General features: G+C 44.2%; 12 protein-coding genes and 3 long non-coding RNA genes across 34 annotated transcripts in view; 10 read left to right on the forward strand and 5 right to left on the reverse strand.

The window, feature by feature from the left end:
* LOC125974848 (uncharacterized) overlaps positions 1-11,189 on the forward strand; it is a 12,708-nt gene extending 1,519 nt beyond the window's left edge. The window contains exons 3-4 of the long non-coding RNA XR_007483744.1: positions 9,569-9,614; positions 10,477-11,189. This is a non-coding gene — a long non-coding RNA (uncharacterized lncRNA). The remainder of the gene's footprint in view (positions 1-9,568; positions 9,615-10,476) is intronic.
* Positions 11,190-21,911: 10,722 nt separating this feature from the next.
* Positions 21,912-37,140, forward strand: LOC125974836 (ubiquitin-conjugating enzyme E2 E2). 2 transcript variants are annotated; one of them, XM_049729700.1, is made up of 6 exons: positions 21,912-22,055; positions 23,519-23,705; positions 24,650-24,700; positions 34,445-34,577; positions 35,417-35,564; positions 35,684-37,140. In XM_049729700.1, exons 2-6 carry the CDS (start codon positions 23,527-23,529, stop codon positions 35,779-35,781), a joined length of 609 nt encoding a protein of 202 aa, XP_049585657.1. In that variant the 5' UTR covers positions 21,912-22,055; positions 23,519-23,526; the 3' UTR covers positions 35,782-37,140. The 2 variants fall into 2 exon arrangements, with proteins under 2 accessions (XP_049585657.1, XP_049585655.1); XM_049729698.2 differs by lacking the exon at positions 21,912-22,055 and adding an exon at positions 22,561-22,711.
* Positions 37,141-38,110: 970 nt separating this feature from the next.
* Positions 38,111-41,926, forward strand: LOC125974841 (ubiquitin-conjugating enzyme E2 E1). The gene is made up of 6 exons (XM_049729706.2): positions 38,111-38,253; positions 39,664-39,848; positions 40,113-40,163; positions 40,401-40,533; positions 41,145-41,292; positions 41,417-41,926. Exons 2-6 carry the CDS (start codon positions 39,694-39,696, stop codon positions 41,512-41,514), a joined length of 585 nt encoding a protein of 194 aa, XP_049585663.1. The 5' UTR covers positions 38,111-38,253; positions 39,664-39,693; the 3' UTR covers positions 41,515-41,926.
* Positions 41,927-43,192: 1,266 nt separating this feature from the next.
* On the forward strand, positions 43,193-48,954 carry nr1d2a (nuclear receptor subfamily 1, group D, member 2a). Its single transcript, XM_049729659.2, has 8 exons — positions 43,193-43,507; positions 45,450-45,695; positions 45,777-45,865; positions 45,970-46,114; positions 46,466-47,112; positions 47,541-47,726; positions 47,805-48,015; positions 48,090-48,954. The coding sequence occupies exons 1-8, from the start codon at positions 43,477-43,479 to the stop codon at positions 48,287-48,289; spliced, it is 1,755 nt and encodes a 584-aa protein (XP_049585616.1). The 5' UTR covers positions 43,193-43,476; the 3' UTR covers positions 48,290-48,954.
* A 1,115-nt stretch (positions 48,955-50,069) lies between these two features.
* Positions 50,070-58,307, forward strand: LOC125974826 (retinoic acid receptor beta). 3 transcript variants are annotated; one of them, XR_007483732.2, is made up of 14 exons: positions 50,070-50,446; positions 50,820-50,953; positions 51,025-51,166; positions 51,985-52,160; positions 52,284-52,460; positions 52,588-52,792; positions 52,876-53,034; positions 53,120-53,292; positions 54,861-54,977; positions 55,073-55,638; positions 56,450-56,576; positions 56,925-57,435; positions 57,546-57,739; positions 57,826-58,307. XR_007483732.2 is itself a non-coding variant. In XM_049729675.2 (8 exons), exons 1-8 carry the CDS (start codon positions 50,266-50,268, stop codon positions 53,284-53,286), a joined length of 1,341 nt encoding a protein of 446 aa, XP_049585632.1. In that variant the 5' UTR covers positions 50,071-50,265; the 3' UTR covers positions 53,287-53,983. The 3 variants fall into 3 exon arrangements, 1 of the variants encoding a protein (XP_049585632.1); XR_007483736.2 differs by having other exon boundaries at positions 56,450-56,517; XM_049729675.2 differs by lacking the exons at positions 54,861-54,977; positions 55,073-55,638; positions 56,450-56,576; ... (1 more) ...; positions 57,546-57,739; positions 57,826-58,307 and having other exon boundaries at positions 50,071-50,446; positions 53,120-53,983.
* Positions 54,071-65,456, reverse strand: nek10 (NIMA-related kinase 10). 9 transcript variants are annotated; one of them, XM_068651968.1, is made up of 35 exons: positions 61,257-61,424; positions 61,082-61,168; positions 60,570-60,630; positions 60,390-60,484; positions 60,220-60,315; positions 60,065-60,149; positions 59,968-60,009; positions 59,811-59,889; positions 59,673-59,740; positions 59,526-59,605; positions 59,328-59,414; positions 59,046-59,270; positions 58,913-58,986; positions 58,604-58,665; positions 58,467-58,538; positions 58,332-58,396; positions 58,168-58,270; positions 57,973-58,101; positions 57,777-57,914; positions 57,669-57,714; positions 57,489-57,610; positions 57,319-57,421; positions 57,150-57,225; positions 56,930-57,059; positions 56,781-56,851; positions 56,303-56,513; positions 56,158-56,221; positions 56,056-56,097; positions 55,941-55,986; positions 55,485-55,680; positions 55,308-55,418; positions 55,146-55,245; positions 55,040-55,080; positions 54,843-54,940; positions 54,071-54,375 (listed from the first exon to the last, which is right to left on the reverse strand). In XM_068651968.1, the coding sequence occupies exons 2-35, from the start codon at positions 61,150-61,152 to the stop codon at positions 54,330-54,332; spliced, it is 3,135 nt and encodes a 1,044-aa protein (XP_068508069.1). In that variant the 5' UTR covers positions 61,153-61,168; positions 61,257-61,424; the 3' UTR covers positions 54,071-54,329. The 9 variants fall into 9 exon arrangements, with proteins under 9 accessions (XP_068508069.1, XP_068508068.1, XP_049585593.1 ...); XM_068651967.1 differs by having other exon boundaries at positions 59,046-59,462; positions 61,257-61,425; XM_049729636.2 differs by having other exon boundaries at positions 59,811-60,009; positions 61,257-61,425.
* On the forward strand, positions 63,644-70,814 carry septin7b (septin 7b). Of its 2 annotated transcripts, XM_049729676.2 has the most exons (13): positions 63,644-63,805; positions 65,340-65,446; positions 66,215-66,315; positions 66,392-66,526; positions 67,772-67,889; positions 67,995-68,087; positions 68,220-68,316; positions 68,388-68,439; positions 68,517-68,645; positions 68,949-68,969; positions 69,466-69,601; positions 69,681-69,823; positions 69,928-70,814. In XM_049729676.2, exons 1-13 carry the CDS (start codon positions 63,670-63,672, stop codon positions 69,965-69,967), a joined length of 1,308 nt encoding a protein of 435 aa, XP_049585633.1. In that variant the 5' UTR covers positions 63,644-63,669; the 3' UTR covers positions 69,968-70,814. The 2 variants fall into 2 exon arrangements, with proteins under 2 accessions (XP_049585633.1, XP_049585634.1); XM_049729677.2 differs by lacking the exon at positions 68,949-68,969.
* LOC125974842 (uncharacterized) lies at positions 70,335-72,338 on the reverse strand. The gene is given in 5 exon segments (XM_049729707.2): positions 70,335-71,493; positions 71,558-71,584; positions 71,668-71,764; positions 71,833-71,974; positions 71,976-72,338. Coding segments are annotated over 5 exon segments (381 nt in total). The 5' UTR covers positions 72,044-72,338; the 3' UTR covers positions 70,335-71,446.
* Positions 72,339-72,354: 16 nt separating this feature from the next.
* Positions 72,355-75,988, forward strand: si:dkey-256h2.1 (uncharacterized protein LOC337520 homolog). Its single transcript, XM_049729656.1, has 12 exons — positions 72,355-72,986; positions 73,191-73,330; positions 73,403-73,578; positions 73,673-73,833; positions 73,974-74,114; positions 74,247-74,368; positions 74,464-74,632; positions 74,739-74,884; positions 74,965-75,080; positions 75,139-75,265; positions 75,491-75,624; positions 75,753-75,988. Exons 1-12 carry the CDS (start codon positions 72,532-72,534, stop codon positions 75,876-75,878), a joined length of 2,013 nt encoding a protein of 670 aa, XP_049585613.1. The 5' UTR covers positions 72,355-72,531; the 3' UTR covers positions 75,879-75,988.
* Positions 75,989-76,359: 371 nt separating this feature from the next.
* Positions 76,360-85,508, reverse strand: col28a1b (collagen, type XXVIII, alpha 1b). The gene is made up of 34 exons (XM_049729709.2): positions 85,361-85,508; positions 85,008-85,138; positions 83,962-84,530; positions 83,562-83,582; positions 83,408-83,467; positions 83,290-83,343; positions 83,173-83,217; positions 83,033-83,104; positions 82,910-82,954; positions 82,369-82,422; positions 81,558-81,626; positions 81,414-81,482; positions 81,263-81,331; positions 81,022-81,090; positions 80,805-80,873; positions 80,661-80,729; positions 80,172-80,240; positions 80,019-80,090; positions 79,867-79,935; positions 79,668-79,739; positions 79,512-79,580; positions 79,334-79,402; positions 79,205-79,273; positions 79,069-79,137; positions 78,939-79,007; positions 78,794-78,862; positions 78,651-78,719; positions 78,489-78,569; positions 78,313-78,348; positions 78,086-78,122; positions 77,466-78,020; positions 77,231-77,373; positions 76,816-77,035; positions 76,360-76,704 (listed from the first exon to the last, which is right to left on the reverse strand). Exons 2-34 carry the CDS (start codon positions 85,135-85,137, stop codon positions 76,535-76,537), a joined length of 3,471 nt encoding a protein of 1,156 aa, XP_049585666.1. The 5' UTR covers position 85,138; positions 85,361-85,508; the 3' UTR covers positions 76,360-76,534.
* Positions 79,735-94,554, forward strand: mios (missing oocyte, meiosis regulator, homolog (Drosophila)). Of its 5 annotated transcripts, none has more exons than XM_049729640.2 (14): positions 79,735-80,734; positions 80,831-80,891; positions 87,146-87,321; positions 87,510-88,372; positions 88,470-88,959; positions 89,099-89,197; positions 89,411-89,665; positions 90,227-90,396; positions 91,107-91,172; positions 91,233-91,391; positions 92,004-92,156; positions 92,331-92,535; positions 92,604-92,733; positions 92,814-94,554. In XM_049729640.2, exons 4-14 carry the CDS (start codon positions 87,554-87,556, stop codon positions 92,902-92,904), a joined length of 2,637 nt encoding a protein of 878 aa, XP_049585597.1. In that variant the 5' UTR covers positions 79,735-80,734; positions 80,831-80,891; positions 87,146-87,321; positions 87,510-87,553; the 3' UTR covers positions 92,905-94,554. The 5 variants fall into 5 exon arrangements, with proteins under 5 accessions (XP_049585597.1, XP_049585602.1, XP_049585596.1 ...); XM_049729645.2 differs by having other exon boundaries at positions 87,146-87,246; XM_049729639.2 differs by lacking the exons at positions 79,735-80,734; positions 80,831-80,891 and adding an exon at positions 86,472-86,556.
* Positions 94,555-94,846: 292 nt separating this feature from the next.
* Positions 94,847-103,207, forward strand: LOC125974822 (glucocorticoid-induced transcript 1 protein). 3 transcript variants are annotated; one of them, XM_049729667.1, is made up of 9 exons: positions 94,847-95,014; positions 95,141-95,518; positions 98,326-98,471; positions 100,126-100,215; positions 100,916-101,032; positions 101,114-101,254; positions 101,335-101,536; positions 101,604-101,724; positions 101,787-103,207. In XM_049729667.1, exons 2-9 carry the CDS (start codon positions 95,212-95,214, stop codon positions 102,031-102,033), a joined length of 1,371 nt encoding a protein of 456 aa, XP_049585624.1. In that variant the 5' UTR covers positions 94,847-95,014; positions 95,141-95,211; the 3' UTR covers positions 102,034-103,207. The 3 variants fall into 3 exon arrangements, with proteins under 3 accessions (XP_049585624.1, XP_049585626.1, XP_049585625.1); XM_049729669.1 differs by having other exon boundaries at positions 100,919-101,032; XM_049729668.1 differs by having other exon boundaries at positions 94,849-95,014; positions 95,144-95,518.
* A 1,209-nt stretch (positions 103,208-104,416) lies between these two features.
* Positions 104,417-108,874, forward strand: LOC125974845 (uncharacterized). Its single transcript, XR_007483739.2, has 5 exons — positions 104,417-104,876; positions 104,979-106,110; positions 106,176-107,419; positions 107,490-108,292; positions 108,562-108,874. It is a non-coding gene; the product is annotated as an uncharacterized lncRNA (long non-coding RNA).
* A 1,540-nt stretch (positions 108,875-110,414) lies between these two features.
* LOC125974847 (uncharacterized) lies at positions 110,415-117,011 on the reverse strand. The gene is made up of 6 exons (XR_007483743.2): positions 116,728-117,011; positions 115,728-116,647; positions 114,458-115,625; positions 113,135-114,392; positions 112,262-113,064; positions 110,415-111,992 (listed from the first exon to the last, which is right to left on the reverse strand). It is a non-coding gene; the product is annotated as an uncharacterized lncRNA (long non-coding RNA).
* An 846-nt stretch (positions 117,012-117,857) lies between these two features.
* ica1 (islet cell autoantigen 1) lies at positions 117,858-121,446 on the reverse strand. Of its 2 annotated transcripts, none has more exons than XM_049729672.2 (13): positions 121,306-121,446; positions 120,319-120,348; positions 120,069-120,234; positions 119,931-120,003; positions 119,743-119,866; positions 119,470-119,668; positions 119,210-119,335; positions 119,063-119,146; positions 118,916-118,995; positions 118,782-118,828; positions 118,411-118,644; positions 118,271-118,348; positions 117,858-118,206 (listed from the first exon to the last, which is right to left on the reverse strand). In XM_049729672.2, exons 2-13 carry the CDS (start codon positions 120,333-120,335, stop codon positions 118,079-118,081), a joined length of 1,356 nt encoding a protein of 451 aa, XP_049585629.1. In that variant the 5' UTR covers positions 120,336-120,348; positions 121,306-121,446; the 3' UTR covers positions 117,858-118,078. The 2 variants fall into 2 exon arrangements, with proteins under 2 accessions (XP_049585629.1, XP_049585630.1); XM_049729673.2 differs by lacking the exon at positions 121,306-121,446 and adding an exon at positions 120,625-121,021 and having other exon boundaries at positions 119,470-119,631.
* Positions 121,447-128,036: the final 6,590 nt, after the last annotated feature.

The raw sequence follows: 128,036 nt of genomic DNA on the forward strand, positions 1-128,036 counted from the left end.
CATGGTTATCATTGGCAACAAAATTGCCATTCCCACCCCAGCTTTAGTACTTTGATAATCGACAATCCGACTTCCATCGAGTCGGCGTGCGAGCGTCCCCCCCCCCCCCTCCCTTGGTTTGACAGTAATTGGTCACTGCTGTGTTCCCCGGTGACCTCCTTCCTCAACGCTCAGCAAAAAAACAACAGTGGCGTTAAATCAAGTCCGCAGCAGATGGCATCTGACTAAACAACTGTGCTTTTTACGAGGAACGGCGAGAGTAAACTGTGGTTTTGTCCAACTCGTAACCGGCGGCGAAGCCAACTCCAGGCCACCGGAGAGCGGATTAAGACGAAGGACAGGCTCTACGTGATCCGCTGTGACTCAGCCAATCATCTGACTCTTGTTACGCGGAAAGCCAAGGCAGGCATTAGCGTTGGAATGTCACCGGCTACACGCTGGAAACGGCTTCCACTGGAGCCGGCCGGGGACAAAGTGTGCGGGGACAAATTAAGTCCTCTGGGCCCCGCTGTCTCTTTTGTGGAAGGGAGCTTGGGGAGTCTCGTGGAGGAGGCGTGGTTGGATGGGTGGTTAGTTGGAGGGCAGCTGCGTGAAGTAAACAAACACATTTCATAATGTAGCTACTGTACTTTCTGATTTTGAGTTGAGCAAAGCTCAGAAATACAAAAAAATTGATTTTTTCTAATGAGATTTTATCAAATAAAACCACAAAACAAATTTTTTTTTTTTACTTAAATAATCGAATCAGTACGTCTATTTTTATCGGCGTCTTTGATTACAAAACTTACTGTCTGCACTTCTGCCACCTCGTGTGGAATGGAAGCCCACGTGGCTGATCATCTGACTTGCATTTTGGATTTCAAATGAAATCCCGATGTCTGGCGTTCCCACTGAACGAGAAGTGACATCATCATCAGAGGACGAGTCCAAAAAGGCTGTGCCGACGAGAACAGACGCCAGCCAAAACTGTCAAATCATCAAAGAGGCAAAAAAAGGATCAAGACACGGCTCTTAATCCATGAATCAATCAATCAGGATCAGGGCTTGGATGACGGCCTTTTGGATTTGCGATTCCGAATTTATGGCACTGCTTTGGGGAAGTTCCTTTTCTGTTCCAAAACAAAGTCCACAAAAGGCATGCTTGGACCGGTTTGGTGTGGAAGAACGCCGTCCGGATGAAATGAAATGGAGAGTGGACCTTAAAATAATCAACACAAAATCCGGAGATTTCAAACTGCTTATTTTGATAGAGGTACATTACATGAGGGATTTTTTTTTTTATTTTGGAGTTGTTCATGAAGAAGCCTTGACTGGCTCCTAGCTAGCTACTTGGCTAGCTAATAGCAGCTAAACCGCTGTGCTAATGTACTTGGCTAGCTAGTAGCAGCTAAACCGCTATGCTAATGTACTTGTGCATTTCCACTAGATGATACTGCCTCATTGGCAGATTAATTCAATTTCTGATTTCTATCTATTTCGGAAAAGGTCTGATTCAAATCGGAGATTCCATCTGCTTCTTGCATATCCCTGTCGAGCACAAAAATCCGAATTGTGTGACTTGAGCTATGTAAATCCAGCCTTTGATGGCAACGCAAACGCGGCCCCCCCTGCAGTGAGCTAATCTCTCTAGTCAGCGCCATCCCACTAAAAGCTGAGTGTGGTAGTTCGCCAGCTCCATTGTTTGGGAACATCATTTTCCGAGTCCTTGAGTGAACCGACTCAAACGTGCCATCCCGGCAACCTGATGCATTAAATCCTCCGCGGCTCGCTAATCCTGCTGCGATGAAACCGCAGCAAATGTTTGCTGGTGTACGTTTACAAAAAAGCCGCTTTGTGAGGGAGCCCAGAAAACTTTGCGGAACACGTCCAGGTCACACACCCCCTGGTGGTAAGGAGGGCTTTTCTGCTTTCAACTTGAACATTTTCAATTGTAGGACATTGAATAATAATCATTAGCAATTATATCAATTATACTCTATTCATACGTTTTTAATCAATATTAAATACTATTTATTTGCTCATTAATGTTTTACACTATTTACAAAAAACTGGTTATTTCAAACTAGTCATTTAATTAGATAAATGACTATAAACTATATAAACACATTAAAATTTTTATTTGACAAATAATAGATTCACATCTTTAAATTTTATTATTGATAAATTGTTGGATTTTTGATGCTGTTTAGATTTTTTTTTAATCAGGACTTAGTGAAAATGACAGTTTTATGAAAATAATGATTTTACTTTTTCTTCCCTCGAAAGTCAAAGCTAAATTGAAACGCTGAACGGTCAATAAGAGGGAAAATCGAATAATGTTTGCAGAGTAGCAGTAAGAGGAACAAATTGTTTCACGCTGATACTTGATCCACACGAGAGAAAAGAGATGAGGGACGTCTTACTGGAGCAAAGATTGATTTTTAAATCAAGTCCAACCTAAGTGTGCTAAATCATTCTGTCTGAAAAAAAATCCATCCTCATTTGCTCCTCCGGTGTCTCACGCTGTGAACAAGCAAACACGTTTGTCTGGCAAACGCTGACTTTTCAAACAAATTTTTAAAACCGTTTATTTTTTAGATGGATTTTGGCCCAAGGCATGAAATGATTTTGTGGGGCTTCGACGAGGTCAAGTAAAATTTTAAGTACGTATATTTTTGGAAATAAAATTTGATGAGTCCCAGAGAGTACCACACTATTAACCTCTACCACAAATACATCTGATTGATACGAAATCGGTCGCGTATGTTCATCATGATGTGCAAAAAAATCAATACGGAAACCTACGCTGTGAATCCCGAGCCGTCGGCCATTTTGGTTTAAATTTAGTGTCCGTTTCCAATTCAGTTCTGGCTTCGTAGCTGCAACAATGACGCTTATGTGATAAATCAAAAAGTCACTAAAATATGTAAGCGTCGGGTTATTTACGGGGACCACCGACTGCCATCATCTTCGGCGTAATGCTCGTAAAGAACTTGTCACCCACATAAATCCCGCCGCTCCACTGGAGCTATTTTCCCCTCCTCCTGCCGTTTAGCAGTGACCGCCGCCAAGGTCAGACCAAGCCGTTTGTTGCCTGACGGATCTTTTCACCCCCCTCGACTACTTACAGATGACCCCCGGATCATTCCATACTTGCCACTTAGGGAATGGGTGGAGACAAGGAGGTGGAAAATTCCCAGGAAGTTCAGCTGGTTTCCAGGAAATTTCCTCGGGAAAACAGATAGTTCTCCTTGCCCACATCCAATGAAATTAAGTACCGTAATTGCTAGTTTTTTTGTTTTTTTTTCTTCACTCCAGTTGAATGGTAGCACCGGCTCGAATCTCAAATTTTGGCTCACAACACAATAGGGGTGGGCAAAGTATGGCCCGTGGGCCATACTAGATAAAAAAAAAAAAAAATCCTAGAAGATGTAAACTTCATTATAATTGGAGGCACTTTAAATGGAGCCCACTCATTTAACATGAGTTTGAGTGTGATTGAGGCAGCCACAGCCCACAGAAGAGGGTGTGTACACTTATGCAACCACAATATCACACTTGATTTACATTAAAATTCCCTATTGCAGATGTGTTTTTTGGGTCATATGAATTTTTTTTATATCACAAAGACCTGCAATCCAACAAGGGTGTGTAGACTTATAACTATCGGTATGATTTACGACTGTTATGTTCAAAACGGACTATTATGCATACACGTGTTAATCAAGTCAATTTAATATTCCCACTCGTGTTTCCCATTTCATGTATGAAACGACCTCACTATTTCATTCTCCCTGCTGTCATTTGTACCGTGAAACAAACATTCCAAATAAGCGTGCGGGTGTAAATAAAGCCCCCCCCCCGCCCCGCCCCTCCCCTACCTGATTTGATTCCTATTCCCACGCCAGACGCAATATCTCCAACACAGATTGGAGTTTTGGTTAGACAAACACAGCTGCACGCCCGGTGGAAATAATCATATTGCCTGGTTAAAGCTCAACAAGCAAAGCAAATAAAGCTGAACTTTGTTTTTTTTTTTTTTTTTTAATTCTCACCCCCCTTTTGGAGCGCCAGAAAAGAAAAAAAAAAAAGTGAAGTGATGAGAGAACAAAGTCTGAACACACTTCACCACTTAAATGACAATAAATACTATTATTATGCCAACTAAATCACATTGTCGGAGATTTTAATTAGATGCGCGCTCACGGTGCTGTCGTACCAGCAGAATATTTGAAAGAAAAAATTTTCAGGGTCGTACATCTTTCATTTTTTCGTCCCCCTCTTTTTTTCGTGTTGCCGTTCTGCGATTATGAATCACGCGATGCGTGTTGGGTACAAGTGTTTCCTGCCTGCTGGACGTACAGGACGACTGCTCAGCTCTCACCTGACAAATCGGAGCTGACAACGCCGCGCCTCGTTCATTTGTCACTCCCCCCCCCCCCCCTCGTGTCCCTTTGCAGATTGCAAAGCCTCATGGGAAAAAAAAAAATGCACATCTGCGTATATTATTTAATGAATATTTACATCAAATGGATGTACTGCTAATGGATCCTATTTATGTTCGATACGCCCTTCGGAAGTTTCTTTTCGATTTTAAGGGATTGCATATATATGTAATAAATAACTTATTATGTTTTGATACTTCTTGAAATGTATCTAAGCAGGAGTTGTATTCATTTGGAGGCAAAAGGTAAAATGAGAACAGTTACCTGGCAGCGCTCCGGAGACATGGCACTCCACAATCCATTAGCGGACCCGCGCAATTCCATCTTGTTTGCCCAGGAGACCTCATCACCGTCGTCTTGCCGGTGATGGAAATACTTTGGAGCGGGACGCCTCGTTTGTCTGGAATATTGTACTGCCTGACAGGGACACGAAAAAAAAACAATCAGGAGAGTTGGACGTAGCTTTGTAATGGTGTTTAAGAGCAGGCCGCTAAAGTAGCTAGCATAGCACAACTTTAATGCTATCAAAACTTTGTCTTACTAGTGTAGCTTCAATTAACTTCATGATTAAAAACTAAATTAGCCAGTGGCCACAACTGAAAGAAAAAATACTTTGTATTTAAAAATAAATAAAAAATAATCAATAAAAAATAATAATAAAAATAAATAAAAAACAGAGGCTAGGAGGTGTTTTTGAGCGAGATGGATGAAGTCATCCTGTCGTGTCTCGTCTTTTTTATTCTTGTCGTTGAAGTTCAGGAGCTTGTCTTTGGGCAGCCTGGTGAATCTCACGCTGAGCTTGTTCAGCTCTGATAACATCAGCGTTAGACCCGACCACCCGCCTAATAATCGAATGCCCTCGGGGCGAATGTTCATCCAGGCAAAAAGATTCCTCGGCGAGTATGCTCAGTCGAATACTTGTTTCTTATGTTTCCAGTCCTTTGGATGCACAAGGCAATATTTTAAAAATGAAGTCAATTCCCAGACTGAAACTAAACGATATGAAATCCACTTGACTTGCCAGCTCGTAAACACGCACTAAACACCTTAAATGACCAGTTCACGCTTTTCAATAACCTCAACGTTGACCCTTTACTTTGATTAGCGGTCGGTATTGTCCGTCGCTGCAGCGCCGCGGCGACTTAGCGGGGGAGCAAAGGATCCAAGTGGGGGGGATAAATGTAATTTCCCGTCAACTGTTGTGAACGCAGCGTGACTCCAGTTTAGCGCATTCCAGCCACTTAACTCCAGCAGAAACACACGAAGACACTCTATAGGACAAGAGCACAAACCACGGTTTGTTTTTTCATAAAACGTTCAAGAAATTAGCCGCGACATAAAATGTGACAGTCATCAGTGCGGCAATGTATTTAATCAACAATGGTGAAATCCGAGAACTTCAAGTCAATCATTGTTTCAATAATGAAAGCTAATTTTGTTTCGCATTGGCATATAGAGAGAAAAAAATAACATTGTTTATGTCTGCCGTTGACGTGTGCAAAACAGCGTCGGGGTAAAATTGTCTAGACTTGACAATTATTTGATCTCATCGTTTTTGTTGTTTTATGCAAATGTTGAACTTTTACAAGAAATACTGAGTAGACAACCGACAGCCTCAAGTGAAGATGTAAATGTCGTCTTCCTGCCTTTTGTCAGCTTTGCGTGTTTGTATTAAAATCCTCGAGAGACCATATAACAATAAACACAATATAGACAATTAGATTTCCTGAAACGCACTGTTCAATAAGCACTATATTCCTTTGTACCAGTTCTCAAACGCTGGCTGTTAAGAAATGTGAGACTATCGGTTTTGTCTAAGAATTCTTAGCGCTATTGTGTGCCAACGCTTTGACGAAAGAAAAAAGCAGAAAAGTCGCTCGCTTGCGCACTTCTCCAATTAAGAGGTCAAGTGTGCTCGCTTCAAGCTCTTTGTCATTTATTAAAGAGTATTTTTATGACTGACACATAAAAGAGAATTTCATTTCAACACATTGCTAGCTTAATGCTAATATGTACGCGGAAATGCCAGGCTATTTTAAATTAGCATTGATGAAAAAGTCTGCATATTTTTCGGTACAGAGCAAAATACACAACTCGAAATCCGGATTTGCCTGTGTACTGTAAAAACCCATAAAAAAAAAAACTGCAATATACCGTAGCATGAAACATAGCGTGTTCCGCATGATCATAGAAAAGCACCAATCAAATCGTAGCACAAAAGAGGAAAAAGTCCCTTTACAAGCTCCCCGGTGTAACGAGTGCCACCCCGCGGAACATTCTGCCCTTCTTGTTCTTTCAAGAAATAAATCATCTTCCCATTTGGAGACGGTCGAGTCCCCCCTCTCACCTCCAACCCGAGAAATAATGTGAAAAAGAACAAATCAATAGAGGAGAAATTATCCTTAGCGGATGAAGGAACTGCCGAGATACGAGAGAAGCAGGAGTCATTTCGCTTGGTGTTGATAAAAAAGTCACGACTTGAATTTGATCAGCGAGGAATATGAGAACGTGGGATTGTGTGCTATTTTATTTGTTCTCTGTTGGAAAAAAAAAAAAAAAAACTTCCTCTGTTCCTTTTCAGCCATCTTGAATGAGGTCTCAGCACGGAAAATTTGACAAATATACCCGCCATCAGTAAGTGAGTCATCCACAAATAGTGATTAAAGCTTCAACCCAAGATGTGACACAAAGTCAAGACAAAAAAATGAGCGAGTATGCAGTTTGAAGAAATCCAAATATCAGGAGTCACGAGTCAAGAGCAGACCTTGAGGAGCTGATTAGAATTTCCCGTTTTTTTGCAACTCATCAAATTTCACTACCACATTGTGCCCACAATAAAAAATCTCGAGATTTAAATTAGATTAAAATTTGGTGGCAACTGGATAAAATAAAAGTTTCAAGACATTGAAGAACTTCTAAAAATGGCCAAAGGGACCCAAAATGGCTGTTTCAAACCAAAATGGCAGACTTTGTAAATCTTTTTAGGCAAAGCTTATTTCGATTTTTTTTTGTGGGTCTACTCATGATCGACATGCCTCCCCAATTTTACGTAGCCAAGTAAAACTGGGCCTTCATTTTCCAGATATTAGACGAGCTCAATTATCTGCTTCACACTAAAATACCACATTTCCTGCTTCCTTTTTTTTTTTGTGGGTCTAATCATAACAGACATACCAACCAAATTTTAGGTTATTTAAGCGAAACCATCTTTGGAGATTGAATTTTCGACAAATTTCCACAACATGGCCAACGCCAGTGACCCCTATAAAAACTCTTGCAGTCTCCGACCAAATGTGATGTGTTTATAGGTTGTTTGGACGTGTTATTTATATTTTAAAACCCCCTATGGAGGATTGGGAATGTGGAGTTGCAGTACAACAAAAAACGTTGGAATGTCAAAGGAATAAGCAAACATTTGAGTTGCTTCCTGCTCCAGACTTTTATTGTCTGTGTTATCGGAGCGTTGCTTATCTCTTCCACAATAATCTGAGCGTGAAGGAGCAGTGATGATAAACACGTTTTTTTTTTTTTTTTTTTTTTTTTTTACAACAAGCGGTGTAAAAAGCAGCGAGTGGTATCGGTGAAATCAGTTTGTCAAGTGTTTATAACCCAAACACCTCACAAGTAGGACATGTGAGAGTCATTTGCGAAGGTTAGAATGTCCACGTATCAAATGTCTCGAATCAATTTTGATTATTGAAATAAATTGAAATGTCATGAATCCATTCCAGCCTCCTGAAAAGTAGCACTATTTATTTTTTTGTAATAAAGAAAACTAGCAAATAAAAATCATGAATAAAAAACACAATTTAAGATAATAGCAAGAAATTAGGAAAAATAACTTAACTGTACTTAACCCAAAAGAGGACATAAACCAAGGCGAGAGTTAGGGTTGAAATTAATTGAAAAGCCTTTAATCCGTTCACTTTTTGGAAATTCTCTTTTGCGGTATTCTTCATTTTGACAAACTATTTGTATTTAAGTAATTTGTTACTTCTAACTTCTGGGGTGATTAAAAAGGTGTCCATGCTTTGTGGGCACATTTGACGCAACGATATTTCCGAATGTGTACACCGATAAAAATCCCGTGTGCGAAATGAGAAAAATAGATCAAATATTCACAGCCGGAACATATTTGGCTTGCATCTTTATCTCCCCAACCAGGTACCTAATGTAAATTAATAACATCCCATAAGGACCACACCTGATGATGATGATCTGAAGAAAACGCGGTGGCCACTGGAGCACGGATTTCATCTCTGCCGCGTGGCTTTATCGGCCATTTAAGGACTTCTACTGCGGGCTTCATCTTGGGGCTGCGCATCTGCAGACAGATCAGATAATTAGATATTGATAAAAGAACGGGAATTAATGACAAGTCGGGCCAGCGACATTATCCGTTCGGACCTGACCGGGCCCTAATAGGCCTGACTGGACCTGTGGGTCAGCGCCACGCCACCGCCGGTCGTTTGTCAAGCTCACTGACCCGAATCCGCCTTGATGGCTTGGAAACTAGCACGGCAACAATGAGCTCACTTGTTTTTGTCTTCTTAGAAAGATAGAATATAATGGGTATCAAAAGTCTACACACCCCTGTTGAAATGTTAGCTTTTTTTGTGGTATAAATGTGATGTATGATGCGCTGACAAGTCAACTTTACATTTGAAAGAAAAACAAGCGGCGTGATGATGGATGTGTGAAATTCCCGTTTTGAGGAGCCGCCATTTATGTGTGTTCAAGTTTGAGTGTCTCTCACAGCGTATACATCTTGGAGTTTTAACTCCTGGGATTCCCGCCGACCGGCTTAGGCGGCGGCTGATTTGTCATCCGTTCTCGTTCCAGGGCCTTCCCCATCATCCTCCTCATCATCTTGTAATTAATAACAGCTTGGCTCAGCGTTCCTCATTTGTTTTCTTTTTCCCCTTCCTGACCGTCCAGATGTGCGTGCGTGCGTTCCACGTCCATTTGTCAGAACGTTTGTTTTTCCAGGTTGGACTGGACGCGCCGGACAGGAATCGGCAGCTCCTCGTTCTTCTTGTTAACCGGCTAATTGTTTTTGGTAGTTGAAGGGAGGGAAAAAAAAATGCAGGAGGATATTATTTGCTTATCTGCTCCTCGTTAATACGTTTTTTTTTTTTTACCAGGCGGTCGGAATGAATCCAAGAGTGGACGCCGCTCGAGGGAGACAATGTGAGCTCCGAAAGCAAAAGGCAATATTGAGTCCCATCAAGCGATGAATGGCTTCCAATGGCTTTTAGGGCTGCTGTCATGAATACATTCTCAGAGGACCCCCTGAGGGCGCCCCCTCTCTATCCTGACTGCTTTAATCTACTCTAGAAGCATGCCAGACTTCCCATAATGCCACGCTAACATGCAGTTTGCAGCAACCCTGTTTGCAGTGCAATTTTTTTTTTTTTTTTTTTTTAAATCACAATCTATAACACGGGCAGTGAACCCTTGTGACATATTTTTAAAGCAGATGTTTTCACGGTATCGTGAAATTAATGTCAGTGTGGTGTGAAAATCAAATAATCTTTGGTGATTTCTATCTTTGATCGGGAGAAAAGAAAATGCAGCTCTTTTCATTAAGATGAAAAAGTTCACACCGGCCTTGGCTGCAGTGGTTTTTATTTTTTTAAAGTCACTTTGGATATTAAAAGGTAAAATTGGGGGCTAGCTCAATATACAAGCGCAGACTTTTTCGAATTTTAATTGAATGCAGTTTTTTCCACATTGCTTCTATTTATTCGAAGGTCCAATTGAGTTTTACTCAAATGCTGCCTGGTGCAGGATTTAAAAGCGTGTACATAAATATAGCTATTTATTTATCCATCCCAACAATATATTCTAACTCCATCTATTCATCTGAGAGTTCTGACCTCTACTAAGGCCAAACACAATAAAGGTCCAAAGTTTGAAAAAATCTTGATGAGTTTGTACCACTTCTTTGTGTTTGCTCACTTTCTAATCACAAAGCACTTATTTGGGAATTTAGTTATAAATGAGCGAGCGACGCGACAAGCGCGATAAAGATTTTTTTTTCCCTCCACAGTAAAAGATGTCTATTAAATCCGAAATGACCGAACTCAAGTGATAAAAGATCCAGCCTGGAGGGGGGATTCATCTTTTTACACTCCAAACCTTCTGGCCGGAGCGTGAGTTGACCACCCGGCAACGTTTACGAGCTTTGACATAAAATGGAGGCCGCGAGGAAAACAACGGCTAACCAACGAGAAGTGAATGAGGCCGAGCTGCTTTCGCAGCAAATAAGAAGACGGCTGTCGTTCGTCTGTATCAAAAGGTCGACTCTTCCCGAGGGGCTTGACGCCGCGAAACACGGCGAGTCAGCGAGGATAACAGCCGACAAGTCAAGACATAACCGCTCCAGTTAATAGTTGTTAATTGCATTCCGGACGCACCCTATGAAAATACGTCATGGAGTGACCACAAATAAAACACAACTTTTTTTAAAAAGTATTGTGTATGTTTGGAATGTACTTACTGTCGGAGATTTTCATTTTAAATTATTAAAAAGATAACGTGAGCTGTCAAAGTCATCTGGGCCACTCTTGGTAGTGCTGTTGGGCGAGCTAGCAGTGAGCTAGCAGCAAGCTAGCAGCGAGCTAGCAGCATTACCGCGCGGCACTGTTGGGTGCTGGGATTTTTTTTTTTGCAGTAAAGACCCATACAACAATCACTTAAAAATCAGCGCTACACAATGAAATACCGTGTTCATTCAACGGACTGCTCGACCTTGACGTTAGCACCCCCCCGAGACTAGGTCAAAAGTGAGCGTTTGCCGATTTAATGCTCTCACCATGAAAGATGAATCAGAATGATGCTCCATTATCTAGCTGAGCTATCGCTGTTCTATTACCAGTCACTATTCGATTCACCTTGGTAATGACCCGGTGTGAACAAAGCCTGGGTTTGAACGACGGCCTGGCGCGAACAATGGCGCTCTGACTACTTTTGTCCTTGCCCCACGTTGTCCTCTGCGGGCTTCTATTCACGTGGTTCAATTCTGACACAGTTGCTGGCCGTCCTTCGTTCTTCTTATCTGAAGGTTAAAGACGTCAGGCTCTCAGCAGCGGTCCCGGAAGCCAAGTTGTTAATTCATTGATTGAAAATGTTGTGACCTCTGCCAAGGAAGATGTATTTTCAGCCATGTCCCCCCCCCCCCCCCCCCCCGACAATATACAAGTGGAATTTACGGAATGTTCTCATCGACATTTGCTTGGGTGGAATATTTTGACACGAGTACCCTGTACTTCGACTTAGAGTAACGCCATGGACATATTTATGCCCGCCCACCCGATTTGCCAGCCAAAAAGAGTTCCTGAGCACAAACAATCCTTACGCAGGCGCATCATGGAATAAGTGGTGGTCACAAAGTCTTCATTGACAAGAGAGACACGGATGGAAAAGTTGGAAGCGTAAACACATTGGACGCACTGAGGAGAAGCAATCAGTGCAACATGACTCATGCACAACATACGTACTTCATTTTTGAACACAATCACGCACCCGACGCTTCGCACTCTGTCACTCCCAATTGAATTTTAGCGTAAAACAGACGTAAAACAAAAGTGCATTCAACAAAATACACATGGAATGAAGCAAACTGTCTTTTCACAAAGGTCCTCTTGCTTAACGCTAACGTGAAATCCTATAGATGGGCTAATGGAAATTAGCATTGATGCTACAGGAATTATAAAGATTTAAACTTGTAGTTCAACAAGCATAAAGCAATGCCGCATCTTGTCCAGTAGTACTCAGTACTGCCTGGCATGTTGTGGCAGGATGTGGTACTACACTCAAAAAATTGGCAATATAGAAATGGTTGGTTTTAGTATGTCAAATTATTTTATACATACAAACAACCCGTACAAGTGTTTGTAAAAAAATGAGCGCACAGACCAGAGTCCCACCTCGGACCGCCATGTGGTGAGCTATCCGGGCTTACATAACGTGTCGTTATTAGTCATGTTCCAACAACTAATTGACAGTAATGGCGACTATCAGCGGCGGGTGGAAAAGCTGTGGAAAGTAAGCACACATGGTTTTGCTTTTGCTGCTTCCCGTCTTTGGCCTTTCTTTTTTTTTCCATTTCAAAGTGACGTGCGGGCGAACAGCGGGCCGACCTTTTCGTGGCGTGTCGCGTCCCACCCGGCTGGCCGTCATTCTTGCTACTCCGGTCGCGGAACACCAATCAGTTTGTTTACGTTGTTGGCACGCAGGTCAATGCCCGCTCACATTTTGGGGTTCCTCGCCCGTCGTTTTTTCTTTTAGGGTTTTAATTTTCCCAGAGGACTTCCTGATTACCAGCGGGCACCTCTGACCCTTTGCCTTTGATTTTTTTTCTGGCTATCTATCAAGTTACACAGGCAAATCCCAAGTAAGTCAAGTGGCGTCCGCAATAAATTCCAAGCAAGTCATTACTTGGGTTAAGCAAGTCATAACTCAAGTCTTCTAGGTCTTCTTCTCCTCTGTTGGTAGATGAGTCAGCACCGGAGGGACAAACAGACACCATTTAACTCGTTAGCATGATAGCCGCTACGCTAACAGCACAAATGAGTCTGGGTGACTAATGCGGGTAACATTTTTCTCACAGCCAGGCTAGCGGGGCTGACCCACAAACACTGCTTTAAATGTCAAATTGGTGAAAAAGCTATTATTTCATTTTCTTTCTCACACACACACACACACAAACACACACTGACTGACTTAGTGGTGTTCCCTGGCGGTGCCGTATGGGTCAGAGGAGGGGCCTAGTCGGGTAGACAGTGGCGTTCATTTCACACTCGGGTGCACACACATAACACTTCTGTGCCAGCGCAAGCCATCACTCACACACACACAGACACACACACATAGAGGACAAATTGCCCGCTTCACCTTTCTGGTAACACAGCAGGAACACAACAACCTTCTTTTGTCTCCTGTATATATTTAGAGATGTGGGTGTTTCTTATTTTCAACATTTCCACCCGATTCATAAAAGCCATTTCGTCAAAAAATTCTTCCAATTCCATTAAGGTGTCTCGTTCTCATCTCACTGGATTTAACACCAAAGCCGTCACTACTCGGCGATTCACACCACTAATCAACTCACCCGTCGAGTCGTCAACACCCCATTAACTCACCGGTGTAATTTCAGCTCACTCATCTACTGCTAAACTCAAACTTAATCATCATCTCATGCCACTGATCATGAATTAGATTAATTAATTGTCGCTCACCCGTCTAGTTCTCTGCTTTGTTTGCCACCTCAAAGTGTTATAGCTTAATGCTAACACGTCAGTTCTAAAAGTAGCGTCGTTAGCATCCAACCGCTGATTCTAAATTCAGTGCGCCTCGGAGGGGGAATGACGTGCCACCCCAAATAACCGAGTGTGTGAGTCACAGCTGTCAGGAAAAGCAGCTGCAAACAGCTAGCGTGTTGTTAGCTCTTAAAAGGCAATTTATTGCTTTGCTTTGAGGTAGCAGATGCTACATGCTAATGACATGTTAGCACAACATTTAGCCTCAGAAGATCCAGTCTGGGGGGTGGTTGGATGTTTGGCTTTCTCCCAATAAAATAACAAAAAGTTACTCAATAGCGCCCTCTGGAAAATTACAAAAGCCCTGGACATCAATTTGACCAATCAATATGGAATTTTGTGAACTGGTTTATCATAACGGGAGCCACAAATCAAAAGTCTGAAGGACCCATGAGGTCTGTCATTTGGGGTGAATTCTACGTCTTCAACATCGGTCTCAGAAAGTTTAAGGGAAAAAAAATCCATCAACACCAGTTATACCAATCGACACCAAATTGTATGAAAAAGTCTCAAGGACCCGTTTCAAAAACGTTTGAGTTGAAGTTGCCAGTTAGGGCAAATTCGAGGCTTCGCAAAAAGTTTCTAACAAAAAAAAATAATCCATGACACGTTTCACCGATCAACAAAAAAACTGGTTGGACACCACCAAAAAAAAAAGTCTCGAGAACCCATGCTTGAAATTATTCAGGAAGTTATCCATGTTGCCTTGAAGTGCGGCCATTTTGGGTGTCAAAGCTTTACGATCATTATCAGGATTCTTGGAAAGTTTAACAAAATGATTGTCGACACAGGTTTCGCCGACTTAAAAGAAATTGAGTGGACACGTCTATCATAACAAGACACGGAAAAGTCTCAAGGACTCAAGCTCAAAACTGAACGGGGCAGTAGGCCAGTTTTTTTTTTTGAGGCAGACATTCCGGGCGTCAAATTTTAATCATCACGAGGGAGGAATCCTGGAAAGTCGACAAAACATTTGCCCTTAGATGTCAGTCATAACACGACACACAACAGAAGTCTCAAGGACTCCTACCTGAAACTGAACAGGAAGTAAGACATTTTTTTATCAAATGGAAAATTCCAGGACTCATATTATTCCTTCAAATACGTGTAGTTGCTTTATTTTCATTATACAACAGTTAGTAATGTTCAAATGAGACTTAAAATTTATTTAAAAAAATACAGACTTTACCTTCTATGGCAGGAAAATTTCTTTGTAAATCAACCAACTTAACATTTCAAAGTATGTTTCCCACACTTCATTATTCTGAATGTGTATGATTCTCCGGGTAGCGCAATTAATTTCTCGAGCTGCGTACAAATTTTTTGGGAAGGAAAAGTAATGTTTCCCCTCCCATTGGCAGTGATGTGTAAAATATGCAAATGAGCGTATGAATATTCATGAGGCGAGCGTGCGTCCCCGAGTGACTCGGACACAGTTCAAATCGTCGGTTTCTATGTTCCGTCTTGTTCGACTGTGGAATGTGTGTGTGAGTGTTTTAGTATTATTTGACTTTGTTCATGAGAGCCTCTCAAACTGTCAGCTAAGGTTTCGTTTGCCTGAGTGCTCTCAGCTCAAATAAAAATGACTTTTATAAGGTGCTCGCATGACAGCACAATAAAAAAAGCAAGAATGAATGAATGTGGAGTAATAGCGAGCTCTGAAACTCCCCCCGCAGTATCAATTCAAGCAATACAAATATTGTAATAAAGTATTTACATTAGCATACACGGGACCACAAAAATTGACACATCACTTGTTGTCGGGCAGAATTTGTGGGGGCAGAAGAAAATCCTGCCAAATGAAAATAAATGTGTCTTCTAAAATTTGGCGTACCGCAGAGAAGAGTGTTGTTAACAACCTTGGTTGAATAAAATGGGAAAGTTAATAAAATGAAGCTTTAAAATCATGTTGTTTAAGTGAGCTTGCTGATTTATTTTTTCCAAAAGCTTTTCCTGTCCCACGTTGTTCCTATTTTCGAACCGTCCACGTGTTAAACAACAATCTGTAACTTGAAACATGTTTCCTTTTGAATCGATTGTCTGGCTCGCAGATTCGATTCTTGCGCGCTAAAATCTTCATTATGGCTTTTTCGTATGGTTTGCGCAATGTCGTTTTTGTGGCTTTCATTTATGATTAGCAGAATGACTCAGAGGTTTAGAACGACCCGCGGCGGGAATATTTTATGGACGACGTGAAATATTAGCACCACAGACCTCGCCGCGTTATTAGCGTCCGGAAGATTACAACGCAGCCGGATTCGAGACGTATTGTCGGGCGTGATTAACGAGTGAGCGAGTCGTCTTTAAATCATAGATGGGACCGTTACGGCCCGATTGACGCCATGACATCACCGGGCCAACTCAGCGAAAAAACCCAAAGAATGTTTTTAGTTGTTGTTTGCTGTCACTCAGGACACCAAAATTGGTTAATTTGGAATCCAGATAAATTTATGGTTAATTTTTATTTTTTTTTTTATCAGGTATGTGCCTTATTTTTGTCAAGATGCTTCGGGTCACTGAAACTGCTATAAATCATTGCTGTTATTTGCCTCGCCGGGAACATTAAAAAAAAAAAAAAGGGAAAAAAAACACGGCTTGGTTTTTTTTTCTCTGTACAGATGTGCTGATAGTTTGTTTTTGGTGTTGGGCTTTTTCTTGGCAGTAAGTAATGCATGTTTTGGGAAAACAAGTCGAGATGCAGCAAAAGGGCCAACAGAGCGAAACATGCGGGGGGGAGGTGGTCCATTTGGAATGTAGCCAATTAAAAGAAGCTTTAAAAAATATCTTTCCATGTCCTCCTGGCCCCACCTGCAGCACAGACAGAGCAACGCATCCTCCATTCATATTTTTCTGGGATGTTATTTTCCCATCATTAAAAATAGATGAGAACATGTCTTTGTCTGTGAAATGTGTTGACTACATTCCTCCACACTAATAACAAACAAATGTCTCGCTGCTAATGACAACTCGCTTTTCGAGCCCGGAGACAAATTAACTAAACGGGATGGAAATAACTGCTTCGAATAAGCAATCCAGGAAAAAGTCCGGTTTCAAAAATATAAGACAAAAAAAAGATGTAAGCTCAAGTTGCTGAACAAACACAGCTCTTTTTCTTTTTTTTATATTTTATGTGTTGCAATCATACATTAGTCAGTTGTTGTTTTTTTAGTGATGGTCAGATGTGCGACTTTCTAGAAAAATAAAAAAATGAAAAGATGAGTCAGAGAGAGAAAGCATCTCAGCCACCATTTTGAAAAGTGACCAGACGTGTGACCAGCAATCAAATGCCATTGTGTGTCTAAATTGGAAAGCAACTGTTGTTCTTATATGTGTGTGTCCTGATTGTGTTTCAATAGCCACTGATTGATCGCCGCCAGCACCCAAGGCAACAATAGGGGAAAAATTGCGTTCTCACAAACAAAGCAAAAGCAACAACACGCCTTTTGCGTTTGGAAAATAATCACCAGCTTCGTGAAATATATGCTGCTTGTGTTTGCATGGATGACATCACTAAGGGAAACTGAAACACTCCCATTTTATTTTATTTTTTTGCATTGAAACGCTCTCGGAACGCAAATGAAGTACGCAGAAAAAATGCTCTCATTGTCAAAGACTCAAAATGGAAGCCTTGATGCAATAAATGTACGTCACATTTTATTTTTTTATATATAATTAGCCCCACAATATTATAAAATCCACATTTTAAAAGTAAACTTGTGACTTTAACATCACTTTGTGTATGTTTGCAGGTTAAGCGGATGAATTAAAAAAAAAGGCGCATACATAATCCATAAGCATCCCTGCAAGATTAAAGGTGGAGTAACACAAAAGCAAACGGGTTAATTGAGCTAATGAGGCTGCAGGGAAGAAGAAGAAGAAGGGAAACTCACTAACTGCCTTAATTGCTGTTAGGAAAAGATTTACTTTGATTTTTTTTTTTGCTTGAAATCAGAGGAGGGAATGCACTGAAATTTGAATTTCACACCATTTTAAGGGGAAAATATCTATGCAAATATGTAAAAAAAAAAAAAATGAATGGCAATATAGAGATATGTCAAGTCCAGTTGAACCCTTGGGGATTTTTTTTTTTTTTTCAACAGGTTGAGATATGGAACCTTTCATTACTACTGGGCTCAAATCCAATTTCATGGCAAATGTACTGATTTTAAGGAGTCCCAAAAAAAAAAAAAAAAAAAAGCTTTTTTGTAGTACAGGAGCTCAATTATGCCTGCTGAGATGCTTTCAGGCCTGCGGGGCCTGTTAGCACGAGTGTGATGAGAGCTCATTTTTCATGCTTTTAAACGCCTTGTCCACCTCCTGAACGCAACAAATGACCTCGGCACGTGGCTGTCAACGCTACACACACACACACACACACACACACACAATTACAGAAAGAGAGGAGAGGTATCTGGTGATCAGGCAGGTCTTAGAGCGCCCCCTTGTGTTTAAAAGCAGCAATCAACAATTGGAAGACAATAACGTCAGTTCTGGGATATTTATCACTCTTACAAAAAAAAAAAATGCAATTGGTGACATGTCCACTAGGCTGTATGAAATTGATATTTTTAATCAATTAATTAAGATTATATGAGCCGATACCACGATGCCTTTCTTCCCTTATGTTGATACGAAGTGAGCAGTTTGTTGGAAAGTTGAGGCGGGGGGGCTTCAGTTTAGTTCCAGGGCTTACATTTTATCCAAAGGCTTTCTTTGACAAAACCGAGCAGGCGTGACCTTGGGGCCCCTAAAAGGAGGCCCAGGGGGAGCGCACCCCCTTTTCACATGTAGGTCAGCGCCGTCCATCACGCCCGTGCCGCTTAATCATGTTGATATAATCGCGCCTGAGGTTAATCGGTCAAAATGTGGCATGAACTGACAGCGAACTGATCTTTTCTGTCCTTTGATTGGCGGATCAAGCGAGGCAAGTTGCAAAACTAGCAAAGTATTTTTGGAGTGCTCTCTGGTGATTTTAATGTTTTATTTTCTAATTTTGGACAGTATTGATAGTTCATGGATTTAGTTGGGCACTAATGTATATAAACAATGAATCATGCCACTGAGGCGTTTTATTAGGGACAGTGAAGCATGACATCTTGTTTATGTTTCATTTTTTAAAAGTCATTGGGCCTTATTTGGACGTGTGGATTGAAGCCAAGCAGCCAGCCATTGAGTAATTTATTCCTTATAATTTCGAAATCTTCCCCTCGGGCGCTTCCGCAGATCTCGGGAGGATTTTGGAAGGAAATCCTAAAGAAGAGAGCGGAATAAAAGGCGTGCCCTTTGACTAATCCCCTTCTCGTACAATGGAGCACTTACGAAAGGTCCACAAGCAGTAGTGGTGGTGTTAATTGGAGTCTGAAGGTCTGATCTTTCATTTTTAATCAGTTTTTTTTTTTTTTTTAGTGTTTGTTTCTGTTCAGTTGCTTCTTGGGAGTGTGTGAGCGCCCTCCAGGGGCGTGTTAAATACAAAGTGTAATGGCAGGTTGTGGATAATTAAATAGTCTTTCTTTACAAAATAAAAAGGTTATTGGCTATAAAAAAATTAATGGGGCGGTGTGCCAACTCTATGGAAGATGTAAAACGTGGCTTAAAAACTAGAGTATGAGCTGGATAAATTCTCGACACACACAATTTACCACCCAAACTGGCCTTCTATTTTGGATAGTTCAACAAACAGCGGCTAAAATGGCCCTATGACCACAAACAAACACAATTTACCCAATTTAACGCAAACAAAAATGCTCCGTTTTGTTTTCTCAGACATACTGACTTGACCACAATTCAAAGAAATCTTTTTTGGGGATGTTATCATGCAGCGGGTCACACTGACCCATGAACACAACCGCACAAACCAAATCTCTCAGGATTCGGTAGACAAAAAAAAGTGTTTATTTCTATTTTTATGGCTAAAAGTCACACAATGACCCACGAACACAACCACACGTATAATTTACCTCAATTTAACACAGCAAGGTGTTTTTGCGGGTTTCACTTTCTTTTTTGGAAGAATTGAGGACCTGCAGCGGGTCAATTTGGCCCATGAATGATGCATTAGTCCCCAAAACTAAATGCTCAAAATTCAAATATACTTTTAATAATCTATGAAGTGTAATTAATTAGCATACTAGCATTGATTGAGCTAAATACTTTTGCACTTAGGCTTGGAATAAATCTCCATTACCTTGCAATAAAAGTCCATTTACACACATTTACAACACAGCTAAGAAGTCTACGCGATCCAAAACGACACTCATGTGCTTGCAATTATCTAGCCGGGCTTTAGCCGCTTGGCATTAAATGCAATCAGGGCCCCTGTCCAGCCTCTACGCTTTGCGTTGACCCCAACCAACTCCCCGAGGCCTTTCCGCGGAGCAGGCATCGCAATTAAAATGGAAATGCAGGGACGTAAAAGTTGAAACATCAGCTCGTCCCTGCGGGGTGAGTCAATGCAGTTGTGAGTACGAGTCAAGTGTTGGGGGTCATTCGCGTCCCCTTGAATGTTAGAAGAAATTGGTTCCGGACACCAAATTCACCGATCAGCATGAAACTGGGTGGACATCAGAGCAGAATGAACCAAGAAGTCTCAAGAACTTTAAATAAAGAACAGGAAGTCGGCCATTTTCATTTGAAGCGGCCATTTTGGGCCAGTCTCAAAAGTTTGTATATTTTGGCAAACTCTCAGGTTTCCCAAGATTGAGCTCGTTCAATTTCAACTATAAAATGTCACTTCTAATGGAACAATACAAATGAAGTTAATTTCTCACTTGTTTGACGTTTCCGCATCCCATGACATTAAAGTTGGGCCATCAAAAGCTGGAGTACTCCGGCCAGCCAAGCGTGCAGCCGCAGTGACATAACACGTCTTAGCTCGGTGGCCTGCTTGAGTTTGGAAAAATGTGAACCCGAAGAGAAAGATCAGGACGCCTGGAGTCCTTTGGGATTGTTATAAAACGATTAACAAAGTATTTGTGTCATACATTTCTATGTTTATTCCCAAAATTCGATTCTGTTCATTTGGTAACATTTCTATTCCTACAATTGAAAAGCTGAAACATTTGGGATACATTTATATAAATAAATAATACATTTATAATAAATACAATGAAATAAAATGATACGACTGGCATAAAAACAAGTATAAATGACATAAAAATAACACTCACCATTACGTTGAATTAGCTGAGCTTGTTTCTTTCCTGAGCTTGTTTCTCCCATCTAGGCATAATTGGAGACAATGACACCCAAAGTGATTAAAGTTTGTCTTTTAATACAGAATACTTGTTTTCCATGTGCCGAAGCAGTTTTGAAGGCTTCATTGCCTCGTTAGCTAGCCTGTCGCCACATATTATTCAGAGTGGCCTTGGCGCGTCAGACACCGGTGGCGATAAATCCATATTTTAAGTAGGACTCCAGAAATTTTCTTGCAATATTTAATATTTATATTAAGTCGTAACCTCTTCTTCCGTCTCCTCGTTTGGCTTTTTTCGCTTTCCGAAGAAGCCTTCCAAATTCTCTGTTTCTTGCTCATTTTTGCTAATTTCGCGGGCTCGACTGACGTGACATGTCACGTGACCGAGACAGGCGTCTTGACGTAACCCGACGGACGTAATTGGGAGAGAAACGCCATTTTGTTTTTATATTTTTCAAAATACATACTCATTTTTGCTAGCTTTGTGGGCTCGACTGGGGAAACATGACGTGACCGGGACGAGCGTCTTGACCTGAAATATTTGATCGTCGATAAAAAAAAAAAAGAAAAATTCCTGTGCGGCTTGGCGGCCCGGTACCAAGTGACCCACGGACCGGTACCGGTCCGCGGCCCGGTGGTTGGGGACCGCTGCCTTAATACAATTTTAATTTCGGACACTACAATTATCTGATAATTACTGGAACCACAAAACAAAAGCAGTGTAAGAATTCAACAGTAAATTGGGTAACTGGCCTGGGGATGACGACTCTTTTGTTCTCACAGTTTTAATTGATCCATTAGCGCGCACGCGCAGTGTAGCATCAGCGGTCGTGCGCGGTCCCGCGTGCACGCATTGTGTCGGGAGCGCGCAAGCGGGGGTGGTCCGGTCCGGAGACTTACCTCCTTTCCTCGCTTCTTCTTCGTCTTGTTCTTGATCTCAGTGCTGCTTGCTTGCGGTTCCTTTCTCGCTGCCTCCACCACGCGAGTTTGAAGAGCAAAAGGACGACCGGGAGCGAGTGGAAAGGGGGCCGTGTTCCTGTGGATCCCCGTCTCTTCGATATTTTGGGGGATTAAAAATCACGCCGAACCGCAGCGTTGACGGCCGAGCGCCAGCAGGTAAACACGATACAGTCGGAGCTTGTGTCCCGTGGAAAGTGTTTGTTTCTTCTTCGTTTTTGATCCAATTACCCCCGCGGAGGAGGAGAGAGGTGGAGGTGGATGTGCGGGAGACGAGCCTCCCTTTGTGCGGGAGCCAGGGTCACAATGTGGACGCTCGACGGTCCGTCGCCTCAGCCGGCCCCGCCGTCGACCGTCCTCCCGCGGTCGCCGTCGTCTGCCCGACAGAAACGCCTTCTTTTATGCGTCTTTTCGTCAAGTTTCCAACTCCGAGGCCTGCTCTCACCCCTTCTTCCCCCGTCTGTGTTTAAACCCCCCGGCGGCGATGTTGTAACGCACCCTACTTTTAGCCTTGCAGCTAGCTCCCCTGTGACGTTCAGGGACGGCTCGGTTTCTAGCCCCCGTTCGACCCCTATTGTGTCTTGTGCCCCCACAAAGGGGCGGCTTGGCGCTTGTGAGCGGCATAGGTGACTGTCGCCAACCTTTCCCGGCCTCAGTGCTTGTTTCTGTGGGCATCGTACCCCCCCTCTCCGACGTGCATCGCTACGGCTTTCGTTCCGTTTGAGTGCCGACGTCTACCACCGCCATGAAACGCCCCCCTCCAACAACCCGGGAAAGGCGAGCTTGTTGTCTGTCCACTTCGTCAACCACTCATCGTAAATATATCTAAATATACAAATACCACTGTGTTTTCACATGCCTTTGTAATTCATTTAACACGGGTTCTCGTTTAGCCATGTTTTTGTCGCCCGCTGAGGGGCTGCGTTTGGCGTTAATGACGCCATCACGGTCGCTTCGCTAATGTGTCACGAATGCTTTGTTGTTACGTTTTAGCTTACATCTTCCTGCTGCGGTAAAATAACCACGTACAACATTATCTTTAAAGAAAAGAAAAAAAAGGATGTGGTAGGAGCGTTGGTTACAAAGAAACCTTTTCTCGGGTTGCAAAGAATAACGGGGGTTTTCAAAGTTGCAAACTTTTCGTGGGAAATAAGAATCCGTGGGAATACATATTTGTTATATTCATGTAAAGTCTATTTGTATAGCACACTTCGTGTACATAGCAATTCAAAGTGCTTAACATTAAATATTAAAAGTATTGCAGAAAGAGGAACTAAATAATATACAAGCATTGCAGAAATGTTGTGAAATCACGTAAATTAACTTGATTAAAATAATTCAAATCAAACATCAGGCGAGAAAAATTAAAATTTTAACAGATGGGCAGTTTGAGCAAATCTCTGCTGCTTCCCTTTTGGGTCAGGTTCTGGGAACACACACCAGATGACCTGAGGGTCTTGGATCCTTCATAGGTACTCATACATCATGCATGTATTTTGGTGCAAGACCAATTAAGAGATATTTTGACCAAGCAAGATTTTAAAATCCAGTCTTTGCCTCACAGGAAGCCAATAATAATGTGAGGTCTTGCTTTTTTTTTTTTCTCCTCATCCTCACGCAAGGGCCCACGATGTCCAGTGAAGTGCAAAGACCGGACGACAGCCCCAGCACCAGCGGCGGCAGCTCGGACATCGAGCAGCGCGAGTCGTCGGTACCCACCGAGCAGGAGCGCGAGCAAGCGCAGCCCAAAAAGAAGGAAACAAAGATCTCTAGTAAAACCGCTGCTAAACTGTCGACGAGTGCCAAGAGGTAAGACCACCTCCCCCGGTGTGGAGGGTACACTGGGTTGTTTGTTAAAATGACGCCCTCGGGGTGTGAAACTGCGTAAAAAAACACTCTGGTCCCAAAGGCATTGTCATTTTAAACATGGCTGCTATTCAACGGGACTGTAAACCTCCTTTTGAAAGGAAACACACACACACATATCAATGGAGCTTCATTACCCTCAATGGAAACATATTTTGTTGTTCGATTGGCTTTAGAGTGAAGCTCCGTTTATCTCGGCGGATATGTTCCAGCTAGTGGGTCAAAATCCTGCTCCGGAAAACTTAAATAAACGCAGTTTTAAAAGTATTATTCATCTATTTACCAGACTGAGAAGCTGAAATGAGGTCCGCTAGGTTTAAAAGCTTCGAGCGGCCTTCAACGCCGAGACGTTAGACTGCAATTCGGTCGATAACTGCTTTCTTTTTGAATGACGCCCACATCACATTGTTGTCATCATTTGTCGTCGCTGGCATAAAACCAAAATGTCCTCGCTTTGTACGAAGTGATGAGGACTGTCTTAGTCGTTAATCTGACATCTGTTTTGAAAACCGCACATCGGCAGGATGGACATGTTTTGAATTTGAGGTTACGTCTTGACAATTAAATTGCATCATGACACAATATTTGACAAGGTAGCCTCGTTACGCGGTTTTCTTTTCAGTTTTTGACCTTCCTACTGAAATAAGAGTTTGTCTTTTAATAACCGGTCGGTGACGGTGTTGCTTTCAAGCACCGTCTGAAATCGCAGTTTCCCTATCACAAAACAACAAATTATTCCAGAACTTCAATCCTAATTTAACTCACGTGATTGAGTTGTCCAAAACCTAAAACATTTATTTCTTGAGCTTTTCTGAAGACTTTTTTTCTAGTACACCCTTGATGTAAACCACTAATGCTAACGCTAAAATGTTTATTTTTTTTCTTAGGATTCAGAAGGAACTGGCTGAAATTACATTAGACCCTCCTCCGAATTGCAGGTGAGACGCTCTTCTTATCTGCTCCCTGATTATTGCTTTGCTGATGTACACAATGCTGCTGTTTGTGTGTATGTGTGCCTTTTTCACACTTCTAGCTGCAGTGTCACCTTTTTAAAAGCCGTTTCCATTCTTGTATGATTTGCGCGCTGCAGTCAAACCTCATTGTGCGATGTTTTCGCTCTCTCTCTTCCTGTCTCGGGCCTTTTGAGGACGTGAGACGTTGCCGGCAAACCGTCATCCCCCTCGGGGGATGCCGTGCAGGACTCGGTTTTTCAGCTTCCGTGATGTTGTCATTGATGCCGCCCGTGTTGTTTGTAGTTGGAGGAGACGGTGGTGTCGTTGATGTTTTTTGTCTTGGCAGGCGTTTGTGGAGGAAAACGCAAAGATAATTATTTTACGGCAGATTAATCAAATGTGTACAAAAAGGCATGACATTAATTCTCTTAAAGACCCTAAAGTGTTTAGAAAAGACATATCCGTTAGGTTCTCATTGTCTTTGATTTAGGTGCATCAAAGACACACTCACAATTTTAGGAGACTGTTCTAGTTTGAGATGAAAGTAATTTTTTTTTTTTCCTGGCTTTTTATCTGCAGTGCCAATTAGCGATTGTCTGCCTCGTTTTTGACGTCAAACTGCTTTCATCAAAGACACCGCATGCCGTTTGTGTGGTTCTGCCATTTAACATACACGAGGTTGATTCAACACAATATTCTTTATTTTGTCGGTTGCAGTTTGAGATGTTTCGGCCTTGGATGTGGTCTACCAATTGTGCAAATGAGGCGCGAAATTAACACGGAGCTTAACTTCAGATCCATCAAAGACACCACAATGAATTTGATAAATCCAAAAAAAAAAAAAGGGAGGTTTGTTCATGCCAGACATTACGTAACTAAGTACGATAATACTTTGAGCCGGTTGTAGTCCGAGGTGTTTTCCGGCTTTGAAAGCAAACCAGTTTGCGTACGAAGTCATCCGACCGGCGACGGCCATGTTTACACCCGACGTCATTAGCGCTAAAAACAGAGCGAACCTTTTCTTCGCAGCTGCCAGGCTTGTGTGTTATGATACTCAAAGCTAAAATACATGTTGTTTTCCTCAAGTACTCTTAATCTAGTTTAGACCCCCCCCCCCTCCCTCCCATTTTGGAAATAAAACTAGGCTGGCTCTCATGAAGGATTTGGCTGGAGGAAGTCATTTGAAAGTAAAATAATCGCCAGAGGAGATTTTGTGGTCTTGGTGGGGGGGCACGAGTTGCCCGGGAAACAATTAAGCTTCGTCGAGATAATCCTTTTACAACGTGTGTGTGTATGTAAGTGTGTTTGGGGAGGGGCGGGGGGGGTACCTTCATCTAATAATTACTTTGCGGTGATATATACGGCAACAGCGGTGGCGATAGGGGAGAAGCGACATTTTCTCAAGCGCTCGTTTGGTATGCTGCTCGCTCGCCGCTTTTCCCCCGGACCGAGCTCGCTTGAAAGGTTATTCATTTGAGCGGCTGCGACAAATGGAGTCACAGGCTGTTGGCCTTCTTCAGGAGGCAGGAAGGAGAGCGGCGCTAAAGACATCCACTTGGGAGCGTTCCACAAACGGCCGGCCGGCCGGGCGGGTGGGTGGATGCTCATGGTCGGCGGCCAGTTGATTGATGTCGTATTCGCCGTCTCGTTACCAAATCGAGTTTCTCCTTGCATTATTTAATTAAGCGGCCGCGCTAATCCCATGGCGTCACACCGAAACTCCGATTGTTGCAAAAGTCACGACACTAGTTGAAGAAATTACTGGGATGTTGCAAGATGAAGTTGCGATCTATTAATAGTCGAAACGATTCAGTAATTTGTTATTCCGTCTTTGCAGCAGGTGTCTCGGCCCCGGCGTATGGCGAGGCTGATTGTCATTATTAAAGCTGATGTTCTTTAAACAGCGACAGGAGGAAACCTGGATAAGGATTTGATACGGTCATTATTCTCCACTCTCGCACCCACTGATGCAAATGAAGCTGCATTTCTACCCCGCACCTGCGTCGCTGTCGTTTTAGACTTAATTAAACATCCCGACGCAAAGAGGAGTTGTCGTCCGGCGGGCCACCACGTAGCCTCCGTTGTATTTATCGCTCGTGCGATTCCAGTGAAGCAGATCAAGTTCAAAGCGGCAGAAGCCACTTAAACTGTAGTAGGCGTTAAAATGCTAAAACTTTCGTAATTACTGGTATCGGGCTAATCCGGCTCTAATGAATACCCGTCCCTCCCGAGAGAGGTACTCGCTTTTGATTCATGCAGCCAGAGAGCGCTATTAATGTTTATTCTTCTCCTTACATGCTCTGATCTGTTTTTAAATATTATTTGGGGTGAATGGAACCAGAGGCTGTTTCACACGGAGATCCTGCAAATTGCCAGACGCAGACAGATAATTCGATGACACGGGCGTCTGGCAACAATTGCTGTCGACAACACCGAGGGAGAAAAATGAATTAAGCGCGGCGTGTTAAAGTTCACACTTGGGTTCGGCATTCCCGCGCTCACAGGGAGAAGATTTGCACTCTGTTGTTATTTCGCTCTCATTTTGCAGTTTGACATGCGTATGAATACACAAAAACAGTTTTAGATTCTAGTCAGGATGAGTTCAGTAATCTCCCACATCTGCTGTCCCGTCACCTCATTTGTTATCTCCTCACTTGTCACGTCTCCTCCTCCGTCTCCTGCTGCTTCGCTTATCAGAAGGGCGATTTAAGTCGTTAAGTTTTCCTCCTCCATCACGTCAAAGACACAGCCCAAGCTCTCCGCGGAGACGCTGGTGTAACGTTAGTCGAGGTATTTCATTCACTTTGCATGCTGATATTAGTCTTGAAGTGTTCGTAATATGATTTTTCAATTGGCCTAAAATACTCTTTAGGAGGGGGAAAAAAAATCCTTGAAACATCGCTGAAGGTTTTTATGCCCCAGAGGAAATGGTTGGTTAAAAAAAAAAAAAATGGCGTGCCAGGAAAATAAACGGTTAGATTTTTCTTACAGAGCACTTTAAAGAAGACAAAATAGAAAAGCGACTGTGGTAAATATATTAATACATTTTTGACTGTTATTCAACATAACATCTTCACGACCAAGACGGAGTTTCACTTCGGGCCGCTGCCCTCGTTCCTCGCCGTCAGTCCCGTTGTTATGAATATTTCAAGACGAGAAGCGATCGGACTTGCCGCAAGCTGGTGACCTGAGGCTAACTGCTATTCTCATCCGCGATTTTCTTATTTTCATTCTCGCTGACCCAAGCAGGTGTATGAAGACCATGTCGTCTTGTTGGCTGGCCGCGTTAGGATCCGGCGAAGGCAGCGGGCAGACCAACTGAAAGTTTTTAAGGACTCCTTAAAGCTGTTAGCATAATGGGAAGAGATGCTAATGCTAATACGGCTCCACTTTGTAACTTTCTACCTTTCTTGCATATGATATCATCTCTCTTATGAGGAGGGGCTTGTTGTGAGCGACATAACCAGCAGGAGGCATTATCAATATTCATGACAGGGACGAAGGGGGGTGTGAGTTTCAGGAAAAGCTCTCGGGCGCTATTCAACCGTGTTCGACGACCCGTGCGGATCAACTGCGGTGATTGTTAGCTGAAAGATGTGAAAACACAAGCCGAAGCTGTTTGGTTTTGACCTCGGGTGATCGATTGGCGTTCCGTAGTCGTCCTCATGAATATTGATGAATCATATCCACCCTTCAGTCTATGTGACCCCCCTTACCATGTGACATTGACCTTTTTAGTGTGCTTACCCTTTGACTGCACAATAAGAACCTTAAAAGACGCACGCCTCGAAATCACAAGTGCTCTTCCCGTCAAGGTGACGCGCTATGGAGGTTGGGGGAAGGTAGCTGAAGTGTGCGGGTGTGACATATACAAAGTCAAACGCTTTCACACAGAGGTCCTTGCAAACTGCTGAGTTGAAACCATCTGCGTTTCGTTGCCTCGCACATGTGACAGTTGGGAAAAAAAAATCCGAATTAACAACAGAAGATCTGGGAATAGGCGGCTTTTGCAGTTTAACAAAGACCCAGCAAAAGGGGCGTTGAATGTTTTTGTCAATGGCGGCTATTTTAGAGCCTTTTGACACAATGTTGTGGAAGCACCAAAAGAAAAATTCCGACTTTTTTTTCCTGTTCTTAAGTAATCAGCGGCAGAACATAAATTGATTTTCAGCAGAAACTCCGGTATCGGACCAAAAAGTGGAAAAAATAAGTTTGTTGTGAGAAGAAACATGTCAAGCAGAACAGTGACTAAGCACTTATTTCAAGATACTGCTAAAAAACATGGACGCTCGCATTGGATGTTAGTAGACCGTGAAGACGTCTTTCAATGGGACATGCATAAAAATGAGGTGTTAATAATACAGACTTCTAGCCCAGAATGACCAAGAACAAAAAATGGAAACAAGAGATGTCAAAAGTGCCTATTTGACAAAACTGTTGTTGTGTAAACATGCCTCAACACAGGCGTTAAGGCTCTGTTACTAGGCAGACTATTGGCGGGAAGACTCCATACTCCCCCTTGCCCGTCAGTGCCAGCGACCCAGAAAAAAATCCTGGCCTAAAGCGAAGCTAAACATATGGTCAACACAGAATTTTAAAGTGTCACACAGAGAGGCCGTGGTAATTTTCAACAGCAATCCAGGAAAATCCTTTTCTATTTGCGTGGAAAAGAAAACATTAGCTCGTGCCGAAAGAAGGCACCGCTTCCCTCCCTCCAGCCTGAGTTTAATTCATCCCGAATGTTTTCCGCTCGCGTCTGATTCATGTGTGTCATTGAATCTTCAGCAGTCTCGTTGCGGAGGTGCTTTAGCGGTAAACATTTGTCGCGGGCTGTAATAGATGGCCTCGCTCGGAGCGTGAAACACGCCAGCGCTTTGGACATTTTGCCATTACGCCCGCCGCACACTCCTCACGGCAGGTCGTTGACAAAAGTCATTTTCTGGCAGGTGAATAAACACGATAAGTTACATCAGGGCGACCTGATGCGCCGTCGCTCTTTTGTCTGCCGTCTCGTCGCACAATGGGAGAATAAATTAGACCGGAATGACGCCTTTGGAATGGCTCTTTAAAGACTTTTCCTCGCATTTATCTGTGTGAAAAGTCATTAGCATCAAGCATGCAAATAAAACAGGACTTATTGTGCCCCTGAAAAAACAACAACTCTATTTTACTAATAAATCTTAAGTCCAAATAGAAGACAATGACTTAATTAAAGTTAAAGTTGCCTAATTTCCAAGATCAATTTAATAATTGGTCTGTTGATTTTATTGTAAATAATAAACTTAAATATTATTTTTATTATTTTTTATTATTATTAACCAATTTAATAATTGCTCTGTTGATTTTATTGTAAATAATAAATTTAAATATAATTTGTATTTTTATTATTCTTAACCAGATTACTGAATCCGCTGTGAAACCTGTTCTGATTTTTTTTTTTTTTATGTACTTGTTCACATTTTAAAACCAATCACGACTTCTAATGTGATATGAGTGACAATCACGTTGAGCTAAAAGGTCGGGTCTAATCATAGTCTTTAGTGTTTCTTTTTATGACAGTCTACCGTCAAACTTTGCGTTGGACATACACAGTTATCGGATAAAGTATATCCTCGCGTGATATATAACCTGTCATTAAAATATAAGTGCGCGATATAGTCTGTCATTACAAGCGAGCGACGCCACTAAAAGTGTTATCAACACTCGCAGCGTCGTCTTGTAAAACGCAACGGCGGCCTCACCTGCGGCGACCTTGTCTCCTTCCGAGGCGTCGCCTTTGAAATAGAGCGGCGTTAAAAAAAAAACGGTTTCTTTTTGCCAAGCTGATGGTTTTTCCCGCCAAAGTTCCTGAGAAGTAGCCAAGCAGGCAGCGATGATCATTTCCATATATATGGAGTGACCTTTTCTTTCCCGGGATTCACCGCAGCCACCCTCTTCGCCGGTTTAATGGCGAGCGCCCGCTCATTTCCTCGGCACAAATGTCAAAAGATAAACCGGCGACTGCGGCTAATCTGCGTTCACATCTAACGGTTACGGCCGCAACGAGACCATTCGCGGCCATCGTCATCTCCATTAATATCGTATTCTGTAGGTCTCCACGGTACAAATAAAGCTTTTTCCAGCATATTTACTCAGAGGTTGCGTAATGACGAGTTTAAATTTTCATTTCCCATCAATGGCTGTGTGATCAATTGTTCAATTAGGGCAATTATCGTGGCAGTTTGGCTTGGCCTTAAAAATTTAATCTAGGCTCTTACCCCTCTATGATTTCATGTCAATTTCCCTTTAAATTTAAATGTCATGTCGTAATCGTAGTACAAATTACAGCTCCTAATATTGCAAATCTGTCACGTGACATTTTGCTTCACGATACCACCAGTTAGAACAATTATTCAATGTAAAATCAGTTTTTATTTCATCATAGCCTTTTTTTGGAGGAGCAATTATTGTATGTGATTGTGTGCGAGCAGAGCTTTTGGAGTACAGCCACGCACAAATAACGCCATTATCTGCATTATTTACTCTTCCGGCTCGTTTCTCCCCCCCACTATGATCGCGCCGTCTCCTAATGGCGACGCCACTCGCTTCACATCTCCTTTTTCACGAGTTGACGCTAACAGGAGAAGAGCTTTGATGAAGCAATCTTCTTAGTCGCTGACCGTGAAAGAGCCCCGTCGCCAATTAGCGTGCGGCGAGGTGGGGCAGAGGTGACGCAACTGACGCCATTTTTTTTTTTTATAAAGCGTTTAGTGCCAAAATGGCGGCTGACGTTACTGACCGAATACACAAACGTTTTGCTCCCCCGCTGCTTGTTAGTATTGTCGATTTGCGTTTCGTTTTAGCTGCTTCTATAAAGAGTTTTTATTGTTATATATAAATTTAACATTTATTACACGAATATATGCTCGTGCCTCACTTGTTATTTTGGCGGTGTAATGAAGTCTTAACCAAGCAGTCGCCCCCTAGTGTTTGGCTGACTACTAGTTGAGAAAGTGCTTGCGCCCCCTGGTGTTTGGCTGACTGCTTGAATATACATGCAGCGGAGCATTTTTAAATGTAAAAACCTCTGATGATCACGTTAGTCAGTTCTTCAATCTTGTCACTTACCTGCATTTTATCTGTATTACTCAACTGCTTTCACTATTTATTGATGGCATCGTTTTTTTTCCTCCGTACAATCTGTCTTATTATTCTCGCTGTCGTTCCCGGCTGCATCTCTGTTGATGCCTCCTCTGTACTCCTTTATCGTTCATAAAGCGAGAGTGTTTTTATGAGCCTCCTTCTTTTTTTTTTCCCAGCGAGCTACAACAAAGATTCCGGCGAAATAAGCATTTTTTTTTTCCTCCCTCGGCATCTGGGCCGTCGTCTGACGCGGCGCAAACGCCGGCCTCTGGCTAGAGCTGAATAATGCTCGACGTCGATCATTACCCTGCGCAGGCATCAGCACATCGTGACTCGCTCTCACACATACATGCTCTCACACAGTTATCAGGAAAGAGTGAGTAAACACCTCATGACCGTCCACCAAAAAAGCAGGCTAGCCGAACAATACAACGTCATAGTTGCTCTACTTTGATGTGGTTCTCCAGATAATTCCTGGAAAAGCTCTGGGCCGCATAATTCTAAACATTTGCTTTGCTTTTTCTGATGTCACACATGTAGAGTGAGCAGGGCGTGACACGATCTTCATTTAGTGCCAAAATAAAAGCCATGTAGTTGATCTAAAACACTTGTGGTAATACCACAAATGGAGGAGGATCCAAAGCGCCTAATTTCCCATCTACTTTTTATTGAATGTCCATCAATTACCCGTCGATTAATCGATTAAAATCTTATTTTGCACCCAAGCGATTATAAACTGTCCATAAAATAGATGGACAGATATCATTCACGTATTACAAAACCATTTTCCCCAGTTGCGGTTTATTTACCAATTATTGTTCTTTATTTGCTATTGTTTAGTGATTTAAAAAAATAATAATAATTAGGCCGTATCACACAAAAATCGCCATTTGCGATAACATCAATTTTATAATTACCACAAAATGGATGCAAATTCCCGGTAGTCTTTCTCGGTGGTCCGAGGTGGTAAGAGGCGGACCCCGTGTGTCAGAGCGCCTTTCCCGCCCGAGCGTAATGGCGGTAGACGGGGCCTGGGCGAGAATCCCGCCTGCTAACGCATCCCAGACCCTTGAAACAAATGACCCAAATAGTCAGTGAATCAAGGCATTTGGCTGACGGCAGCAGCGCAGATGCAGAGCTGCTTGCTCAGAAGCTTCTCACAGGCGTCCGCCGAGGGAGAACGCCAGCTGCACCCTGGGAAAGATTTACACCCACAGGACACTTCATTAGGAACGCCTGCGACCAGACCGAGGATACAAATCACAAGATGAGCCCATACAAAGATAATCTTGTTGTTAAATCGCTCACCGCTCTGTGTGAAGTAGCCAATGATTTCTTTTTTTTTTTTTTTTCAGCTAGTGTTGTTTGCCGCGTAATAGCTATCACGTGCGATTTGTCTCGGGGGATAACAACAGCTCGCATTGAAACGGCAGACGTGTGAGTGCCCTCTAGCTTGAAGATCAATAGCGCCTCATGACAAACACACCGCCGCTTTCATTCCCACTCCAAACACACACTCTGGCCTTCGCTCCGAGTCAACTTTGGAGGCGAGGGAAATCGCCGCCACTTTTGCTCGCTCCTACCAGCCATCATGCTAACGATGTTTTGCTGTCAATCAGTAGTTCATTAACGACATCATTAATCTGTCAAAACTCCTTCGGTAAAAACGCCGTGGAAAATTGTGTCGTTTTGCACTTCACACACTTTTTGTTTTCACACCAAGGTCAAAAGCGTGACGCCCGACACTGTAACGCGATCGCCTCTTCTCTTATTTGTTCTATCGTCTCCCTCCGGAGGAAAAGGAAAATCCCAACGTTTGCTTTTGTGCCGAACAAAAAGCCCAATCCCGGGGCCGGGCGGACGTTTTTTCACGGCGGCTGGTAATGAGCTAATTAAGAAAGGCTTAGTCAGCGGGGGCCTCCTTGAAGAGAGGTGGCAAAGTAGATTAGGCCTTGACACCGGAAAAGGACGCCAGCCATTCCTATTTGCGGAGAATGATCTTATTGTGGGGGGGGGGATCTGCTTTCAGGAAGTCTCTGTTGGTTTTTGGCCAAATATAAAAAGACGAGCGGCGATATCACAGCCTGGAGGGAAAGCCGACGCGGGGCACACACACACACACACACACGCAGAGTTTGTGCAACAGCAGGGGAAGGCTTGGCATCAAACACCCTTGCCGGTAATTACATGAAATCGCGGGGATTGTTCATTGTTCCCCGGCTTTGTAATGTGGACATTGTCCTGGTGTCTCGCTGGCGGCGTTCCAGCTCAGGGTCTTATCACAAACAGCAGCGGGGAGGGGAGGGGTGGAGTAAAGGATGGGTCTCGATATGGAAATCGTATTGACTAGCGCCGACGTGACTGTCGGCTTTCGGGCGGCATCTGGTCAACGTGGAACCTGCTTTCGGATTCAAAGTCATTTCCCGTGGCGTGAACTTTATCGGGGGGGTGTTTGTCCAGCGCCTGATCACTTTGCGAAAATTAAATATGTTGCTTGAAGGTGATATTTACTCTAAAAGTGACGACATTTCACTTCGAGAAAAAACTAAATGTCCCAAAACTTTATTTATCTGCATTCCGTTATTTGTTTTTGTTTCCATGCGGCAGTGCCGGCCCCAAAGGAGACAACATCTACGAGTGGAGGTCCACCATCTTGGGACCGCCGGGCTCCGTGTACGAAGGAGGCGTCTTCTTCCTGGACATCGCCTTCACGCCAGACTACCCCTTCAAACCCCCTAAGGTCGGTCCACTCACTCCATTCTTGCTTCAAATCGGATCCCGAGTTTTAAATCGTATCGTTTCAATCGAAGGATTTCAGGGGGCTCGCACCTGACACACGCTAGCGGGATATTTTACCGCAGTGCACCCCGTCACCCTGCTTGCCTTTCCGTCTTTGTGCTGCGCTGTCAAGCCAGACTCCGCCCACATTTCCCCTCTCCAGAGGGGCTCGGGTGTTTCTGCCCACGCCCCTCCCTCCCTCCCTCCTTCTTTCCATGCTGTGATGGTGAGCCAAAGCCCACTTTCTCACACGTCAGCCACTTCTGCAGCTGCTCAACGCTCCCTCGGTGCCGCCGCTTCTCCAATACACTCCAACACACGTCACTTTCATTTCCATTGTGCAAGGCGGGAGTCGTCACATGACCACCACGCGTGTGCCGCTTGCTGTTGTGTTTGTTTCTCAAATCGACCTTATGAGCCTCACACTGTGTTCGAACGGGCTCGAGGAAGGTGGAAGATTATTTATAACGTTCAATCTTGTGGGAGTTTGGAGAATGCCAAGGCCTATTAGAGAAGTTCCTCTATGTGTGTGGGAAGGGAAGGGGGGGGGGGGCTCGGGTGCAAGGTCAGAAGGACCAGATGTTAGCAGTGGAAGAACTGAGGCAAAACATTGGACTCTGTGTTCGATCTAAACGGATGTCCAGACTCCTTTGGGATATTTTGGAAAGCGAGGGGGGGAGTTAAATGACTTCCACCACCTCATTTACACTTTGGTGACAAATGTCCCGTGTCATCCATGGCGTGTGCCTTTCACACGGAACCCAGCAAAAGTGAATCTCGAAACGATTGGTGCGTTTCCAGGTGACGTTCCGCACTCGGATCTACCACTGCAACATCAACAGTCAGGGCGTGATCTGTCTGGACATCTTGAAGGACAATTGGAGCCCCGCCCTCACCATCTCCAAGGTTCTGCTGTCCATCTGCTCCCTGCTCACAGACTGCAACCCAGGTAAGGCATTGAGACGAAAAACGATTGGGTCATTTCACGCCGAATGCTGCTTTTTCTCCCGGGCCACATGTTGCCACCGATTACACGTCGTTGCATTTTTTTTTTTTTTTTTTCTTCAGCCGACCCCCTGGTGGGAAGCATCGCCACACAGTACCTGACCAACAGAACCGAGCATGACAGGATAGCCAAGCAGTGGACCAAGAGATATGCCACATAGACACACGCACGCAGACACACATTTGAGCCTCGCTCTCCCCCCCTCCTTCTTCCTCTTCTTCCTCGTCACTCTGCCACTCTACCTCTTTTCCCCCCCCATGTTCCGTCAAAGCACACTTACTAAGTGCATCGCTGTACCCGGGCCCTCCTCTTCTTCCTCCTCTTCCTCCACCCCAAAATTTTATGGGTTTAAAAAATGTAAAAACACACACAAAAATCCTTTTTTTTTTTTGTTCCTTGTTGACTTGAAAGCTTCTTTTTTATACAAAGATTAGTCGATTGGGGGATTTTTATTTTCCAATATGTGATTGTTGGGAGTATTGGAAATTTAAGACAAACTCACGCACAGCGTTATAAGCAGGGGTGCACACGAGGGAAAATGTTACGTTCATAAGTGTTTCCAGTTGCTGCGCGGTTGTGTACCTCGTGTTTTGCTCTTTTTTTTTTTTTATGTGGGAAGGAGCAGTAGCATTGTGTTGTTTGTAAACAACTTTTCTGAATCTTTTCATTTGAACTGCAAGTGCAAATATTTTGGGGACTAGTTTGAAGTTCTCCTTCTTTACTATTGTTGACGCTTACACTGTTTTAAAGTAAGCACACAAACCTTACAACTAAAAAAAAAAAAATAAAAAATATGGCTATAGCAATCACACTGACTACAAAAATGGCGTGGTTCAACTTTATGGATTAACGAGGTCGCCCGCGGCAGCTAGCTATCTTAACCAACCAGTGTTAGCAAACCTAGCTTCACAATGGCAGCGGTACGAACGGACGTCAAAAATGAAATGAATTCATATTTAAATACAGTGATCAATTAATTCTGCGGCCACCGCACATTATTTCGCAACTTTTACGTTCATTCAGTGAAGTCAGCGGGTGGGTAGAAAATTTTGGGGCACCAATTGAGGATCAAACCAAAATGATGTGCACCCCTGATTATAGGCGTCACACTCATTGCCCTCCAACACACACACACACACAAATATGTCATTCTCATTTTCTATTTGGCATTTGGAAGACAATGTGCGCTTTTTACTTTCTCCTCTTTATTTTGTTGTTTGTTGTATTTGTCTCAACATGCATGGAACAGGAGCCGACATGCTTTTTACCTTTTTCCGCTTTTTCTTTGTACTGTATGTATTTTTTCAAAGGCTTTTTTTGCAGGCAGACCACATGATAGAAAAAAAAATGGTGTACGCATGTGAGATTGTGTGTGAGTGTGTGTGTGGAGGTCTGCCTGTGAAAAGAGGGCAGGACTTGTATATTGGACTGGCTACCCGCGCCGCTGCTGTTGTGCACTTGTATTACTGAAAACACCCAATAAAAAACACACTGTGGTTGGCTTGTGAGAAAATAACAACTGTGCTCTCGCTCTTTTTGCTTTTCCTTTTTTTTCCTCCCCCTCTCATTTTCTCGTTTCAATATATCTCTAAGTGCAGGAAAAGCGAGCGTGTCATCTTTTGACAGGTAAGATTTGTTTTTTGTCGTTTGTGTTTAGGAAGAAAATCAAAATGACAATGCTCTCGGCTTTATCGTGGGTTTGTTTTTTAATCATCTGGAGCAAATCAACACGATGAATAGACCGCCAAATTCTGGTGCTGAAAGAAACGGCAAGGCCTTTTGTTCTTGCGATGCAAGTCAGTGCCGTTGACGGCCACCAGAGGTCATCAAAGAGCATATAACTTCTCATCCGAAACAAAATTCTCCTGTTAAATTCAACGTGTGTTTGCGTGTGTGTGCACGTTGAGTCAACAACTCAGTCCAGTTTGCAATGTTGTCATGCTCCATTTAACTACTCAAACATCACATCGCAACACACGAACAGTAACCAAAGCCACTTTATTTACGTTGCATTCATGTTTTCCTGCTACACATGATACACCTGCAAATCATTTTAATGAAGTTGAAATTGCATCGTTGATAAATAAAAAGTAGCAACTGTGAACATTCAATAAAAAGGAGATGTTCTATATAAAAGGAAAAAAAAGTAGTTTTCTATTTTTGGAGAGGGAAAATATGCCAGGTTGGAAAAAAAAAATGTGAACCTAACTGCAATTCCAATTATAGTTACCAGATTGACGAGGAAAATCACAGCAAGTGTTTTGACGCCATGACGTCATTGTCAGTCCAGCACTTCTTGATCTTGGTGTTTATTTTTTAAAAAAAAACACATTTGCTGTTTCATTGAAAACCAATCGGATGCTGCAACTATTCACCAAAGGAATTCCTCGTGACTCCACTTTCAGTTTTTTGTGCATGCGCGTCTCCGTGTCTGTGCACGCGCACGTATGTGAAGGCGTCGAGAAGGACGTTGACGTTGCGGTTTGCGGCGTTTCCCCATCTCCACCTCACCTCCACCACCAGGCACCGGCGCAGTCCAGCCCACTGCGGCCGAGGAGAGCTACTTCCGTTCCGCAGAGGGCGACGAGGCAGGAGCCAGCGAGCCGGCGGAGGTCCAGACACAAAAGACTGGGTGAGTGCAGATCCGGGTGATCGAGGCGGGCATGGCGAAGCAGCTAACACAACATTTGTCTTCTGGCTTTCAAAGCTTTTTGGACTACTACGACTCCATTGTTATTGACCGATTGTTATGACCGCCGAGCAGTGTTAGGAAAAAAGCCGAGACAAAACATAATAGACGGTAGCGGAAAAGCGGCTACGGCTATGTTCTGGCCCCCCATCTTTGCCCATATTGCTTTACAATATCATTTAGTTTGCCTCGAAAGGTTTTTGCTTTTAAACGCCATCACTCGTTGTTTTTGAAGACATTAAACGCGTTCAACACGCACGTTAGGTCCCAGTTTAAAGGTCCGTCGCAGCCACGCCGTTCCAGGAAGTAGTCATGGCCTTCGTTGGGCCTGATGAATAGCCGTTGCCCATCAGTTGTTTTTAGCCCAAATTGTGTTTTTTTCATTCTGACATTTATCCTACACATGACACCTTTGGGTTTCGATTTAATAACAACTAGCGGCGTCTAAACACAAAATGAAATTGAGCGAGATGACATGGAAGCACTGTTAGCTCGTAGGCTAACGGAGATGCTAACGTTGAAAAGTCAATCATCGATTAAACTATCACAAACAGTCGATAACATTTGCAATTTAATAAACAACCGAGAATAACAAGGCCACTCATTCGATTAGTTCCCGATCGAGCTAGAGGTATGAGTGATGTCATTTGGTTTAAAGAGCCGCATGGTAACACAGCACCCTAAAAAAAAAAAAAAATAACAGACACTTTGCTGTTCCATGAAGATCGACTACATTACAATGTTTTTTTTTTAACTTGTTTTTCTTTTCTCTATCACCATTATGTCGCGTGCATGTTAAAAACAACAACAGAAATGATGACCCAAGAAATCAATTGAATCAAGAAGTTGTCAACAAACACTGAATTTGAAATCCGCTTTAAAATTACAACCCCCAAATCAATTGAGGATCGATCTGTAATCTTTGTTCTGGAAAGATACATAAAGCTCAAATTGCAATTACCCGATATTACGAGCAAAGAAATCCGTGGAGAACTGTTCTTCTAAGCAAGTGTGACACTTTCCGATATGGTGAGCACTCCCAACGCTACAATAAAAGAAATGGAATTCCCACAGTAATTATGACCAAGGGAATGTCAACAAAAAAAAAAATCAATTGAGGGCTGTTCATCTGATCATTATACAGATTTTCTTTTCAATCTGGTGAGTATTCCTAATTCAACAACAAATGACATTTTTATTTCATCCGTCATTATGCCTCCAAAAAGTCAAATCAGTTTCTGAAGCAAGTCAGATATTTTCTTTTCAATTTATTAAGCATTCTGGACAAAAAAAGCAACTAACAGAAATTATCATGAAAAAAAATTAGTGTGCTTTTTTTGGTTGTGTTGCCAGGGTCCGGGTTCTTCTCCAATCCAAACCGGAATGTCGGATGAGGATTCTCGTGCCAGCACCAGCTCTTCGTCGTCCCCGCCGTCGTCCAGCCAGAGTAGACAGAAGGACACGTCTTGCAAGAAGAAGCGCGAGAGCAAAGCCAGCATGAGCAAGACCTCCAAGCTGCTTTCCACCAGCGCCAAGAGGTCCCACCCCATCTTTGCAATTATTTCATGTCAATATGTTGATTTTTTTTTTAAAGTCCTTGTCAATCAGATAAACTAGTCCTGGCAAGATGGCTGCTACCTCATCTTTGAGCTTTCATCTCACTCCACACTACTTCGTTTGAGCTGCAAAATATATCTGCTTAAAAAACCCTAGCACGGATTTTTTTTTTTTAAGGTCTTGCTCTGTCAAATGCCGCTGTCAGGTTGTACCTCCAACACCCTCAAGAACTTTTTGTTTTTCAGGATTCAGAAAGAGCTGGCTGACATCACACTGGACCCACCACCAAACTGCAGGTCAGTCACACTTTGATCTCTTTAATGTCTTTAAGCATGCCAATTGTTTTCACTCCAAAAACCTCAAGTATTTAAATGAATATGGAATCCGACATCATTATTAAAAAGTCAAGTATGGTTGCAACGTTTCTGCTGCAACATCTGTTGATGTTTTCACTTGAGTGATGATCAGGATGTGGTTTCATGTCACACTCACGCTTGTGTGTGTGGTTTTTTTTTTTGCGTGTGTACGCACAGTGCCGGCCCCAAAGGAGACAACATCTATGAGTGGAGGTCCACCATCTTGGGACCACCAGGCTCCGTGTACGAGGGTGGCGTCTTCTTCCTGGACATCGCCTTTACGCCCGACTACCCCTTCAAACCGCCCAAGGTACGGTATCTGAAGTGAAGGCTTGTTTCAAGAAGCAAAGCGTACTTGCTTCAAGATGTTTGTCACTGAGATTTACTGAAAGACTGGCACTTACAAAATAATTATACATTGCATTTTTATATAGCAAAATGGTGACCACATGCAATATTGGTGAGTGACGTACTTTCGTATTGAAACAAGCCAAGAACATCCGGCTGGCTTTACGTGTCTGACTGATCAAAAGCCATATTTAAGGGTTCCAAGGAGAATCAAAGTAAAAATTTCTGACATTTTTGTTGGCTTATGTGCTATGATAGTTTTCGCGCTTATAAAAGTGGCCACTAGGGGGCGTCCAAGTACCGTGTCAAAGTGCAGCGTGGTGACTGGGCTGCTCAAAATCAACAAACAGCAGCACTGACTATCATACTAGTTTATTTCTTTGCGTTTTTAATATGTTTAGAATCTACACGGACGTAAATATAAAGATGACACATCAGTTTTTTATTGATATTGTTAAGGTAAGTTAGAAATGGCTATGACAATTATGGGATCAGGTTAACAATTTTACAAGGCTATTAAAAGTAATTTTTTTTTAACCTTGTATTTGTTTTTGCTTATGTATGTTTCTATAGGTGACGTTCCGCACTCGGATCTACCACTGCAACATCAACAGTCAGGGCGTGATCTGTCTGGACATCTTGAAGGACAATTGGAGCCCCGCCCTCACCATCTCCAAGGTGCTGCTGTCCATCTGCTCCCTGCTCACAGACTGCAACCCAGGTAACACACGCTGAGCGTTTAATATTAATATTAGGATGCGACCCAGTTCAAACTAGTCGGTTTAATGACATGAGATTCGGTAAGCAAAGCAAAAAAAGTCTAACGAAGTCAACTTTCCCTGCAGCCGACCCTCTGGTGGGAAGCATCGCCACCCAGTACACGACTAACAGAGCCGAACATGACCGAACAGCCAAACAGTGGACCAAGCGATACGCCACATAAACCTGCGGGGGGCGACAGTGGGCTGAGGAGAGGAGGAGGTGGAAGGAGTTGTGGGGGGGGGGGCTCTTGGTGGTCTGTGTTGGGGTGGGGGGGTGGTTTTTATCTCAGATTTTTAGTACTTTATTGTCTGGTATATTTTTTGCTTCCTGATTAAGTTATCTGCGCAAATATGGAAATAAAAGAACACAACAGAAAGGAAGTGGTTGTTTTTTTCACTCAGCAGCTGAGCGATCCTTGGGCATTGAATCGTGAGAATCCGAGTAGGTGTAACTTGAAGAGGAAGATGTGGCAATTGTCTTCACAGTTTCTGCCTTGAGCACCTTAGTTTTAATTCATGTCTACACGAAACAATAAACGCGTGTGAGTAGACCCGGAACAATGTTTAACCACAATAAAGTTGCATTCCCTTTTTCCTTGAGTTATTATGCAATGTCAAACCAGGAATCGTGTTCAGAGTATTTTTTATTTGACTAGTTGTTTATGGCAGTAACTGCCAACATTGCAGGTCGATCGTAAAATCAAAGTCCTGTGGCCCATATTTCAGTTTGGGAATTTGGATCTGAGCATATTTGGTTTGCTTTTTATTTTTTGGAGTGAGTGAGCACAAAAAAATCATTTAAAAAATCCTCTCACGGCATCACAGCTTTGATAACATAATTATATTTGGAGCAAAGTTTTCCTGTAGGGAGTATAGATATCATACTGGTACTCTCAAAGCAAAAATTAGGTCATGGTTTTGAAAATGGATCTTGGAACTTAAGGAACACATGGTTTTTTTTTTTTTGCATGTGCATGTCCCAGTGTTGGTGTCACGTGCAAACGCTGCATGTTTCTCAGCTGTTGTGCGTACGCAGTGTTCCCTGCGCCTGCAGGAAACGCTCACTGCATGGAAACCTCCGTGGGGGGAAAAAAAAGCCTCACTGTTCTTGGCTGCCACTGTTGGGTTTAAATATAGTTTTGTGTGAATGTGTGTGGGTGCACCCGCCGTTTTTTTTTTACATGCAAAACATTAAATAAGGACACATATCAGACCTGGAACATTTGGGTGTGTTTTCTTACTGACTCACACGCTTGTTTTCAATTCCAGAGATGAATGTTGAATGTAAACAAATGATTTGTTGTAGAGAAAGAAAAAATTAGAAAGCTGATAGAAATTTAACTCTCGGTCATTTGTTGCTAGGCAAATTTTTTTAATTTTACATAATCCATCAGAATGAATGAAGAATGTTGAGTATATAAAAGTATTTCGGACAGAAAAATAAGATTGAAACTTTTGCTGCACTATGAACAAAAGGGGATCCTGTTTATAATCAAAATAATTGTTTTTAGCATTTTGTGTCACTTCATGTTTAGAAAGTATAAATAGGAGCATTGGAAAAAAACAAAAAAAGAGGTTGGGTGAGGCGACTGCTGCTGTTGACACGAGCGGGTACATATGCGCATGCGTGGACACGGCAGTCTCACGCAGCACTTTGTGGCTGCAACGTGACCGCCGCCTCGATTACGTCTGTTACGTCACTCACGTCGGCCAAGCTCCGCCCACTCCCGGTGCCCTGAAAGTGTGTCACTGGGTTAAAGTGGCTGCAGCGGGGTCGGTCGGAGAGGCGTGGCCTGAGGGTGAGAGGCAGGAGCTCGGTCACATGGGCAGAAGGGGTCAGCCCATGAGCGGCGGACTGCCGTGGTAGAACATTCAGTACTTGACGCACAACAAGAGAAGACCAGGGGGGAGTTCCTGTCTATGTCCCTCCTCTTGCTCTCATTTTATTCCAATCCTCCCTCCAGCTCTCCTCTCCCTACCCCTCATACACAATCTTTGAGTCACCGGAGCGGACCTGGGGAACATTCATGACCCGCTGAAACAAACTCGTTTCCCAGTCATTTCTTGCCCCCTGCTCCAGCCACCATTTTCGCCTCAACTTGTTATTATTTTGTTGATTTTTCGCTCTTTTCCTCGCTGTCGCCATGCCCGAGGACGTCGGACCAGCCAAACCTGGTAAGTAGTCGACAACTTGACTAGAAGACGTCATGTTAAAATATATGACTAAATTATTTGCCAGTTGCTTTATTAAGTGACACTTTTATCACCTTAAGCATGTTTTGTTGTTTTACGAGAAGATGATTGCGACTGTCAGCACAGTGTTTAAATCCGTGGCATTAAAAAAAAAAAGCTTAAAATATTTCAAATATATTCCTGTATGCATTATACAGTAATAAAAGTCTAGTTTATCGACCTTATGAGTGTTACAATCAGTGTTAGGACTAACCCAACAACCAGTCCCACTTCCTCGCACTAAAAAATCAGTTTCTAAAGCCTTGGCGTTAAAAACGGAGTTAGATTTGTTTACTGTGTTTTCCATCAGGGGTTGTGCGGTATTAAAAGTTGCCTACATCTGCATTTTGGTGTTTAAATATGGGTTAGGAGTACCATTGGACCCTCGATTCATTCACTCACAGTTGACACAACAATCCACCTCCCTCGACCTATAAATGCCTATTTAAAGACGTGACGTTTAAAAGAGAGCTCTAAAATACTTAATATGTGGCTATGTGGTCCTAAATGTCGAGTTAATCCGCGTTTTGTTGTCTAAATGTGGGTTAGGGGTCTGTTGCTTCATTCACTTTCCACTTGACACAACAACCGTGTTCCACTTCCTCGGTCAGGCTCACATGGACACAGCAGCCTAGCCATGTGCCTCTGTGTACACGCTTTTCTCCAACCCCTCTCTGATTGGTTGCTGGTTGCTCGATGGGCGTGACGTAGTATCTACTTGTGTCAGCCATCCAGCGCTCTCATTGGCTGCCGGCGAGTCGGTGACGCGTTACATTGCATAATCTAACAGTGGACAGCAGTGTGAGGTACACGTGAGTCCGGATGACCCACATTCTCGATTGCTTGGCGGCCACTCGCAGCCGGGCGCGCGACACGTGTGCGTGGGGCTAGAAACACAGCAGTCACGGTGCGCGTTAGGTAATCACTTACGTGGACGCCAATAAGAATGGAAGGAAAAAAAAAAAACGCTCATTAGCACATGATATGAATCTCATAACATTCTCCATGTGAACAACCGTCTGCCATTTAACAGCGTATTTTGCATTCCATGCACATTCTGAAAAGGTTTGCTTTAACATTCATTCATTCATTCATTAAATTAATTCTAAATGAATATCCAGAAAAAAATATAGTACTTTGTTGTTAAATAAACTTCCTTGATTTGTATCGTAACTCAATCCCCCCCCCAAGAATTAGTTTAATCATGCCACAAAAAATTATTAAAATTCTTAGATTCGTGTTGTAACCCTGAATTGAATAGGGGGAAAAAAATCCTTGAGCCCTGTCATGAAAAAAGGTAAAAATTCACATCCTCTGAATCATGTATGGGAAAAACTTTTTGGGTGTTATTGTTGCCAAACTTGTTGCCCACATGCCAATTGTCTTGCTCCACTGCTTCAGTGACCTGGTCTGAACATACAGTCAGATCCCATGCAATTTATTCACATGTATACATGCACATGGCCTCTTATGTAACACTTGTTATCCAACCGGCACACTGGAGGTGAGAAAGCAGGTCACACATGCGCACACACACACACTGCAAAACTCAACCTCAGTCATCAAAAACCTTTAAATTTTAAAGGCGTCGGCAAGAACAGAAACAAAAAGTAACTTTTTAACAATGCTAGAAAAATTTTGCACTAGTCCCACCCATAAAAAATAATTAAATCATTCTGTTTTCAAATTCAGAACTAAACTAAAAATGGTCATTCTGTCATAAAATAAAGTCTTAAAAATATGTCACAAAGCATTACCAAATCCAAAAGCCACCTCACAACAAATTGCAAATACCCAATCACCAACACCCACCAACCATATGATCCAATGTTGTTGTCATATGTTTGCCACCTTTGGGTAACACCTTTCCATGTTCTCTCCTCAGGCGGAGTCATCGCCTACATCTCGTCGGGCGCCGCTTCCAGCCCCGAGTCCTGCATGAGCACCAGTCCTGGCAGCGTGGCCAGCGGCTTCCTGTCCACATCGCCCACGCCTCCTCGCTCCTCACTCCCCAGCAGGGCGGTGGGCATGGTGGTGGATATAGCGCCACCTACCAAGAGCGGAACCAGAGGAGGAAACGGCGTGGAGAAGGCGGGACGCTCGTCTACCTCGACCAAGAGCAGCATTACCAGTACGTAAAGTCGTGTGGAATGGAATCATTACTAATGTCACGTGGGTTTAGAGTAATATCTTGCTTTTTTTTTTTTTATAGAAATCAACGGCATGGTGCTGCTGTGTAAAGTTTGCGGCGACGTCGCCTCGGGCTTCCATTACGGCGTCCACGCGTGCGAAGGCTGCAAGGTGAGATCAGCAAATAAATAAAAAATCTGATTTAAATTGATTTTAATTCAAGAAATGATGCCATGATGCTAAAAGTGAGTTTTTATGGTGGTGTGCTTGCGCAGGGCTTCTTCCGCAGGAGCATCCAGCAGAACATTCAGTACAAGAAGTGTCTCAAGATGGAGAACTGCACCATCATGAGGATCAACAGGAACCGATGCCAGCAGTGTCGCTTCAAGAAGTGCTTGGCCGTTGGCATGTCCAGAGATGGTCAGTAGATGCAGCGTTACTCCCTTTCACACATAAAAAAAAAGTCAGTAGGTGAGGATGAATGGCAGTTCCCCAAAGAATATTAGTTGGAAGGCTGGGGAATACTGTAGTAATGTGGCTTGGCCACTAGAGGGCGCTAAAGACAAATATGAGAAAATGTTACCCAGATAAACCCATTGAATTTATTGTATATTTCCACACAATTAATTAAAAGGTTTTTTTTTAAGATACATAATTAAAATGGACCAAAAAGTGACATAAATCCATTTTCTATTTTATGTAAGAAATAGTCATTCTGGAATGTCGTTTTTGCTGGTGTGTAATGATGACATCATCTCTGTGCATCCTCAGCTGTGCGATTCGGCCGCATCCCCAAGCGCGAGAAGCAGCGAATGCTTCTGGAGATGCAGAACGCCATGAACAACATGATGAGCAACAACAGCCAGTTGCACAGTATGCTGCACGGCCATCAAAGCTCGTCACTGCCCAATGACACCAGCCCCTCGCCATCATCATCATCCTCCTCCTCGTCCTCCTCTTCCTCGTCGTCATCGTTGTCTTCCTCCTCCTCGGAGTCGCCGTCCTGCTCCAACCCCTCGTCTCCGCAGTGCCCCCTGCAGGACGCCGAGTCGGTAGTCTCCATGGACACCAACTCCAGCTCGTCCTCATCCTGCGGCTCAGACAGCGGCGAGGACGACGTCGCCGTCGTGAGGCAAACGGAGACGACGACGTCGCAGTCAGCGACGGAAAATACCGCCGACGTCCGTGTGGACACGGCGCAGCAGAGCTGGAACTGCTGGAACAACAATGCCGACGACAACGATGCGGCCATGCCGGGATACCGGGACGTTCCGCACATGTATGCGCACTTTAATCAGCATGTGCTGCAGCAGCAGCAGCAGCTCAGTGGCGCCCCCGTCTGTCCCATGGACATAAAGCAGCACCAGCCGCAGCAGCCACAACAGCAACGGGCTTATCCCAATGGGAGAGCTCACTTGGTGAGTCCACCATCTTGAGAAGAGTCTTTTCATTCTTTCAGCAGTAGGTCCATTAATATTGTTTTGTTATTATTATGTGCATTATTCATTAAAACTATGTACGCACATTTGCACAAAACAGGTGATTTTATTTCCATGTCCACATTTTCATGGTCATAATATTCACCTCATTCATGGGATCTTGTGTATTTTCTCCATTCACAAAAGCAGTACTTCTCCCACAATTCCACATTTTCCAGGCAAAATAGTTCACACACACTAACCCCCTCATTCAGCACATTTATGGCCAAATTTTCATATTAAAAATTTCACTCCGTCCACATTCCTCTGCTCATTCTAACCATTGCACCTTCAAGTCTCACATTGTGTATTTATTTTCCACAAATTGCATGGCGTGATTGCTTAATGTCAATGTTCCTCCATATCAGGTGTGTCCCATGAACACGTCCCCGTACGTTGACCCCAGCAAGCCCAGCCAGGAGATCTGGGAGGAATTCTCCATGAGCTTCACACCGGCCGTGCGTGAGGTGGTGGAGTTCGCCAAGAGGATCCCGGGTTTCAAGGATCTCCCCGAGCACGACCAAGTGGGGCTGCTCAAGGCCGGGACCTTCGAGGTACGCTTGCTTTGCGACACCCGTCATGAAAAACGTCCGCTCGGCACCCCGAGTCACTCTTTGCGTTTGCGACCTCAGGTGTTGATGGTGCGCTTCGCGTCGCTCTTCAACATGGCCGAGCGCACGGTGACCTTCCTGAGCGGCAAGCACTACAGCCTGGACACACTACGAGCGCTGGGCGCCGGAGAACTTCTGGCGTCCATGTGCGACTTTAGCGAGAAGCTCACCGCGCTCAGGCTGGACCGCGATGAGATGAGCCTCTTCACCGCCGTCGTCCTCGTCTCCGCCGGTAAATATTCAAATTGTGTTTCTTAAAAAGTGATGTTGGCGATCAGGTGATTAAATTTTCTCCTTTCTGTGCAGACCGGTCGGGTCTACAGGATCTGACGGCGGTTGAGGCCCTGCAGGATAAGCTGATCCGGGCCCTGCGCCAGCTCCTGATGCAGAACCACGGCGAGGAGGCGGCCACCACCTTCACCAAACTGCTGCTCAAGCTGCCCGAGCTGCGATCCCTCAACAACATGCACTCGGAGGAGCTTCTCTCCTTCAAGGTGCACCCTTGACGGACGTAGGGATGGGCGACCAATCCTAATGGACTCAAAAAGAATCCGTACTGTATTTGTTTAGAGGATTGTTGCAAACCGACACGGAGGCACTTGAAAACTTGAACGGCTTTATGCAAACGATGGTCATTTTGTGTTCCGTTTGTTTCTTTTTGCAAGCCGTTTTGATGCATGTTGATAGCGACAAAAAGCTAATGTGACCAATGTGCTGCTAATGCTAATGCATGGCTGAACGTGCTTGTGGCCACTTTCCTCCTCTCCGCCGACCGTGTGCGTGTTAAATATTAGTGTTCTTGTTGTTGTACTTTTTTTTTTTTTACCCCCCTCAACCCACCTCTTCAGCGTATCGCCTGAACATTTCCAGAACATTCACACAAGTTGGCCTGAGTCTACCTGTGTAAAGTGGCGCCAGCTCCAGGCCCAAGCATCACATTTTTAATTTTGTTTTGAACTTTCCACTTTTCTTTGTATGATTTTCTTGTTTTTCAATCAAATGTGCTTTCTGCACGGCACTGAATATGAAAAAAAAAAGTGTCGTCCATCTTTTGTTTCTTGGCAACACTGTCAATTGTAAATATCTATACATAAATATATATATATGAATATATCTTGAACATAGACAAATATGTATAGTATAAATGAATAAATATGGGAGAAGAAAATGAGCAGCTGGTTTTTATTTATAGCACATTTTAATTCTCGGAAATATTAATATATGTGGCGTAAACTCATACTCATTCACAAAATCCATCTATGTATAATTAACATAATTGACCTTTAAGATGGCAAAATATTTCCAGCATACAATCTAATTTCCACTCATCTTGATTTGTAGATCACCTGCAATGTCTTTGTAAAATCAATAGATAGAAAATATTCATTCAATAACAATAATATTGTAATTATTTTTTACAACTGAGGGAAAACATGCACTAAAAGTCAAGATGCCGTTTCGGAGGAATGTTGGGGGCTTTATTCTTTAAGAGGGTTGGAATTTTTCTGCAAAGGAAGAGGAGATGGAATGTTTCACACACTTGTCCTCTGGGTGACCTAGCACGCGCACGCGCGTGCACGCACGCACACAAAAGGGTTAATGCATAAAACTGGGAGAATAACCAGAACCAGTGAACATAAGCAAGATGGAGACTTTTTTTATGGTGGCGTTTTTTGCATTTGTAAGTAAATAAATTTCCTCCTCCTATCTTAAAGATGAGCCACTTAAGTTATGCTGCGGCAGATTGAATTAAGGGCCATCATGAGCACAAATATTTCTCGGTTAAAGTCAATGCGTGAGGAAGAGGAGACATCGCAGATGAAGATAAACGAGGCCTGTTATTGATTGTGCAAGAAGGCCAAATGTTTTTCCTCTGCTGGCCTTTTTATTTTGTTTTTCGTAACAATGATGGATTGTGGAATTATTACTCCACGCTACATGTGGAAAGATGCTTGCATGAGCAATATGATTTTTTAAAAAAGGTTAATCTTACAGGATTTTTTATATTATTTTATGATATTTTTTAAAATCAAAATTTCCAAACGCGTAATATTACAAGAATATATAAATTAATTTTTTAACACGTTTCCTTTTTTATAATAAAGTAAAAGAAAAAAAAGGAACATTTATGAAACAAAAAAATCATTTTTGTGTTTTCTTGTTTTGAGTGCGCCCTGTTTTGTAATGTAATGTGATTTTTTTACAAAAGGTATAAACAAAGAAAGAAAATTATTCAAAAGCTCTTTGGCGAAAGTGCTGTGACGTCACCGTGGGTCATTTGAAGGTCAGCGCACAGAGGCGGTTCACGCAGAGTTCAGGTCGAGTTCGAACTGACTCCTTTTTCATTTTCTTGTAGTCCTCAAGTGGACCCGTCCAACTTTTTGGTTCGGTCCAAAACAAACTGCTGCTGCTTGAGGACTGCGGCACGCTGACACCGAGAAGGAAAATATCAGCAACAAAAATAATAATAATAAGAAGAAAGATGTTCGACTACATGGACCTGCAGGTTTTCGACACCGCGAAGCCGGCGAGCCCGTGCATGTTGACGGCTGGGAACCCGAACGATATCCGACGGCAACGCCTGGAGCGCCCCTCGGAGCACCGCCCGGTGCAGCGGCTCACTGCGGGGGACCTCCCGGATCTCTTCCACGGCTACTGGCAATGTAAGTACACCGTGCAGTGGAGTGGAACATGGATGTGTGAAACAGCAGCGTGAAGGTCCCGAACCGCACTGGCGTTCTTTCATACCAAAACAGAAAGACGATATGACGTCATCATAAAAAGTCATGAAATATGCGCAATGTCTGTCGCTTTAAATGAACCCATACCAAATAAACACCTTTGAAGCCCTGACTTTAACTTGAAACCCTAATTTCAAACTTTAATTTGAAACAGATTCCCTAAATTAAAGCCCGGATTTGAAACCCTAATTGAGGCCTGATTTTTTTAATTTGAAACCCAACCTTAATTTTAAAACCCTGTTCTTTGCTTCAAAGACTAACCTGAAACTCTCACCAATATTTTCCCCTATTACAGCCGTGATAAGCCCCAGCAGTTCGTCCATGTGCACCCCCTCCTCTCCTCCACCTCGCACCTACAAACCTTGCTTCATCTGCCAGGACAAATCATCAGGCTACCACTACGGAGTCAGCGCCTGCGAGGGTTGCAAGGTAACACAAAATCAGGACTATTGAATTTAGCAACGGCTAGCTCATTTCTAACGTTTCCCTCCTTGGGTCAGGGTTTCTTTCGCCGTAGCGTCCAGAAGAAAATGTCATACACGTGTCAGCGAGACAGGAAGTGTGTCATCACCAAGGTGACCAGGAACACGTGTCAGTATTGCAGGCTGCACAAATGCTTGGCGGTCGGGATGTCCCAACAATGTAAGTGCAAAACACTAGCATTAGCATTAGCTACGCAATAAAAAAACACTGGCTTCAAACCCAATTTTCACCTGTCATGTAATAAGTTATGTCAGAAATGAACATAAGGGGCTGTGTACATGTTTCATGACACATACGTGTTTTCATGTTTTGCATGCCCGCACGTGTTTTTTGTCATGCCAAACAAATGCCCCCCTGTTAGAATGCACTGACACTGATTTCAGTGCTGCCCTTTTTTTTTTACTGGAGCACCTGTCACCAAATATGTCAGTGCATGTGCCTGCAAAAAATGTGTTAGTGACCCACATAGTGCGAGCATGTGTGCGAGTCTGTGTGTGTATGTGAGAGTGAATTTCGGAGCAGTCAGGCTCTGCTATTGGCTAACCTGTGGCCATGTGTCACGGAGGCGGGGAGGCTGTGGTGTATTACATAAGAGTGGCGTCACATGGCACGCAAACACACACACACACACACACAGTGTAAAATGGAATAAGGACGTAACATGAGCTCCTCACATTGAACTCTTTACACACCAGCAAGAGAAGAAGTAGAGCAGCGTGGCCTGTTGCGTAATAGCATCCACTCACATGTGCTTCAGTCAGTGGGACAACGTGGAGAAAATGGGTTTGCGTTACATGTTGGACTTTAAAAGGAAAGTCTCTTCTAGTTATGATGACTATATTTGTGTTTCCAACATGTTTGAGTTAAAAAAGTGCCTGAAAAATACGTTTTAAGGGGTTACAAAAACTAAATTTAACATATAAAGTGTCGATTTAAAAATTCGCATTAAATGAAATTAAAAAATGGGATGTGTTCAGCGGTGAGGAACGACAGAACAAGTCAGAAGAAGGCCAAGAAGCAGGACGAAGTTCCAAAAATGACCATCGGGGACACGTACGAGATGACAGCCGAGCTGGACGCCATCGTGGAGAAGATCTGCATGGCGCACAGAGACACGTTCCCGCCACTACGCCAACTCGGACAATACACCACAGTGAGTGTTGGCGGAATTAAAATGTGTTTTGTTTGGACAAAAGTAGTGCTTTGCTACCATCACCTCGAGTCAATATTCGGACAAAAGTAGGAACCCTTTGCCACATCAATATCCCCCTTATAGAAGTCCAGCTCTGAGCAGAGGGTCCAATTGGACTTGGGTCTGTGGGACAAGTTCAGCGATCTGGCCACAAGGTGCATCATCAAAGTGGTGGAGTTCGCCAAACGAGTGCCCGGATTCACCGGCCTCAACATGGCCGACCAGATCACCCTGCTCAGGTCCGCCTGCCTGGATATGCTGGTGAGAAATCACTTTTCTTTCCACTTTTACCGGATTTGATCTGAATCTCTTTCCGTATTGTATTACTATTGATTTCAGAATGTTTTTTTGACTACAAGTAAATCATGATTATCTCCTGTCTGTTTAGATTCTGAGGATTTGCACTCGCTACACCCCGGAAAAGGACACCATGACCTTCTCGGATGGCCTGACGCTGACGCGAACTCAGATCCACAACGCCGGCTTTGGTCCGCTCACAGATCCGGTTTTCACTTTCGCCGGACAGATGGTGCCTTTACAAATGGACGACACTGAAAGCGGACTCCTCAGCGCCATCTGTCTTGTCTCCGGGGGTAATGCATGCTTTTGTCAATACATGTCTGCCAGGTGCAAATCAAATCTTTACTCATGTTTTTTTTTTTGGGGGCGGAGGCAGATCGGCAGGACCTGAAGGAGCCGTCCAAGGTGGAGGTGCTGCAGGAGCCTCTACTGGAGGCTCTTAAGATCTACTCGCGTAAACGTCGGCCCAGCGCCCAACTGCTCTTCCCCAGGGCCCTCATGAAGATAACAGACCTGCGAAGTATCAGCGCTAAAGGTGCCACAAAATCATTCCTTTTGCTAACCTCGAGCCCAGTTTGAGAAGCACAGCTATAAAGAAAGTCCCATGTGTGTTTTTTAAGGAGCTGAGCGTGTGGTCACCTTAAAAATGGAAATCCCGGGCTGTATGCCGCCACTCATCCAAGAGATGCTGGACGAGGTCCCGGAAAACAAAGAAAACAATTCTTGGACAATTGAGGGACGTGGTCGTCAACTTGACTATCTCAGGGAACAACAGCAACAAAGCTAACCTCTTGTAAGATCTTCTGGACTTTATTTATATTGCTAAGACAGCTCATGGATTTGTTTTACCTCGTGGTGGGATATGTCAGGGTTCAAAATAAGCAAGCTAACACTTTTCCAGGTCTGAAAATGGTCCAAAATAGTAGCGAGCAATACAAACTGGATTACACTTCCAATCCTTTGGGTACTCAAATTCAGGATTAAAAAAAATATATTATATTTCTTGTGAGGTTTACATTTTACTGTTTATATTTTTATTTGACATTTTTTCAAGTGACAAGAATTTACATTTTTGAGCGAGGGATGTTTACAGTCCCTTCAAATATTGTTCACGTGTTTGTATGCCGCGTAGTTGGAAAAACTAAATAGAGACTGTGTGTGTAATTGGATTTTTCCAATAAGGGAAAAAAAATTCCGAGGTGAGTTCATAATTGACTTGCCACGTGGGCCCGTGAGCACGCATGTGAGCGGAAACACGTGTAAACCGTACATAGTACCAATCACCGTCACCTCATTCAGCTGCTTAAAGTCGGGGTTCTCATACTTTTGAGGTCCAGATTTTTCCGCCCCAGTCCTCTCCAGTTGTTTAATTCACTTGAAACAGTGTTGCCATGGCAACCTCTTAAAAACTGCCCAAGCCTCATCTCATAGCAGTTTGATTAACAATGATGTTTCATTAATATATTAAACACTCACTGACTCCTGTTGATTATATTCATTTGAAGATGAATAGATTATTGAGTGCAACGTACTGCCCTCTATAGGTGTATGAAGGTACTACATGACAAAATATACACTCCCAAAATCCTTCGGGTTGTCACATATTTTAATAATGAAAGCTTAGAAGGCATCACAGATACCCCAAAAATAGCATTTTGTGAAAGTTTTATTTTCCCATGTAGTTTAAAGTGCAAGGATGCAGGAAGTGACTGAAACAAAGAGGAAATTTAGCTTTCTTACCTGAATATATGTCACGTGATATTGGTGCAAATAAGAACAAACCCGAGTAATTTATTTAATTAGTTCAAATAGAGGATTTCCATTTGTGATTCAAGACGATGAATGCGGCCGGCGCTCGCTTTTTTTCTTTGCCTCCCTAAAATTAACACAATACACATAATGAATAAAGCGCGTACTGAGTATTTCTAATGCTTTGTCTCCCTCTTGTGGCTAAATAAGGTACTGCTCATTAAACACGACAGTGTCGTTCCTTTTACTTTTATCTTTTCACAGTGACGGCTACAAATTAATCATAGTTTGCAATAAAGCAGGAAAATTCATATCACAACGCAACAACACAACTAAAGTGTACCTAATATTATGGCCTGGCTTTCAATTACTGTGCGTGCTTGTGATGACGTCAGCAGCAGACTGAACAGACCTGACTGTGTGAGTTCATTTCCTCTATAAATGTGTTTTGCTTGACTTCTATTTAGGTATGCGGTTTTACACACACACACACACACACACACACACACACACACACACACACACACACACACACACACACACACACACACACACACACACACACACACCCGAAGTGCTATTTGTTCAACCTACTCAGTTCTGCCCACACAGGAAGCAGCTTGTCGCCATGGTGACGTGCACCTGCCATCTTGGTAGTAGCCGCTTTCGTCCAGCAGCTCCTCTACCACGGCCTGAGGAGAACCAGGGTGGAATTTCCTCAAATTTGAGGTGGGAAATGCATTGGAAAATACTATCTGAGCCTTAAATATAAAAACTAAATCCATGTGTACCTGCATCTGCTCATATGTGACTCCTTCCCTCAGATGGTCACCTGTGGAAGGGAGAAGCACAATCATTGAGATCTTTTTTTTGGAGTAAACCACACTCAAGTCGTACCTGAGTCTTCATCGACGTTTCCAGTCAAGGGAAGCACCACAGGCCACCAGTCTGGACTGCCGGAACCAGACTCCATCAGATCACATGACGCCTGGACCAGCTGCAGTGAAGAAACATTTTGTAGGCCTTCACAAAGGCAAGAAACCATATTTGTAGTCCCACCTTGCTGATCTCCGTTTTCAGGTTATGCGGGTCACTTCCAAACTGGAACAGGGACTTTTTGAACTGTTCCACGAGCCGCCTCTTGATGTTGTGACGAGGAGCTGGAGGAAGCTGGAGAAAATTTTGACTTCAATTTAATTTGGGAAGGAATATACAATGGTGACATGGAGTGTGTACCTGGGTGATGTAGAGCACTTTGTGAAGCTGCACAAGCAACCTGTGAATCGGGTCCTCGATCTGACGAAGGTTCCTCTGGGAGACGCAGAGTCCTGACAATACCCAAGCCGAGTTGACATCACCAAAGTCGACATTACAGCAAATAATCCAAAAGGTACCTGATCTCGATTTCACCCTCACTGTTGCGAAATCCTCTCTGACAGGACACAAATAAATTTTATTTTAAAAAAAAAGCACTTATGAAACCAATTTATGAGAAATAAGGATGGATTTACCGTGCATGCTTAAAGTGATACAATTCAGATTTCCTATCACAATTGGAATAGTCGGAAAAATTCAACAACGGGAATCAAACCATTGAGTGCCAATGACGAATATATTCGTCCCTTACGCATATCGAAATGTGAATTGTGTCACTTCAACCATGCAGTGTAAACAGGCAAAAGGTTGACTTGCCCACATGGAGGTAGATGAGGTGTAACACAGGAAGCAGATTTTGACCCTTAAAGGTTTAAAAAATAATCAGGTGTGTTCGAGTTTGTCAAAGAAACCGTAAAGGCACGTAACTAACTGTAGTATGGTCCATCTTTCATCTCTGCTTCTTCCTGAGCATCTGAAAAAATATTAACATCTCATCATTGTCTCACAGAGTCTAAGTGAATATAATTATTACCTAAATTTGGATTTTCTTCAACGTTACTTGGAGGAAAGTGCTCAGATGTTGTGAAAGCTTGTTTCTAGAAGAACAGTGGAAAAAAATGGCTGAGATGTTTACAGTTGCTGTGTGAGTTCATTTGACTCCAAAAAAGCCAGACTACCTGAGCCAGGACTGAGCAGCAGCAGCAGTTTTTCCCACTGCGGCGCCCTTCCAGGAAATACCTCTGCGCCCGTTTCCTGTCACGTTCGGCTCGTTTCTCCAGCGCAAAATGAGAAGCGTACAGAGCATCCATCTGCTTCATCATCAGGTCGGCCATCCGGGAGCTCACCGTCACGATGTCAGGACGGCGTTCCGGGTCTGGACTCAAACACCTGGGTAATTCAAAAACAGGACAGGAAACTAATCTGGAATTGACATTGAAAGTTGGAGTCAAGGTATTTCTGTTTGCATGTTTTTACAGTTAGCTTCCATGCTATACATTTCACATCGTATGTTAGCATTAAGCTAGTAGATTTTTGTTTGATGAAATATCTTTTTGTGCTTAACCCTCCTTTTGTGTTATGTGTGTCATCTTTACATTCAATTTCGACTAAGTAACAAATACTTTTACGGTTTTGTTGATTAAATAACATTAGCACCATATGATCATGTCCTCCAGCCTTTCCGAGTAAATTCCGTCTTCCAGTGGCTCATAGACGGCCTCAACAATCTACAAAAACAAAATACAATATTGTGAATTCTCCCACATTTTATGCTGTGTGTGTTTTTGTGTGTGTTTTTAGTCCACCTTGCTGGCTAGCGATAGCATGTTGTTGCTATAAAATGGCGGCTCCAAGGCGGCCATTTGATAGAGGATGCAGCCAAGGGCCCAAATGTCAGCCTTTTCACCGTACGGCTCGTTCTTCACCACCTCTGGACTGACACACACACACAACAACACACATTTTGATTTGTCTTCAGTACTTATTTCTTATTTATTCCTAAAAATGTCACTTGTCTGTTCTCACCAAGAGTACAAGATGGTGCCCACCACCGAGGTCATCTTACTGCTCTCCTGCTTCTGTTTAGCCAGGCCAAAGTCAGCTGTGGACGAGAAGAACCGTCGACGCCGTGTTACACAATCATGTAACAAGTATGACGCTGCCGGCAAAAAAAAAAAAAAAGAATGAACGTTACTGATGGTGACTTTGTCCTTGTCCCCCAGCATGATGTTGTTGGGTGTGAGGTCTCGGTGGACGATGTGTTTGTCCTTGTGGAGGTAGCGCAGGGCCAAGCACATCTATGATGGACATGGTAATCATCTACACAAAAAATGTCAAAAATGATCTCTTCAGAAAGCTTATGACCTGGATGAAGATGTTCCAGATTTGTTCCTCTGTGAAGCTCTGCTGCTTCTCCTTCAGGGAGTTGCAACGTTCCAGGAGAGGAACTCCCTCGATGAGCTCCATCACGATGTAAAGCTTGTCGTCTATGAGCGAGCCAGTCAAACCATCTGTCATCTTCATCTACTCAGAAGAGAGCCTCACCTTGCAGGAAGGTCTTGTAGTACTTGACGATATTCGGATGGGCCATCTGCACGAAAAAAGGGACACATGAAGTAAGTCCTCACGTGGTTTGAACAAAAAAGCTCTCGCCTGTTCTTTAATGATGGCCAACTCTGCGATGATCTTCTCCACGTTACAGTCACGTGACTTCTTATCTTTACCGAACGCCGGGTTGTGGAGGTTGACCTCTTTCAAGGCCACCAGATTGCCAGTGCTCTGCTTGCGGACCTGAAACCTCACAGTGTCACGAAAACCAGATGGACCTCCAAGTTCAACGCCGCCATACCTTAAATACACTTCCAAAAGCGCCAGTGCCGAGATGGTCCAGTACAGCGTAGCCATTGATCATCTTGAGCGCAGGCCGGTTCTGGTCTACAGCCATGATGCTCTCTTGCAGGTTCTTTAGCTCCTCCTCCTGTAAAAAGAAAAAATCAGTAAGACAAGAGTTAATAAATAGATGGATTAGTGTTTATTTTCTCACGGAATAATCCAACACTTTAATTTGAAGACCCTTGTAGGCTTCCAAGTCCCGCACATAATGGCCCACGTCAATAAACGATTCATAAAGGTCCGTGAGAAACAGCCTGGAAGAAAAAAAAAAAAAAATCAACTTAACATCCATCACGTTGGTGATGTCATCGGTACCTCTTGAAGTGATGTCTGTTCCTTTCCACGCTGAAGAGAAAGCGCAGCGCCCGGAATGCGTAACACTGCCAAGCGACCAATCGGCTCATGTTACGCCGACAATGTGTGTCATCGTATATCACAAACGAGTCATACTTGTAAAGAGGACGGCTCGGCTTCAGAGTTTTGCGGTAAAGTCAGTTTGGCCAGGATATAGATTCCGTTTTCCTGGAGGGGAAACTCAACTGGGTTCAATTGTTATGTTTTCCACTCACTTCTCGGTCTGAACCGACCTGCACGATGTGATGAGCGGACGAGTCCTCCAGGCTGAGCTCGGTCAGAACTGTGCAGCAGGCTGCGAGAAAAAGAAAAAAAAAAAAATCTTGGCTGGATATAAAAATATTTCAGATTTTTTTTTACAAATGGGTAGAAGCTTCTCCTTTCGGGAAATGACTTGTTTACATTCTCAGCCTGTGATAAAACATCTCAGGGGATCCTGGATGTTTTTTTTCGGGCAACAAATCACTCGTTTAAACCGCTGCAGCTTGACCTCTGACCTTGAAAAAAATGTTCCCTAGTCTGTGCTTGTGTTGTCAGCCAACCTGACTGCAGGGCCACGACGTTGTCGGCAACCTGGCGCCGTCCGAGCTCCTCCGTTGTATGTTCTCCACCGGCGCTGTCAAAATATTATTATTTTTTTGTATCCCAGGAAGGCACCAAAAAACCAAAGCTCACCTGTGGAGCAGCTTTAAAAGTGTCTTCACGCCTCCCCAACTGCGCACCTCCGCCCTGGCCTGGGTCTCCTGGCAAAGCTGCACTAGAACCCAGGCCACACTCCACTGGAGTTTAAGGTGAGGTCCATGCAACAGACTGAGCAGCACCGGCACAGCTTCAGCATCCCTCAGCTGGTCTCGAATACGTGGCACTGGAGAGAGGAGCCTCAGGAGCTCAGCGGCCATCCTGAAACAGCGTGAAACATGAACCTCCGCTGAAGAGATCCAGTTGAATTCAACTAACCGTTTAGACGACAGGTCGTAGTCCTGGAGGACGACCACGAGGTTCTCCACAATGGGAAGCTCGCCGATATCAGCTCTGCACTGAGGACTGGAGGAGAATAGTGACCAGGGGAGGCTGAGGCCCCCTCTGGCCACCCTGTTGCGCCGCCAGTGAAGTCAACAATCTTAAATCTAATCAGATGATGGAGACCAATTTTACCTTTCAGCCAAGGTGGTTAGAAGTGTGAGGTTTCCGAGAAGCACGCTGTGGTCTGTGGTAGAAAGCAGCTTCACCAGCGTCTACAAAAAATCTGGATGAAGAACCTTAAAACTTTCCTTCTGTTTCAAAGCAAGATCGACATCTTACCGTGTGAATGCCGCTCTCAACGACCCAGACTCTTTCGTTGTCCACGGCTGACAACTTCTGGAAAATGTCTGCAGAGCAATCAGCAAAGCTCAAAAAAATATTTTTGAATCATTATTAGTTTTAATGAAGCGTACTCACAGGTCATGGTGACCAGTAACTGCTCAGCCATCGCCGGTTGGCCACACGCCAAGTACATATCAGCGACACATTTCATATACTGACAAGAAGATAACGTCCATTTGTCAAAATTTGAATTTTTTTTGTGTTTCATCATCCCTTTTTTTTTTTTTTTTACCCTGGCAAGTGATTGGACGCCTTGGAGAAGATGAAACATTTTCTGAAAAGAAAAATAGATGAGTAGATAGTTGAAGTTACTCGTGCAAAGTTTTCACCTGATGCTGAGGATCCCTGATGAGCAATCGAAGACACATCAGAACTCTCAGGGCCCAATCGGGCGGCGCCAGCTCTATCCAATCACTGCACAGGAAAGGAGAAGACCAAACTGTCGACTTTTTCTATTTTAGAATCAACAGCAATTTTGTTTTACCTGCAGAGGCGGTTGTTGACCAGCAAGGTGAGGATGTCTGCAAAAAGCTTCCGTGATGGGTGGCTGCTAAAACATCTCAGCTTGCGATATGTTACGCTGGAACAGGAAGATCTTTAAATTACCCTCCTATTATCTTACATTGCCATGATAATATTTTTTGTCACCCAAACCTGAATTTCTCCAGCTCGGCGGATTCCCCATTGTTGTCTTTGGGTGTGTGCGGGTTGTGGAATCTGCTAGCGACTGCTTTGGTTTGACCCGACACCTGCAAGACACATGGAGGAGCACACCTGAGGAAACATGAGCCTCTTTGTATCGAAATCAAAACAGCCAGCTTTGTTTTCCTTCACCTCTTGTTTGTGGTTGCTCTTGGCAAGCAGGGCCTGAAGCCTTCTCAGATTACATGGTGTCCTGCAAAAATGTTTCTTGTCAGTCACTGCTTACTTTTCTTCCATTATTGACATAATACACATTAAAAGGGGACTAATATTTTCTTATTTTTCTGCTATTGTTGAGGGTTAGGCGACACATTTCCCAGCATGCTTTGCAGCATTCTTTATAAAATTGGGGCAAGCTCCACCAAAGTGCAGAAGGATGAGAAAGAGAATGTGGATACTGTTTTAATTAGCTTCAGTAACTTTGTCCTTTAATCACTAATGAGCGTGTTGCACTATTAAATTGTGTGCCAACACAGCACAATAGTACTAACATAAAACCAACCAATAAAATAGAAAACCAAACCACAGCACCAACATCATCGCCATATCCTGTGAGAATCTTTTATATAAGATGACGTCATGTATATTTGATGTTAATGATGTCACAAACATATTAGATCACAGCCAAGGGGCGTATCGCTTACTCGTTGTGGATTTCTGTGGATGGCAAGGTTTTTTTGTCCCCTCTGCTGTCTTTTTTTACTCGCTTGGACATTTTTTTTTTGAGTCATCTGTGGAGGTAAGCACAATTCTTTTATGTCATTAACAAGTCAACTGTATATTAAGAGAAAATCCAGCTTTTTAACCTAAAAGTCTTACCCTTCCTCCATTGTCATAAATGGTGATTAGGTTATAATTTCGCCTTGTTGTTTAGGTTGAAAATGTCGCCTTCTTGTTATTAGTCCATTTAAAGAAGACCTAAAATCGGCAATAAAACGACGCTCCAGGCAGCAGAGGTAGCAGTCTTGGTTGCCATGGATACAAGTAACGCGTCATATTTCCAATGGAATGAACTAGCAACTAATAATTAAATAAGGAACAGTTATGACTATATGTCAATTATTAGCATAAATTATGCCAGCTACACGTAATAATTGATCATTGTAACTATTTTCTTAGATTTATAAGAAACGTTTAAAAAAAAGTATGCTTCTCAGTGAAACCCCGCGAGACTAGACTTTGTCTGAAAAGAATTCGGCGTGCTCGCGAGACTTGCTCACTAGCATTCACGTAGGAGCTGCGTAGAGACTGCAGCGCAGCTACGGGAGTTCTGCTTGCAGTTACGTCATTTATAGTACGTAACTCGCGTAAATGCGCTCAGACTGGGGGAATGTCGGCTCGTGAATGATCTGCTATTGAGGCGGCAGGGAACGTCAACGCTATGGGTGAGCGTGCTTGCTTCTTCGGCTACCGTTTTTTAGATCTATCGCTCACGCCGGTTGTAAAAATGCCATGATTATGATCGATGTCCGCGTTATATCTGCTACATTTGACCGGGGTGCTTTTTGAAAAGCTTGTACAGTCGTCTGAGCAACCAACGCCCAGTCGTCCGCCTCCACTTGGATACGCTAGCTTAGCATTAGCTTCATTTTTGGCTAGCAGCTAGCGGGAGTGTCATTTCCTGTCGCTTGCTCTTTAGCAAACTCCTGAAAAAAATCCAAATTAACCGCAACGCTGCACTCGTTTTACGATATCGGCAACCCTTAATACTTTTAATTTAATCTTTCGCCGCTAACATTGCCACGCCGGGGTGATTTATTCGCTGCTCCATGGTCAGTTTATGGCTTTAAACAGCGTTCGGTAATCATTCCTGGTTTGTAGAAAAAAAGAGACATATGTCTTTCTTATATTGTTTTATTTATCATCACTTGAATGAGTTGAAAGTCCTAAAACGCTCATTTGAGCCATTTTAGCTCGTAGCTGTGGCCCACAAAAAACAAAAGACCATGGACCCTGAATTCATACATGCCAGATGATTGTCGTGTTTTTATAAATCCAGAAATTAATTGTGTTGATCATTCAAAACAAGGTAGCCTGGAGGTAACACTAAGGTTTAAAAGAGGAGAAGGCAGGCTGCCCCTGCTTTCTAATCTGGATTAAATTGGATTTTGTCTCTCAGCAGGCATCTTTTGACTTCTAAAATCACTGGTCTAAGACTATTGCAGCCTGTGTATTAAGTGTCCTGTGAATCAATAACTAGTTAGTACAGTATAATGACTTTTCATGACAGTACATTCATCATTATGGGTCTGTGGTATCCTCATAAATCAATTTGTCATAAATCATTTGTCACTGAGATGAAATGCAACATTGTTATTTTTCCACCAGTAAATTGAAGAAAACAAAGTCAAGGAAAAAAAATGGAACGCGGATAACTACTATACGGTGTCAGCTTGAGTTACGAGTGACCTGATTTACAAGTTTTCCAAGACACGAGCTGTTACTCTGCCAATTATCTTCTTTTTTTACTTGGCTCCAAGAATTTGAGAGGCAAACGCTAGCTCCCAGCAGCAAACTCTATTCGCTTCCACACGAGAATAAGTCTGGCACTTGGTAAACAATTCTTCAAAGAGCAGACACTCAAGTTGTTGATTGTCACTTCCAATTGATGTTTACTGTCAAATAAAACATCAAACTAAAAGAATTCCACCAAATTTAACCAAACATCTTGTGTTTGCTAAAAAAAAAAAAACACGGGAAAATAACAAAATGGGCCGAAAATAATTGCATCATAAATCACAATCAGAATATTGATATTTAATCGTGATTGGATTATTTTTGAAATTGCACTGTCCTTCCCCTATTGCAGATATATCAGATGTCGGTTACTCGTGAGGGAAATGTCTGTGATAAGAAAAACACGTTTGTTAATGACCAATCCGCCGAGCGCTCATGGGCAAGCTGCAGCACAGGGAAGAGATGCTCTTCTTTTGCCTCGGAGCCCGAGGCAGACACTGAAATAAATAGTCTTTTTCTTCATCACATAAAGGGAGTGCATGTTGTGAAACACAGCGCGTGGGTCAAATATCTCCTGTTGTATGTTTGTCATGTGCTAAGTTGCAAATTTTTTGCTCTCTTCTCTTTGCTTCCTGGTGCCAATGTGTTGCCCCTACACCGATCTGCATAAAACAGCTGTAAGTATTCACGTCATCCTTTGCGACAATGAATAATAATTGCAGCTAATGTGAATGACTTCATCTAAATATATGCAAAATAATACGAGCTGGAAAAGATGGCCTGTGATTTCCCGTCGTTTGTCTTGCAGCAGCAAAAGAACCTCGAAGGATATGTCGGCTTCGCAAGCCTCCCCAACCAAGTGTACAGGAAGTCGGTCAAGAGGGGCTTTGAGTTCACCCTGATGGTCGTTGGTAAGAGCGCAAGCTGCCTGCCTTGTTGTGCTTTCAATTGTCTCATTGTGTCCCCCCCACCCCCCCACCCCCCCAAAAGGCGCTTGGCATTTCAACGTCTTCGCTGTGGTTTGTTTTGTTGAGACAAGATTGTGTCTCTCTCTCTCTGTGTGTGTGTAGCCGTATTTATACACTTCGGACAAGCCACCCGCTTTGTCTTTTGCCAAGTGAGAAAGCTGCGGAGGCGGCTCGGAATAATCCGCGACATCATCTTGCAGCAACACTGATGGAAATAAAATGCAGAGTTTTATCCTCCGGCTCGTTAGTTTTCGAGGGAAAATGCTCGCTCGGGTCAAAAGCATTTCCTGTGCGCGGATCGAGTGTTCGTAAAGGCGCGTCTCTAAGAATAACTCACGCTGAACTTTTTTTTTGCTCAACACGCAGCTGGACACACTCCAAACGTGTTAGCGAGAGCGTCGATGACAAAAGACGAGGCCTTCTGTTTCTTTTCGTGTCGTTAGTAGCTATACGAGTCAACCCCCGCAATATTTAAAACAAGGAACCCTAGTGGTTAGCATTCCTGCCTCACAGTTCTGAGGTTCTGGGTTACCCCACAAAGGCTACTGAAACGATTTATCGATCTAAAGCGTGGAAGTGGCTAACGATATGTACATCTTTCAAAAAGGTAGTTTTAGTCGTGATTTAGGTTTCCTCGTTGTGTTTGGAACCGCTTTTCCCATTCTGGGCCCGATTGTGGAATGTGAGCCGACATGGAGAAGGTTTTAGAGGCTCATTTTTAGTGAACAGCTTGTTTTCTTTGTGTTGCCATTCTCCCACTAACACACACATGCACACACGCACACACACACTCAGTGTTGCGCTTGTCTTGGCTGCGTTTCGCATGGAGCCCACATGGCCCAGCAGTGCAACACAAGAACGTCACCAAGGGGAGGAGGTGTGAGTGAAGAAGGGACCCATGCCAGCGTCCATCGCGGTTTCCTGTTCTGGCTTTGTGGGAAAACATTTTTTTTTTGGGCTAAAAAAAAAAAGCAAATTCCTAAACTCCACTGTCGTTAGCCAGGCCGAACCAGGATCAATGTTCACGTGAGCCCATGATCCTTTGGATCGCGTCCACGCTGGAGAGCCAAAGCTTGACAAGGTTCCAGAGGAGCACAATGAGATGCTCTGTTGGTTGTCCAACAACCATTAACATGCACAAATGCTTTGTGGATTGCGTTGTTGCATTTGTTTTGTATTCACTCATTCACCGTGAATAAATACACTTAAGGTCCAACCATTTTGGGATGCTGGCCCCATCGGGAAAATTAGGACACTTATTAGTGACATCTCTGATCCGCTGATGAAAGGAGACTTGAAAGCTCTCCTCTTTCATCAATAACCGCTTTAAACAACAAAGTGTACATATGAATGGCAAAGGAGATTCGCCGTCCCTAAGCCCCGCCTCCTAAAGGCTTGTTTACAAACGATACAGCTTGCAATTAGTTTTTGTATTTCTTCACAATAAGAGTCGTGACCTTTGCTGCTCTTCCTCCAGGTGAATCGGGGTTGGGCAAATCCACGCTGATCAACTCCCTCTTCCTCACCGACCTGTACTCATCAGAGTATCCCGGACCTTCGCATCGAATCAAGAAGACCGTCCAGGTACATTGGAGTCACTGCCGTGGAGATTCGGTTTCCTTTTAGCGTTGAAAGAACGCGCGGCCAAATATTTTTGCATTCGAGCCGGTCTCGATCGACTGACGTAGATAGCGATTCTATTTCTAGTTCTCGTGTTCAGCGTCAGCTGTCTCCTAACCTTGACACCTCTGTCGTTGCACCTTTGTCTTATCTGTGACGACACCGATGTTTGTATGTTGGACCAGTTCTTCGACATAGCTAGCTAATACCACATTGCGAGGACGACCTGTCCCAACATGCCGCTGGCCTCGTGCGTGTGTCCGTGTGTGTGGCGATAGCCGGCGGCGCTAATGATTTTACAGAGGGGACCTCCAAAGTCCAGTGCGATTGACCACTCAGATCAATTGTTCCAGATTCCGAAAAGCTTTTTAACCACACAGACAATGTTGACATCTAAAACAAGCGATGCTGCATGTAAAAATAAAAGGGTAGGGTCGCTTTCATTAAATATTTGGAAAATTGATTCTTCAACCGATTAGCCTATGGATTAATCCAGTAAATTGATAAAAAAAAAACCATAATTTTCATTATTAAACAACAATCATAATATTTGAGGTGTAGATTTAATTTGTGTCACTTATGGGTGGTCATCATCACACTCAACACTGTGGCTTTTAAAGGCGGGTCCTTCCTGACCCGGTGAGTGACGTGGGTGTCGGTGTGCACGATGACTTCCTAGCATCAATCGCGAATAGTGTCGCTCACGTAGGCGTGTTTATTTTGCAACTTCAGGTGGAACAGTCGAAGGTGCTCATCAAGGAAGGCGGCGTGCAGTTGTTGCTCACAATCGTCGACACCCCGGGCTTCGGAGATGCCGTGGACAACAGCAACTGGTAAATATTTTCTGCTCGACAATTGAGGCTTCGTCCATCCCACGCCGTTCATTGATGTTGTCGTTCGTGTGCGCAGCTGGCAGCCCATCATCGACCACATCGACAGCAAGTTCGAGGACTACCTGAACTCTGAATCGCGCGTGAACAGACGGCAGATGCCCGACAGCCGAATTCACTGCTGCCTCTACTTTATCGCGCCGTCAGGACACGGGTGAGTGGCACAAATTCAGTTGGAGCTCTCTCTTGATTTGAGGGTGCAAATTGAATGGGCAGCGAGGAAAAAAAAAAAAAAAAACACTTGCGTCACTATGGAGGAAGCGTTGACAAAATAGCCAGCAGCTGATTAAGAGCTCGAAATTTTTTTTTGCCTGGAAATGAGTCTAATCTCTATGCAGGCAATGTGGCACTGCGGCGTGGGCACACGCTAATAAAGCGCCCTCTGTCCTCTTTGCCGCGACGCCGTGTTTGCGCAAGCTACGTCCTCAGGCCGCACTCTTCGCCTCCGAGCACGTGTCGAGACTCATGAGGATACGCTAAATTTTTTCTTTCTCATTTTTTTTTTTTTGACAGACAATTTGGCTGTTAATCATCCCCCGAATTCTTTCCATATAGCAAAGCTAGCGCACACGTGTTTTTAATAAAAAGGCTCGACGAGAAGCCACAGATCAAAACCTGATACTTTGGTGGCTTTTGCATTTCTGCTGAATTTACTGCGGAAAGAGAAAATAGCTTCGTACTCGAAAGGAGAAGTCCCTCGTTTGAATCGAAATGATAAGCATGCTGCTCATGTGCATATTTGTGGTTTGTCTTTATTCAATTGAGATGTGTTGCAACTTGCAGAAGGACTGCTATCTTGGCCGTGGAAGCCAGATGATGAGCAAACATTTTGCTCACAGCATTTTTTTTTTTAGAAGGGGGAACTCCAGGCGTTTTATTTTGGGCAGTACTATATTGTATTATCACTGGATAAAATTGGAATAAGAATGAAGCACATGACTCCCATCCATTTTCATCCCTCTCAGGGTGTGGTCATTTTGCCCTATAGCGCCCCCTGCTGTTTAATGAAATTGACATCAAAGTGCCTAGCATATATCACGTCATGGGTATCGGCTCATTTTACAACTTGTGTCTTTTAGCATGCGTAAAAAGTCTTTTTTTATTTGTCTGGTGTTAAACGTGTGTGCCATTTCGAATCTAAACAAAAGTAAAACGATATCCAAACTTTGTGTGCGAGCCTGCCATAAACGCCGCGGCTTATTTATCCAGCCGTCAAGACGGGCCAAGAATAACTCTTCTTTGCTTTTCTCATGACTGCGAGGTCGCTCTGACATTCAGAACATCCGTCTGCTGTCTCAGATGCCTTCTTAACTCCCCAATCAAGGACTGATGAACGTAAACGTCTTTTCCGTTGCGCGTCAAAATGGCTAACGTCCAGTTTGTGTTTACGTGGCCGCAGCTTGAAGCCCCTGGACATCGAGTTCATGAAGCGTCTGCACGAAAAAGTCAACGTTATCCCGCTGATCGCAAAAGCAGACACACTTACGCCAGAGGAATGCCAGCAATTCAAGAAGCAGGTCAACAATTTCCATTGCCCCCCCCCCCCCTCCCTCGGGTACCCTTGTCTTTCCTCTTCCTGTCGCGGACATCCTAAAATGGCGTCTCTCTTGCTTTGCCTGCAGATCATGCGGGAGATTCAGGAGCACAAGATCAAGATCTACGAGTTCCCCGAGACGGATGACGAAGAGGAGAACCGTCTTGTGAAGAAAATTAAGGTGCTCACAAACCACTCGGAAAAGTTTTGGGGGAAATTTGGGGGTTAGAAAAACTACAGAACCATTGAAGAGTTGGACATGTGCTTTCCAAAAGTTTCCAAATTTTTTTAAAGATCTAAATGTCGTTTCCAGGACAAGCTGCCGTTGGCCGTGGTGGGCAGCAACACCATCATCGAGGTGAACAGCAAGCGCGTCAGGGGACGACAGTACCCATGGGGAGTGGCAGAAGGTGCCGACTCACTTTTTAAGGACACTCCGTACACAGCTAGGATGCATTTTAATTTATTTTTTCCTTTCTAGTTGAGAACAGCGACCATTGCGACTTCACCATCCTCAGGGACATGCTCATCAGGTAGGTACTTCTCCATTACGAATTTCAGACCGTTTCCCTCGACTGCGGCGAAAACAAAACGCTTGTCGTCCACGCAGGACTCACATGCAGGACTTGAAGGACGTGACAAACAACGTCCACTACGAGAACTACCGCAGCAGGAAGCTGGCTGCCGTCACCTACAACGGCGTGGAGAACAACAGGGCCAAGGGACAACTGTCCACCAAGTAAGCTACGTTCAAGTCTCAGCTAACGCAATAAAACGTTTCGGGCTCTGCGGTGAGATGTCAGGATGAGCTTTAAGTGCACCATAAATAAATTCAGCAATTTTAGCTTCATCCTGAAATGTTCCCCCAGTGCCCAATCATTTGGGTGAGAACTGAGTAACAAAACGCAATGGCGGGTTTTGTAGTTTTTAGCCCCCAGCGCTAACACGCTAAGCTAACACACCGCTCACATTGTGCGACACACTTTTTTAGTGCATGAGCTCACATTGCATGCTTTGTTTGTTTTGTGCCGTCTTTTTTTAGAATGGACGCAGTCGAAGGAATGTAAGTGGTCATTTTATTTGTGTTCTTGTACTTTTTTTTTTTTTTCCCCCCCCACGCCTTATCGCTTTCATTCCTCTGCTGTTTCCTTCGCCTCATCCTCGTGCCCTTTCCTCCGACCAGCTGGTGGCTCCTTTGCAAAGAATCACAAATGGACAATTTTGCACCCGTGGCACTCTTCTGTCTTTCTGTGGGCTCTCGTAGATTGAGATGTTGCAGTGGGGTACACACATTTTGTTTTATTTATGGATTTCGTCTTCACTGGTTTGGGACCAAATGGTGGAATTGGCTCTACGTGGACCCGGAGCATTTGTATATGTGTGTACCCTGCTCAGAGAGGGCCTGCAATCAAGTCCGCATGTTTCCAGGTCCAGCTGCTGATTCTTCTCTATTCCACTGCTCTCTTTCCTTCGTCCATGCGCATGAACCACAAGAACCCCTTTTTGAAAAGTCGTTCGTGGCGGTAACCGCGCGTGTGTGTCTTTGTGTGCTCGTCCAGGAGTCCTCTAGCCCAAATGGAGGAGGAGCGGCGGGAGCACGTGACCAAGATGAAGAAGATGGAAATGGAGATGGAGCAGGTGTTTGAGATGAAAGTCAAGGAGAAAGTGCAGAAGCTCAAGGACTCTGAAGCAGAGGTGATACCTGCAAACATATTTTTAGTTCAATTCTATGAAAGAAATTGAAAATAAATGACGCTTGATTTTGCACGTGTAGCTTCAGCGGCGCCACGAGCAGATGAAGAAGAATCTGGAGGCGCAGCACAAGGAGCTGGAGGAGAAGAGGCGTGTGTTTGAGGAGGAGCGAGCCAACTGGGAAGCCCAACAGCGCCTGGAGCAGCAGAAACTGGAGGCCTCCAGGTCAGCATGTCACGCTCACATTGTTCCAACAAGCCATTAAAAAAAAAAAAGTCCACTCATAAAATTAAATGTTTACCAATGGTGTCAATTTGTTTGTTTTCCAGAACTCTGGAGAAGAACAAAAAGAAAGGCAAGATCTTTTAAAGAGACAGTCGTCAAGGACCAACCCGCGTCCGCTTAGTTCTCTTTGCCAATGTTTGCCGCTCAGGGCACCATCAGTGTGTGGCACTGACGCCCCCCCCCTCCCACCTCCCCGTTCAACTTTAACCCCATCTTCCTCTTTCTCTTGTTCCTGCACCCTGTTGCAGTGGGTGTGTCTCAAATTCTTTGGGAAACATCCTACACAATCCGAGGACTCATCATCATTGAAGAATGTGTTTACCTTAACAACAGTAAAACATCAAAGTAGAAAAAGGCCAAACCGTTATTATTTTAATTATTATTATTATTATTGTTATTGGTGTTGTTCTTACTGTTGTAACTCTGGCCCGGCCCCTTCCTGCTGCGCTCCTTTTTTTTTTCCTACCAAGCAAGGTTGCTTTTTAATTTACGTGGTGTTTTTTTTTTTTTTTCTTTTTTGACGGTTGTACAATCACATTTGACAGGACACAAATAAGAATTTACGTTCTAATAAGGCAGACGCTCTTCCATGTTTTGATACAGCGGGAAGATGAATTTTCTTTTTTTCTTGAAAGTACCCGCTGAAGCTGTTTAACCTTTCCAAGTTAGAAAAAAACAACTGGGCCTTTTTTTTTTAGACTCAACTCCTGGCTTAAGCTTCTTATTTTCACATTATAACAATTTTTTTTTTCCCCTATCCACCTTTCTGTGTTTAGCCATCTATCACTAGCATCGGACCACCATTTATATAATGTTAAAAGTATTATATTTCTCTTTATTTTTATTTTTATATATAAATATATACCGAGCCAGCTGAAGTAAGGCCTGCTTTTGTATGTGTAGAAGAAAAATAAAATCCTCAGAGACGTGAGAGCTGCGTCCACTGTTTATAAAGTTTTATAACATGCCACCAAATACAAAATTAGGAAAATAAAACCTGAAAATATTAGGTCATGCTGCGTTTAATGGCCAGTGAGAAATGAAGAGTCAACACCATGTTTTTTTTTTTTTCTTTTCGCTTTTGGCTATGTACTCCATTTCTTGTATTTTTAATGTTATTTTTTTTCCATTTGTATTGTACAAAGTCACTTAATAAAATCTGTGATCATATGGTTGACTCAGGTGGCCTCATTGCTAGGTTAGGGCCATGAAAAAAAAATACAGTATTCTAGATTTTTTTTATTCTTCAGTAAAATACTTGGATTCAACATGTAAAAGTGGTAATTGTTTTAGATAGGCACTAATACTTTCAAAAGTACTGTATAAGTTCACGTGACTGCAGGTCTTAAAATCCCCACTGGAGGTAGCCATTTTATCAAATACTGCGTTCAGAGAAACATGATATCATACCATATAGTATCTTTATCGTCTACGTACATATATTCTTATCATCACATGTAAGCTAAAAGTAAATTTGAAATACAGGTGAAGTTTTTTTCGTGCTTCCTGCAGGTAAGTTTTAAATGATCTGTCGTCCGGCAGGTTGAATGGAGTATGGCACCCTCAGCTCCTTTTGCCCATCAGACCGACAAAGGTTTGAAACCTGTGTACTGGAAATTGAAGAAAAATATATAACTGGCCGATAACATTTTCTTACACATTTTATTTACTTACGTTTACGTGCTGCCAGACTTCTCGCGGCTTGGGGGAAATGTATACATAAAAATGTTTACAAATCAGTGTTTTCTTTTTTTTCTTTTTTTTTTTTAAATCTTCAGTCTTACCGGTGTTTTTCTTGAAAAATCGCCGAGGTGGTGGTGGTGGTTTTCTGGCCATCCTTGTCAAGATATCTTCAATTAAATCTGGTTTTCCACTTTTGATCTTGTAAAAATAAATACACAAATACAATTGACTTATTTTAAACAAATATGGGGGAAGTCATTTCTTACCTGACTTGTGTGCTTGTCTCCATTCAGACAGAAGACGTTTGTCAGCAGTAGAAACAAAAGAACAAGTTTGAGCATCTCCATTGTTATCCACTTTATGCTGCAGTTTCGAGGGCTCTTGCTGCCTTCTAAAGGTGCCACTGGGTTGAAGATACTGAATATGATGATGAGGATGATGAAGATGCATCATGGGAGGCTGTTTACCTCCACGCATTAAAATAATTACACACACATCTCTCCATTTTCTCTGCACCTTGCTTCATTAAATCAGCAATTTTCACGTTCCTCCAGAGACGTTTATGAATCGTGACAGCAGCTCTAGTCACTCACATCCAATTTAATCTTCATTATACCATACCGTGCTGTAGGTAGATCTGCAAAAAAAATAACGCATAAAAACAACTTTTGTAAGCTTCTTTTATTTCTATAATTTTTTAAGAAACGATTAACATAGTCACGTTTAAAAAAAAACAATTGATAAAAATTGACAAATAAGTGAATGTTTACATGCTTTTTGACCCACTACGGCCGCCGTCGTCATATAGGGACCCGCCTCTACCGCAACAAACGATTAGACGATTACTAGCCTCCACATTTGACACTAAACTCATCAAGAGTCTTAAGAATTAACTTTAAATGAAACAAATGGTTTAAATTCGTCGTTTGGTCCGACTCAACATTCGTTGTGGGGCGGTAAGAAGAATGTTGTGGTCATCGTCTCCTGTGCTCTACTTCATCCTAGCTAGCGTTCACGTGACTTTCGCCGCGAAAGAGATACCGAAGCGGCGTTTCAAGTTGACCGACGATGAGGCGAGCCCAGCGGGTTTGGAGCCCCACGAGAACTTGGTGGAGCCGAGACGCTACGGAGAACTTGAGCCAGGAGAACCGGCTGCAGCGTTCACGGTGCCGACTCTGAGTGGGGACTTTGTGTACCGGCCAGGAGAACCGACTTGGGCGGGAGTCTCGCTGGTCATCCACGCGTTTACCAACAAGTCCGGTTTTCTCGAGTGTTTGTGGAACTCCTCGGCGTCCTTGGCCAGCCTCGTCCAGGAGCTGCCGACCAGCACTCACCTGCTCTTCCTCTCCCTGGACGACTCTGCGGCCACGGACGCGCTCTGGATGCGGGAAAGGCTGCTCGACGCCGCCAACAAGCATGGGTGACTTTCACACTAATTTACTCCACGAATATCAAAAAAATAATGAAATTACTAATTATTTTTATAACAATTATATCGCAATTGGTGTATGCAGACAGGTATACAATGACGCAGAGTCAATGCCTTAAATGTATGTCAAGTCAAGTCAAGTCAAGTTTATTTGGATTGATTTGTGTACGTGTGTGTGTGTGTGTGTTGTTTAAGTCAAAAAGAGGTTTTGTCCAGACTTCATGTGTCTCCTGTCCCGGTGTTTGCTGTTGGCAACTGGATCTCCAGCGTCTTGTACTCCTGGGCCTGCAAGGGGCACAACTGCGGCCTCGCCCAGGCTGTGTTCACTTCCGAGGGTGAGTGACTCACCCGAAAAACGATTACCCGCAACTCGACCTACAAGTTTATAATGCTCTCCATTCCCTCAGGATGGGAAGTGCCCGTGGTTGTCAAGCGACTGGACGCAAGATACGACTGGCTGAGCGCTCGCTGGGCGAAGATGAGGTACAAGCTGAAGGACGCGGGGGATGGCTGCGAGCCGTTGTCGTCTGTGGAAGGTGCTGTAGCCTGGCTGTCAGAGGGAAACTGCTCATTCTTCACTAAGGTCACCTTCAAATCATAAACATGTGTCACTTCTTTCTTATTGAAGCTATTTTATTTTATTATAAAGCCTGCAAATTGCCTTCATCTCCCCGCAGGTCCAAAATATGGCCAAGTCCAATGCCTCTGGCGTGCTGGTCTACGCCTTGGCAGGAAACTCCATCCAGGACATGAACTGCGTGGACGCTGAGTGTCTCACGCCACTCGGCCTGCCCGCAGCCATGGTGCACATCCAGCCGGCCGTCGCCCGTGCACTCAGGTCTCATCGCCACACAAAAGCCTTAATCCACCACCATGGAGATGACATTTTAATCCTGTTATCAAATCCTCTGATTGCTCGATTATCAGATCTGTATGAAGGTCATTTGGATTAATCTTTTTTTTTTTTTTTTTTGACAGGTCAGGTCTGGCAGTGAGCGTGTCTTTCCAGACCACCCCATCTCCCAACTTCTTCATCGGTATCGACCAGCAGGGGGCGCTGGCTGAATTGGGCTGGTTCCTCTACCCCTCCTTCAGCTTTGTCAACTGGCAGGCGCAGTGGTGAGTGAAAAAAAAAAAAATAATCAAGCAAAAAAGTGAAATATTAGATGGCTAATTTCATGTTGTTAGAGTTTCAAAACTGTTGGAGTGTACATTCTTGTAAATTTAATAAGACTAAATGTTTGTGTCCAGGTTTGACTTCTCCACAGCTCTGCAGCTGAAATTGAAATCTCCCGCAACCGTGGTGACCGTCTTTGACAAAGTACAAATGCAAGGAGACAAAGGAGCTGTGGCTGATATTAAAATGCCGCCAGGTGGCGCTATTTCCCTTTTAAAATTGTTTACTTTGAGCACAGCTCAAGTTCAAACGTGATGAGAACATTCACATATTCATATTGTGTGTGAGCAGACTTGTCAACGTTTGACACGCTGATGCTGGACGCCTCGCTGTCGTGTCCCGGCAGCAGAGACGCGTCATGTCCTAAGTGGGATCACACGGTTCAACTTTTCGTCTGCTGCGATCACCTCGGACCTTGCTGCCACGTCGAGCTGGGACGCTGGATCACCGCTTTCCGAAGGTACGATCGCTCACGTTTCTTGAAAACGTTTTTACATGGAAATATAATGACAAAAAAAAGTCAGTGTGGCCTAGAAACAATAAAAATATGACAATATTGTATGCAGAAGAATCGGTCGCTGGCAGACAGACGTGTCTCCGCTCCTTCCGGTACTGGACGCCGGCGTTTGTCGCTTCACCATGAAGACGGCTCCCTGGGCCATGCCCTGGATGGTTTCCCTCAACCTGAGGTTCAGCGTCGCCAACCTGACGGGTAGGGTGACGCAGCATGTGGCTCAAGAAATGAGTTAAGATAGCATATTCTTGATCGTCAATATCCGATTGGTCTATCAGGAGAGAAGCTCCGCCCCTTCCGAGTGATGTCACTGTATGACGGCGGGACCTTCGACAAGACGTACAACCTGCGCTACCCCCCCATCAAGTTCCCCGTGCCTGCCTCTGCCAAAAAGGTACAATTAGCCGTCGATAAGATGGTGGACGGTTCTGACGGCGTGCGGCGGCCCGCAGGTGGAGCTCTACGCCGTCATCACGGGACACGGGAGCGACGACAACGGATGTGGGGAGTTTTGCGTCACCTCGCACCACTTCCTGGTCAACGGCGTTTACAACAACACACGATCTTTTGACTCTGCGGGTAAGCAGCGCCGCTATTTTGTATTTTATTTTATTTTATTATATTTATTTTTGTATTTTTTTTTATTTTATTTGTTTTACTGGATGCTAATTGACAAGATAAAGCAAAAAAATATTTTATGAATTTAGGAGGAAAAAAATTCGATGGAGTGATAAGAAGAAAAATCAAAATATGGTTTTATATTTTTGATAACTCCTAACTTGAGCTCTTTGTGGGTTCGAGAAGGCTCAGCGCTGGGCTGCACCGAGCACGTGAAGGAGGGCGCCGTGCCCAACGAACACGGCACGTGGCTGTACGGCCGCGGCGGATGGTGTGACGGACTGCAGGTGGACCCCTGGAGGCTTGACGTCACTGCGCAGGTACAAGTTACTCTTACTAAGTACAGTGGAACGCAGATTTTTATTTTTTTTTAAATCACTGGTGTTGAGCCAAAGCCTTTATGGTTTTTAAAAAAGCCTTTTGTTATTTTTTGTGGGTTTGTTTACAGTTGGATGTTAGCGGTCAGGCATCCAACACGGTTTGTTACTTCGGTCTGTTCAACGGGAAGGATCCGGACCCGACTCAGCAGCCGGGTTATATCGTCATGTCGTCCTTCCTCGTCTTCTACAAATGAAAGCCAAAAAAATCCTCTTTCAAAATGAAATAACAGTTAATTTATCTCCTGTTCTTAGCAACTGTAATTTATAGTTGTTATTTTTCATAATAAGAAAATCAATTCAAATATCTGACTTTGCACTGATTGATTTTCCATATGTAGTAAATTTTGAAAAGTATTTGAAATCAAACAAAATTTTTTTTTGCTTCATTTGTCATTTTAAATGACTAATTTCCTGCCCATCGCAACTTTAATCAAGTAATTAACTTTAATTAAAATTTTAAATTAGTTTTAATTTTAATTCACCTTGATGTAGTGTCAAAATTAAATTAATATAAAGTCAATATCAATTAATTAAAATGTAAATTACGTTTTTGGGTTTATTCATTATTTAAAAATATGCACTGGAATCCTCAGCATGTCCTATTCATTAAATTAAAAATATATAGTTACTATTAGTAATGAATTTTAGTACTTAAAAAATTCAGTTTGACAGGGGTAATTAAAAAATAAGTTTTATTTACGCCATTACACAGTCAAACATTAAAAAAATATAAAGTGAAAAAGTTAGTGTTCAAAAATATTCAAGTACAAGTAACATGCTTTTTTTTTAAACAGGGAAGCACCTTTAGCAAAAACATTTTTATGACTATGATGACGAAATATGGTTTAAGTTAGACCCGCACGCAGGTTTGTTTACATTTCCTCTCGTTGTCAAATTGGTTGGCGTTGCCGTGGCAACCTCCAAACCAGAACTGAGCACAAGCGTTGGCCAAAGAGTCGTAGTACCAGCGCACCACGTAGTTTCGACATGGACCCGGATCCAACGGTGCACGGCAGAGCTCTGTCGGTGTAAAATGAACCAAACCACTTTCAGCTTTCATTTTAACAGTACATTGAAATTATTAAATACCAGAAAATATAATTAAGAATTGTGTCAAAACATCGTCACTACCTGGCGTGATTTTTGGAATCTCTTGTGGCGTTTTGACGGTAGTTGTTGTGGGCTCGTTGACCACCACTTTTGGCGTGCGTCGGGTCGGGGCGCTACCGTCAGGTCTCAAAGGTTGTCTGTCAAAGAATGAAAATCGCTGCGATTCCGATAAGCTCCGGTCATCCATTTTCGGTGTCGGAGCGGTCACTTGTCTCTCGGGATAAGATAGTGGTGGATGCGGCTGTCCAAGAGAAAGAAAGCTAACTTAGCATACAGATAGCAAAAGCTAGCCATGATGGCGATAGCGGACTAGCATAGTCGTTCAATAGCATACAAATACACGATGGTTAAGTTGGATGACTTTCCATAAAAGCTGAAACTATAAATTAATCATTGTTATGTTAGTCTACTGAGTTGGAAATGTAGTTGTCCTTACCGTGACCTGAATCCTCCGGAAGTCTCCCGTGAAGGTAGGCCAGACCTCTGGGCGTCTTGGAGGAAGTCCACCGCTCAGGATTGAGTGTAAAACATCACTACTGCTGTCCTCGCAAATGTGGCTCAGGAGTTTCTTCTCCAGGGCTTAAATTGTGAAATGATAATAGGGAGACGGGTGTCATAGACATGCTAACCACTAGCTAGCTAGCTTCAACAATAAACGGCACCACGATCACCTGGCAGCGTTTTGAAGTCGTCTATGAGGTGCACGTGGTCTGCGTCCGGTTCAGAGGCCATGAAGTCCAGCTCCTTCTTGAACTCGCCAAAAAACGGGTCGCTGGCGTTCACCACTCCGATCACAAACATCTCGATCTCACCCGCCCGGGCTTCCCGCACCGCGCTCTCGAGACTGACCGAGTCCCTCTTGTCAGCCTGGCCGTCGGTGATGACCACGGCCACCTTTCTGACGCGTGGCCGAGCCACCCGGAACAGCCTGTTGGCCTGGTGAATGGCGCTGCCTGTGAAGGTACCCTCGCCCATGTAGGTCATGGACCGCACCGCTGCCTTCACTTGGTCCCGAGACGCATCCTGACTGAGGCTGACCACCACCACATTGATGTGGCTGTAGAGCACCACGCCCACCCTTGTAGTGTCCCGGCCCACTGACGCCCGGTCCACCAGAGCGCTCACAAAGTCCTTGACGACCTCGAAGTTGTCAGGGCCCACACTCTCAGAGCTGTCGATGACGAAGACCAGCTCCAGGGGGCTTTGGCGACACGTCACCCCACAATCTGAAATGGAAGGCTTTAAGGGTCGACACGAGCCAGGAAAACGGAGAAACCGTTTTTTGACTTACTGCAAATGGATCGAACAATTCTAATGACTTCTTCCCTCTGCAAAATGGAAACAAATCCATGTTTTCATCAGTGCATGGCCACAAAATTTAAGGATTGTTGGTTGTGGATCTTGGGATTTCCCCGACTAAAGTGTCACTTCAAGGTTAATGTGGTGCAGAATGTCTGTTGGACACCTTGAGAGTCATTCTTCATGTACATGGATGTCTTGTAATGGGGAAAGACTTACCGTAAGTCCTGGTTCTCCTTTTTGTCCAGCTCTACCCTGTGATTTGAAACAGAATATTCTATCGGATATTCTTTGAGTGTCAGTCAAATGGCAAAATGGCTCTCAAAGAAAACAAATGGAATCTGCTTCCTTAAGAAGCACACATTCATAATTGCTTTAACTACAAGATCACATACCGAAGGTCCAATAATTCCTGGTTCTCCGGTCGTTCCTCTGTCTCCCTTTTTCCCTTTCTCACCAGCAAAACCTCGGTCGCCCTGGAAAGTAAGTAGCGTCCATCTTAGCGGTCCTCTACCACAAATCCACAATCAGAAAGTAACTGGACTGTGGACTGGTACCTTATCACCCTGTAGTCCGACTCCAGCAGGACCCCTCGGGCCAGGGACTCCCTGAAATCCAGACTCACCCTAGAGAGAAATCGTGATGTTTATACTTTGGCAATGATTAAAGGGAATATGGAGTCAGGTGGTTCCCGGTTTACCTTTTGCCCTTGGATGCCCTCTCCTGGGGGGCCCTGTGGACCTGGAGGTCCTATTATGCCAGGGGAACCCTACAGGGATGAAGCAAAAACTCATGCTCCCACCTCTGGATTCGCGTACAAAAATAACCATTCTGGCACTGACTACCTTTGGCCCATGGAGTCCAATTCCTGGTGGTCCGGCGGGTCCAGAAGATCCAGGAAGGCCTCTGTCTCCCTGGATTAAAGGAGATAAAATTATCTTCCCATTATCATTCCTCACCATATTTGATCCTCACCTTTGGTCCAGGTAGGCCGACACCATCTGCTCCTGTTTCTCCTGTCAAACCAGGATGTCCTGGAGGCCCCTAAGGCCAAGAGTTTGCCTTGAGGATGTTCAAAGACTTTATACTGACGCTGGACTTGGATACTCACCGGAGGTCCTGGAAAGCCTTCACCTTTACCTCCAGGCAACCCCGAAGACCCTGGTGGACCTCTGTCACCCTTTAAAACAAACCACAGTTAGCACTTTGGCTCGGAATCAGATTAAGTACCTCAACTCACCTTGGGTCCAGTTATACCACGCCCCGGTTCGCCCACAGCTCCAGTGAGACCCTGTGGGCCTGGATCTCCCTGAACAGAAAAGAACAGGCATTGCAAATCATAATTCAGTGGTACCTTGACCTACAAGTCCAACAACTTAAGAGTACTATCAAATTTAAAACATTACAAGCCGTTTTACCTTGGCACCAGGTAGTCCCCTTCCAGGCTGTCCAGGTGCGCCAGGTGGCCCGATAAATCCCGTATCTCCCTAAATACAAAAACGTACCATACTTGGGAAGTCAGAAGTCCTGCTCACAAAGTACCTGAGATGATATTTTTGAAAGTGAGTCCTTACCTTGGGCCCAGCTGGTCCCACAGGACCAACAACGCCTGGTAGGCCTCTGGAGCCTCTGTCCCCTCTGGCTCCCTGGGAAAACACCATATGAACTTTGTTGAGGTGATGACAACCATACCGTCACATCTTTAGACCTTTCCACCATGGTGAGACATCATGGTGAGGTCTACGATAAAAACAAAATCATCAAAAGCTTCACCTTCTCTCCAGGCGCACCTTTACCAGGACTACCGTCTGGTCCCCTGGGTCCTGGAAACCCAATGTCACCCTTGCATTGAAAAATGGCAAAGCGTTACTTGTTTTGGATCAAATGTTCTGACATTCTGGTGTGAACAAGATCAGTGGTGCTACCTTCTGTCCCGGGGTACCATCTTCTCCTGGATGACCAGGTATCCCTGGTTGGCCTCCAGGCCCCACGTCCCCCTGGGTAATAAATTCAAAGTCACAGGTGGTTAAATGCGAACTATTTATGACATTTTATGAAGTGAGGTTGTACATATTTACTTTTGGACCTGGCACTCCCACACCTCTCTCACCGGGTGGTCCTGGTACTCCAGGAAATCCATTATTCCCCTGTTTCAGACAAAACATAGTTCTTATTATTAATCCACCATTACAAATAATTGTTAGGTCTTTTGAAATAACAAACACATATTACTATACTAAATATACTTTTTTGTCTGGCAGTGGCAAATATGTTTTTGCGAACACCGTGTACAAGATGGTTAGGATGGTTTTACGAAAAACCGAACCGCCTCATGATAGAGAATATGCAATTGTTTACAATTACGCCCAATAATAACTTTGGATAACGAACCACATGCTGCTTTGCAGGGTCCTTAATAACGCAACCAGCCTGACTGGTTTGATTGACAGGACGGTCATACATCATTTGCATATTTGTGTGTAAACCTCTGCAGAGCAATTTCGATGCAATCAAAATGCTAAACAGCTGAGATGTCCATCAGGATTAGCATAGCCGCAAATATATACCTTAGGTCCTGGGATTCCCACACCTAGACCTCCTCTGAGGCCTGCGGGTCCAGGTGGGCCTGGATCACCCTAAGGTACAGAAAAGATACATTGTTTTGATATTTTTTTGTTTTTGTTGGGTTTTTTAAAACTTTTTTTTTTTACCTTTTCTCCTTGGATTCCGACACCAGACGCTCCGACTGGACCTGACAACCCAGGTGCCCCGATATTGCCCTGAGAATGAAAATCTCTGTAAGTCATTTTTTGAAGTTATATTCGTGTGAATCACTTACTTTGCCACATAGATGATATTTTTTCCCGGATTCATAAAGTACGATGGAGTTTACATATTGCATGTCATCAGATAGCATAGCAGTTTTACCTTGTCCCCTTTGAATCCGATGCCCGGAGGCCCACGATTCCCCCGGGGTCCTTCAAACCCTCGATCCCCCTGTCAAGTTAAATACAACTAAACTATCCTTCTTGAAAAATGTTTGCGGCACTGTAACATGCACAATTTGATCTTTGAATTGAGTAATACTTGCACATACCACTAGAGGGAGCTCACACTTTTCTCCTACTTGATTTGTATTCTGTTAGTTAAATGGCAATAAAAGTCCCACCTTGGGTCCTGGTAGTCCCTCTCCAGGTGGTCCTGGGTTGCCTCGCTGTCCAGGTGGTCCTAGAGGACCCTGAAGCAAGAGAGCAAATATTCTAAAAGTAATTACATATAATATGAAGGAAAGTCAATTTGAATATTGACTCAATACGCACAGGTTGTCCCGGTTCTCCGATACCGCCTAGACCAGTTGATCCAGGTCTTCCCTGGTTGCCCTTTTCTCCCTGAAAATATAAAATTTTATAAAATATTTTAGATCATGATTCTTATTTTTTAATAAATGGTGACAAACGAGTCACCTTGGCTCCTGGGAAGCCAATCCCGAAGTCTCCTGGTGGTCCGGCATTGCCGCTTGGCCCTCTGTCACCCTGTCAATGATTGATTAATTAGAAAATGACAAATTATGGTGAAATAATAATTCAGAATTTTAGACATTGATGGGCCGGTCAAAAAGTTCATAGTTACAACCTTTTTATATCATTGTAGCACCAAGGAGAAGACTGTATGAATACTTCTTTGTGAAATCTTCTCTGAATTAATGTCTGGAATTCTCTCATAGGCTATAAATCAATTCATATTTACCCTCCATAAAGACATCTTTGTCCAAAGGTTAGAGGGCAGCCCGGGGGCTCGTTCGTTAAAGGTCGTTTACTGTATGTGTGTGATTGTGTGACATTCAAGTCAATGACACTAACAAAGTCCATTGCCTCACTAGTGGGAAATTAACCTTTAAAATATTTCCAAATATTCAATCGCCATGCTGTTTTTGTGGGTCTCTTCAAGAAAGATATGCCCACCAATTTTTTGTGAAACTATTTTTAAAATAATTCTTGACTACTGTCAGATTTAAATCAAAATGTCAGACTTCCTGTGGATTGTCTAGAATGGCTTCTTGAGATTTTTTTGTGAGTCATCACAAGGTGGACAACCAAATTTTTTGTTGCTAAGTGAAACGAGTGTTGCTATGTGATGTTAGCTTCAGTGACTGGATTTTCTTCCAAATCTGAAAGATGCTACAGAGGGAATTTGTTCGGGGTGGACATACCTGCAAAATCTTTTTGGTGGGCCCTCAGTTCAAATAATTTCATGTTTATATAAGCTAAAAATTACTTTTTGTCCAGTTGGTCCCTCAGGTCCAATGTCTCCAGGTGGCCCAACCTCACCCTGTGAAACACACGTAATATTTTGTTCATTTTCTCACACGTGGTAAGAGTAGATCAAAGTCAACATCCCCGACTTTCATGTTCTATAGCTTTTCACAGCAAAACACTTTTTTATTCGGACAAGCGAGTGTCCAGGTCGCTGCGCTAATCCCGCCACACAAAGTCCAAAAAAAATATCCTGCGAGCCTGGATTCCCTGCTTTTGGCTGCGGATTAGTCGGAAGCCAATATTCACATTCCATGAGTGCAGAGGTGAATAAAGATGAATTTTGCTTCCACTCCTGTCGTATGGTACACTTTGATGTACACGTTTTGTAGCAAAAAGGATTCCTGGGAGAGTATGTAGCCATTTTTGTTCATACTAGCATAATAATACAAAGACAAATGTGGAGAAAAAAAATCAAAGTGTACCGAGTTATGCTAAAAAAATTACTAGAAAAAAAACTAAAGATGTGACAATAAAATTGAATAAAAATCGTAATGTTGTACCTGATTTCCTTTCGGTCCTTGTGGTCCGATCGGCCCTTCCAATCCCTGAGAGATGACACCTGATTGATTATTATGAACGCTAATTCAAAGCTTCATACTGAATAGTTCTAGTCAGGCACATACCAGGTCACCTTTCCCGCCAGGCGGCCCGCATTCTCCTCTGTCCCCCTTGCTACCTTTGAACCCTGGACGTCCCTGCAAGACAGAGCCCTTAATTGAAAGCCTCACCTCAAATAAACGGCTTGAGATGAAATGAAATTTACCTCAGCGCCATTACTTCCTGGTTGACCATCCGCACCGGGTTCCCCCTGGAGTGGCGGCACCAAACCCATAAACACCCCAAAACATCTTTTTAAACAATTTAATTTTTTGTATCTTACCCTGGCTCCTTTGGAACCAGCTGGTCCTCTCAAACCTAGATCTCCTTTTCGGCCCTGAATAGAGATTTTTTTTTTTATCAGTAAAAGCTATAAAATATAGTTTATTGAAAAAGATCACCTGAGGTCCTGGTGGGCCTGGCTCTCCACCTTCACAAAAGCACTCCTGCATTTCGGGACACTAATAATAAGAACATGAGAAATAATAAGTCAAAATGTTTGTGCTGTGACAAATTAATTAAAATGAAGAATAAAAAATAAATAAATCTGCATACCTCTTGTAATACTACTGAGCCCTGGAAGCATAACACATAAAAATAAATCACTGCAGTTAAGGCAACAAGAAAATAGAATATAATTCAAAAATATCAAAGAAAATTTGAAAAAAAAATTTCAACATTAAATTAACTACATATTGGCAACACATCAAAAACAACTGTCCGTGAATAACCTTTAACCCTAACCCCCCAAAAATTAATAGAACATCAAAAAGAAACATTTTAATGACCCAAAAGTGTTTTCTGAAATCTTATTGTAAACATCAAAAACACATGGTCTTTGAGGAATCAGATTTTTTGATGAACTTAACATCCACATCAATGACAACTAGGGTCTTTGATGCACCTGTCTTTGAGGAATATAATACTTAAACATCCAAGACACATCTGTGCTCACCATCTCTTTGAGCAGCTTCTGCTCCAGCTGAGGGTCTTGAAGGCTTTGCACAAACTGCTGAGCAGGCACGCTGGCGATGGCCCTCAGCTTAGCGCTGTTAGCCCCTTGCTGAGCGATGTGCGATAGCCCCACCGCGAACATCTTGACGCCGTGCTCTTTGGCCTCTATGGCGGCCGCCACCACGTCGGGGTTTCGCGGGTGGTCCGCGCCGTCCGTCATCAGCACGGCCACACGGACGCTGTCCTCTGAGGTCTCCCTCACCAGCAGCTCCGTAGCGTTTCCGATAGCGTAGGTGGTGTACGTACCGTGGCCGATGTAGCTCATGACGCTGACTCGACCATGAAAGGCGTCCAGGTTGGTCCACGCTGAAAAGCGCTGCTCCACCGATACGGAGCTGCTGTATTGCAAAGCGGCCATTCGCATGCTCAGGGTCCAGCCGGCGACCTGCAGCATGGACAGACGTGTACTGAATCCCAGCACGAACGCCTTCTGCTTCTCAAACAGGCTTATTTTGGCACTCTCTGAGCTGTCCAGGATGAAAACCACTTCCAGGGAGCATGGACGACCTGCTACACATAATTAAAACACAAAGGCCATTGGATGAGTTTTTACTCATCTGCTCAGTTGTATTTGATAACCTGAACAAAAGTATTTTAGCAAACCCAGATTTAGATCCCAACATGGTTTTTGAAAACATCAAAGACACCGTAGTATCTTTTTGTAATAAAATTTAAACCAAGCATACGTATTCGTGAAACACTCGACAACTTCGTGTCTTTGATAAATTTGCTAATTCTTTTGTAAACATCGTAACCCATCACGTTTTTAAATATTTTTGACAACACACGTAAAAAAATCTTTTTCAAACATCACAACGTTTTTTGTAAACTTCAGTAAAATTTTGTGTCTTTGATGCAACCTAGCATCATTTCATCCAACTTAAATTGCAACCTTGTGTCTTTGATGTTGACCGATCAACACGATTAACCTTCCAAAAGCATTTCCGGACATATTAAAGTCACCAGTGGATATCATTGTGTATTTACCATTTGGTCCATCTTCATAGAGCTTATAGTTATTCCTGCGTCCGTTACGCCTTTGGGCAGTGGTCCTGTGCGGTAGACCCCACAGCAGGAGGAGGATCCACGCGAGTTCCCTCAACTTGCACACCTCCATCCTAACCCACATGGGATACAGTCCAAACAAGATCAGCTTGAGTCAATAACCAACGAAGCAGGCCGAGGAGAACGCACGTTAAATTTGACGATACAGCGATATTATGCTTTACAATCGTAAACATTCATATTGTAACAAATGGAAACGCTTGAATTTTGTGAAGTGCTAATAAAACACACACAAAAACATACAAAAAAACTTGCACAAATGTTGAAACATTTACCCAAAATGTCATTGGGCCCAGGCCACTTGTTGCAGTCCGGTCAGCTGGGGTCCTTTTGAGGACATCCCGTCTTGTAAAACCCAACACAGACTGACTGTGGGTAAAGCTGATGTGCGCTTTTGTGTTTGTGTGAATGTGTGTGTGTGTGCCTGAGTGTGTGCCAGAGAGGGCGGGGTCATATCTGATTTACCGATTAGTTCCATAATAAAAAAATATGGATCTCCAAACTCCAAGTAGCAGATTTTCCACACGCTTGAGTGTTTTTCTCCTTCCTTCTGTGTTTTCAGCTGTTGCACATTCGATGTTCTACTGTACATGAACAAAAAAAAAAAAAAAAGCAAACAAGCCAATAAGATTTCCACTCTCGCCCACTAATGTGGAAAACAGATAAGCTGCTTTTTGTAATGACAGTAGGCTTATTTCAACTAAGAGCTGCTTCTGGTGCTGAGAAAATTAGTGTCATTTGTTGACTATGTAAAAATGACAGTTAACAAATACATACATTTTGCTTGTTAGAATAATAATCAAAATAATTATTTTACCTAGGTGTCATCATCAATCTATCATCATTACAATATATGCTGCCTTCACTTCCCTGCTCCGTCCAGTCCCTTCCAGAAGTATTGGAACGGCAAGGTCAATTGTTGTAAATTAATACTGAAGACATTGGGATTTGATTAATCAAATCAAAAGATAAATATGAGAGAAGTTCAGAATTCCAGCTTTTATTTGATGGAATTAACGTCTATACAGTACATCTTTGGTCGACAGCGGCCTCTGGTGGTTGACACCCTAAAGGACATCCACTTTGAAATGTTTTATCATCGAATAAATTTCTTCGTCCTTTCCATTGAGTTATTATTATCGGTCGGAAATCATCCTAAACGGAACGTCATAATCACTTTATATTATTATTATTATTATTATTATTATTATTATTATTATTATTATTATATGTATTATCTTATTTTGCAATACAGTGTATATTAGATTTTCCCTTTTTTTTCACAAGTAATTTTTATTATTACGTCTTAATCATGTTTTATTATTGAGCAAGTATGCTAAATCGTGTTTTATTACTGAACAAGTATACGTCCTGAAATTTGACATAAAAGACGGAACTAATCCTAACCGGAACTTTAAATGACTATTGTTTCCTTCCGGATCTGTTTTTGTGGTACAAATAACAAGAATACGTAAGTTTTTGCCTCCCTACACGTGCATGTTGGGTTGTATTTATTCAGTTATAACGTTAAAGTAAACGTAATTTGGTGTCACTAATACAGCATACTCATACTAAGATCATGAATTGTTAATTATCCGGGACCGACAAAAACGATTATTCCTAAACTCGTCCTTGACTCGCGTTAGCATTAGCTTTGCGGAGTTTGTTTGTTTACAAAACATTAAACCGCCTTAGTATTCTTAGTTATACTTTTGCACTGGCAAATTCGCCTCTAAAAATAGTTTTTGGGAGTGGCTCATTGTTTCTCGAAGCATCTACGTTAATTAAATTGGACTTGAAAGTGCACCAACGTGTCACATTCTATGCGCGTTATTAAATCACTCTAACTTTCACAAACTCAGATACCAAAAAATAATTAAAAATAAATACTATTAATGAACTGATTTGCTTGTGCCAATGGTTAGGGATTTTGTATGATTTTAAGAATGAAATAATAAATAATTATTATTTCATCCTTCTTGCGAACCCTCATCCTCACAATGTTTACACAAAATTGTATTGTTTGGTTTTGTGACAATGTGAAATTCTCTTTTTGTTAGTGTTTGGTTTGACGGTGAACTTCAACCAGAAGTGGCAAAGTCTCTTTTTTTAAGAAGAATGGGTCTGATGTGGAACATCACGTGATCAAACTGGAGAACAGGTTGGGGGACGCCCTGGGTGTGCAGTAATCACTACAAGAACTACATGATGGAGTTAACTGCTGTAATGAGATAAAGTTCGTACCTTGCGCAGCATTTTCCCTCCTATTCTATTTATTAAGCTTCTTATTGTTAGCTAACTACAAATATACACGTTAGATTTGACTTTTTGGTGGTTACGCAGCCTTGTAGTCGCATTTGTCTGCCAAACTACTGCTTGGCCAAAATGTTGGGTCACTATGAATAAATATTGCCATTTGTGCAGGTGGGGTCTCATGGTGAGAGTCCTCTAGCCCCCTCCCTGTAGTCATGAGTGGCTCCAAGGCGGACATCCTGTGGTCTCCCCACCACCCGGACCGCTATGTCATCTGTGACTCGGAGCTGGGCCTGTACCGCATCGGTCCGGCGGGGGCTGCCGAGCTCAAGGCCGGCACCGTGCCCCTCTCGGGAGAGACGGCCGCCACCTTGCTGGCCATCAACTCGGACACTCCCTACATGAAGTGCGTGGCCTGGTACCCCAAGCAGGAGCCCGAGTGCCTTCTCGCCGTGGGCCAGGCCAATGGCAGGGTGGTGCTCACCAGCCTGGGTCAGAGCCACAACTCGGCTTGCAAGGAGCTGGTGGGCAAAGAGTTTGTGCCCAAGCACGCCCGCCAGTGCAACACGCTAGCCTGGAACCCGGTGGATAGCAACTTGCTGGCGGCCGGCTTGGATAAACACCGGGCCGACTTCTCGGTGCTCATCTGGGACATCAGCAGCAAGTTCTCCCCGGAGGCCAGCGTCTCCGCCGAGAAGATCCGCCTGTCATCCTCCGACTTGGACCCGAGCTCGGTAGTAACCAAGCCGCTGTATGACCTGGGCCAGAACGACGCTTGTTTGTCCCTCTGCTGGCTCCTCCGGGACCCCAAGCTCCTCTTGGCCGGCATGCACCGCAACCTGGCTGTCTTCGATTTGAGGAACACCAGTCAGAAGACTTTTGTCAACACCAAAGCCATCCAGGGGGTCACGGTGGATCCCCATTTTCCCGACCGCGTGGCCTCCTTCTTTGAGGGTCAGGTGGCCATCTGGGACCTGAGGAAGTTCGAGAAGCCCGTGCTGACCCTCACCGAGCAGCCGAAGCCTCTCACCAAGGTAAGATCTTATGGATGCTTTAGTGAATTCCAGCAGGAGTGTTTTTGAGCCATCAAAGTTATGATTAACATCTCATTGTTTTGGTGGACCTGGTCAGGTGGCATGGTGCCCGACCCGCACGGGCCTGCTGGCCACGTTGACCCGCGACAGCAACATCATCCGTCTGTACGACATGCAGCACACGCCCACGCCCATCGGGGACGAGACGGAGCCCACCATCATCGAGCGCAGCGTGCAACCCTGCGACGGCCTCATCGGCACCTTCGCCTGGCACCCGTCCCGGCAGAACCGCATGGTGGTGGTGTCGGCCGTCAACCGAGTCATGACCGACTTCACCGTCTTTGAGCGCATCTCGCTGGCGTGGAGCTCCACCACCTCGCTCATGTGGGCCTGCGGACGCCACCTGTACGAGTGCGCCGAGGACGGGCCGGAGGGCGCCCAGGGCCTCCTGGAGCAGGACATCGCCACCAAGATGAGGCAGAGGGCTCAGTCCAGGTACGGACACGACACCGTCCAGGTGTGGAGGAACCACCTACTTGCTGGAGGCAACGATTCCCAGCTCAAGTCCCTCTGGTTTGACCTCTTCTATATCCTTTGGCTATAAAAAGTGTACACACCCTTGTTCTAATGATTTTTTTTGTTCTTCATTCATTGCTATAACAAGTATTTGTAAAAGTTTTTAAATTTTTACCCAAACGAAACGATGATTTCCTATGTAAAGCTCACATATGAAGCAGTGTGCCGAGGACGCCGAGCTGAAGCTGCAGGGGAACAAACAGGCCGTCGTCTACTCGGGTATCAAGAATATTGTCAAGACCAGCTCAGGTAAGACACCTGTCCTCTGAATCTGAGTAAAAAAAAAAAATTATTTGGCAAGTCTGAGTTGTTCCTGCCATTGTAGTACTGGCAACACTGAGGTCTTTTACATGTTGCGCCCTCTAGCGTTCAGACTGACACATCACATAATTAAAATGTTGGCTTATAGGCTATATTAAAGTGTGTCAAGACTATTAATTCTGGATTTCATGGCACCATCAGGCACCACAGAGAGCCGCAAGTGCTGGAGCGGTTCGGAGCGTCAGACGGAGGCGACGCGTTTCCACAGCGAGGAGCGCGGCCTGGCCCTGCGCCTTTGCGGCTGGATGGGCCGAGCGTCCGACGCGGACGTGGAGCCCTTCCTGCGTTCGCTGGAGCAGGAACGCGAGTGGGAGCGAGCCGCTGCCGTGGCCCTTTTCAACCTGGACATCCGTAGAGCCATACAGATCCTCAACCGAGGAGCTGTGGCTGAGAAGGGTGAGGAAATCCTTGTGGTTGCATTTGAAAGCAGCGTCTATAAATAAGTCCTCCTTTTTTTTATACGCTAGCGTGAAGCATTTGTATTGCAATATCCTGCTGTTTTAAAAGGAAATTGGGTAAGTGCCCCCCCCTCTCACCCCCAACCCACTCCTTCCATGTCAATGCAGGAATGTGAAACAGATTGGCGGAGGATGTGAGACCACAAATAACCCCAAAATGTTGAAAATCCAATGAAATGAAGCGCCCGAGGAATGTGTCAAACGGAGCAACACAACAACACTCCTGGGGGAAAAAAAAAAAAAAAAAGTCCATTCGCCGTTGCTGCTCTTGACTCACAAACATTTGGCTCATGTAGGTCAGCTGTTTTTCTGCTGCGTACGCTAATGAGGCTTTCCTGAAAGTGGCTAGCGGCCTGCTTCATTAGATAAGACTTGTTAACGGTCTCGCTTTAAAAACTGGAATCGCCGGAATCTCTTGTCGCAGTGTGTCTAGCACTCACCAATAAGTCAAACATGAGAAAACATAACAAGCCTTTTTTTTTTTCTTCCCCTGTCCCAGGTGACCTGAACCTGAACGTGGTGGCCATGGCGTTGTCGGGCTACACGGACGAGAAGTCCTCGCTGTGGCGGGAGATGTGCAGCTCGCTCAGGTTGCAGCTCAACAACCCCTACCTCTGCGTCATGTTCGCCTTCCTCACCAGCGAGCCGGGAGCCTACGACGGCGTGCTGGTAGAAAAAAAAATTGAATAACAACTTGTAATGTTATTTGAAGTTGTAGAGGGAAGAATCTCTTTGTGTAATTTGTCGCGCCGCATCAATAAGCGTGTTGGAATTAACGTCTGCGAGCGTGCGAGGGTTTCGGAAACAGCTGCCGTTGAGCTGTTTTGACCGCTTCAAACGAGATTAGGCAAGCAAAGAACATTAAGTTTGAAATTTTGTTTATTACTATTTGGCCTGCAAGTTTATTGGGGCTCCTGGTAAACTTTCAACATGAAGGGCTGAACAAAAGTCCAACAAAACAGGCAGTACTTGCTTGAAATTCCTGCTTCTGATTTAATTTTGGGGTACGCTTTTTTTTTTTTTCTCCCCCACACGTTTTACTTCATTGTCTAGATATGAAATATGAAAAATGCAGTGTCATATGTAGGACACAGCTAGCTATAATTAACAGGAGAAAAGATAGCATGCTAAGCTATGCTAACCTCTAGCTAGTTGTTGTCAGTTATTTTTTTCTGGTGGCGTGTGTTTCTTTTGGCTGATACATAATGTTCCTGGAAAGAAAATCTAAATGTTCTTGACAAGATACTCCAAAAGTGGTTTCTTCATGTAGTCCACCTTGCCAGAAATTCCGGAAATTCTCCTTTCAAGTTGCTGCCTTGTCAGGAAACCCGCCATAGCCCAAAATAAATGGATGTTTTTTTTTCTTCCCCCACTTTAAGTACGAAAGCAGCGTGGCGGTGCGTGACCGAGTCGCCTTTGCCTCCATGTTCCTCAACGACACTCAGGTAACATTCGACAACACTAATTTACGTTACATCAAGTTTTAATTTGAGTTTTTGGGGCAGCTTCCCCGCTACGTGGACAAACTGACCAACGAGATGAAGGAGGCGGGCAATCTGGAGGGCATCCTGCTCACGGGCTTGACCAAGGATGGCGTGGACCTGATGGAGAGCTATGTGGACCGGACTGGAGATGTCCAGACGGCCAGCTTCTGCATGCTCAAGGTACAAGTCCAATCGTGTTTACCACTCTTTTGATGGCTTTATAAGGTATACAGGCAAGTCGGAATTTTTTTTTTCCACTGACATTCCAACGCTTTGGAAGAGGGACAAGTTCAGGCACGTGACACTCACTCAAATATCTACGTTAATTATTTTTGCATCAAAGCGTGAGTCATAAGATTTTTTTGACAGCAAGAGAGATGCTAAGGAATACTTTAGAAAGCGTCAGCTAATAAGTTGAAATGTATTGAAAGCATGTGAGACAGGAGGAAGTTCAAATATTTAACGTGGTCAGAAGATATTTTTCGATCTCGGCTGGGACTGGAATGCAATAAACCCGAAAAGTAATTGAAAGTTGACTCCATTTGTTTGTCACGATAATTCTCTTTGGAAGTTAAAAGTGATTATTTCCACATCTGGTGATTTCGTTTTTGATTGTGTTGTCAGTGCGAGACAATCACACATTCCACCCGTGGACGTTTTGTTCAAGTACACAATGTGTGTTAGGATGGAAAAAGGATGGGACACGGCTGTGGCGTGACATTTTATTTTTCGGTCATTGATATTAGGAAAAATAATTAAAACAATTTGTTTTCTTTAATATCCCCCTTCCAGGGTTCTCCCGGTGAAGTTCTGAAGGACCCCAGAGTCCAGTGCTGGATCGAGAACTATCGCAACCTGCTGGACGCGTGGCGCTTCTGGCACAAGCGGGCCGAATTTGACATCCATCGAGGAAAATTGGACCCCACCTCCAAACCTCTAGCCCAGGTAAACTTGCTTTAATATGCTTTTATGGGAAACGGCAATGTTGTGTAGCGGTTGGGCTTATTGCCGCTAATCTCTTATCTGTCATTGGAGCGGAAACCCCCGCCAGCTGCCCGCCGCCTCGCTCCTTTTCCACCTTTGCCCCTTATCGCGACGACCTTTGCCTCCCTTCCGCAGGTGTTTGTCAGCTGCAACTTCTGCGGCAAGTCCATCTCCTACAGCTGCGCCGCCATGCCCCACCAGGGCCGCGGCTTCAGCCAATACGGCGTGAGCGGCTCGCCCACCAAATCCAAAGTGACCAGCTGCCCGGGATGCCGCAAGCCGCTCCCACGCTGCGCCCTGTGCCTCATGAACATGGGCACGCCCGTGTCTAGCTGCGCCGGTGACGACCTGGGCTCCATTTCAACCATCGCGGCCGTGTGGTCATTATTGACTTTGTTTTTCTGGCAGGAACCGGGAAGTCCGACGACAAGGTCGACCTGACAAGGGACAACAAACTGGCTCAGTTCAACAACTGGTTCACCTGGTGTCACAACTGTCGACACGGCGGCCATGCTGGACACATGCTCAGCTGGTTCAGGTAGTAATCTTCCTTACATTTTTTTTTCTTCATTTAAGTTGGGAAAGGCGTAAATGTTTTTATGTGTTCACCTGTCGCAGGGACCACACAGAGTGCCCCGTGTCGGCGTGCACGTGTAAATGCATGCAGCTAGACACGACGGGCAATTTGGAGCCCTCGGACAGCAGCTGAAAGCGGCTTGTCGGAGCCGCACGTCCTCCAACAAGAAGGGAAACTCGGTGATTTATTTCGCCGGGGTCGTTAACCTCTCAGGACAATCAACAAGTAGGCTCTCTCTCTCTCGCAGTTTAACCTGAATCAGGATTCAGTGAAGAACCTCATTAAAAAAAAAAAGTGATTCTAGGTGCCAAACATGTTTTTTTTTTTTTTTCTTTAACTAAACAGTGGAAGCAAATTTTGCCACAAGGCAGTTTTACCTCTCAGCCTTTGTGAAATGAAATGTGACCCCCCCATTCTTCCATTAAAACATATTTGATTGCAATAAGACTACATCACACTATGGAAATGTTTTGTTTTGAGGTAAAAACACTATTTGTTTGGGAAAACATCTTTTTTTTTTTGCCTTAATGCTGCTATTCATATTAATACATACTCTGTTACCTGGCAAATCCGCTTAAGTATGCAACTTTTTTTTTTTCTCTCCCCTGAAAGTCTTCTTAAATTGTTGGCAAAGAAGGATTGCACCCTAGGTGAAGCACATTTTTATGACTTGATTTGGCATTTTCAACGTTTTCAAGGGAGGTTTGCGAAACGAGAGGTGGTTGGGGGGGGGGGGGGGGGGTCGCATTGAGCGGCCCACTCCAGGCCCTGGGCTCCATGAAAAGAATCTCCTCGGAAAACAGCAGCTGCTCAGCACTCAGACAAGAAGATTGCCCCCCTCCCTCTTACTTCCCCCCCGCCTCTTAATACAGAAGCTCAGCTGCCCATTGAGTGAAAAACACAATCCTACAACCTCTCTTTCTTTCACACTCCCTCCGATGCCCACATTGCCCCCCGAAACTATGCATCATCAATCCGAGGACGGGCGCCGTCTGCTCTGGCATTGTAGCCATTTTTTTTTTTTTTTTTCTTCCCCTCTGTAACCAACTGCAAGCAGGCCAGAACTGGATAAATCACTTTAGTCATGGACTTGGGGGTTTCATATCCCCACGTGGCCTTGGCTGAGCGTTTTGGGCCAGAAGGCCTGACAAATTGGCTCTTAAGAACAGCAATTTGAATGTCACAGTCTTTTAAAACATTTTCTTTTAAATTTCTGAGTTTTGTTTATAAGCAAAGTACTGTGAAACATATAAAAAGGCAAATGAGCAACATGAATGGGCATGAAAAATAACAAAAGTGGACTATTATAGCAATTGAAATAAGTGTAAAAGAGATTTTTTGCTCAGTTTGAACTATTATTTTTCATGTACAGTAGATGCAACTTGACCACTAAAAGTTGCATGACCATACAGTATTAAAACTTTTTCCTACTAAAATGAATTTCTAAATCGCAAAGATGGGATTGTAAGGTGTCACGTATAGCCATGTTTTTCCACGACAATTAAATCTTTTTTAAAACAATGCATAAAATATTTTGCCATTAAAACATATTTTTGTCACATCTTGTGCTAGTATCTGGTTGGGTGGGTATTTTGGCAGAAACATGCTATATTTGCCAATTTTTTTTCACAAGAGTGATGCATTTGGCCAGGAACTAAAATGCAGCAGTTGACCACAAATTTGTATTTTGCCACACTCTTTTCCCCCAATATTTTGTCACTTGTCCCTGGACGTTGAAATCTATATTATGTGCTTCAAAATAAAGTATTTGATCACATTCAAGTTGTGTTTTGTCCCATACCTGGCACAAAAGTGACGAATGTAGCTTGAGAATTGTTATTTGAACTGTAAGATAATATCCAATATTAAACTTAGAAATTTGGGTAAACAAATTTAAAAAATAGTTTTTCATTTTCCAACAACTTCTCCCATAATTACACATGTTGAGCCCAACCTCTGACACCATTGGCTACAAGTCCGACCGATAGATAAGCTTGGACCAATCGGCGGCGTTACTGTAAATCACGGTTGTCCAATCACAAGCCGGCAAGCGGCCTCTTGTACCCGCCCCATTAGAAGTCAGCTAGTAGTCAAGCCGAAACAAGTCATTTAGAAGAGTGGTCGAGATGGACAACACTCATATTTAGTGGCCTAAGCTAAGCTTTAAACAAGATATAAATATAACTTTAAGTTATTTATGTTACTATTAAGGTGCGAGTTTGCGTTTGTACCGAACTTAAAGGTAAGTTTCACATTAGAATACGTCTTTTCGTTGTTGTTTTTCTTCGAGCGCAAGAGCTGAGTACGCACGCACACACGCACCAAAAGAGGAAGCTAACGTGTTGTGCTAACTCTTCCTCTACTCCAGCAGCTGCTGCTGGTGGCCACACTTTTTCTCTCCCCCCTTTCGCTCCTAAAAGTCGGCCTCTTTGGGTAAGGATGTCAGTCCCCGGAAACTCGCTCCAGCAGCCCCGGGTGAGGCGCAGCAACGCGGGTTCCCCGGGCTCGTTTGGCAACGGTGGATGTCGCCTGCACCCGCTCCGCGCCACCGTGCCCTACCAGCTGCTGCGCGGCGGACAGGGCAGCCCGACACGGGCGCCACACAGCGTCCACGGCGGGGCCACCGCGGGGAGCCGAGGCTCCAGCCCCCCCTCCAGCCCGACTCTCCTCCTCCCAGGAAGTAAGCAGGGGTTGTCGCCCGAAAACAAGGACGCCTCCTGCGCTCCGGACTCGCCCGTTTCCAGAGGTAAACAAACGCGAAAAAGTATGCCATGCCACGTTGTAAGTCCTCATATTTAGTTTATACAAAAACAATGAGAAATTTCAAATATATACTTTTTTTGTGTGTGGGTTAAAAATCAACAACAAGCACAAAAGTGGAATTTATAACTGTAGAAACTGGGAAATTGAAACATTTAGAGTTCAACCACACTCCAGGGGTCAAATTGCTTAAAATTAAGAGTCTAACCATCATCACTGAAAACTAATGTGTAATTCAAACCACAGACTCAAAAGACAAACTATTCAAAGTTCAAATATTTCTTAAAGTAAACATTGTGTTCAAATTATTATCACCCTAAATAGAACAAATCAAAAAGTTCAAACTGAATTTCTGGCTAAATTGTGCTTTAAAATTTGGAGTCCTAACCGTGATCACCAAAAACAAAAGTGTAATTATAACTGCAGCAGAGGCGTGGTGGCCTTCTGTACTTTAGTGAAATTCCTGAATGACCAGTACACTTAAGAGTCTTATTCAATGCCTGTGACAGTGTAGTGGTTCACATAGATGACTCCATCTAAGCTTGGCTTGTGTTTTCACCACAGAATTTGTAGCCGCAATACTATTAGCAGTGTGACACCAATTTCTGCTATTGGCAGTGTATGTGGTTCACATCATTGCCTAAATGACCACATAATTCTTGGTTCGGCTTTTGTTCCCACCATGGGATTTGTAGGACCAATACTGTTGGCAGACAACTGTGTAAGGTTGTTGGCAGTGTAGCGATTCACACAGCTGACTCGTTTTTTTTTTCCGAAACGAAATTTGTTGGCGAGATGCCGATAACGGTGCATTTGTCGGTTAGGGCCGTTGGCAGCCGAGTGGTTCACGTTTAGTACGCAATGGCTCAGTCGCAGTGTGACATCCACGATGTAAAATATTTGTCGCACGGCGTATAGTGGTTAACACGGGAAATAGAGTTTCGACTCTCCGTACGAGTCAGGCCTAGAATATTTACGCCGTACCCGGATCCCCACCTACCTTGATCAGTGTAGCGTGCGCGGCAGGAAATGAGAAGAAGCACTTGTCTTCTTCTTCCACAACAGGGCGGCCATTTCCCGGCGTGACCGCATGCCGTGCATACTTTGGTCTTCAGAGAGCGGCGACCTCTCACCCCCCGCCCGGCGTACCGTATCGGGCGCCACCTTACTGTCAAAACGCACCCTTGGGACTGATCATGTAGTCTTTGCACATGCTAGCATTAGCTTAGCTTGTAGCTGATGAGTCTTCGCCCTGGATTGTACTTTGTGAGTCTTCAGTCTTCTAAATTGTGCGTTTTTTTTCCAGTGCCCCATTGCAACAAAGTGAAAACCCAACAGCGGCAAAGCGAGGAGGTACTTTCTGCGTCATGCGGTGGAAAAGGGGCACAAGTGTCATATTCCGCATGTTGCCGGCATGATATCACTCGCCCGACACTTTTTTTTTTTTTTTTTTCTCCCCGCAACAAAGAGCATCAACAAAGTGGCAGCTGTGCTGAAAGGCTCCCGTTTTATTGTGGCCCGGCTCAAAAGTGCCGACTCGGACCGAATGTGAAAAGCGGTGTTGAAACGCTCGCAGGGTTTTTATTAATCACCGTCGTTGGCACATCTTCGTTTTTCCTTGCAGCGACTCGTCAGCGCTTGCTTGTTTTGTTGGAGTTGAAGTGGTGCAACCATGCTAACAAAGCTAACAATGCTAGCGGGAGACACAGCCAACATTAACAACGGACTTGTGTTTCTTTTTGCCTGTTGCGCAGTTTTGCCTTTTGAAAAGTGACTTACTTTATTCTAGAAATGGCATATTAATATGAATGGCCTTTCATTTCATTGGGCAGAGATGACTTAAGATGTGTTTTGAGATACGAGTGTGGTTACGCAACAAATGGAACTCTTATCTCAAGGCATCAATGGACGCGTGCGCAATTTCCCGCGAGTCTGCGTGAAAGCTTTCCCCGCTGCGCTTTTACTGATTAGCACCACATTTATTTTCACCTTTCGCCCTCTGTTCAATCAACCCTGGAAATGCGGGCACTCTTCATTCCCCATGTCCACTAACGGGGGAAAGTTTTTATTACATCTCCAGTCTGAAAATAATCACTCCCCTAAAAAATCGCGACGCTTTGATCGTCTTGGCCAGGCTCGTCGAGGGGAGATTATTCTGGTCTGGCAAGTGCGGAGGCGGTGGAAAATAACCACAATCCCCCTGCTCCGAGAGGCCTGACCGGGCCCTGTATCAATATTGATGGAAATGTAGCCCGCCGTCTTTGTTCGGGGAATTGTACTGTAGCCCAGTGAGCTTACATAGGCCATACCTTCGGCTGGATGGCCCTCTATGTTCTACCAACAACGGCCGCTTGTGTATAGGAGACAGAAAAGGGGGGGGGGGGGGGGGTGTTACATATACGAGTGTGTTTGTGTATTAATGTATGTACAGAGCAGGGACAGAATGTACTGCCTTTTTTTTTTTTTTTGTGCTCATCATATTCACTGCGGCTCTTGAAAGGGCCCAACCTGGCAACCCTAATGCACTTCTTGTTGCTAATGTCTTTGTGTGTGCATAAACTATTCATGTGTAGTGTGTGTGCGAGCGATTATGACTCTTATGGCAATATGTCAAATAATAAAAAAAAAAAAAGTAGACGGTACTACAAAATTTGGAAAATATTAACAAAAATATTAAAACTATTTATAATATTATTTATAAATACTTATAATAAGTTACAAATATTTGATGAAAAATCCCAATTAAAAAATGCATATCAACCACACATTTCTTTTCTGCCAAATTTCTCACAGAAAGGTCCAAGTTGCAGATGCGGAGCTCCAGCGCCATCCGCCGGACGTCGTCCCTGGACGCCATCACCGGGCCCTACCTCACCGGACAGTGGCCCCGAGATTCTCACGGGCCTTACCCCTACTGCATGAAAGACAAATCCACTCAGGTAACACACAAAAACGCTACAAGTGAAACCGGTTCACACCTGATATCCAGCTAACTTCCTTTATCGTGTCAACAACCCAAAAAGTTTTTACCACCTTATACGTTATTGGGTCTCCAAGGGGGATTATTCCGACAACGCCGAGCGTTAGCGCCAGCCAGTCCACACGTTTAACAATCCTTGAGCAAATAAGTGTAAGAACTTTCCCCTCAACCGCTTCCTGCTAACCGTGCACAAAAGGACCTCGGCCCTTTTTTCTTTTTCCAAGCCCCGCCGGTGCTTTGCACCTGTCCCCCCTGAGTGAGGACAAATCCCCCCCCTTGCTCACCACCTGGCCCTCGTGGCCCCGTAGAACGCCTTCCTTTTGTGTCACAGAGGGCCCATAGACATGCTAATTGCCCGGGGGGCCTAACACACACTCTTTATGAACATAAGGAACCGCCGCACAAAGGGCGAGTCATCAAACGGCTTTTTTTTTTTTTTTTTTTTTTCCTCTTTCTTCCTCCCCTCAATTAAAACGCTGCACTCGGCCGTGATTGTGGATCTACTAAGCCCGCTTGAGGAAATCACAGGTTAAAGAGATCCAAGTGGAATACCAAAACAATCCCCCGGCACATTCCTCAAATATGAAAAGGCCTCGGACACGTGGACACGAGTACAACCTACGTACTCGAAACAAAAAGAGAAATAAACGCCGCAGTAAAATCCATTTACAGCCATTATGTAACGGCTTCTATGAAACACAATCACGTACGATAAAAACACATTCATGCTTACTATGGAAAACCTGTTCGAACAGGTTGAATCCTCATAATAAAATGTCTTCACGGATAAAACATGTTCACTCCTGATTTAAAGCCTCTTTACATGTAATATGAATCATTTACTCCTAATATAAAACCTTTTTTGTCTTTTAGACAGCAAATCAGTGTCATACGCTTACCAGATAAAAGTGAACACCTCGAGAAACACTTTTTGGTCTCATTGTTTACACGGAACGTGTCGACTTATCCCGGATGTGGTTTGAAAGTAGACCACCCACATGCAAACCAAACGGGCCTCGTTTTTTTGACCCATATTTTACGGTGGGCACGCTCGCTGATTTTCAGACACGAGCAGCAAACAAGTCGGCGTCCTCATCCGACCCAACTTTAGCGGCGTGCGTGTCTCGGCGTGCAATCTAAACAATCGAAATTCCATTGGAAAGCGGCGGCCGTGCTGATTTCCTGCTTTGGATTCTTGAGGATGTCGCCTGCGTGCCGCTCTCTGGGTGGGATCGGTGTCGGGAAGTTTTTATCTGCCCGCTGGCTCGCTATCTGGCGCCGAGGAGCACACAACTCTCGAAATTGCGTTGACCATCTGTAGCAAACGTTTGCAAAAGGCTCGCGAGACATCTGTGTGTCCAGTTGCATATCTGAAAGAACAAAACAGGAAATGGAGGAATTATACAAATATATGCAAAAAGCAGCAGCGGCTACTTGTCCCTCGTGATGCTCGTCAAACAAACCCTTCACGCTTTTTAGGTTTCCGTGTTTGACCTGCAACCTTTTCTGACGCGTGACCAAATTTGTAAAAAAAAATTTACATCTTTGTTTTTGTAATCTTGAATTAAAACAGCTGTGTTGCAAACATATTGAGTTGAGAATGTGCGTTTCAGACTCCGGGCATGTGGATGGACGAGGGAGCCGACCAAGGGAGTCCTCACCAGAGATCGGCCTCCTGGGGCAGCGCGGACCACCTCAAGGAGGTAGACGCACACACACAATGAAAGTGGCAGCTGGTGCGACACGTGTTTTTGTCATTTCTCTGGAAGTTTTCCTTGCTCAGCCTCCACATAGCTTTTTCCACTCTCCTCCGAATTCAACATCCTTCCATCCCGAGCTGCAAAGCGGCCCTCCGATTTCGACGTCCCCCCCTCGAACGCGCGCTGCATGCAAAGTGCGCCGCTCGCCGCATGTGTGGGAGTGTGCAGAGAGAGGCGTCTTTGTGGTGGCAAGCGGTGAAGACCACACCTTTTGTCTGCATAGCACAAGTGCGTCTCTCAGGCCCATAAAGGGCATCCTGTTTTCGTCTGATACGGAGGACCCCCCACCACCACCACCACCACCAACCCCGCTCACTGAACTCAGTTCATCATCAGACGTGCTTTGTAAACGGCTGGCTGACCGCATCGCGCTCTGCGTCCTTGCTGATTCTTCATGGGTTCAAATAGTGTCGAATTGGCAAGAGGTGCAGTTTAGTGATGTTCTCATGGCCCCAAAAAATGTGCGTCATTGCGTCATCGTATGAGATCATAATGACAGAATAGCGCCTTTGATTTGATACTCAACATTGTTTGCTATAAGTGAATTCTTGACATGGCGATTGCGGGAACTGAAAATCATGACCTTTCATTTGCTTTGTCGCCATTTGTTGATTGAATGTGCGCCGCCACGTTCTTCTTCCAGCAGATCGCCAAGCTGAGGCTGCAGCTTCAGCGGAGCAAACAAGGAAGTCGGCAGAGCAAAGAGCGAGAGTCCGGGACGCCGCACGGCCAACATGCAGCCACTGCCTGTCCCTCACAGGTGACTTCACCACTAGCTTCCTACGTCACGATAAAGTTGTTTGAGCTCTCACTTCATTTTCATGTTTTTTTTTTTTTGTAGATGTTTCCTCTTCAGCATAAGGGATCTTCTTGTTCTTTGTCCACCAAGACTCTGATCTGCAGAGTGCCGAGCAGCGTGGAGGCCATCAACCACGAGCTGGAAAACGTCTTCATCAGACATGATTGGGAGCACGCCATTCAGGTAATACTCAGGATGAGCAGATTCTTTATTGTCTTGTGTTTTATTACACACGTTGTGATTTTTTTTCCGCTTCACAACAGGCCACGGACGCCGCGGATGGCCGTCGGGCTCCTTTCCCACTGCAGCGCTACAGCAACATTGGGGAAACCCGTGACACGGACACGCAAGCCCCCTCTAGTGGAGAGTCCAGTCCATCTCCCCGACCTCGCAGCCCCCTCAGCCCGCACCACCTGCACTCCCCGGACGGAAGCCCCTCGTCCTCCGCGGATGATGTAGACAAAGGTTAACGAAGCCACACGAAAAACGATTGCGTACAAATGCACCATACTTTATCGTATTGTGTTTGTAGAGGGCACGTGCGGCTCTCCGCTACCCAAGTTCGCCACATCTCCCAAACCCAACAACAGCTACATGTTCAAGAGGGAGCCACCGGAAGGCTGCGAGAGGGTCAAAGTCTTTGACGAGATACTGTAAGTTGCTCGGATCATGTAGTAGCGAAAAAAAATGTAATCACCACTTTTGTTCATGCAAGGTGCGGCCAATCGAAAGGATTCCCGCTCTTCTCCTGTCCCGACAAAAACAAGGTGAACTTCATTCCTCAGGGATCAGCTTTCTGCCCCGTCAAGCTGCTCTGCTCGTCCCTCTTCTCGCCCGTGTCCTGCGCCAGCGCCGACCCAAGCGGTCCCCAAAGCAACGATGGCCAGTCTCGGGAGACGCGCCATTCGCCCGACAGCCAAGAAGCAGAGGCGGTCGTCAGCGGTTTATCGTCAGGAATATAAAAGACGCTGCGTGATAAAACAAAAAGTTTTGCACTCCGTTAATTCCAAATCAAGCTCATGTCCACACACACTCACTAATATTTTTTTTAAGTTTTTTTTTTTCCCCCAATTGCGCTAATAAAACTAGAATCTCATAAAAGAAGCTAAAAACAACAAACGGTGAACATTGTTAGCTTTAATTAAGTCCATTACCGGTGCTCTTTCAATCACTTTATTGCTACTTCGTAGATTTCATCTCTGGAAAGAAGCACTTCAGACTATCAGAACACAAGGCGTCGGAAATGTACCAAGATGTTTGTGTTTATGTGGACATGTCCTTATCCTTTGTAGATTTTCTCCACTGTTAATGGAACTTGACTCTGAACTGCTGGTTTCCACGGCAGAAAACATTTCAGACAAAACTTTGGGCTGGCCAATCAGCTTTTTAGTCGACAAGGACACTGCTGCTTGTTCTTTGTGATGGGACAACATCCACGGACATCAACACTGCACATGTTGATATCAGTGATATCACCGATTCGTTCTTTTCATTTCATTCATATGAAACATGATACCAACATGAGTGAAACGTGCAAGTAACATCTTGACAGACCCTTCTCACCCAGGTTGCAGTCTGTTTGAACTTCCGGACGGCGTTACAGAGCGCTGTACGCCAAAACCAGCAGATATAGAAACAGCTTCTCAGAGTGTCAGAGACATTGCTGTGCAATAACATCCTGCTCTCGACGCTTCATCTTTGAACTCCTCTCTGCATCTATTGCACCCTGGTCATCCTGGAAGAGGGATCCTCCCATCTGTGGTCTCTTCTCAAGGTTTCTCATTTCCCCGAGTAGGAATTTTGAGTTTTTCCTTGCCCTCCTGGGAGTTTAAGATCAGGGTATGTTTGAGAAAATTGTCCACTTTTGTCCTGAATGTTGTTAGCTACCTAAATGTACAGAGAACGAGATGTACCGGAGTCAAATTCCTTGTTTGGCATGCTCAAACTTGGCAAATAAAAATTGATTTGACTTGAAAGTGAAAAATGCCACACCCACACTCAGCCCCTCTTTCTGATTGGCTGTTTTGAGCCGTGACGTCATTTTAGGTGTACCTAATAACAGATATATTGGATGACAATATTTAGGCGTATACACGTTATTTTAAGTGTTGTAAAATAAAGATTACCCAAAGATAAGCATAATCTTCTCGTTGTTGCATAACGGCGCATCCCTTCATGCAATGAAGTTAGCCGTTAAAGTTTCAACGGATAGTCCGAAGCAACCGTTTCCACAGTAGTCACCATGACAGGCGACCACCCGGTGGCGTCAGTGTGCCGAGCGCCGTTGGACGATCGGGAGAAGAAGATTTGAATTGATGGATGTGACGTCAGGGCTTTAGGTCAATTGAAGACAGGTGTGCTCAAGGGGAGTTATCATATACGGGTGCCACCGAGCGCGTGGCGGCAGACGGTTTCTCTGGTAAGCTAGCATGCTAGCAAATGTTTGTAGTCTCCTGCCGTTTTTCACGACGGACGCCGTGTTTGTTGCCCGATTTTCGCACTCAAGGGGAGTTCTCAAATGCAGGCGCCACCGAGCGCGTGGCATTTTCTCAGCTAAGGGAGCAAATGTTTGTCGTTTCTTGCCGTCTATCACGACGGACGCCACGTTTGTTTGTCGGAGGATTTTCACACGGCGACTGTAGGCGTCGAAGTTAACTGGAGACCGCAAGGAGAGTTTTCAAATAGGCCCCAAAATGTGTGCTTTGTTGCCTTTTCTCACAAGCCTTTTTTTTGTTTGTCGCAGGATTGTCGTACTCTCGTGACTCGGCAACGTCACGTCCACCGCGACGGTGGGCCTGGAGGTAAATTGTAGGCCGCAGGCAATTTAGCCCGTGAGCAAATGTTTGCCGTTTCTTACGTTGCCATTTCTTATTTTTTGCAGGATTTTCGCTGTCTAGGGAGTGCTTGAGGTTTGGGCACGGCGCGCCACAATCGACTTTGCGTCGCGTCGTTGCGCGTTTTGGTGGTATTTTAAATGTCTTTCGCGTTTTTTTTTTTGTTTTTTTTAATGCTGGCCAGCATTTGTTCATTCGTTTGTTTGTAGAAGGTTCGTAAATGACGCCGCCGATAAGCGCGTGTTTGACTATGGGAAATGTTAGTTTGACTCTAGTCAACTAAACCGTTATTTAAATTATTTTATGTTATGCGTGTGCCATTTCCGTGTTATGCAAACTGCTAAATGTAACGAATTTGTTACGTCATGTCCAAATCAGAGCAAATCCATTCAAAGAAGGCGCCCGCCCGCTCTCGTTCCGTTACGCAACAAACATTTGCGCGGGTTATTTTCTGCCATTTGGACGCCGCCAACCTGGATCATCTGTCCAATGTGAGGTGAGTTGATTGATGAAATGAAAATATAAATTATAATCCTAAATAATTATTATAATTTACTACAATATATTGATATCTTTTTTCAACTGCAAAACTCTACTTAGTATGTATAAAATTAAAATATCTATTTTTGTTGCATTTTTGTTATTTTCTCCCGTTTTGGACGCCGCCAACCTGGATCATCTGTCCAATGTGATGATTGATGAAATTAAAATATGAATTATAATCCCTTATATTATTTATATAGTAAATTATTATAATTTACTACAATATGATATATTTTTTCAACTGTAAAACTCTACTTAGTATTTATAAAATTAAAATATCTATTTTTGTTGCAATCACTTCTATTTGTCTTTTGTAGCACTAGAAAAGGCTGCCCAGCCAGCATCCTTCTATACCAAGCAAGCAGGAGGCTCTTGAGGAGCTATTTCAGTGATGCTGAGGACACTGAGGAAGAGTAGTCCTAAATCAGGTGAAAACCTGTTTTTGTCAAGTTTCAGCTTCCCAACACACAATGGTTGTCGAGTTTTAGCTTCCCAGCACACAATTAATGACTGTCTGTGTGTTATTGTAGGCTGCAAGAGGAGCTGAATGGGAAAAGTATAATTCCATATGAAAAGGCGCAATGGCCTATCCAAAGGAGCAATGGCCTATCCGAAGGAGCAATGGCCTATCCAAAGGAGCCATGGCTTATCCAAAGGAACCATGGTTTATCCAAAGGAGCCATGGCCAATCCAAAGGAGCCATGGCCAATCCAAAGGAGCCATGGCCAATCCAAAGGAGCCATGGCCAATCCAAAGGAGCCATGGCCAATCCAAAGGAGCCATGGCCAATCCAAAGAAGCCATGGCCAATCCAAAGGAGCCATGGCCTATCCAAAGGAGCCATGGCCTATCCAAAGGAGCAATGCCATATCCAAAAGAGCAATGCTATATCAAGTCAAGAATCAAGCAGCACGCTGCAAAAGTCAACATGTGCGGATCATGTGCCCAGGAGGGGGCAGTGTGGTTGCCTTTGGTTATGGGTGCACGACGGAAGGGTTGCAGGTGTGGACAGTGTTTGGGGGTCTGACGGTTGGTCTTGCTTAAGAGGTTGTGGCTTATCTGGATCCAGCGGTGTCTTGCGCTTGGTTGCCATTGACGGCTCACTTGGGGGAGGACGTGGTGACTTGGATGGAGACAAAACTGAACTTTGTCCTAGCTTGCCATATGACTTGTACCATTTTGTGTCTTTTTCTAACCTGCCACTGTCGTGCTTGCTGCGTTCTTTGTTCTCCCCCATCGGTGTAGGGCGGCGTTGGAGCGAGCCGATCCCGAATGTCCAATTTTGCAATTTGACTTGTACCATTTTGTCTTTTTCTAACCTGCCACTGTTGCACTTCATCTAACCCTAACCTACCACCACTGTGGTATTTGCGTTCTTTGTTCTCCCCTAGGTGTAGGGCAGCATTGGAGCGAGACAGTAACATTTTGTCTTTTTCTAATCTACCACTGTCCTGCTTGATCTAAGCTGTGTGTCCTTTGTTCTCTAGGTGTAGGGGGCGGTGTTTGGGCGAGCCGGTCCACGAGGAAGACGTAATGATGCGAGCAGCGCCCAACTCATTGCATGTTCTGCCATTTTCAGGCCGGACGCAAAAGGGGGGGGGGGGGCGCACGGCCCGATCCGACCCGGCGACGGTCACCAATAGTAGCTAGCCGCTGTGATCAAGTAAGCAAGTGACCGACAACTTGGGGTGCTCTTTGAGTTTCTAACATTTGTTTCTGTTTCTGCAGATGGCGACCGGGACGTGACACAATCTGATCAGAGGTGGACTGACTGCTGTGGCATTGATCCGAAGTCGCCGAGTTCTGAGGGAGACCCGCTTCCCTGGAGGCGTCGACCTGCGCAGCTTCAACGTGTGAAATGTTTTTTTTATTTTATTTTTTTAAATTACACCAGCGGTGTCCCAATGGCTGCATACTGAAACAAATTCAGAATTCGTTGACACAAATTCATTAAATCAATCACGAAATGTTGCCATTGATATTTTGGGCTACAAAGCAGTGTTGTGTTCATACGTGTGGTGTGTTGATCAAGTTGCCCCGAGGCTGCCATTTGGACACCAATGGTGACGTGTGTAGGGCTGCACGTGTATTGGAAAACTGCCATATGGTGGTGGTCTAGGTTATTGACATACACTTTAAGACAGCAAAGATTTATTTTACATGTCTCAAATGAAACATGTTTTCTTGCCTAACTATTTGTAACGAGTTAAGACGATAAGTCATTGATGTAAGTTAAAGTTAACTAAACTGATCTCATTGCGATCAAATCGTTAAGCTCCATCCAAGAATTTTGCACAACTTGCCTCAATGCAGTGGTCTGGCCCAATACTGCCATATCATTGATTTTCCAAAATGTTGTGCAGCCCTCATTGAGTGCCAAACGCGCAGCGACTGCAAGCGCAAGCGACTGCAAGCGCAAGCGACCGCGCAAGCGACGGTAAGCGCAAGCGACCGCGCAAGCGACGGTAAGCGCAAGCGACAGCACGCGCAAGCGACAGCACGCGCAAGCGACAGCACGCGCAAGCGACAGCACGCGCAAGCGACAGCACGCGCAAGCGACAGCACGCGCAAGCGACAGCACGCGCAAGCGACGGCACGCGCAAGCGACAGCAAGCGCAAGCGACGGCGCAGCGAGACTTTTGTGCTTGTCTTGCAAGGTGGAAGAGACGATGTATGAAACGAAGAGCCGGTGGACGGAGGCCACCATACCCGCGATTGGTGAGCGGGTTGCAAAGGAAGGAATCACCCAAAGAAAGCAGTCGCCAAGTGTTGAAGAGGAGCCTGATGCATGACTGGCCAAGGCTGGCCAGAGGCGGTGACATGGCAATCCAATCTGCAAGCGTAGTGTACACGCTTGTTGGTTTTAATTTGATTTCCTTATTTTTCTGCCTTTCAGCTGGCAGCGGATGGGGCGAGCGCCAGCCTGCACCCAGAGGGACTGGGCTGCACCCACAAGACCAGGGAGGGGGCAGGTAATGAGTACGTTGACAGAAGTGAACCGCATGCAACTGAGTGCCGTTTGTCTTTTTGCACTTGTGCGAGGCGGAAGATGAGTCCAACACCGCCCGGAGCAGACCCGGACCTTGGCCCGTGACGAGCGGCCCGCACGAGACTGATGGGTGCAGATGCAGCCAGCGTTTCGGGGGAGTATGACTTTGGTTTTTCTTTTGTGCTTTCCCTACCCTGTCTGTTTGAATAGGTTAACTAGTAGCACGCACGAGCATTTGGGTTGCTGTGACCCTCTAGATACGAATCGGCAAAGTAGACACCCCTTCCCTCCCTCCCTCCCGCCCCTCTCTCTCTCTCTCGCTCTCTTTCTCCAATGCGCCCGGCAGTACCTGCATGGCCTGGTGCGCTCAGGGTGGAACGTGGCTATACCTTGCCCTTTGTGGAATACCAGGGTATAATGTCTGCCTGCCTGGGTCCCAGTGTCGTCGACGGTGTCGAGGACGAGGAGATTCTCCGTGACGCTCTCCGCGACGTCACGTTTTCCTTTTTTTCCCTCTCGGGGCCAAGCCAGCTCTCCTCAGGGGGGACTGGCCGGTTGCGCTTAAGTGCGCACCAAAGCCTCTTCTCATCTCCCCTCGCTGTCTCCCTCCCTCCCTCCCTCCCTTTTTGTAAGGGGTTAAAGATTTCATAACCCGGATCGCTCCAATGCGGAAGGGCCATATGAGACATGCCCGTGCGCGCTGCTAGTTACCTGATTCAAACTTACCTTAGTTGAGGTCGCTGGTGGAAATTTTCCTCTTGCCAAAACCACCACAATATGTCTGCCTTTCAGGATTGCCGAGGTAGCGGATGGGACGAGTGCCTGCACAGAGACGGACCGGAGCGCAAGACCAGAGGTAATAATGATAAACTTTATTTGTATAGCACCTTTCATACAAGAAATGCAGCTCAAAGCGCTTTACAACAATTAAGGAAATTATAAGCATTGAATGCTTCACATAGGAACAGACAGAAAAAGAACATGAACATGTTAAAACAAAAACATGAATCTATGCATACACAATCAATAAAGTGAGCTTAAAATAGGAGCAAGCTTTAATAGATGGGGTCATGAGTATGTCCACAGAAATGAACCGCATGCAACTGAATGCCGTTCTTGTTGCAGTTGCGCGAGGCGGAGGATGAGTCCAAACGTCAAATACCGGCCGGGAGGGGAACCCAACCATCGGATGCGGATGCGGCGAGGGCAAAGCGCCCAGCCAGCATTTAAGGAGAGTATGACTGTTTTTCCTTTTGTGCTTTCTTTCTTTCTTTCCCTCCCTCCACTTTTTCACTGGGTGTGCACACTGGCCGTCTGCATGAGGCCTCTCTCTTTCTCAGCGCTGCGTCATTTTGCAATATTGTTGTTTTATTGTTTTTGTGTTTTTTAAATACATGAAGTGAACTGTTTGTACTGTAATTGTGTGTGTACTTCTGAACCTGAAGTAAACTGAACTGAATTCAAGTGGTCCATTTTAAACATTGGCATGGGCAGTCTATCGTGCATACAAACTGGAATCATTTGAGACCTTCTCAATGACGAGACATTTGTAAAGTTAGTCTCAAACCAAATTGTCTTGTTAAATATGCAGTGTCAGGCTTTTTAATTTTTTTAACTACACAAAGAAAAGCTGCATGCATTCTAAATTGTTGACAAAAGCCAAGTCGCCAGACACCCATAGATGCAAACGACAAGCGACAAACGGTGTCTGTTGCGACCAATAAGTCATCTTTGGCAACCCTGCTTTAAAATGGCCACCGAACTCAGAATCTTGCAGAATTTTGGTACATTTTTCTGTACAAGTAAAAGCTGGTATTTTAATCTAGTCGGAGCCATTTTTTGGTTGGTTTTGAATCGTCATGTGGGCGTTCTTGTGAATAAAATCAGTTTTCTTCCTGTTGGTGGTCTTGTAAATAAAGTCAACTTTGGTGTCAGTCATCATTCGCGATGAGCCTTAATTGAAGCTGCAACTCTTGAATGTGAAACTTCTTGCATGTTTTGTTGCAGGGCTTGATGTCCCCATTGGCTGTCTGACTACAAAGAAGGCTGTTTCTGTACAGTCCAGGTTGTTGCTGACGTCAAAGGAATTTATAAACAGCGTGTAACTTCCAGGACCTTAGCTTTCAATTCAAAGCACAGTTGCTTAACTATACGGCCAGCCTTGGTACATGTACTGGCTGGTACCACCCAGTTCAGAGGAAAGTAAAGGCTAGAGTGGTTGTCTTAATACCAGCATCCTCATAGAATGGAGCATATGTGTCAAACTCCTTTTGTTTCGCGGGCCGCATTGTAATCATAGCTTCTGTCGGAGGGCCATTATGACTGTCAACCCAAATAAATGTACGAGCGCCTCATATATACAGTAAAAGCTACGAAACAAATTGACAAATAACTCATTTTCAAATCAGATGAGTAAAAACTGGTCAAAAAACAAAAAGATATTAAAAGTGAAGACAATTTGCAAATCTTGTAATGACACGAATTTGATGCACAATTTGTCTTCGCGGGCCACATAAAATGAAGTGGCCAGCCGTATCTGCCCCCCCCACCCGAGCCTTGAGTTTGACACTTGTGGGCTAGATGAATTCCAAGTGCTACCACCGGGTGGCAGCATATTTGCCTCAAGCTGTCTGGTGCTGGGTCAATGCGATGCATCTTTCGTTGTTTTGCCCAAAGCAACCTAATAAACAATATTTGCCTCAACCTGTCTGACGCTCCATTGAACTGTATGCAATAATTTTTAGCATGTGGTTTGGAAGTTTATTATGCAAATGAGTTTGCTTTGTACATTTTAGAGACATGCACATTGACGAGATAGCGACAGTACCTATGCTTATTTGTTAGGTTGCTTAGGGCAAAACAAACCGCAAAAGACGGGTCACACTGACCCAGCTGTCTAATAAGGGCGCCTATCATTTGTAATGTAGTTGTTTCAAGTTAAAAATTATTGCATACAGTTCAATGGAGCGTCAGACAGGTTGAGGCAAATATTGTTTATTAGGTTGCTTTGGGCAAAACAACGAAAGATGCATCGCATTGACCCAGCACCAGACAGCTTGAGGCAAATATGCTGCCACCCGGTGGTAGCACTTGGAATTCATCTAGCCCACAAGTGTCAAACTCAAGGCTCGGGTGGGGGGGGCAGATACGGCTGGCCACTTCATTTTATGTGGCCCGCGAAGACAAATTGTGCATCAAATTCGTGTCATTACAAGATTTGCAAATTGTCTTCACTTTTAATATCTTTTTGTTTTTTGACCAGTTTTTACTCATCTGATTTGAAAATGAGTTATTTGTCAATTTGTTTCGTAGCTTTTACTGTATATATGAGGCGCTCGTACATTTATTTGGGTTGACAGTCATAATGGCCCTCCGACAGAAGCTATGATTACAATGCGGCCCGCGAAACAAAAGGAGTTTGACACATATGCTCCATTCTATGAGGATGCTGGTATTAAGACAACCACTCTAGCCTTTACTTTACTCTGAACTGGGTGGTACCAGCCAGTACATGTACCAAGGCTGGCCGTATAGTTAAGCAACTGTGCTTTGAATTGAAAGCTAAGGTCCTGGAAGTTACACGCTGTTTATAAATTCCTTTGACGTCAGCAACAACCTGGACTGTACAGAAACAGCCTTCTTTGTAGTCAGACAGCCAATGGGGACATCAAGCCCTGCAACAAAACATGCAAGAAGTTTCACATTCAAGAGTTGCAGCTTCAATTAAGGCTCATCGCGAATGATGACTGACACCAAAGTTGACTTTATTTACAAGACCACCAACAGGAAGAAAACTGATTTTATTCACAAGAACGCCCACATGACGATTCAAAACCAACCAAAAAATGGCTCCGACTAGATTAAAATACCAGCTTTTACTTGTACAGAAAAATGTACCAAAATTCTGCAAGATTCTGAGTTCGGTGGCCATTTTAAAGCAGGGTTGCCAAAGATGACTTATTGGTCGCAACAGACACCGTTTGTCGCTTGTCGTTTGCATCTATGGGTGTCTGGCGACTTGGCTTTTGTCAACAATTTAGAATGCATGCAGCTTTTCTTTGTGTAGTTAAAAAAATTAAAAAGCCTGACACTGCATATTTAACAAGACAATTTGGTTTGAGACTAACTTTACAAATGTCTCGTCATTGAGAAGGTCTCAAATGATTCCAGTTTGTATGCACGATAGACTGCCCATGCCAATGTTTAAAATGGACCACTTGAATTCAGTTCAGTTTAATTCAGGTTCAGAAGTACACACACAATTACAGTACAAACAGTTCACTTCATGTATTTAAAAAACACAAAAACAATAAAACAACAATATTGCAAAATGACGCAGCGCTGAGAAAGAGAGAGGCCTCATGCAGACGGCCAGTGTGCACACCCAGTGAAAAAGTGGAGGGAGGGAAAGAAAGAAAGAAAGCACAAAAGGAAAAACAGTCATACTCTCCTTAAATGCTGGCTGGGCGCTTTGCCCTCGCCGCATCCGCATCCGATGGTTGGGTTCCCCTCCCGGCCGGTATTTGACGTTTGGACTCATCCTCCGCCTCGCGCAACTGCAACAAGAACGGCATTCAGTTGCATGCGGTTCATTTCTGTGGACATACTCATGACCCCATCTATTAAAGCTTGCTCCTATTTTAAGCTCACTTTATTGATTGTGTATGCATAGATTCATGTTTTTGTTTTAACATGTTCATGTTCTTTTTCTGTCTGTTCCTATGTGAAGCATTCAATGCTTATAATTTCCTTAATTGTTGTAAAGCGCTTTGAGCTGCATTTCTTGTATGAAAGGTGCTATACAAATAAAGTTTATCATTATTACCTCTGGTCTTGCGCTCCGGTCCGTCTCTGTGCAGGCACTCGTCCCATCCGCTACCTCGGCAATCCTGAAAGGCAGACATATTGTGGTGGTTTTGGCAAGAGGAAAATTTCCACCAGCGACCTCAACTAAGGTAAGTTTGAATCAGGTAACTAGCAGCGCGCACGGGCATGTCTCATATGGCCCTTCCGCATTGGAGCGATCCGGGTTATGAAATCTTTAACCCCTTACAAAAAGGGAGGGAGGGAGGGAGGGAGACAGCGAGGGGAGATGAGAAGAGGCTTTGGTGCGCACTTAAGCGCAACCGGCCAGTCCCCCCTGAGGAGAGCTGGCTTGGCCCCGAGAGGGAAAAAAAGGAAAACGTGACGTCGCGGAGAGCGTCACGGAGAATCTCCTCGTCCTCGACACCGTCGACGACACTGGGACCCAGGCAGGCAGACATTATACCCTGGTATTCCACAAAGGGCAAGGTATAGCCACGTTCCACCCTGAGCGCACCAGGCCATGCAGGTACTGCCGGGCGCATTGGAGAAAGAGAGCGAGAGAGAGAGAGAGGGGCGGGAGGGAGGGAGGGAAGGGGTGTCTACTTTGCCGATTCGTATCTAGAGGGTCACAGCAACCCAAATGCTCGTGCGTGCTACTAGTTAACCTATTCAAACAGACAGGGTAGGGAAAGCACAAAAGAAAAACCAAAGTCATACTCCCCCGAAACGCTGGCTGCATCTGCACCCATCAGTCTCGTGCGGGCCGCTCGTCACGGGCCAAGGTCCGGGTCTGCTCCGGGCGGTGTTGGACTCATCTTCCGCCTCGCACAAGTGCAAAAAGACAAACGGCACTCAGTTGCATGCGGTTCACTTCTGTCAACGTACTCATTACCTGCCCCCTCCCTGGTCTTGTGGGTGCAGCCCAGTCCCTCTGGGTGCAGGCTGGCGCTCACCCCATCCGCTGCCAGCTGAAAGGCAGAAAAATAAGGAAATCAAATTAAAACCAACAAGCGTGTACACTACGCTTGCAGATTGGATTGCCATGTCACCGCCTCTGGCCAGCCTTGGCCAGTCATGCATCAGGCTCCTCTTCAACACTTGACGTTGCTTTCTTTGGGTGATTCCTTCCTTTGCAACCCGCTCACCAATCGCGGGTATGGTGGCCTCCGTCCACCGGCTCTTCGTTTCATACATCGTCTCTTCCACCTTGCAAGACAAGCACAAAAGTCTCGCTGCGCCGTCGCTTGCGCTTGCCGTCGCTTGTGCGTGCCGTCGCTTGCGCGTGCCGTCGCTTGCGCGTGCTGTCGCTTGCGCGTGCTGTCGCTTGCGCGTGCTGTCGCTTGCGCGTGCTGTCGCTTGCGCTTACCGTCGCTTGCGCGGTCGCTTGCGCTTACCGTCGCTTGCGCGGTCGCTTGCGCTTACCGTCGCTTGCGCGGTCGCTTGCGCGGTCGCTAGCGCTTGCAGTCGCTGCGCGGTCGCTTGCGCTTGCCGTCGCTGCGCGTTTGGCACTCAATGAGGGCTGCACAACATTTTGGAAAATCAATGATATGGCAGTATTGGGCCAGACCACTGCATTGAGGCAAGTTGTGCAAAATTCTTGGCTGGAGCTTAACGATTTGATCGCAATGAGATCAGTTTAGTTAACTTTAACTTACATCAATGACTTATCGTCTTAACTCGTTACAAATAGTTAGGCAAGAAAACATGTTTCATTTGAGACATGTAAAATAAATCTTTGCTGTCTTAAAGTGCATGTCAATAACCTAGACCACCACCATATGGCAGTTTTCCAATACACGTGCAGCCCTACACACGTCACCATTGGTGTCCAAATGGCAGCCTCGGGGCAACTTGATCAACACACCACACGTATGAACACAACACTGCTTTGTAGCCCAAAATATCAATGGCAACATTTCGTGATTGATTTAATGAATTTGTGTCAACGAATTCTGAATTTGTTTCAGTATGCAGCCATTGGGACACCGCTGGTGTAATTTAAAAAAATAAAAAAAAACATTTCACACGTTGAAGCTGCGCAGGTCGACGCCTCCAGGGAAGCGGGTCTCCCTCAGAACTCGGCGACTTCGGATCAATGCCACAGCAGTCAGTCCACCTCTGATCAGATTGTGTCACGTCCCGGTCGCCATCTGCAGAAACAGAAACAAATGTTAGAAACTCAAAGAGCACCCCAAGTTGTCGGTCACTTGCTTACTTGATCACAGCGGCTAGCTACTATTGGTGACCGTCGCCGGGTCGGATCGGGCCGTGCGCCCCCCCCCTTTTGCGTCCGGCCTGAAAATGGCAGAACATGCAATGAGTTGGGCGCTGCTCGCATCATTACGTCTTCCTCGTGGACCGGCTCGCCCAAACACCGCCCCCTACACCTAGAGAACAAAGGACACACAGCTTAGATCAAGCAGGACAGTGGTAGATTAGAAAAAGACAAAATGTTACTGTCTCGCTCCAATGCTGCCCTACACCTAGGGGAGAACAAAGAACGCAAATACCACAGTGGTGGTAGGTTAGGGTTAGATGAAGTGCAACAGTGGCAGGTTAGAAAAAGACAAAATGGTACAAGTCAAATTGCAAAATTGGACATTCGGGATCGGCTCGCTCCAACGCCGCCCTACACCGATGGGGGAGAACAAAGAACGCAGCAAGCACGACAGTGGCAGGTTAGAAAAAGACACAAAATGGTACAAGTCATATGGCAAGCTAGGACAAAGTTCAGTTTTGTCTCCATCCAAGTCACCACGTCCTCCCCCAAGTGAGCCGTCAATGGCAACCAAGCACAAGACACCGCTGGATCCAGATAAGCCACAACCTCTTAAGCAAGACCAACCATCAGACCCCCAAACACTGTCCACACCTGCAACCCTTCCGTCGTGCACCCATAACCAAAGGCAACCACACTGCCCCCTCCTGGGCACATGATCCGCACATGTTGACTTTTGCAGCGTGCTGCTTGATTCTTGACTTGATATAGCATTGCTCTTTTGGATATGGCATTGCTCCTTTGGATAGGCCATGGCTCCTTTGGATAGGCCATGGCTCCTTTGGATTGGCCATGGCTCCTTTGGATTGGCCATGGCTCCTTTGGATTGGCCATGGCTCCTTTGGATTGGCCATGGCTCCTTTGGATTGGCCATGGCTCCTTTGGATTGGCCATGGCTCCTTTGGATTGGCCATGGCTCCTTTGGATTGGCCATGGCTCCTTTGGATTGGCCATGGCTCCTTTGGATAAGCCATGGTTCCTTTGGATAAGCCATGGCTCCTTTGGATAGGCCATTGCTCCTTCGGATAGGCCATTGCTCCTTTGGATAGGCCATTGCGCCTTTTCATATGGAATTATACTTTTCCCATTCAGCTCCTCTTGCAGCCTACAATAACACACAGACAGTCATTAATTGTGTGCTGGGAAGCTAAAACTCGACAACCATTGTGTGTTGGGAAGCTGAAACTTGACAAAAACAGGTTTTCACCTGATTTAGGACTACTCTTCCTCAGTGTCCTCAGCATCACTGAAATAGCTCCTCAAGAGCCTCCTGCTTGCTTGGTATAGAAGGATGGTGGCTGGGCAGCCTTTTCTAGTGCTACAAAAGACAAATAGAAGTGATTGCAACAAAAATAGATATTTTAATTTTATAAATACTAAGTAGAGTTTTACAGTTGAAAAAATATATCATATTGTAGTAAATTATAATAATTTACTATATAAATAATATAAAGGATTATAATTCATATTTTAATTTCATCAATCATCACATTGGACAGATGATCCAGGTTGGCGGCGTCCAAAACGGGAGAAAATAACAAAAATGCAACAAAAATAGATATTTTAATTTTATACATACTAAGTAGAGTTTTGCAGTTGAAAAAAGATATCATTATATTGTAGTAAATTATAATAATTATTTAGGATTATAATTTATATTTTCATTTCATCAATCAACTCACCTCACATTGGACAGATGATCCAGGTTGGCGCCGTCCAAAACGGCAGAAAATAACCCGCGCAAATGTTTGTTGCGTAACGGAACGAGAGCGGGCGGGCGCCTTCTTTGAATGGATTTGCTCTGATTTGGACATGACGTAACAAATTCGTTACATTTAGCAGTTTGCATAACACGGAAATGGCACACGCATAACATAAAATAATTTAAATAACGGTTTAGTTGACTAGAGTCAAACTAACATTTCCCATAGTCAAACACGCGCTTATCGGCGGCGTCATTTACGAACCTTCTACAAACAAACGAATGAACAAATGCTGGCCAGCATTAAAAAAACAAACAAACGCGAAAGACATTTAAAATACCACCAAAACGCGCAACGACGCGACGCAAAGTCGATTGTGGCGCGCCGTGCCCAAACCTCAAGCACTCCCTAGACAGCGAAAATCCTGCAAAAAATAAGAAATGGCAACGTAAGAAACGGCAAACATTTGCTCACGGGCTAAATTGCCTGCGGCCTACAATTTACCTCCAGGCCCACCGTCGCGGTGGACGTGACGTTGCCGAGTCACGAGAGTACGACAATCCTGCGACAAACAAAAAAAAGGCTTGTGAGAAAAGGCAACAAAGCACACATTTTGGGGCCTATTTGAAAACTCTCCTTGCGGTCTCCAGTTAACTTCGACGCCTACAGTCGCCGTGTGAAAATCCGACAACGAACAAACGTGGCGTCCGTCGTGAGAGACGGCAAGAAACGACAAACATTTGGTGGCGCCTGCATTTGAGAACTCCCCTTGAGTGCGAAAATCGGGCAACAAACACGGCGTCCGTCGTGAAAAACGGCAGGAGACTACAAACATTTGCTAGCATGCTAGCTTACCTGAGAAACCGTCTGCCGCCACGCGATCGGTGGCACCCGTATATGATAACTCCCCTTGAGCACACCTGTCTTCAATTGACCTAAAGCCCTGACGTCACATCCATCAATTCAAATCTTCTTCTCCCGATCGTCCAACGGCGCTCGGCACACTGACGCCACCGGGTGGTCGCCTGTCATGGTGACTACTGTGGAAACGGTTGCTTCGGACTATCCGTTGAAACTTTGAACACCGAACATGTTTGGATGGATACCCTATCAATAGGACCAAATCTCCTTATGTTTCCGAGCAGGCTCTGGTCGAGTGGTTAACGCCATTGCCTTCAATCAAATGAAAATATTTGTATCGATAGTTCATCCTAAAATGAATTGTTCTTGCAAAAACTGCATATAACCCATTTTCTTCTTCGTTTTATTTGATGGTGAGGTGGCACCAGCTTCAATGTGCATTACTGACACCTACTGGTTGAAGTCATAAACTGAAAAAATAATTCGTTCACTCGCTCACTGAAAAGAACTCACGAGCCAACACAGCACAAACAGAGCAGGCGATAAAACGTGCAGTGGGACACCATGGAAAAATATTGAACAGATCTTATAATATATTATAACATTGATAATATAGAACTTTTTTATTTTCTCTAATGTTAATAACATTGGAGGGCGCAAAATGTTTTCTTCTCCCTAAGGGGGGCATCACGGAAAATAATTGCGAAGCGCTGCCCTAAAGAGTCTTATTTACCCAAACAAAACGTGTGACAATATTAGACAGAAAATGTAAATGTATTGTCATGATATGTTTTATTTCCATCACGCCAGGGTCGACAGAGCGCGTGGTCGTCTTTGGCTTGGCTAAAATAATAATCCGTCTACTTAAATCCAGTCTGAAGCTCATTCCGTTTGCATTTCTCACTCTTAACAGGAAGCGCAAATGACATCCCTTGAATGTTTGCTATGGCTTGGTAGGAGGCTGGCAAGTTAGCGTGGATGGCCACGCACCTAGCTAAGCATTGTGAAGTTGTTGCTCAGCGTGACTTTTTCCGATTGTGTCCGGGTTGGCCAGGGGATCCAAGTCTGCAAACAGATTGAACCATGCCGACAGGTCCTTGGATGGACCGGAAGAGCTCCCTGCTATGGAGACGGGAGACGGTTAAAGCCTGGTCTTAAAAATCAGAAGAAGGTCTTAATATTGTACCTTTAAATCCACTGGCATCTTGGGGGTGCTCAATTCCCATGGCGACAGGTTGCGAGGTGGTCCCGCCTCTCTCTGAAGCTACCAAACAATCGGGGCATTCATCTTCCGGTGAACACTTTCATTCCCCAAGTTGTCCATACCTGCGAGTTGAGCAGCTTGGTTCAAGTTTTGGTCCAGAAGCTGAGAAGGTAGAAAGAGTGAGCGTGGTTCTGCAGCCGTGGCGATTCCGTCCTGGGTGTCTCCAAACACCGGACTCCACTGTCGGGACAAGGGGGCGGGGTCGTGAAGCGTCAAGCCTCCCAGGATCTCCTCCAGCAAGGCCGAGCCGTCCTTGTCCTCTTCCGCGAGCTCCCAGGATGATTCACACGTTTCTCCTTAAACATCCAAAGTAGGGTGTTGGTAACGTTGTAGTTGATGGACTTTATCCTACTTTCATATCATATATGTAGAAATAATTTCTTACTGAGTGATTTTAGTCCAATTATTCTCTTATAATTGAGAACATTTTTACCTTCTTTTGTTGGACTGCTTCTGTTGTCATCCCCCAATGAGACAAGTCTACAAAACAAAAATACGCACACACCAAAAGTTTGGTTTTATTATTATTATTTTTTTAAATCAAGTTCAGTTTATTTAGCTACATACTCTTCCTGAGCAGCGTTGTCTTCATCTTTTTTCTGTACTTTACTTTTCTTCCTCTTCTTCTTCTTTTCCCTTGATGGCTCCTGTCATCAGATTCAACATGAAATATTATTGTGCAATACGAAATGGCGCTATTGGCATGATGTGGACCTCGTGGTGCAGGCAGCCCCTGAAGTTCTCGTGAATTGCGGCCATGGTGTGGGAGGTCTTCTCCCAGAAGTGCAGCAGAGTGGTCTGGAGGGACACCAGAAAGCATGTGGGTCACAACCCATAATTTTAACCCACGACGAGTCCTACCTGGTAGGTGGCCAGCACGTGGGACAGTAGGTTGCAGCGACTGGCTCCCAGCAGGTCCACCTTCTGGCACACGTCCGTCTTCAGCTGATCGAAGCTGCGCTTAGTGCAGCGGACCTCCGCCTGAACCTGACACACACATTAAATGTGATGACACAAGTGTGTTATTTAGCAGGCATCACATTTTTTTTTGTTGGGAAAGTTTGCCCTCTTGTGGACATTTTGTAAATTATCCTGTCATAAAAATCTGCAATATAGGTTACCTTGCGAAACTTATCCATCTGCTTGCGTGTGTCTGGGTCCAGCTCGGCGGAGACATCCTTCATCCACAGTAGAGCTCCTCTGTAATCGGTGCGACTCTGCTCCATGCGCTTGACCGTCAACCACGTGTCCGAGATGGACCGGAAGCGAAACGTCTCCACCTCCTGGTACAGTCGGCACAGGGGCTTCCTCAGCACCGTTCTGCGGCAGGATTTTACCGTGAGCGTTAGCATAGCGGTGGCAGTCATCTGCGCGGGTGCCGGTGTGAAGCCGACCTCTGTTGGGAGGAGAAGCAGAGTGCTTTGCCCGTGGCCTGCATGATTTTTCCTGCACGGCTTTTGTCCTGAGAGCCCTGAGAGCGCAGAAAGCGACCCAGCTCGTTCTCCTCCTGGGAAAGAACTGAAAGCAACTGAAACTTGGATGTGTTCGGAGTTACAAGTCAAATTAAACGGGCGACACGTACAGCAGATCCTCCTCTGGTACTGTTCGATCACCTTCAGCAGCTCCATGCACGTCCTCTGGATGGAGTGAAACACCTGACATCCAAAACAAAGCAGCTTTCAGTCACAAACCCTAACTCAAACCCTAATTTGAAACAGACCTCCAGCTTGGCATCCAGTTCTGCGTCTGAGGCCACCACGTGTTGGTCCTCCTTTGTGCCGCTCACCCTGATGAGCGTCTGCTTGGTTTTCCAGTAACGCTGCTGGAAGCGGCTCACCACCGAACGCGAGTCCTGGCCCAGGAGCTCGGGGTCGCCCGAGGAACAGCTATTCAGACATAACACACACATGACGTCAGGAATGGATTAACGGGTCACCTATTACTCTGACAAAGAGATGTACTTTACTCACAAGTTCCTGCCTTGCATTTTTTAGGATAATCTGTGGGGAGAGGGAATCATTTTGTTATTAAGTTAATATAAAACACTTTAAATTTTGACCCCAGTTACAAACCCATTAATCTTGGCTTCACACAACGAACCTAGAGAAGGACAAAAGTCGAGCTGCTTCAAGTCTACTGTAACATTTACTGTCAGTAAAGGTTTGAAAATACTGGAATTGTGTGTATCTTTCTGAAGGCATTAAAAATAGACTCTTCAAAACAAACTATTGAAATAAATGGACTTCCCATCTGTATTCTAATTTATTCTCACGGACCTGCATCGATTTGGAGCTGCAGTCCACCCACCGGTCATATATGTCGTCCAGGGGGATCTTGGTGTAAAACCTCACGAAACCACTCAAATTCAAACTCGACGCGCATTGCTAGCTTATGGAAAACCGTTTGTTAAAACTATAAAATAAATTATCACTAAAAGACTCGTGACTGCACTGCAACGACGAAATATAACGGCTCTTCGTCCTCATGTGAGCAATAATTTAAGACAAAAATCAATGAATGAAAACCTTAAATATTATTCTGCTAAAACTTTACATTATAAACCAAGTAAATTTGGTTGTTATGAATTTAAAAGTGCTAATGACGTTCGGGCAGGTAAGGAGGAAATGAAATACATTGAGTTCTTCTTCGACGCTTGTACTTCACCTCTTGACGTGCTATGAGTGCTCGAGCGCCACCTAGGTATTCCGGAGGACCATCGAACAACTATTTTCTATCTAGCTGTAATATAAATATACATCCCACTTAGAAACATAGCTGTTTGAATTTCAGTTAGCGACACAAGGAGTATTATTTTATAAAATTGATGTCAGACTATTTCTGATTATGTTTGCCGCAGCGCGCTCGTCATAACTCCTCATCATCGATCGTGCACGCGCCTCGGCAGGGAAATGACAACACACCACAAATATGCCAAAATACATCCCCAATACACGCACCTCACCGTGTTTTCCTTAAATTGTCACGATCATCTGTCAGGGCTGCGTTCTCCTCCTCCTCCTCATCTTCAATACCGCAACATCTCCGATGACGTCACCCAATGTTACCTCGTTCCCTTATCTCCTCTCTGATTGGCCAGTCCAACCAACCCAGTGTTTGTATCGTGCAAACAAGCAACAAAAATAGTCATAATAAACTAATTGTGTCTTTGTTAGAAAACTGGTTTGACGGAGCGTGCCTGATCTGTCATCAGATTGAATAAATAAAAGTGTTACAGGTGCGTCTATTGAAGTTGCAAGTGTTTATTTACACAAAATAAAAAGAATTATTAGCAGATTAATTTTAATATAAACAAAAGTGAGTTTATCATTTTATCTGCGTGTCTGATATCACCACATAAAGTGATAATTGGTAGAACACAGAACAGAAAATATTTTCAAGCAGTATTTTACTGGCCAGTTATTCTCCAAGGTGCAGTTCCTCACTTCTCCAAAGGGTGGTGCTAGAACACAAAGCAAGCGCCTCCACTTTAATAGCCTATCGCTTCACCCCCTCCCCTCCCTGGAACTCCCCTTACCCCCCCTTGTGGGGGCCCCGAGCTTTATTCCATCCCATCGTAGTGCAGCTGATCTAATAGCGTGTAGGTTTTGTTGTCACCTGAAGGCACTTTGTTGTCACGCCCTAAATGGATGTACCTGTTTGGAGAGTTCACACAATTTTACACCTCAGCACACCACCGAATTACACGTGTGTGTGCGTGTGTGTTTTCCAAATTGATTATGTCGGCGAGTGCATGAAGCCCCTTGATCTGCGGGCCCCCTCCGGGTCACCCTTTGCCGTTAGCGTGTCGTAAATTGGCGAGCCAATTTGCATCTCGGCCTTAAATAAAAACCCTGAACCCTTCGCCTCATTTTTGATGGACTCAATCTTCGAGAGTCTACGCCAAGGACATCTGATGTCCTTCACCCCCCCCAGTCTTGAGGTCCATCTTGATGCTATCGGCGGATGTTGGATTTCTTAAATAAGACGGCGAGACAAGGGGGGCTCTGGACAAGCTTCCCGTCCGTCGCTTAATCGCGTTAACGATATGGATCGGGTATGTGTGTGTCACTACTGCTTTGTTCTGATGAGTGCGCTTCTTGTTCCGGCTCTTTCAGTGAATTTTCCCCACCGTGTGATCAATAAAGTCTTCTTCTAGGGATTTCACTCCCATCCATGTTAGAGCTTAAAAGCTAGCATGGCTTCTTTTTGATTTAGCGGGCACCCTTAAGACCCTTAATGCCCGATTCATTTCCGTCACAGGTCACGTTGTGGTTGTGGCCCGTAAGTGGAAATGAGTTTGACATTTCTACTTAAAATACACATGCCTGAAGGTCTAAAAGTAAATGTTTTGCTGGTCGGGAGCCAACTTCTGTGGTTGCCGCTTCTCCACGCCGTCATGCCTGGTGACTCTGTTATGATCCGACTGTGTCAAGTAATTTGCCGCTCCTATAAGGCATGTATCTGACAGACACAAGCACTGCTTGCTGGGTCCACGAGAAAAGATGACAGAAACTGCAAGAAGAACCTGCGGCCATTTTGTGAACTGCAGACACACTTTCGAGGATATGATGCAGGCCATGCCCGACCTTTCAAGACCTGATGTCCTCTGCTATGGTTAGCTTTAGCGACTTACGGGTTAGCCTTCAGAGTTAAGATGGAGAGTCAAAAAAAAACTGCTGCTTCTTATCAAGTTGAGCTAAGTTCATTCCCACCGCAAAGTTTTCATATCCCCGCACAATATTGTGAACGATTCCTCGATTTCCAAAAGTACTTGTTGGGTCACTCTTATCTGAAACTACCAATCTATTTGTTTTCAAATGTAGGGTGTAAGAGTATTACGTTATCAGAGAAATAAATAAAGTAGAGACACCTGAAAAAATTCCACCACCCCCCCCCACGACTCGGCCTCTTTTTCCCTTCTATCGCCAGTAAACCCAGCGGAACACATTTAGATCCCGTGCAACTCTTGGGTGCCCACTCATCACTCTGCTCTGCGTTTGAAGATTACGCCGCTCAGAGACATCCTCGCTGGGCAGCCGGGCGGCTTAGAGGGCCGCAATCCGTAATCCCTTACCCTTCACGGGGAATTCTCCACGCGCTGAAATACGGCGGCCTCTCACGGTTCGCGGGAACTATCGCCGCCTCGGGCCGAGATAGATGGACGACGCGTCGCGATGAATGCGGGAGGAAAGTGGAGGCCGTTAAATTTGAAAGTAACTTCAACACGGCTCAGCAATCCTGTTGGAGAGCAGCCGGTGATGTGAGGGCCTCCCTGACACGCCGACACCGCCGACGTTTAGGATGATGGACCGGAGAAAAGGATGTACTCTTGTCCTTAAAAATACTCAAATTATTTCTCCTCCAAGCATTCGTGCTACTTACGGAAAGTTGGACATTCTCAGCACGTTTTAAACAAAAAAATAACCCTTCACTAAACCACTGGCCAATCACAGCACGGTTGTCGTAAATATGTTTAGGCAGGAATCATCCATGCAAATTTTCGCCGTTGAGGTCGAGGCTCAGTCTTTGTCCCGCGACTAGCGAGGGATCACCGTACAGTAAAGTTGAAACAATTAAAGTCGGCGTGGCTTTTGATAAATATGGTGTGTAGGACTGAAGGTGATCTGAGCTGACAGAGATGGACGACTACAGGTACGCTGACAACTGAGAGAAGGATGATGCCATTTTTGTGTCTTTTTTTTTTTGGTTGTTGTAAAAAATGCATGGAGGAGCGACCTTGAGCGAGGCTGGCTCGGGCCGACGCCAGCGTGATGACACGCGCTCTGTCCGCGATGCCACCACGCATGCCAAATAGCCAGCGGCTAGCTTAAGTACTGCTGGATGAAGGGCCCAAAATGCTTAGTGGTCAAGGACATCCACGTGGTAGAGCAACACGTTAAGCGCATGTACGAAAAGTTTCTTCCAAAACATTCCACAACTTCATCAAGCACACTGTTAGCTGGAAAATAAGATTAAAGATCATCTTTTGTACTATAGCTCAAATCCCCCATAATCCTCATAGGCAATATTAGTAGCAATCACTATGGTTAAAAAGTCATGTGATGACTGCTAAATATGACAAATATATAAATCAAAATACTAAGTATTTGTTTTTTTAAATGGAGAGTGTAATCTGTTTTGAGGCCAGCTAAGCTAACATACACAGGAATTTCTCGTGACTACACACACGCATGCACACATATTACAGAGATGGCTGTGCTGTGTCAGCTGCGATGGGGATTAGCGTTAGCTTAGCGTCGACAGCACACAAATAGCCGTCGGGCGGACAAGTCGACAGCCCGCGTATCAAAATGCTTCAGAGCGCCATGTTTGAAATGTCATTTCTACAAAATTATTTACACTTTTAAGCCTTACGGTGCTACGCTAATGCTGCTAGTGATTAAAATTTAGCTTTGGCTACCGTTGTTATGCCCCAATGGAAACTCATTATATACATTGTTCGGCGATATTAAATCTTTAAGCTTTTTTTTTTTTCAGGACCCATTCCTATAAGTGAACAAGAAGTTGGACATTTTTTATCTGAGTAGCCATTTTGGCTTATCTAATGTGTGCAGACAGAAAATGAGGGTCCCATTTATAATGCTGATTAATATAACACGACACTTGATTTAGTTTGAGAACATCTTTCTGATGTATGTTTTTAATTGAATCTGCCAATGCTTGATAAACCTTTTTTTTTTCCTAACCCACAATATTATTCTTTTTGTTTTTGTAAGTGACATTTAAAAGCTTCGCAAAGCATCCGGCCTACCTCCCGCTCTTCTGGCCTTATTAGCTCAACAGTAATCATCTCGTTAACTGATAATGAAAATTCACGTCAGCCCTCATTGCGATTCAAACAAATATTGTTTTGAACAAACACACAAAACTCATTATTGGGGCGACTGTTTTATGATGAAGTTGAAAACAACACGGGAAAAAGATGATGAACAAGTGGACAAGGTGTAAAAGAACATTTGTCCATTCAACTACATTTGGGGGTGTTAAAGCAGTTTAAAAAAATAAAATAAAAATAACTAATATTATAAACAATATTATAAAGAACCTTGTACACAATTTTATTGAAGAATAAATATTTTTTTTTTTTTTTTTAGCGTGTCAGATAAAAACAGGCACTGAGCCTTCCTACTACAAGATAAATAAACGTGCAAAATGTAGTCGTGAATGTTTACGAAGAGACTTGTTTTCTCGGCAAAACCTGCCGCGCTCTAATGACATTGTGGTGTGTTTTCCCACTTTAATAAGATGTTTCATTTGTGTGTGTGTGTGTCGTTTTAATCTCGCAGCGGGAATGCCCCCAAAAGCAATTAAGATGACAAAGGTTAATGAATTCTGCACTTTTACCTGATATGAGTGGAGCACGACGATTAGTACAATTAATTAAAAAACACCATTGGCAGTCCTGTGTCCCATGACAGGACAATTTATTAAGTACCCGAGAGTTGTATGAAAAATATTGGGCTTAACTAAAAAAAAAAAAAAAAAAAAATCACAAATGAAAAGGTCTATCACTATTTAGTGGTATTAACAATTTTTTTTAAGTTGATATGCTCAATATATATAATTACAGTACGTCATATACTTTTTAAAACAAATTATTAACAAATTAAATTTAGGGATGCACCATAACGATTGTTTTGATAATTGACTAGTCTATCGATTGTTTGGTTTTATTTTAGCTAACGCTAACTTCCAAGGCAAAAGTTGTTCCTAGCTCGGAGGTCACCGTGAAGAAGATTCACGTGATTGCGATGCCGAGCAACCCCTGACACCTTCGCAGAGGAACTTTTTCTAATCCCGCTAAATGTCAAGGCACAGCCCAGCGCACCCACCTTCCCTACGCATGCCTCTGCCAAAAGGCCAGTACTAAGTCATCTGTTTACTCCTGCAGATGCCGCCTATCACCCACAACACTCTCATGATGCTCTCTTGCACTTCCACACCTTCCGCCTACGCTAAATTAATCAGGTAGCGAACGTGGACCTCAGAACACTGAACAGGATTTCGACTTACAGTCTTGCTATGAAGTCAGACGGCTCCACAAAGTTGCACCATGACTCAATGGTGATGCGTAAAAAAGTCTCAAGAAGCCACATCTGAAAAGATAGAAAACAAAAAGTCAGCCATTTTGATTTAAAGCCGCCATTTTAAGGTCAACCCAGGGGCCTTTTACTTCCACTCCTCTTAGGAATTTTATTCCATTGCTACCAAACGTAAAGCATGTACATAAGAAGCTAAACTGTTTTGTCATCGAGCGCGAGTATAACATGGCGACAAAGTTTGTCGAATCTGTAATGACTCCAGTTCTAATTGGATTAAGCATTGAAGTGAACTTCAAAACATAGCATGAAAATAAATAACAGATGATTGACGGGGGCAATCAAAGCATCAAGTCAAAGTTATGCTAATTGATTTTAGCGAAGGGGAAAAAAAAAACAATAAAAAAAAGAAAAAATGCCTTACAGTCAACACTCATTAACATCAAATCTTTTTTAAGCAGTAGACTCAGGGCAAAGCGGTAATTCATTTTACCACCGTGACCTTTTTCTTCCCGTCATTTGCGCGAGTTTGTCATCATAAAGTTTGAAAAGTTTTCAGAATTGAAAAGTGCAAAAAAAAAAAAAAAAGTCAAATGTGGTGCAGCGAGGTGATAATTGTCTCCCAAAGGTCCGGTCTGTCAGCAAGGTGCTTTGTCTTATTTATTGTGCTAGTCATCGTCTTGTGTGGACCATTTGGACCTTTTCATCAGTCCCAAGCAGGAAATATGTTTAGTAGGAAATATTACAAAAAAAATTTACAACTTGACTATTCTACAACAAAATATATGCTAAAACTTTAACCCGCAAAAATGCTCTTGTTGTTTTACTTTTTTCTGTCTATTTATGCCTTTGAGCTTTGACGGCTGGCATTCCAAATAAGTCAATAAAATAATATGGCTGAACAATAAAGTAGGACAGTGTGAATAAAAAGTCTCAAAAACCTCTGCAAATGAAACTTTGCATATAATTTAGTAACGCAACGAGCCTCATGCGGATTCCGTATTGGCGTTAACGAGGCTCCGCTGAGAAGACGGAAAGCGGCGAAAATAAAAGTCGGCGGACATTCGTCATCCCGTCGCCATCGCTGAGGGGAGGGGAAAAAAATTGCAAGCAATTTATGAGCGGGCCGCTTCAAGCTTTGTTCCTCGGCGTCGTAAATTTTTTCTTTGTGTCCTTCAGGACCTGCTCGGTGTCACACGAGTGGAAATGGCGAGAAGCGGCCATGTTAGTTTTGGAGTTCTCACTCTGCGCAACATCAGCAAGCTCATTTCATTCCAAATCTTTGCGTGGAGCCGCGTATTAGCGTAATAACCAACATTTAACAGCCATTATGCTTAATAGGCAGTCAATTGCATGCTGACTGTTTAAGAGCTGTCATCAGCGCCCCCTGCTGGTTCTTCATAATGCTCACATTACACCAGTTTAAAGTACTTGAACAAAGAAATGTTTTAGTAAAACGTTTTTTTTCAACAGCACAAAATCAACTTTATTAATAAAAGTTTTTTTCAAGGGCTTATTTTAAACTAAAAATAAAGATCGAATAATAAAATAGAAAAAAAGTAAGAATTGTTCCACATAAAAATATTTGAGTCTTACCTTTGATGTGTAGCACTTTGTCGTCCATAGTT

Source organism: Syngnathus scovelli, chromosome 9, assembly GCF_024217435.2.
Source record: "Syngnathus scovelli strain Florida chromosome 9, RoL_Ssco_1.2, whole genome shotgun sequence".
Classification (NCBI taxonomy): Eukaryota; Metazoa; Chordata; class Actinopteri; order Syngnathiformes; family Syngnathidae; genus Syngnathus; species Syngnathus scovelli.

What these genes read in the sequence shown, in the direction of transcription:
- LOC125974822 (XM_049729667.1), top strand. Translation starts at nt 95,212, where the DNA reads ATGTCAGTCCCCGGAAACTCGCTCCAGCAGCCCCGGGTGAGGCGCAGC. An exon ending in GCGCGGACCACCTCAAGGAG is followed by an intron (nt 100,216 to 100,915) that starts GTAGACGCACAC and finishes TTCTTCTTCCAG; the next exon opens with CAGATCGCCAAGCTGAGGCT. An exon ending in CGCGGATGATGTAGACAAAG is followed by an intron (nt 101,537 to 101,603) that starts GTTAACGAAGCC and finishes TTGTGTTTGTAG; the next exon opens with AGGGCACGTGCGGCTCTCCG.
- mios (XM_049729640.2), top strand. Translation starts at nt 87,554, where the DNA reads ATGAGTGGCTCCAAGGCGGACATCCTGTGGTCTCCCCACCACCCGGAC. An exon ending in AGCCGAAGCCTCTCACCAAG is followed by an intron (nt 88,373 to 88,469) that starts GTAAGATCTTAT and finishes GGACCTGGTCAG; the next exon opens with GTGGCATGGTGCCCGACCCG. An exon ending in CCTCTGGTTTGACCTCTTCT is followed by an intron (nt 88,960 to 89,098) that starts ATATCCTTTGGC and finishes TGTAAAGCTCAC; the next exon opens with ATATGAAGCAGTGTGCCGAG.
- nr1d2a (XM_049729659.2), top strand. Translation starts at nt 43,477, where the DNA reads ATGCCCGAGGACGTCGGACCAGCCAAACCTG. An exon ending in ACGCGTGCGAAGGCTGCAAG is followed by an intron (nt 45,866 to 45,969) that starts GTGAGATCAGCA and finishes GTGCTTGCGCAG; the next exon opens with GGCTTCTTCCGCAGGAGCAT. An exon ending in CCAATGGGAGAGCTCACTTG is followed by an intron (nt 47,113 to 47,540) that starts GTGAGTCCACCA and finishes CCTCCATATCAG; the next exon opens with GTGTGTCCCATGAACACGTC.
- ica1 (XM_049729672.2), bottom strand. An exon ending in AACTGGATGCCAAGCTGGAG is followed by an intron (nt 120,004 to 120,068) that starts GTCTGTTTCAAA and finishes TTTGGATGTCAG; the next exon opens with GTGTTTCACTCCATCCAGAG. An exon ending in CCAAGCTGCTCAACTCGCAG is followed by an intron (nt 118,349 to 118,410) that starts GTATGGACAACT and finishes ATTGTTTGGTAG; the next exon opens with CTTCAGAGAGAGGCGGGACC.
- si:dkey-256h2.1 (XM_049729656.1), top strand. Translation starts at nt 72,532, where the DNA reads ATGTTGTGGTCATCGTCTCCTGTGCTCTACTTCATCCTAGCTAGCGTT. An exon ending in GCCGTCGCCCGTGCACTCAG is followed by an intron (nt 73,834 to 73,973) that starts GTCTCATCGCCA and finishes TTTTTTTGACAG; the next exon opens with GTCAGGTCTGGCAGTGAGCG. An exon ending in TGCCTGCCTCTGCCAAAAAG is followed by an intron (nt 75,081 to 75,138) that starts GTACAATTAGCC and finishes GGCGGCCCGCAG; the next exon opens with GTGGAGCTCTACGCCGTCAT.
- septin7b (XM_049729676.2), top strand. Translation starts at nt 63,670, where the DNA reads ATGGCCTGTGATTTCCCGTCGTTTGTCTTGCAGCAGCAAAAGAACCTC. An exon ending in GCCGTGGACAACAGCAACTG is followed by an intron (nt 66,316 to 66,391) that starts GTAAATATTTTC and finishes TCGTGTGCGCAG; the next exon opens with CTGGCAGCCCATCATCGACC. An exon ending in GTCTTGTGAAGAAAATTAAG is followed by an intron (nt 68,088 to 68,219) that starts GTGCTCACAAAC and finishes TGTCGTTTCCAG; the next exon opens with GACAAGCTGCCGTTGGCCGT.
- nek10 (XM_068651962.1), bottom strand. Translation starts at nt 61,152, where the DNA reads ATGTCCAAGCGAGTAAAAAAAGACAGCAGAGGGGACAAAAAAACCTTG. An exon ending in AGAGCAACCACAAACAAGAG is followed by an intron (nt 60,485 to 60,569) that starts GTGAAGGAAAAC and finishes TGTGTCTTGCAG; the next exon opens with GTGTCGGGTCAAACCAAAGC. An exon ending in CGTCGTGGCCCTGCAGTCAG is followed by an intron (nt 58,666 to 58,912) that starts GTTGGCTGACAA and finishes TTTTTCTCGCAG; the next exon opens with CCTGCTGCACAGTTCTGACC.
- col28a1b (XM_049729709.2), bottom strand. Translation starts at nt 85,137, where the DNA reads ATGGAGGTGTGCAAGTTGAGGGAACTCGCGTGGATCCTCCTCCTGCTG. An exon ending in TGGGACCAGCTGGGCCCAAG is followed by an intron (nt 79,581 to 79,667) that starts GTAAGGACTCAC and finishes TTTTGTATTTAG; the next exon opens with GGAGATACGGGATTTATCGG. An exon ending in CAGGAATTATTGGACCTTCG is followed by an intron (nt 78,349 to 78,488) that starts GTATGTGATCTT and finishes TTCAAATCACAG; the next exon opens with GGTAGAGCTGGACAAAAAGG.
- LOC125974826 (XM_049729675.2), top strand. Translation starts at nt 50,266, where the DNA reads ATGTTCGACTACATGGACCTGCAGGTTTTCGACACCGCGAAGCCGGCG. An exon ending in GGTCGGGATGTCCCAACAAT is followed by an intron (nt 51,167 to 51,984) that starts GTAAGTGCAAAA and finishes GGATGTGTTCAG; the next exon opens with CGGTGAGGAACGACAGAACA. An exon ending in AACTCGGACAATACACCACA is followed by an intron (nt 52,161 to 52,283) that starts GTGAGTGTTGGC and finishes TCCCCCTTATAG; the next exon opens with AAGTCCAGCTCTGAGCAGAG.
- LOC125974841 (XM_049729706.2), top strand. Translation starts at nt 39,694, where the DNA reads ATGTCGGATGAGGATTCTCGTGCCAGCACCAGCTCTTCGTCGTCCCCG. An exon ending in CTTTCCACCAGCGCCAAGAG is followed by an intron (nt 39,849 to 40,112) that starts GTCCCACCCCAT and finishes TTTGTTTTTCAG; the next exon opens with GATTCAGAAAGAGCTGGCTG. An exon ending in ACCCCTTCAAACCGCCCAAG is followed by an intron (nt 40,534 to 41,144) that starts GTACGGTATCTG and finishes ATGTTTCTATAG; the next exon opens with GTGACGTTCCGCACTCGGAT.
- LOC125974836 (XM_049729698.2), top strand. Translation starts at nt 22,642, where the DNA reads ATGAAACGCCCCCCTCCAACAACCCGGGAAAGGCGAGCTTGTTGTCTG. An exon ending in CTGTCGACGAGTGCCAAGAG is followed by an intron (nt 23,706 to 24,649) that starts GTAAGACCACCT and finishes TTTTTTTCTTAG; the next exon opens with GATTCAGAAGGAACTGGCTG. An exon ending in ACCCCTTCAAACCCCCTAAG is followed by an intron (nt 34,578 to 35,416) that starts GTCGGTCCACTC and finishes GTGCGTTTCCAG; the next exon opens with GTGACGTTCCGCACTCGGAT.